Source organism: Macadamia integrifolia, chromosome 2, assembly GCF_013358625.1.
Source record: "Macadamia integrifolia cultivar HAES 741 chromosome 2, SCU_Mint_v3, whole genome shotgun sequence".
Taxonomy (NCBI): domain Eukaryota; kingdom Viridiplantae; phylum Streptophyta; class Magnoliopsida; order Proteales; family Proteaceae; genus Macadamia; species Macadamia integrifolia.
Genome location: NC_056558.1, coordinates 9735100 through 9850620, shown reverse-complemented (window position 1 = coordinate 9850620; position 115521 = coordinate 9735100). Strand labels below are relative to the sequence as shown.

At 37.6% G+C, this 115521-nt stretch overlaps 7 protein-coding genes and 1 long non-coding RNA gene across 28 annotated transcripts; 1 reads left to right on the top strand and 7 right to left on the bottom strand.

The window, feature by feature from the left end:
- Positions 1–9276: 9276 nt before the first annotated feature.
- Positions 9277–44163, bottom strand: LOC122068193 (disease resistance protein RUN1-like). Of its 12 annotated transcripts, none has more exons than XM_042632075.1 (13): positions 43386–44163; positions 42044–43151; positions 41320–41631; positions 40504–41229; positions 39484–40403; positions 22181–22360; positions 21931–22047; positions 19750–21760; positions 17965–18248; positions 17143–17869; positions 16252–16869; positions 16021–16122; positions 9277–9644 (listed from the first exon to the last, which is right to left on the bottom strand). In XM_042632075.1, exons 1-5 carry the CDS (start codon positions 43844–43846, stop codon positions 39786–39788), a joined length of 3225 nt encoding a protein of 1074 aa, XP_042488009.1. In that variant the 5' UTR covers positions 43847–44163; the 3' UTR covers positions 9277–9644; positions 16021–16122; positions 16252–16869; positions 17143–17869; positions 17965–18248; positions 19750–21760; positions 21931–22047; positions 22181–22360; positions 39484–39785. The 12 variants fall into 12 exon arrangements, with proteins under 12 accessions (XP_042488009.1, XP_042488004.1, XP_042488027.1 ...); XM_042632070.1 differs by having other exon boundaries at positions 21931–22360; positions 39484–39565; positions 39648–40403; XM_042632093.1 differs by having other exon boundaries at positions 21931–22360; positions 39484–39565; positions 39662–40403.
- A 2476-nt stretch (positions 44164–46639) lies between these two features.
- On the bottom strand, positions 46640–72285 carry LOC122071900 (disease resistance protein RUN1-like). Of its 9 annotated transcripts, none has more exons than XM_042636373.1 (11): positions 71649–72285; positions 70309–71443; positions 69792–70082; positions 68981–69700; positions 68610–68724; positions 67782–68426; positions 67593–67664; positions 56428–56740; positions 56200–56337; positions 50000–50124; positions 46640–46927 (listed from the first exon to the last, which is right to left on the bottom strand). In XM_042636373.1, exons 1-6 carry the CDS (start codon positions 72101–72103, stop codon positions 67936–67938), a joined length of 3207 nt encoding a protein of 1068 aa, XP_042492307.1. In that variant the 5' UTR covers positions 72104–72285; the 3' UTR covers positions 46640–46927; positions 50000–50124; positions 56200–56337; positions 56428–56740; positions 67593–67664; positions 67782–67935. The 9 variants fall into 9 exon arrangements, with proteins under 9 accessions (XP_042492307.1, XP_042492308.1, XP_042492304.1 ...); XM_042636374.1 differs by having other exon boundaries at positions 67782–68059; positions 68211–68724; positions 71649–72283; XM_042636370.1 differs by having other exon boundaries at positions 56200–56246; positions 56327–56337; positions 67782–68724; positions 71649–72282.
- Positions 57123–58363, bottom strand: LOC122071902 (disease resistance protein Roq1-like). Its single transcript, XM_042636375.1, has 2 exons — positions 57843–58363; positions 57123–57761 (listed from the first exon to the last, which is right to left on the bottom strand). Exons 1-2 carry the CDS (start codon positions 58129–58131, stop codon positions 57724–57726), a joined length of 327 nt encoding a protein of 108 aa, XP_042492309.1. The 5' UTR covers positions 58132–58363; the 3' UTR covers positions 57123–57723.
- Positions 72286–78781: 6496 nt separating the features above from the next.
- Positions 78782–80016, bottom strand: LOC122072209 (wax ester synthase/diacylglycerol acyltransferase 11-like). 2 transcript variants are annotated; one of them, XM_042636783.1, is made up of 3 exons: positions 79787–80016; positions 79556–79693; positions 78782–79416 (listed from the first exon to the last, which is right to left on the bottom strand). In XM_042636783.1, the coding sequence occupies exons 1-3, from the start codon at positions 79985–79987 to the stop codon at positions 79348–79350; spliced, it is 408 nt and encodes a 135-aa protein (XP_042492717.1). In that variant the 5' UTR covers positions 79988–80016; the 3' UTR covers positions 78782–79347. The 2 variants fall into 2 exon arrangements, with proteins under 2 accessions (XP_042492717.1, XP_042492716.1); XM_042636782.1 differs by having other exon boundaries at positions 78782–79315.
- A 1445-nt stretch (positions 80017–81461) lies between these two features.
- On the bottom strand, positions 81462–81878 carry LOC122063394. Its single transcript, XM_042627107.1, has one exon. It carries the CDS (start codon positions 81876–81878, stop codon positions 81462–81464), a length of 417 nt encoding a protein of 138 aa, XP_042483041.1.
- A 6257-nt stretch (positions 81879–88135) lies between these two features.
- Positions 88136–88922, bottom strand: LOC122072222. The gene is made up of 2 exons (XR_006138358.1): positions 88449–88922; positions 88136–88285 (listed from the first exon to the last, which is right to left on the bottom strand). It is a non-coding gene; the product is annotated as an uncharacterized LOC122072222 (long non-coding RNA).
- An 843-nt stretch (positions 88923–89765) lies between these two features.
- Positions 89766–103413, top strand: LOC122062084 (polyadenylation and cleavage factor homolog 4-like). Its single transcript, XM_042625727.1, has 6 exons — positions 89766–90662; positions 93688–93789; positions 95087–95347; positions 97867–98322; positions 99954–101867; positions 102986–103413. Exons 1-6 carry the CDS (start codon positions 90240–90242, stop codon positions 103001–103003), a joined length of 3174 nt encoding a protein of 1057 aa, XP_042481661.1. The 5' UTR covers positions 89766–90239; the 3' UTR covers positions 103004–103413.
- A 1865-nt stretch (positions 103414–105278) lies between these two features.
- On the bottom strand, positions 105279–106088 carry LOC122057445 (putative phytosulfokines 6). Its single transcript, XM_042619557.1, has 2 exons — positions 105803–106088; positions 105279–105697 (listed from the first exon to the last, which is right to left on the bottom strand). Exons 1-2 carry the CDS (start codon positions 105992–105994, stop codon positions 105590–105592), a joined length of 300 nt encoding a protein of 99 aa, XP_042475491.1. The 5' UTR covers positions 105995–106088; the 3' UTR covers positions 105279–105589.
- Positions 106089–115521: the final 9433 nt, after the last annotated feature.

Genomic DNA, 115521 nt, shown 5'->3' with positions numbered 1-115521 from the left:
GGGTCAGATTAGAAAGAAAAAATGTGAGGCCTCATATAACACTAACCAGAAAACAGTCCTTGATCACTTCAGTTCAGTATTCCCAGTATTATTAACTCTTTGAGTAAAGGACTACACCCAATGGATAGTGTGAGATTTTTGCAAGAGATCATGGTCCAGGAGAGGATCCGGGCTCTTTATTTATAGTCATACTATCAACTCAAAACAACTCTACAACTCTGCATCACAAATTTTATGAGTCCTTCCTGCTCAGGAGTAAGTTCACCATCATCATAAAGTTCATCATAGTAATCATAATCATCGTCATCGCTGTCACTGCCATCATCGTCATCATTGTCATCATCATCATCATCATCATATCTTACAATCTCAAGAAATCTCTTACCATAATAATTGCATTCAGTACCAAACATCGGCCTCTCTTTTATCAGGAAGAGGTTCACCCCTCACAGTGCACTTCATTGTTGTAGCCATAATTGCATTAATAGAAAATTGCTCTACATGTGATATCTCAATAGCATCTCTGCCTTTCAGCTGAACCCGAACCAATCAAACCCTTCGAATTCATGAATGTATTCTATACTGTATTCTGTAAGACCTATACATGAAAATTTGTTGATGCCCTCAATTTTCAGCCTGTTTTCACAATCGATTTTTTTATCTTTGTTATGGATACAGGCTTTAAAGTGCAGAGCGAGAAAATTTGGTATGAGTGTATAAAATATAGTGTCTACAAGTATGGAGACACTCAAAGAAACATGTAAAAGTAACCTGCACCTACAGATCTCATCATCATCTGGAGTTAGATCATGGTTAGGATTTCCTTCATCTGTCTTTTGTTGCAGAGGTATCCAAATCTGTCTCCAACTTTCAATGTTACCCCACATAAATGTTCCCTGCAAGAGGAAAAGAAAGGACATGTCAATCATCATAACTATATAAAGTGTTTCCTGTGGAGGAGCCTCCCCCTGGCCCTTGGCCCCTGTGCGTGCGTAAGGATCAATGGAAGCACATAAGGAAGCATCGACAGGGATGTCATCTCCCCCCCCCCTGGCGAAAAAAATGAACATTTTCCCTTTGTTTTGTTGTTACTTTTTGTGTACATTTCGTACTAATTCAAGGGCAGTTGCCATTTAGGGTTCCGATAAGGTAGGAAGATAGAGGGCTAAAGCACCTGGCCTTGGTTTTGCCTCGAACAATTTGTTAACAAGCAACGACTACCCACTTTACTTATCAATTCATCATTCCTCATCTTCACAAAGCCTCTATATTGCTCCATCTTTGCATAAAACTCTCCAAGAACCAATACCTTCAAGTTTTTCATGTTTTCAATGTCTGGTAGACTTCCAAGCCGTTTTCCGCAAACTTTTAATTCAATTAAACTAGATGGAAGCTTTAGTATGCACAAAGGCTTATCAGGTTGCTTATAAGGTCTACCAAAGATTAAGTGACGCAAAGATGTCATATTCTCCATTGACCTTGGCAAATGCACTCCACGGTTGCAAGAAAGATCTAATACCTCCACCTTTTTTAGCAGTCCAACACCATCAGGCAATGCTTTAATTTTTAGAATGTCCAAGGAAAGCTTAACCAAAGATTCCTTTAGATCACCAATGGACTGGGGCAACTCATTGAGTGACGTGCATCCCCTGAGAATAAGCTTCTGGAGAGAACTCAACCTACATATATTGTTTGGGAGTTTCTCAAGTGAAATGCAACTTTCCAAGGAAAGCTTAACCAAAGATTCTTTTAGATCACCAATGGACTCGGGCAACTCATTGAATGACGTGCATCCCTTGAGAATAAGCTTCTGGAGAGAACTAAGCCTACGTATATTGTATGGGAGTTTCTCAAGTGAAATGCAACTTTCCAAGTTTAAGTAAACAAGATAATAGAGCTCTCCGATGGATTCATGTAAATGAACCAACCTATAGCAATGATCAAGATACAACCTCTCTAAGCAAGGAAATCCTGTAAAGTCCGGAGACTTGTGCAGAATCTTACACTTACTGAGTTGAAGAACTTTCTATTGATGAAATAATAGTCAAACAAAGAGATGAATAGAAAATATTAATGTCCAATACTACTTCTGATTATAAATTCAGAGAGAAGAATAACCCATCCACTCTTATTTTTTGCCGCTCGCAAAGCATCCTTCCATTTCGATATAGTTTCGGGCGCCTCCTGGCTATGTCTCTGAGGCGAAATCTCGAAACATCCAGTTTGATACTTAATGTCTGATGGCGCAACCTTGAAGAAAATGGGTAAAATGATTTGACCAATTCCATGACATTCCAGCATCTGAGCGAGTTCCCGGAGGCACCATTTGCTTTCTATGTATCTTTGAGAGAAGACAGCAATCGAGATTTTAGAGCCTTTTATAAAATTAAGAAGCTTACTAATATGTTCTCCTTCGCGTAGATCTTTGCTGTCGATCGTACCACGGATTTCATTACGATTTAGAGCATCGTAAAGGTGACAAATGAAGATATTACGAGTGTCTTTGCCTCTAAAGTTGATAAACACATCAAAGTTTTATGATTCATCCCCTGACTCCATGATCAATATTTTAGTTGCAGGCAGAGAGATGTGATTGTGAATTTGTTAAAGAACTCTGTCTGTGAGGAGGGTAGATGAGTGGCGGTTTTGTTTCCTGCTTCTGTGCGGTCAGTCGAGAGGAGAAAAGTGGTGATTTGGGGATAAGAATTTGGGTAATAAGAAAAGGAAATTGCACCACAACCCTTTGTTGGCAGCCAAAAAAATGGAATAATTCACTTTCTTCTTAGGGTTTACAGATACCCTCCTAGATTATAGTATTTATCAAAATATCTTTTTAGATTTCATTTCTTTGGCTGCCACAAGGGTACTTGGCCACAATCCAGGCCGCACCTAAATTTCGTCCATAAGAAACTGGAGAGAGGGTCCTAAAAGGCAATGTTGCCTCTACACTACTAGCTCTACATCAAGTGGAAATGGGATTGAATTTTCTCTGAGTGAGAGGATCATTATTTCAACTCCCATTGAGAAAGTCAAGCAACGCGGCTAAGAAGTGAGTAGAATCACTTTCGGTGCTTTCGTGGGTCGCTCTGACTGGGTGGAAAAGTAAAGTGGGAACGCTCTAAATCTAAATCACTCTCTCAATTCTCCATTGGGAAAATTACATGATTATCCATTTTTTGGTTTCCATTTACAAAACTATCCACAAAAAATTTTGATTAACAAAAATACCCAAAATTAAGTTTGGATTTACAAAACTACCCACCCAAAGTTTCAGTTAACAAAAATACCCAAAACCAGGTTTGGGTTTACGAAACTACCCAAACTCAATTTTAGGTATTTTTGTTAACTTAAACTTTAAGTGGGTAATTTTGCAAAGAGAAACTTAATTTTGGTATTTTTATTAACTGAAACTTTTGGTGGATAATTTTACAAAGAGAAACCTAGAAGTGGATAATCATGTAATTTTTCTTTCCCCATTTTTCTCACTAAAATACTCCACTATCAATTTCTTTTCATAATCATTAGAGTGCACTTCCTTTTTAGAAAATGGGTGCAGACCATGTGAAGAGGGTTAATGGTTCGCAGACTTTGCACAGACCAGAAAGCCAATTTTCTCCCTTATTTAACCCTTTCCCCCCTTTTATGTATAGATCAAGTTTAGGGTAGCAAAGGCTAGATATAGAGGTTTATAGGTTGGACATGGGCAGGTCTAGGCAAGGTTGCGCGAAAGAGTGGGCATGGTGATAAGATAATGCACAGTGGATAAAGTTAGGGGTAAAAATTTCATAGGTTCTATCATTTTTATCAACAAAATTTTCCACTATAGCTATTTTATTTTTTTATGGGATGGGATATGATGTTATGCCTTATGAGTTGAATTCACAAGTGAAACAAAGTGGTTGAGGAAACCACCGCGAAGCTGCAAGGAGGCAAATTAGTGTTGTACAATCAACCAATCTGTCATATTGTATTTTAGATTCTCTTTCGGAAGTCATGATTGATAGTAAAATCAAAGTCTGAAACCAAGAACTTCTAAATATATTGATCATCGTGGATATTGGGCATAATAACACATCAATTTCAAGTGGTCCTCCCACTTTTTTTCCCACTATAAAATCAGATATGTATTAAAGTTTAAAAGGATAAAAATAAAAATACAAGAAACAAATGGGTGTACTTATGGAAATACAATCAAAATATAGACAAAAGACCTCCACCTTTGGCATTCCATTAGTAGGGGTATATAAAAACAATATCTAGGTCTGGACAATGCATCCATGGTTCTAAAACTTGGATCGAAACGGTATTGACTTTGATTGATCCCCCAACACACATGTATGATCCAAGAGTAAAATCGTGATAAAAAAATGATTAAAAAAAAAAAAAAAAGAGAGAAGATTTGTCTGATATGGTTTCAATTTGGATTGGTATTGAAATGATATTGGCCTTGACTATTCTCAAGTTCTAATTCTCTAATAATGTGAGAAGGAAAACCAATCTACAAGTTGAAATTCCAAATTTTGTCACATCTTTAGCAAGGAATTCCAATTGGGACAACTCAAAATGAAATATACAATGACACATCATTTCAACTTGTCCCTTAGTATTTTTTTTATTTTTTTATTTTTTTTTTCCCTCCTTACTACAAGATCATATTTTTGTATTAAAAGAAGAAAAAAGAAATTACAAAGAGACAAATGGGCATGCCCATGCAAATACACTCACAAAACAAGTAGAGGACCCCCACCGTTGACATTGTCATTAGCATGCATGGGTCCTCCACCGCTACCACCAAAAACAATATGTAGGTCTGGGCATTGCGTATGAAGTTACAACAATAACAACAATCTAAGCTTTATCTCAACTTAATGAGGTTGGCTACATGGATCCAAATAAGGATGTCAATTATGAGCTCGCATCAATAGGTCCGATCAAGCCTGGCGCATTTATGGCCTGACCTAGACCGGCCCAATTAATAAACGTGCGTTCACTGTGCAGGTAGCTAGCCCGACCCCCTTTATTAAAGAACAAACATATTCTCATATCATTTATCTTCTTTATTAAAGATTTTCTTCACCTTCTATTATGATGGTTTTTTGTATTAAGTTATAGTGATTTAATGTTCAAATTGAACAATTATGGGCTTGCAACCCACTTAAGAAAATAATTTTCAGGTAGGCATATTTAGAGCATGTTTGAGTCCTTTTAGATTTAAATAGGTCATAAGCCCCGTTAAGGCTCATTTAAGATAGCCCAATTAAAAATCCGATACCAATTGACCCGATTATAAACCGTACCATACCCTCTAAAGCTAAGCCCGACGAGATCGTCCAGGCTCGATCGGTTGACACATAATGGGACATGACAAATAAAAGATGAAAAATACAATATGAAAAGTGAGAGGTGAGAAGGTGAAAGTATCAAAGTATGAGAAAAAAAGACACAACCCAACAAGATAAGAGAATCTCAGCTAAATAGCGTCGACCACATGGATCCTTACTCTCTGATAGGTTCTATCCAAGGTCATACTTGGTATGAGCCCTAAATCGTGCATGTCATTCTTCACAACTTCTCCTATGGTCATTTAGGCTTGTCCCTAGCTCTTGTAGCCCCCTCAATTTGAATTACACTCTTTACTGGGCATCACTATGCATCCATTGATACCACCTCAAACGGTTTTTCTCGAAGCTTGTCATTATTCGGGACAACTCCCAAGTCCGTTATAATACACTCATTTCTTAATTTATCCTTCCTAATTTTGCTGCACATTCTTCTTAACTTCCTCATCTCTGTCACACACATCTTTTTTATATGACACTTTTTAACTGCCCAATATTTTACTCCGCATATTATGGTTGGACGCACAATAGTCCTATAGAGTTTTTTCTTAAGCTTTAAAAGGATACATCGGTCATACAACACCCCAGACGAACTTCTCCGCTTCATCCATCTCACTTTAATTCTTTGCGAGATATCATCCTCTATGTCGCCTTCTTAATTTATGATCGACACAAGATATCTAAAATAGTCCTTTTGCAAAATCTCCCTTTCCTTAATCTTCACCATTTCATTATCTATCATAGAGTGACTGAAGTTACACATCATATATACTGTCTTCGATATAATAGTTTTAAAACTTTTGGTTTCTAAAGTTGATCTCCATAGCTTCAGCTTAATGTTAATCCCTGCTTTAGTCTTATCGACTAAAACGATGTCATCCACGAAGAGCATACACTAGAGTACCTCATCAAGATGTTCTTGGTCAATTCATTTATGATAAGAACATATAGGTAAAGATTTAAAGATGATCCTTAATGTAATCCAAATCTCATATTAATCACCACAAATTCATGCATGTCCTTAATTATATCGACATATATACTCGATATTTTTCTCTTAGATAGGACATATTGAAATAAATTTCTAGGGCTAGTATTGCATTAATTCTCCAATGATATTAGAAGCAAAATCAAACTTGCTATCTAAAATTTCAAATTTTGTCGCATCCTTAACAAAAAAAAAAAAAAACAACAATGGAGACAACTCAAAAGGAAATGTAAAATGACACATCGCTTTCAACTTTCAAGTGGTCCAAGAGGGATGCGCCATAAAGACATGGTTGCAACTTGCAACTGACCCTAAGCTTAAGTGAGTTGCAAGGTCGCTCAGCTCGCTTAAGCTTGAAATTTTACCTTCAATTTCATCATATTTCTTCGGAAAACAATGATGAGCACTATGGTGACAGATCTTGATTTATTTATTTCTTCTTATTTTTTATAATAAATTATTTAAAAAAATGTTTTTGAGTTTGGTGGTTATATAATCAATTTCGGTTGTTAGTGGGGTGTGTCACGTGATAAATTGGATTAGCTGGAATTTTATAAAGAGGTAAATCATAAGGTGAAAGGAGTAGAAATAACCTCTCAACATTCTCTGGTTATGGCTTCATAGTATTCACCCCCTCAAACCTCACACATGTTAGAGTCTTGTGCACCGATCACATCTTTTAAGATTATGTCAATGGAGAGGACCAGGCGGTTCGTGAAGCCAGATAGGTATGGTTGGAGTCCGGGTGAACTCAGCGGATATGGTCATCCAAAATGGTCGTCGTAAATGCTTGACTCGCCAAGTTACACGTGCATTCCCTTCATTGGGCATGATATTTTTAGTTATATCCGCTTTTATTAGTCTACCCGGCATTCTTACAACTTATAAATGCATAAGCAAATCATAAGCAAGGATTGGCGAAAAGCATGAACAGAAATTACACATTGTTTAAAATAATTTTGAAACATCGGTTTAAATGATTTGGTATCATTTTTTTTTTTTTCCTATTTAACAAAAAGCCATTAACGAAGACCATCTTTTATCAAAACATAAAAAACATTTTGTAAACATTAGGCATAACAGAGTATGAAATGAGAAATGGTTTGGTATACTCATGTGTAGAATAGTTTTTAATTTAAATCACTAGGGCAAAGAAGTCATTTCACTAAGGTTTTTTATTTATTTATTTTTACCAACCGGCCTAATAATGACTAGCTGCCAAGGCCAGCACCAACTAGCCATGGGCAGCCGCTTATGGAGCAAGCACCACAAGGCTGTGGGCAGAGGCCAGCTTGCTGCTGCAGATTGGTCTCATCACTGGCAACAATGATAAAAGGAATGAAGGTCGTGGCCACAAGGGTGAAACGGAGTTGCAAGGATGGGTGGGGTGGTGGGGTGAGGTTGCAGGATAGGGTAGGGAGCGGGTGGGTTTCTAGCAAGAAGAAGAAGAAAGAGGGCCAATGCTTGTCAATCTAATAACAAAATGAAATAGTGTTTTTAATCTCACTTTTGGGACATATAAGCACATGCTCATTAATGTTCAATGCGAAAAGAACAGAAAATGGTTTTGAACAAAAAATCATAAATGACTTTCAAGTTCTTTTTTATTTTTGTGTTTTTTCCATCTTTTTTAAATAGAAATAGATTCCATAAACGATATCAAACATAATCAAAAACGCTTTTTAGAGCAAAAATAAAAAGAGAAATGATACCAAAGAGGGCCTTAATTATCTAAAGGAAGAAGTTTAGAAGCAACCAATTCTTTGCATCTTTATTTGTATCTATCATTTTAAAGTGTTGGCATTAGACCAGAAAAAAAAAAATGGTGCCCTCACGCTAGGGTTTAACGAGGTAGACCAACTGAATCTTAACTCTTATTCTAATAGTAATTTTGAATGAGATCATTTAACATGCATTTTCTTATCACTCTCTCAAATTATTCCAAATCTGTCAACAATGAATATGATCCAAGCATGGATAAGAATTCATTATTATTTAAAAAGATGTATTCAAATAGTCAAGGAAAATAAGCTTACAAAGAACTATTCAGTCTTTCAACAGATCTTGAAGAGAAAAAGGGGAAATTAGAAGGATATACGTCATACTGGTTAATTATAGTCTGGCGGAATCTAAGAACTTCATTTTATTTCAACTGATCAATAAAATTATATGGATGAATTATCAAAAATAAATAAATAAATTTATATGGATAAAAAATACATTAATTTGATGACTTTAGAGCAATCTACTCTGGAAATCTTTGTCATTGCTAGAGAAACAGAATACAAAGGAAGGTCAACTTCTATAGGTATATATCTATCCCTACGAAGATTGCTTCCAGTTGATTGGGCATGTCTAGCCAATCTAAAGCCAGATACAAGAAAGCATGAAGAGTGGTAGACTCATGAAAACTATTTTGGCCTAAAGAATTTGTAAGCTCATATAGCTTTACAACAGTAATTAACTGTAAAACGGAAAGTAAACTCTTCACACGAACAGTTAATGATGGTGGTTTTGCTAGGTAAAATTCTACCCCCAAATTTAAGGATAGCAATAGAGATCCTTAAAGACATATATACTCAATCGGGAGAGACATAATAAAATAGGGAGAGAGAGCTGTTGAGATTAGATAAAAAAGTTTGCTTTGTTGTGACCAAACTTCTTATTTATAGAGATTTTGTCAGCAGTGGATCCTAATTCTAGCCGGCCTATACTTGTCTCACATGGACGACCAACAAACAAACCGGGTCAAGTCTCAATTCGACCCAATTTGATTAACACAAACAGGTACCATAGAGACCCACCAGTTGATGCATCAAATATGTAAGGTCTACAAAAGGTGAAGCCTGCATCCATCAATAGAAGAAACAGATCTTCAGAATAAGCATGTAACAGAACTAACAAAGAGGAGGTAAGATAATCACACTGAAAAATCTAAAATTAAAACAATTTCGAAGTTCTAAAGGGGAGAACCATAAATCCATGGGAAGTTATAAAACGAAGAAAACTGTTAGGAAATAAAGACAACTGGGAAAAAAAAATCTATTCTTGAACAGGTTACCATGAAAAGAAGGTACACAACCAGCAATCACACTTACCATGAACTAAGTGAGGACCTGCCTTATTAACAATATTTTTAACACACATGACTAATTATTTGATGTGGAGGGGTTTGAACAAGACCAAACCAAGAAATGGAAAAACATTAATTTGGGCCAATCTCCCCATTGCAAAGGCTGACATTTTGCTAAGTTGTACATCTGGAGACTCGAGCATATCAATCAAAGGTCGGAAAGCACCTCTCTCGACAGTGTGACCTGCAAGAACCTGATTATTAAGAAACTACATTTTTTGTTTTAAGAGATTGAGAGGATACAAATTTTTAACATCAACTCTTAAAAGGCTAGAAGCAAGAGATTGGCCAGAAATAAATCACTAATTAGCAATGAAAATTTACAGAGGATATAAAAGCAAAAGCCTCCCTTCAATTTAGGAGAGGTCAGGGAAAAACGAAGGAAACGTAAACAAGAATTCAACTCTAGGAGGAAAATATATAAAATACTTTTTCATATCCAGCCCAAGTCATTCAAGATAAATAAATAGAATACATAACAATGTAATTTCACACAATTTATGGATAAAAATTGTTCCTTTTTTGCACTAAAAAAATCTCACAAAAGTCAAATTCCAGCCATAATAGGAGAAAGGAAAATTTTCTAATTGTACCAACCCACTCAAATCTATATCAAACAAAAATTGAATGGTACTCCCAGGATGCGGAATCACCAAGACTAAGATTTTTCAAAATAAGATTACCAATTCATTTTATTTATGAAAATCTGAAAATAAATTAATGCCAAAGACTTCAATTCATGGAAAGAAAAATATTAAATGCATTGCAGTTCATGCACTCCAAACTCCAATCTATTCATAACCAAAGCATGGCTAGTTTGGTAAACTCTGTCTTAGACTTCCTTAGATCATAAACACAAATAAAAATCTGTTTAGTGTTTACCATACCTTTAGAAGTTCTACACATGGACCATGTAAAGAAAATAACAAAAATTTCAGTCATTTCAAACATGAGCAGTCAACCAAGAGTTGTGGGTTATCTCAGAATCGCACAAGAAGGACTACCTGGCCACAGAATCATCTCAGATGGAAAGAAAATCAAACCACAATTCAGTCAAGGGCCTCAGGCCAACAGGAATACCCAAAATGAGTAAATCTTAGTCCAATCAATGAATAAATTCTAAGAACAAAAAAACTTGGGAAAATTCACAAGAGTACAAACTCAAAGTGGCAAAGCAAATATGGGAATCTTTTGGGATCAATTCACTCTGAATCTAATCTCAAAAAAAAAAAAAAAAAAACCCAATGGAATACATGCATTTAGCAAACAAATCCAACAAGATCAAGTAAAGAATAAAAAATGATTGACTGAAATACCAAATATATGGGGGTAGGCTATTTCTGATTCATCCAAAATGAAAAGGAGGCAGGGGACTGTGGATCATTAGCATTGTGTTCAAGTTCAACTCTCTCAAACCCCTAGCAGAGTAACCATGAGTGGTGGAGTCGTGAGACTCATAGGACTCACAGCCACCAAAAGCCCTATACGGGCTGACACCGAAACGAAAATCCCCACCAAGCCTCTGCCCGTGCTTTGCCCCCATCACCAAGAGCTGAAACAGGGATTTCAGCCCCTTTTCAAAACTCAAATGACCTCCACGGACACATTCACGACAAATACCCACCCCCTCGGGCACTTCAACGGGGAGGAACCCATTTGAGCATTTGAACGAGCACATCACGCGCGCAGCAACTATCCGACAGACAAGGCAAGCATTTTCCAAACGGAGACATTGAAGTTTAGGCTAATGGCACAAAATCTTACCTGATTCAAACCTTTTGTCCAAGGATGGGTTGAGAGGTGGCGGAGGAGTTAAGCAAAGCTTTCGTGCTATTGACAAGGATGTTGTCTCTGTCTCTCTCGATCATCTCTAAAATATGAGAACAGAGACCAAGCCCAAGTTGATTCTTCATTTCTCTTCCCAACTTTTTTGGGTATAATTTCTATTCCCATTATTTGAAAAAAAAAAAAAAAAAAAAAAAAAAAAAAAAAAAGTCTCTTGGAGGAAATTATTGATGAACTCCATTTCTCCTTCCAATTTTTTGGGAATAATTTCTCTTCCCATTATTTCAGAAGACAAAAAAAAAAAAAAAAAAAAAAAATAATTATAGAGCCATTATTTCTCTTCACAAGTATCAAGTGTGATAAACAAATTTTTATCACTAAGCACACCTTGGGCCACTCACATGGAGTGTTTAGTGTTTTTCACTGCTTTTAGTGAAAATTGAAGGGTTCTCATTCAATCCCGGTATGACCCGGTCCATGCAATTATGGTATCAGTATGAGCCCGCACGACTAGTTAGGCCAAGGGCTTGGATTAAGAATGTGAATTTAAAACTAAAACCATTAACCAAAATCAAACTGAACCGTTTACACCTAAACCGCAAAACCGTTTAGTAAATTGTTTGGTTATGGTTTCAAGTTTCAGGCCGATTAGCTAAACGGGTTGAAATCGAGCTGAGCCGGCTAACCCGTGGTTTCAACCTGAATTGAAACTGTCAAAATCGAACCGTTTAAACCGTCAAAACTGATCCGATTAACTTGTTTAAAGATTAAATAAGGTGGTTGCAAAATATCATTAGTATCTCATTGGATTCAAGATTGAGTACTGCAAGCCTCCAAGTAATTCTAGAGGTAGCTTGCTCATTGTTTGGAATGCCGATTAAATTAATTCAATGCACTAAGTAAAATGTGTACTGATAAAAATATAATTTTTGCTTATACTATGGCATATTAAATATAAATTTTTCAATATTATAACACATTATTTGGGAAGGGGGGAGGAGAAGAAAATCACTGCTGTAAACATTACTTACTAACTTGTTAGATGCACTTGAGATTTGTTAGATGCGTTTGAGACTATTTTCTATCAAAATATTTTCTTTTGCTTAGTTGTTTGGTTGTTTTAACAAAACATAATGGTTTGCATTTCACATTCTCAAGATTGAATCGTTTATCACCAAAAGCAAATTTTAGTGAATATGTGAATAAACTAGCAAACCAATTGCTAACCGTTTAGAAACTGTATGGAATAAATCGAAATCAAAATTGTTTAAAACCGTAAAACCGAAACCGTTTACTAAATGGTTGCGGTTTCAGAAAGTGCAACAGTTTAGTAAATGGTGCGGTTATGGTTTCAGCCAAAATATATGTGAATCGAACCGTTTAAATCGAAACCAAACTGAATAACACCCTAAGTCTGGATACCCGTCATTAACAAAAAAAAAAAAGGCAAATTTTTGCCAAGCAAAGTATACTGTTTTCAAAGGGATTTGAACAAGTAAGACACTTTCTAAAGCAATTTACCCACTAAGAATCACTAATGGACCAAACCCCCTTGGTTCTTGGACAGATTCTCTAAAAACTCAATCCTGATTTGAAACCAATAAATCATCATTAAACGCAGATTTAACTCAAATTTCATAAAAATCCAGGTTGATTTCAAAATCTGTAAAAGGATTTACCTACATCCACAAGTGCTTTTAGAAAGTTCAAGAGATCCCTTTGGCATTGAATTCTGGAATAATACTTGTGATTTGAACTTATCCTGCTTTCCATCCCCAAACATTGAATTTCTACTTTGCATGTGTACGTTTTTACATTTTTCTTTGACTTCTTATTGATTTTTTTTTTTTTGGGAAAAGGTTGGGTATGCCGCTGATATCAAGTATGCTAGAACCCATTGTGTTTATCTCTCTCTTTCCTTTTTCTGAAATGACCCTTATATCCTTCCTGAATGATACTCTATCATGTGTTCTTACTAGTGCTATCCGCTAGCATACTTGATATCAGTGGCATACCTATCCCTCTCCCTTTTATTTTTTTTTTATAATAATTTATTGTTGAGTTTATTCCATTAGCCCTTTTTTTTTGGCAACAAGGTCTATTTCCGTTGCCTACCACGAATAAGGACTTAGAATTAGGCAAAGGGATGAACAGTTGCAAGGCCCGCAACACATTTTGTGGAATAATAATTTTTGTTTTTGTTTATTTTTTTGCGAAAAGATAATTTATATTAAAAATTATAAGAAATATTAATAAAACTAAAGAGTATATCCACCTAGGACAATACCATCATCAGAATTCAGAACTCACTAGCAAGAACAAAAACATACAACAACTGGAAAAAGGAAACATATATAATTTAGGGAAGAGGGATAGGTATGTCGCCGATATCAAGTATGCTAGCGGATAGTACCAATAGGAACACATGATGGAGTATCATTCAGGAAAGATATGAGGGTCATTTCAGAAAAAGGGAAGAGAGAGATAGACACAATGGGTGCAGCATACTTGATATCGGCGACATACCCAACCTTTTCCCATAATTTAGATATTTGATTATGTTGCACTTTCCAAGCATCTAAAATGCCAAAAGGCCACCAGCAAGTAATGGAAGAGAAACAAAGACTAAAGCCTCTAACAACTTAACCAAATCTTTTTGGAAAATGGTAAACACAATCAAATCTCATATTTAATTTAAGGTAATTTACAACGCCATCCCCTGGAGAATGCCACAATTATAAGACCACCCCTTCTATTTCACCAAATTAGACTCAGACCCCTTACCGTCAGTCACTGTTAAATGATGCTTTAAAATGATGATTTTACCCTTCTTCCCTTCTTATATGTCTTACGGCATTGTCTTGCTAATCGTCATCCTTGTGAACGACCTCTTCCTTGATCGTGAGACCCACTCATGTCACTGTGGCGACCTTCCTTATCACTCAATGAATCATCAACGCGACGACGACATTATCCCCGAAGGTTTGTGGCAGGCCACCGCCTTTCTCATTGCCAAAGGATCTCAGTTGTGCTGCTGTCAGTGCCAAAGATATCCCGACAAACGCATCCGACATCTAGCTACCAAGCTCCCTTAATTCCTCCACCACCTACGGCATCGGCTCCACCAACTCCAGAAGACCTAACATCTGGTAAACAAGAGCAATTCTCTGACTTGTTTGATGGAGCAAGCTCAACTAACACTTCTGCCTCATGTTCAACCATAACCCCAGTTTTGTGTGCCTCCTCTTGGTTAGTTGGACTATCAATTTCCCGTAATCGAGATGCAGGGAGTACAACTGAGGAATGCCGAGATTTACTCACCTCCCAAGCATCTGCCAAAATAACCAAATCTTCATGGCCAAAAATTCTCAGAGTCTGATAGAGCCGTTTGGCATACTCGACACTTTCAATTCGGAATCTAGTTTCTAAGGGGATGACATCAAGAGATCAAGTTCAGAGAGAATCAGTGGATGATGAAGCAGATGAGTAAGAAGACGAACAGAAGGGATCGTAGTTGATGTTCTTGAGTGCGTAGCATCGTTCAAGCTTTGATGACTTCCGCTGCTTTGGATCCAACATAGAAGCTTCATCTTCCTCTTTCCCTTCCCCTTTTTCACAGTGATGGAAAAGTCGCTAGAGATGGAAGTGACTCATCAGATCTACAACTCACAGTTCCCAAGATCAATCGAGATGCCGCTACAGCTGCTCTGAACGATCGCCGGTGGTCCAACAATTAGAATTTGGGTCAAAGAAATATTAACTTATTGCAATTCCTTAACAGTGACTGACGGTAAGGGTCCGAGTCTGATTTAGTGAAAGAGAAGGGGTGTTCTTATAATTATGACATTCTCCAGGGGGGGCGTTGTAAACTACCCTTTAATTTATCACAACATATATGACTGGCTAATTGGAGTAGGTGGACCTAATTGTGTGAACCCATTGAAAAGAGTAAATTGAGGCATGGTTTTAGTTGTCAATATTGGACCGGCCATATAGTATTGATATTGACTGAGACTAATTTCAATTCCTGATTGATCTGGGATCAAGTATTGATATCGGAATAGGGATAAAATAATAATTTAAAAAAAATTACCGAAAAACAAAGGTAAAATTTATCGATCAGACCAATACAGGCCAATCTAGGATCTATACTATACTGATAACTAGATCCATTGATGGAGGTCACATTGCCAAGCTATGAAACACAACATAACTTTTCCTTTTCCCTTTCTCTTTATGGGATAAAGCATAACCTTTTAGAACCCTCATAGGAAGGGTTGGGCTCCTCTACTGCGCACAAGGGGCGGCAGCGTAGATCGGACGCTTAGGAGCACCTCGAAGCGTGCACCCAAGTGTTGGGTTCCGTGACAAGGCGCTCCAGGGCATCTGATCTACGCTGCCACCCTTTGTGCTTAGTAGAGGAGCCGGATCCTTATAGGAATGCATAGAAGAGACCAAGGTAACAATAGAACATTCAACAATCCAATCATGATAACACTCATTGCACATTTAAGATAGAAAATAAAAATAAGTGTTAAAATCGTCTGTAGTGAGGGGGTGAGGTGCAGTAAGCATCCAACGGCTAGGGTGCACCTCATCACTTGCTGCAGACAATTTGAACTCAAAGAATAATGCAATCTAATATTCCAATAAATCTTGGTTCTACTCATCACCAAAAAAAAAACTCAAACATTGTTTCAGTCCCAAAAAAAACTTTAAAAAAAAAAAATAATATTCATAAGAGATGAAAAGGAAAAATTATTTAATTAAATTACCTGAATTGTTAGGCCAGCAGATATTCCGAATGGTCTCCATTATTTGGGTGCTCTCTCTGACCCACACAAAGAAATGTATCATTAGCCACCGATTTATGAGACCTAGAAAAAAGAAGAAGCAATTTAAGGATTAGATTAGAATGGAAATGTTAAAACCTCATCGCACAACACACCAGAAATAAAGCAAATTCACAATATGAACTCGTTGAGCAACAGAGAAGAAGGTCCGACCTCGTACCTCCTCCTTCTCCTCCTCCTCCTCCTCCTCATCATCATCATCAATTATATCTTATAATCTCAAGAAATCTCCTACCAGGACAATGGCATTCAGTACTGAATTGATGAGTGTCAAACATTGGCCCCTCCTTTACCAGGAAGAGGTTCACCCCTCTCACTGCGAATTCAATATCAGTATCTTCTATAAATCCTTTGTAATCATGTGCTATGTCAATAGCATTTTTTCCTTCCAGCTGAAACCCGAACCAATCAAACCCTTCGAATTCATGAATGTAGTCTATATGGTTCAGATGGTTCAATTTGATGACGCCCTCAATCGCTACCCCAACACGACAATCAGTTATTCTTTCATCTTTGTGATGGATACGAGAATCGACTTCCAGAGAGATGTTTTACATACTCCAATGGAATTTCCTCAGGTTTGTAATGGTAGAAACCTAAAGAAATATGCATAATTAACCTGCAGCTACAGATCTCATCATCATCATCATCATCATCATCATCATCAGGAAACTGGTATCTACGACCCCTAGGATTTTCTTCATGTGTCATTTGCTGCAAAGGTCTCCAAATCTCTCTCCAACTTTCAATGTTACCCCATATAAACGTTCCCTGTAAGAGAGGGAAAGAAAGAAATCTCTTGTCAATCATCATCATCAATTTGGGAATAAACTATAATTGATTATAATAATAGCCGTTCCAATTGAACTCTTCTGTGGCACAATACAGTGTTCGGCGTGCATCCATTGGTCAGAGCTGCCTTAGCATGGAGATCAAGGAGGTCACAGCAGCCCAAGACAATTCTGGGCATTGGATACGCGCCGAACACTGTTTTGCGCCACAGAGGAGCCAAATCCGGTAGGACAAGAGAGATAAATTAACCACCTGCTGGACTTGTGTTAGTCTTGAGCGATTTGTTACCACCCAGCTTCGTCTACTCATTTTACTAATCAGTTCAGAGAATTCATCGTTGTTCTTTGTCTTCACGAACCCCCTAAATTGCTCTATCTTTACACAAAATTCTGAAAGCCACAATTTTTCCAAGTTTTTCATGTTTTGCATCTCTGGTAAACTTTCAATTGTGTTTCCCGGATACCAAAATGAATTATATTAGAGGGCAGCTTTGGTATGCACAGAAGCATGGCACGTCCACCAAGGAGTAAGTAACGTAAAGAAGTCATACTCTCCATTGATCCTGGTAGATGCGTTGGTTGATAGTTGTAACAAAGATTCAAGTTCTCCAACTTCTGTAACAGTCCAACACCATCAGGCAGCGTTTCAATTTTTGTTAACTCCAAGAAAAGCTCAACCAAAGATTCTTTTCGATCACCTATGGACCCAGGCAACTCTTTGAGTGACATGCAACTGATGAGATTAGAATCTTGAGAGAACTCAATTTACATATACAGTTTAGGAGTTTTTTAAGAGATTTGCAATAATCCAAGTCCAAGTAAAAAAGCTGTTGGAGCTCCCCGATGGATTCATGTAAATTAATCAAAGAAGTACAACCATTAAGATACAATTTCTCTAAGCGATGAACTCCCGAGAAGTCAGGAGACTTGTACAAAAACCTACAATTACTGAGTTGAAGAACTTTCAATCGTTGAAACTTCTGTCAAACAAAGAGTAGAGGAATAAAAAATATTAACACCCAAAATTTATACTCTCGATTATAAAATCAGAAAAGAAAAGACAAATAGCACTCACCTTATTTCCATGCCAGTTATTCCAAGCTTGTCCAAAAAGCCACCATTTGAGTCGAGTATAACTAAGTGTTCATGATAAAAATTGTCAGATAGTTTTTTCAAGGGACATGTCTACCAACTGAGCTATCTTAACTTAGAAGGAAGACATTGAAAGCTCCTCCATAAGGTTGCTCCATCAACTTGTAGCGATCTTAGTTCAGGCATCTTCTCAAAATCTTTAGTATGTAAACAAGTACTGTCATTTCCATCGAATTTCAAGAGGAGAGCTTCAACGATTTCATTCCCCTATAGAAAAATAAAATAGTCAATGTAAAGAAAACAAAAATATTGTTAGAAATACAAATGTAGAGGCTTCCTCAATGTACACATACTTATTGCATATTTGGTCCTAATGCACTTTATTTTAATATCTATTTATAAATAATTAAGATCACATGCTTACCAATAGTGAGAGCAAAAGTAAAGGAAAATAAATAAAAAACATCCATGTAAGTAGCTCTTACCTTGCAACCGTTTAATACCTTCATGATATTATCACAAGACCATAACCGGCTATGGTTATAAGGATCCTCAGGCCTTTGATTGTAGGCAATTCTTCTTCCCATATCTCGAATTTGATCGTGCATCCAAAATTCCTTATGATTTATCCATGTATCTAACTGACGAATTTTTAAGAGAGATTTTCTCTTAAGAACTTCCATACGGTATCTCGGTGCAAAGCCACAAGCTTCCCATATAGAAATTACGGTTTCTACCTTCCATCCTACAAATAAACATGCAACATCGAGAAACATGGCTTTCTCAATATCATGCAGATTATCGAAGCTTATCTTCAACTTTTCATAAACAGCATCATGAGGAATTTGTTTTAGCATCCGAAGCATGGAGTTCCATAATAACTTATCTCCCTCATCTTTTGTCATAGATAAATCAGAACCCAAAACCTCCAAGGCTAAGGGCAACCCTCCTGTAGTACCTACTATATCAATAGAAAGCTCTATAAAATCATCAGGAGGTTGGTCTGTTGAAAATGCATACAAACTGAAGAGTCGAAGACTTTCTTCCTTGTTCAATTCTGCAGGCTCATATATTTTTCTATTACTTTTAGGAACCCCACTTAGAACACTTTGATCTCTGGTCGTTATGATTATCCTACTTTTAGGACCAAACCAATTGAGGTCACGAGCCAACCAATTTAATTGGGTATGATCACCCACATCATCAAGAATGAGAAGAGTTTTCACATTTTGAAGTCTGTCTTTTATGAGTCTTGATCCTTCTGTAGAACTGCATATATTTGTTTTCACCCGAGAGATGCCGTAAAGAAGTTTCTTCTGCAAACTAATTTTACCATTTTGTTGTGATGCTCGCTCCGTTACGTCCTCAAGAAAACAACTCTTGCTAAAATTTTCAGAGATGCAGTTGTATACCGCGGTCGCAATGGTTGTCTTCCCAATGCCACCCGGACCACATATCCCTAGAAACTGAACATCCATAGAACTGGAATTTGATGTATTTGATAAAAGAGATAATACAGATTCTACATGGGATCTTAGTCCAACAGGATGTTTAGCATCGATCAAGGAAATCTTTTCCAATCGGATCCAAGCATTTTGAACAACTTCCTCAACTAACTCTGATTGATCATCCCTATAATTAGTTAGAAATGGAAGTCACAACTCACAACTCACAACACAATTGGAATTGAAACTCAAATGCTAAAAGAAAATATGAATTAGATATGGTTTATATAGTGATATCCAAAAAAGTAACTGCTAAGACTTACCCATCGTCAAAAACCCATCCACTCACATCTCCTGCCGCTCTCAAAGCATCCTTCCAAATTGATACAGTTTCGGGCTTCTCCTCGATGTGCATCTGAGAAGAAATCTGAAAACATCCAGTCTGATTCTTAACGTCTGATGTCTTAACTTTGAAGAAAATGGGAAAAATGATTTGACGATTGGCTTTATGACATTCCAGCATCTGAGCGAGCTCTTTGAGGCACCATTCGCTTTCAACGTATCTTTGAGAGAAGACAGCAACCGAGAGCTTGACTCCTTTTATTACGCTGAGAAGCTTCCTAATATATTCTCCTTTCCAAAGATCTTTGCTGTCAATGAAAGCACGGATTCCACGACCCTTTAGAGCATTGTAAAGGTGGCCAACAAAGATATTACGGGTATCTTCGCCTCTGAAGTTGATAAACACATCATAGTCAGAAAATCCAACCTGTGACTCCATTAATATTGGAGTTGCAGATAGAGAGTTGCTTGATCAAGGTATATGATTGATGGAGAAATTGATGGTTTCGTATCTTGCTTCTATGTAGACGGAGGAGGGGAGGAAAGTGGCGAACAGGGGAAATTGGGGAGGAGGGGAAATCGTTTGGTAATAAGTTACCTGTATAATTTACAAGAGGAGAACCATATTGGGTTGCAGGAAAGTCAAGCACGGAGGATAAATAAATTAAGGATAATTAAACAAGTATTCCTGTATGGGATAACTAGAGAAGGTCCTCCTGTTATTCGTTAATTCATTTCCCGGAATTTCACCAATCACAGATGAGACTTGAGAGACTCCGCCGAGGAATAAGTCCCAATCCTGGTCGGCATCTGTAATATTATAACAGAAATGCGTAGCGGACGCGACAACGTTTAGATACGTTTAGATATTTCACTAAAAAGACAAAAGGCAAAATGAGAGAGAGAGCCAATTGTTTTGGCTTTTGGGTTTGGGTGGATGAAATATTATATCATGCGTTGATGACAGAAAACTATCTTGGCCTAGTAGCGGCAGTTTCTGTTGAGGATAGAGTCTCTAGAGGGGAGAAGATTGTGGATTCTAACCTTGTTTAATGCAAGTGTGTGTAGGAGTAGCTGGCTTCTTTTTTTTTTTTTTTTTTTTTTTCTTTGGGAGGATGAAGCATCAATAAAGACAGCCATTTTTTCATTTCATTATGCAAGAATCTCGTCCCACCAAAGCACCAAAAAAAAAAAAGGTTTATGATCAAAACCAGAAGCGAAGAAATTGCCGTTCATCGACAAGCTAACATTTGTATTTTTGTTTCTATTTCCTTCCCTGAATCCTTGCCTTTATTATTATTTGTTTATTTCTCCTGTATTTCAGTTAGAATCATTTGTACCATTATCCTGTCGAGATAAGATTCAAAACCATGACGGAGACAAGACCCATATATAAATATAGCACAAATATGAAAGGATGATTGTGAAAACCAAAGAGATGGCTAGCACTGGTTTCCCCTCCTTATTCTCTCTCTCCGTCTATCCCTTTTCCAATCTCTAGCTTCAGCTCTGCGAGGTCGCCACTAAGGCCCCAGTCGTTGAGATGGCTGTCGATACCACATTGTGTTGAAGAAGTCCCACCCACTCCACGCTGTGTAGAATTGCTCCCACCCAACCCATATTGAAAAACTCCTTGATGCAGATCTTGTCCCACCAGCCCCACGATGTGCAGAACTGTTCTCCCCTGATCCATGGGGTGAAAAACTATGGCAATCCATTCCACGCTGTGCAGCATTGCTCCAATTCGGACGACCCCCACGTCCACCGCTATGACAAAGCTGGACAAATAAAGAAGAAAAGGAGGAGGAAACAGAGAATCCGAGATCCCAAGCAAGCTAAACTGTGGAAATGTAAGCACAGCCTTAAGCCTGCAAGGCTGCAACTCGAACCCAGAAGTCAGAACCCGTAGTACCAAAACTCAGTGGGATTGAAGTAGGCACCACAATCAAACCCTCTCATCGCATCCTCATCTTCTTCCAGGAACCCATCGACCTGAAGATGATTTTAGAATCACATGAGTAAAATCCTACTTATATTTTTCTGTCTATTTAAACCCCTTGTCTCTTTCCTCAATGTGGCAAAGAGGAAATGGAGAAAAGGTTTCTTGCATTTTTTTCCCCCATTATTGAGAGAGAGAGAGAGAGAGAGAGAGATCAGTTTACCCAAAGATCGTCTTCGTCTTCTTCCTCGCGGTTGAGACCTGCAAATTTGGGAATCTTGTGGGCGAATCCACCACGTGCTTTGGGCCTATTGTTATTTGGTTTGTTTCGACACGCATGCTAGACATAACAAAGAACCCGTCTTCATACAGATTGATCAAAAACTAAGATTTTTTTTTTCCCCTTTTCGATTTTGACTAAATTATGAGATGGGCTTCCAGTTCGTTCGGATTTTTTTCTTCTTTTTCATTACCTTTATTATTGTCTTGTTGAAATTTCTCTGAGTGTGCTTGCTACTGTACCTATGAATCCACAGTTTCCTCTCTTCTGCGTTGTACCTTCTTCCTTTGAGTCTGCCTTTCTCTGCGAATGAACTCTCTGCAGCTAACGGCCTCGAAGAAAATCCATGATTCAGGTGTGATCTTGTAATTGTCTGAAAACCCAATTAAAGAAAAATAAATCATTAGATTAATAAAACAGAGGAAGAAAGCAGATTTGGATTATGGATTGTGGTATTTAAGGGGGTTTTTATTTTAAGGAGAGCTTTTATGATTTTGGATCACACATCGTGCTCAGCTTTTATCTCCATCCAAGGGTTGAACTACAAGTCTACAACCATGCATAGCCTCACATAAAACTCTTCTCATTTTTCTTGTTTGATCTTTAAGGCACAATTTCAACATGTTTTGCATGCCTAAAAAGCTTACCAATGATTTGCTAAGACCACGAAGTTCAATTAAACAAGAGGGCAGTTTTGGTAAGTACAGAAGCTTGTCACATCTACTTAGGTCGATCTAATGCAAAGCCGACAAATTCTCTAGTGACCTTAGGAATTCCACTAGTTTATCGCAATGTGAAAGATCCAATACTTCAAGCTTCTTTAACAACCCAACCCCATTAGGCAATGCTTTAATATTTGTTTTGTCCAATGAAAGTTCAACCAAAGGTTCTTTTAGATCACCAATAGACTCTGACAACTCATTGAGTGAGATGCAAAGAGTGAGAATAATCTTCTATCAAGTATGTAAAGGCATCCCTATTTCCTTGGCTGCTCTAAGAGCTCAGACATAATTGGAACAAATCAATAACAGACAATCAAATCATTTCTCATTTTCTCTTCGATGAACAAATTTACCGAATGCAGATTTGAATATCTCTAGTACATCAGAAATAAGTTGTAAAGTAAAATTGATGTACACACAAAACCGGGCTCTACCCTCTAATGCATTCATCAGGGCTTTAAATAGCCAAACTTACAAGACATGTGGGACCTAGGACATGAGGCCTTCACATGGACTTACAAGACATGTGGGACCTTCACATGGACTTACAGGACATGTGGGACCTAGGACTTCACATGGACTTCACATGGTGTGGGACCGTATGTCGGGGGTGTCGGCATACATAAATGCTTACTGCAAACATACACTCATACATACACATACATACTCATACATACACTCATACTGCTTATTCAAAGTGACATATTATCATCAGAGTCGGACGAACTGCTGACTGGGAAGAAAACAACTTTATCAAGGAGCCAATCATGATAGGCTTCCATGAGGGTAGCAATGCGAGGACAAGGAAGTTGGCCATTCTGATGTAGTTCCCAAGCTGTATCGACAGTATGAAGAAGAGGAGCCGGAACTGATGAGGCCGGATATCATTTACTGTGCACAGAGTATGAAGAAGGTGAAGCCATTCTGAACGATGCTGTCTTCTGGTGGTGAAGAGTGCATAGGGCTTTATTCCAAACACATGGTAATCTGTTGTGTAATGAATGTAATGGCACGGGTGTAGATCTGGAGGGTCAGTAGTTTGGAGGATGGCTGGAGGTCTATGGAATAGGACAGTAATGTAATGCATAGTCGGATCAAGGGGATCGGACTGTGGGAGTAGAGAGGTGAAAAGATGAAACCAGGTTTCTATAGGAGCAAAGAGCAGGAGAAACTGGAAGATGGTCAGGTTTGGTCGATGTGGATCAATAGGTGAACACCAACGCATACACATGAATTGGATAGCTTGAAGGGGAAAACACAGTGCTATGGAGTAGGCCGTACATAAGTGTCAGAAGATACACTTAAATATAGGAGGTAACTCTTGTAGGTCATAGAAGGAGGTAAAGGTAAAAACTGTAAGATAGGGGAAGTCTGGGTGAAAGGTAGAACCAGCAAGAAACAGACCTTCACGAAGAAGGGTAATTTCGAACAATTGAAGAGCTGTAAGGTTACTATAGGTAAGAATTGCTTTATAGGTTATGGTATGAAGGATTTCAGGAGGAAGCTGAGGAGGTATGGCACAGCAAAGGTTATGGCTAGGTTGAGAGGGAGATGAAGAAGAGGCACCTGGGGTTAAAGGATAAAGGATTGGGATTACAAAAAAAGAAGGGGTAGAACGAGAAAGGAAATCTGCCAAAACATTCTCTTTTCCTTTTATGTGTTTAATGTCGAATGACCACTTTGAGAACCATTGAGCCCATCGAAGAAGTTGATCATTTGGAAGTGTGCGTTGCCGGAACTCAAGCATGCGAGGAAAACTTGACATGTCCAGTTCAATGAGGAATCCGTGTCCAATGAGATGAAACTGAAAATTTTCAATTGCACGTCTGACTGCAAGAATTTCCTTAAACGTAGAATGATAGTGAGCTTCAGATGGTTTAAACGAGCCACTCTTATAACCACAGAGGGTTCGTTTGGAATCAGGAGCTTCTTCAAGTAAAACTGCACCCCAATGAGTATCACTAGCATCAGTTTGAAGAATACGACGGCCATCAGAAGGAATCTGTAAACAGGGGAGATTTTTAGAGATGTTTTAGAGCCTGAATGGTTGCTGAGTGTTCAGAAGACCAAGGAGGAGCTTTCTTTCTCAGGAGTTGATGGAGCACAGACGTATGTCTAATTTGTTGAGGAAGAAACTCTGTCATGTAGTTGACTATACCAAGGAATTGCTGGACTTGATTTTTTGTCAGGGGACCTTCAGGAAATTGCTGTAGAGAAGCTGCAATATGAGGTTGAAGTTCATATGTTCCTTTGGTAATAGTAACACCAAGAAAATTAATGGTAGAAACACCAATTTGCATTTTCTTTGGGGAAAGCATGATTCCATAGTCTTGAACAATCTTCTGGAAGTGCTGGAGAAGGGAAAGATGTTCAGCCTGTGTGGATGAAAACAGAAGAATATCATCAATATATATCAGGGCACGATCCTGAATAGGAGCAAAAATTTTCATCATAGCACATTGAAATATTGATGGAGCCGTCTTTAATCCAAAAGGCATAACTGTCCACTGTAAGTGATGTCCAGGGACACAGAAAGCTGTCTTAGGTCCATCTTCAGGAACAATCCCAAGTTGCCAAAAACCTGCTTTAAGGTCAAACTTGGAGAAGACAGTTGCAGAGGCTAACTGGAGTAACAGTGCCGGGCGAGTTGGTAAGGGGAACTTATCATCAGCCAGGAAGAAGTTCAGAGGCCGATAATTTATCACCATTCTCATCTTACCACGGATCTGTTCTGTTCGTTTGTTCACATAGAACGCCTGACATGCCCATGGGGACACAGTTGGTTCTAACAATCCTTGATCTTGGAGTTGTTGAAGTTTTTGTACTGCAAGGGCTAAATGTTCTGGATTCATGCCAGGATGACTGGCCTTTGTTGGATTCACATCTTCATTCTTCTTAAAAGGTAAAGAGATGAAGAACTTGGAATTCTTCCAAAGAGGATGAGTACACTTTGTCAAGAACTCAGTATGAGAGTCTGCACAGGAAGTCTGCAGAAGTTTTCCTTTAAACTCATCAAACAGTGTAGGACCTGTACCTGCAAGAAATAAGTTAGAAAAAGGGGACCAAGGGAGTACTTCTTGTTTATACACAAGACCATGGGGTGTCCATTTGAGGGGAAGATGACTAAGAACATCAAAACCTATAATGAGATCTCTACCAGGACAGTGGGAGCCTAACATAACATGGGTGAACGAAAGGGTTGGAAGAAGTTGAACTTTAATGGGTTGTTTGGTGACAAGGGTGATATAGAAAGTTTCACCGTTAGCTGCTAAAAACGGAAGAGGGGGTTCTTGAGATTTCCAAAAGTGGTATGGGAGAACCTTGGGAGACAAAATGGTTGTAGCTGCACCTGTATCAAGGAAAGCTATTAAACGGACTGGTTTAGCATAAGGTTCAGGGATTATGGTTCCTGCAGCATGGGGTAAGGTTATAGACTGACAGTGAAGAAGTGGTTGTCTTGGAGGGAGGAAAAGAATAACCTGGTAGAGGGGTTCAGAATCCTCGGACTCGGAGAGAGAAAACTCTGGGTCTGAGTCTGTAAGAGAATTTGGATCTGCATCAGCATCATCAGGGTAGTCAATTGCAAACAAAGAGAGGTCAGTAGGATCTGCATCCAAAGAGTACAAAGGCTCAAGATCAGCATCTTGTAGATCATCATGGTGAAGTGAAGCAAGCATATGAAGAACTTTCACTTTCTTGCGAATATTAGGACAGTTCTTAGCAAAGTGTCCATCTTTTCCACAAATAAAGCAAGAAGTAGACTTGTTCTTTCCTCGAAACTATTTCTTGCGGAGGAATTTCCATTGAGGTTTAAACCGAGAAGGCTTAAAAGGAAACCGTTTCTTGTGCTTCTTTGAGAAGTGAGAAAACTTCTTATGATGAAAAGGCTTTTTTGTAGGACAATCACAAGAGTGATTAGAGCCTTTACACTTGATCTTCATCCAAGAAGTATCACATGCAGAAGAGACCTTGTCAGATTTGGATTGTAATTCTTTCCAGATTTTCTTGATATTACAAAGCTTGTCAAGAGCTGTGAGAGCAAAACTGTATAAAGAACCAATACTGCAGGATGCCAGGGAGATATTTTGATTTCGCAGAAATTGGCGAGTATCAGCACCAAGAGGGTCTGGAAGTGAATTCAAAAAGATCTGCTTGAGATTTTCATCATCAAGACCGCCAATTTTATGGAATCTGTCTGTCATGCGAGAGAAGTGTCGGTCAAAATCTGGACGAGCTAGAGAACAACACTTCAACTGTAAAAAATCTTCTCGAGCTTTTGTAATATCATTCGAGATAGGGCCAAGAAATTCTTGATATAGAGCTGTGATGAAGTGGCTTTCAAGGAGTTGAACAAGTTGCAATTGTCGATAACCACCAAGAGCTAAATACCATTCTCTGAGTTTGCCTTGTAGCCGAGCAACAAACTTAGTCAGAACACTGACAGAGGTAGCACCTTCCTGAAGGAGTTCAGCATTGATCCAGGCATGAAAATCAGCAAACTTGGATGCCCACTTGGGAACAGGGACATCATCCAAGGTAAAGAACTGCTTGGGATCTTGGTTCTGAAAAGGAGCATATTGTGGACCAGGAGGAGGTTGAGGAATTTCAGGATTATGAACTATAGGGTCATCCTGATCACCATCCATATCATCAACATACGGAGGTGCAGGATAAGGGACAGGAGGTGGATCTGGACTTGTATTCATAAAAGAGGGAATGGGTTTAGAGTCATGAAGAGCTAGGGTGGTGAGAAGGTCAGATAACACATCATCGCCGGAAGGGGTTATGGCACCTATGGGAGGATGTTTGGATTTATTTTTAGGAGGTGAGGGTGAAGGGGATGGACAGGTAGGGATAGGAGGTGATGGTGCAGGGTAGGTTACAGGCATAGGATAAGGCTGAAAGGGTGGAGGTAAAGGTTTTTCCCAATCCTCATCAGAGGAAGTGTCCTTGATTGTGCATGCCAAAGGGACTTTTCTGGGTTGTTGCCTGGGAGCAATATTCTTCAGGTTGCGTTGTTGACGCTGCAGAGCTTTCAGTTCTTCAAGCGGGAAGGATCTGGGAGAAGCAACTACTGGAGGAGCCGAGGCAGCATAGATGGCAAAAGGATCTGGAGATAAAATACTTGGAATTGCTAGAGGTAAAGGTTGCTGTGTACTAGATGTTGCTGCTTGGGGTGGAGCTTGTTGTAAACTGTGTAACTAGGCCTCAAGAAACTTGAGATGTTTCTCTTTCTGGCCAATGAGTGCAAAAGTTTGGGCTGTATCAGCAGTAGTAGAAGCAATACCAGCAAGTTCAGTGTGGACTTGGTCCATCTCAGCTTTGAGGGATTTGATTAATTGAGTATGCCGTCCAACAGTGCCTTGGGTGTGCTGTGTAGAAGCAAGGATACGTTCAAGGTACTGATTTTGAACAATGGCATTTACATTCTGCCAATTCAAAGCTGCTTCAGCCTGAGAAATATCCTTTTGTTGTCCTGTGGGCAAGATAGGAGATTTGACTTTCCATACATGTCGTACACCATGAGAATCAGGACCAGGGAAATTCTGCAGAGGAGTAAAGGAAGAGGATTCTGGAGTATACATACAACAAGGAGGGACTATAGGAGAAGGTGCTTGAATAGATGGAGAAGGTTTACAGACTGGAGTAGGAGGAGGAACATAAGTAGGTTCCAAAGGAGCACCGTATTTTACCATAAAGGGATATCGGGCTTCAGTACTCAACGGTCCGACAGTAGGATCTCCTGACTCATATCGTTCCCGTAGAATAGTCTGGGAAGACTTTCGTTTGGGAGGGTGGTAGTAGTCATCATCGAAGTCTTGGAGACAATCATCACAATCACAAAGGTCAAAATACTTATGACCAGTGACTGGATCAGAGAAATAGTACACCGGGTTACCTTGAGTATCAAAAGATTTAACAGGAATCTTAGGTGCCTGAATCATTCCTGTGAACTGAGTAGGAAAAGAAGAAGGTAAAGGGTGTACCGGAGGAGTCGGAAAACGGATTTCAACCTCCCCAGAGGGGTGAGTGATATACTGCGGATCAGTAGACTGAAGAGGCTCTATCGGAGCAGGTTGGCTTGTAGTCATTTATTGTTCATAAGCCGTAACCCAGGAAGAAGAAGACGAAGAAGTTCATCTCGGGGCAATTGTCTGGGTACATGAGTAAGGCTTGGAACATGATCAGACTCCACAGAGAGGAAAAGAGCATCCTCTTATTGGCTTTTGGGTAGGTCATAGGCATGATTTTGTAACCGATAAGCCAATTGGTAGTGGAGAGTTCCTGCTAAAGCCGTAGAAGTCTGGGGAGTACCAGAAATTTGGATTTGGAACTTCAAAGCAGAGGGAAGATGGGGATCGGCTAAGGCTATATTGAAATTAGGGTAGAAGAGTGAGAAATATGGTTCCTGCATTCAGGGTGGTCTAAACAGTGGCAATCACGGCATGTTCATACCGCAGAAAGCGACTGTCAAGAAGGGCGATCCGAGAAGCCACGGGAAGACCTTTTCTGCCATGGAAAGAAAGGGCGAACTTAATCGCACCAAAATGGAGATGAGTATAACCCTGATTTTTCCACTGGGGAATGAGGTTAGACGGAATCTCTAAGGTAAACAACTGTTCCTTATCAGTGGCAGGGATGTGATACTGATCACAGCGAGAGACCTGAACCAACTCTTTCAGAGGTGGAGTTTTCTTCCGAGGAGCAATAAGAGCCTTCCAGGAAGAAGAAGAGGATTTTGTCTTCGAAAAGACAGTATAAGGGTTCAACAGAGGAGACGGAGTCGCAGGTATTATCTGCTCTTCAGGTAAGTAGTCAAACTCATACAGGGAATCAATAGAAGAGAAAGAAGAAGATCGGGAAGAAGAAGAAGACGAAGCAGAGCTTCGAGAAGAGGTTGAACAACGGGAAAGAGACATACCGGAACAGAGGCAGCAAGTCCAAAGACCAAACAACACAACTCACCGGCGAAACTCAGATAGATAAAAAGAATACTAGTCGAGGCCGATCAGGACCCTCTTGGACCTAGTTTTCAGAGGCGGAGCAACCTGAGCCGTTACAGGGTATAAAAACGGCCTCTCCTGGGCCTGAAAACCCATCGCTCACAGCATCTTTTTCCGACACCAGAAAAACCAGAACCAAGAAGTAACCTGCAATAGGGCGTGGCCTAGATCGTCTCTTTAACTAGCAGAGGTTCAAACCGAAATGAGAAGGCCGCCGGAGAAGGACCTTAGCCGGAGAAAGAAAACACTAAAGGCTCTGATACCATTTCTCTCATGATGTACACACGAAACCGGGCTCTACCCTCTAATGCATTCATCAGGGCTTTAAATAGCCAAACTTACAAGACATGTGGGACCTAGGACATGAGGCCTTCACATGGACTTACAAGACATGTGGGACCTTCACATGGACTTACAGGACATGTGGGACCTAGGACTTCACATGGACTTCACATGGTGTGGAACCGTATGTCGAGGGTGTCGGCATACATACATACTGGATACATACACTCATACCCTTCTTGACAGTCGCTTTCTGCAGTATGAACATGCCGTGATTGCCACTGTTCAGACCACCCTAAATGCAGAAACCATATTCCTCACTCTCTACCCTAATTTCAATATAGCTTTAGCCGATCCCCATCTTCCCTCTGCTTTGAAGTTCCAAATCCAAATTTCTGGTACTCCCCAGACTTCTACGGCTTTAGCAGGAACTCTCCACTACCAATTGGCTTATCGGTTACAAAATCATGCCTATGACCTACCCAAAAGCCAACAAGAGGATGCTCTTTTCCTCTCTGTGGAGTCTGATCATGTTCCAAGCCTTACTCATGTACCCAGACAATTGCCCCGAGATGAACTTCTTCGTCTTCTTCTTCCTGGGTTACGGCTTATGAACAACAAATGGCTACAAGCCAACCTGCTCCGATAGAGCCTCTTCAGTCTACTGATCCTCAGTATATCACTCACCCCTCTAGTGAGGTTGAAATCTGTTTTCCGAATCCTCCGGTACACCCTTTACCTTCTTCTTTTCCTACTCAGTTCACAGGAATGATTCAGGCACCTAAGATTCCTGTTAAATCTTTTGATACTCAAGGTAACCCGGTGTACTATTTCTCTGATCCAGTCACTGGTCATAAGTATTTTGACCTTTGTGATTGTGATGACTGTCTCCAAGACTCCGATGATGACTACTACCACCCTCCCAAACGAAAGTCTTCCCAGACTATTCTACGGGAACGATATGAGTCAGGAGATCCTACTGTCGGACCGTTGAGTACTGAAGCCCGATATCCCTTTATGGTAAAATACGATGCTCCTTTGGAACCTCCTTATATTCCTCCTCCTACTCCAGTCTGTAAACCTTCTCCATCTATTCAAGCACCTTCTCCTATAGTCCCTCCTTGTTGTATGTATACTCCAGAATCCTCTTCCTTTACTCCTCTGCAGAATTTCCCTGGTCCTGCAGATTATGGTCCTGATTCTCATGGTGTACGACATGTATGGAAAGTCAAATCTCCTATCTTGCCCACAGGACAACAAAAGGATATTTTTCAGGCTGAAGCAGCTTTGAATTGGCAGAATGTAAATGCCATTGTTCAAAATCAGTACCTTGAACGTATCCTTGCTTCTACACAGCACACCCAAGGCACTGTTGGACGGCATACTCAATTAATCAAATCCCTCAAAGCTGAGATGGACCAAGTCCACACTGAACTTGCTGGTATTGCTTCTACTACTGCTGATACAGCCCAAGCTTTTGCACTCATTGGCCAGAAAGAGAAACATCTCAAGTTTCTTGAGGCCCAGTTACACAGTTTACAACAAGCTCCACCCCAAGCAGCAACATCTAGTACACAACAACCTTTACCTCTAGCAATTCCAAGTATTTTATCTCCAGATCCTTTTGCCATCTATGCTACCCCGGCTCCTCCAGTAGTTGCTTCTCCCAGATCCTTCCCGCTTGAAGAACTAAAAGCTCTGCAGCGTCAACAACGCAACCTGAAGAATATTGCTCCCAGGCAACAGCCCAGAAAAGTCCCTTTGGCATGCACAATCAAGGACACTTCCTCTGATGAGGATTGGGAAAAAAATTTACCTCCACCCTTTCAACCTTATCCTATGCCTGTAACCTACCCTGCACCATCACCTCCTATCCCTACCTGTCCATCCCCTTCACCCTCACCTCCTAAAAATAAATCCAAACATCCTCCCATAGGTGCCATAACCCCTTCCAGCGATGATGTGTTATCTGACCTTCTCACCACCCTAGCTCTTCATGACTCTAAACCCATTCCCTCTTTCATGAATACAAGTCCAGATCCACCTCCTGTCCCTTATCCTGCACCTCCGTATGTCGATGAGATGGATGGTGATCAGGATGACCCTATGGTTCATAATCGTAAAATTCCTCAACCTCCTCCTGGTCCACAATATGCTCCTTTTCAGAACCAAGATCCCAAGCAGTTCTTTACCTTGGATGATGTCCCTGTTCCCAAGTGGGCATCCAAGTTTGCTGATTTTCATGCCTGGATCAATGCTAAAATCCTTCAAGAAGGTGCTACCTCTGTCAGTGTTCTGACTAAGTTTGTTGCTCGGCTACAAGGCAAACTCAGAGAATGGTATTTAGCTCTTGGTGGTTATCGACAATTGCAACTTGTTCAACTCCCTGAAAGCCACTTCATCACAGCTCTATATCAAGAATTTCTTGGCCCTGTTTCGAATGATATTACAAAAGCTCGAGAAGAGTTTTTACAGTTGAAGTGTTGTTCTCTAGCTCGTCCAGATCTTGACCGACACTTCTCTCGCATGACAGACAGATTCCATAAAATTGGCGGTCTAGATGATGAAAATCTCAAGCAGATCTTTTTGAATTCACTTCCAGACCCTCTTGGTGCTGATACTCTCCAATTTCTGCGAAATCAAAATATCTCCCTGGCATCCTGCAGTATTGGTTCTTTATACAGTTTTGCTCTCACAACTCTTGACAAGCTTTGTAATATCAAGAAAATCTGGAAAGAATTACAATCCAAATCTGACAAGGTCCATTCTGCATGTGATACTTCTTGGATGAAGATCAAGTGTAAAGGCTCTAATCACTCTTGTGATTGTCCTACAAAAAAGCCTTTTCATCATAAGAAGTTTTCTCACTTCTCAAAGAAGCACAAGAAACGGTTTCCTTTTAAGCCTTCTCAATTTAAACGGTTTAAACCTCAATGGAAATTCCTCCACAAGAAACAGTTTCGAGGAAAGAACAAGTCTACTTCTTGCTTTATTTGTGGAAAAGATGGACACTTTGCTAAGAACTGTCCTAATATTCGCAAGAAAGAGAAAGTTCTTCATATGCTTGCTTCACTTCACCATGATGATCTACAAGATGTTGATCTTGAGTCACTGTCCTCTTTGGATGCAGATCCTACTGACCTCTCTTTGTTTGCAATTGACTACCCTGATGATGCTGATGCAGATCCAAATTCTCTTACAGACTTAGACCCAAAGTTTTCTCTCTCCGAGTCCGAGGATTCTGAATCCTTCTACCAGGTTATTCCTTTCCTCCCTCCAAGACAACCACTTCTTCACTGTCAGTCTATAACCTTAACCCATGCTGCAGTAACCATAATCCCTGAACCTTATGCTAAACCAGTCCGTTTAATAGCTTTCCTTGATACAGGTGTAGCTACAACCATTTTGTCTCCCAAGGTTCTCCTAGACCACTTCTGGAAATCTCAAGAACCCCCTCTTCCGTTTTTAGCAGCTAACAGTGAAACCTTCTATATCACCCTTGTCACCAAACAACCCATTAAAGTTCAACTTCTTCCAACCCTTTCGTTCACCCATGTTATGTTAGGCTCCCACTGTCCTGGTAGAGATCTCATTATAGGTTTTGATGTTCTTAGTCATCTTCCCCTCAAATGGACACCCCATGGTCTTGTGTATAAACAAGAAGTACTCCCTTGGTCCCCTTTTTCTAACTTATTTCTTGCAGGTACAGGTCCTACACTGTTTGATGAGTTTAAAGGAAAACTTCTGCAGACTTCCTGTGCAGACTCTCATACTGAGTTCTTGACAAAGTGTACTCATCCTCTTTGGCAGAATTCCAAGTTCTTCATCTCTTTACCTTTTAAGAAGAATGAAGATGTGAATCCAACAAAGGCCAGTCATCCTGGCATGAATCCAGAACATTTAGCCCTTGCAGTACAAGAACTTCAACAACTCCAAGATCAAGGATTGTTAGAACCAACTGTGTCCCCATGGGCATGTCAGGCGTTCTATGTGAACAAACGAACAGAACAGATCCGTGGTAAGATGAGAATGGTGATAAATTATCGGCCTCTAAACTTCTTCCTGGCTGATGATAAGTTCCCCTTACCAACTCGCCCGGCACTGTTACTCCAGTTAGCCTCTGCAACTGTCTTCTCCAAGTTTGACCTTAAAGAAGATTTTTGGCAACTTGGGATTGTTCCTGAAGATAGACCTAAGACAGTTTTCTGTGTCCCTGGACATCACTTACAGTGGACAGTTATGCCATTTGGATTAAAGACGGCTCCATCAATATTTCAACGTGCCATGATGAAAATTTTTGCTCCTATTCAGGATCGTGCCCTGATATATATTGATGATATTCTTCTGTTTTCATCCACACAGGCTGAACATCTTTCCCTTCTCCAGCACTTCCAGAAGATTGTTCAAGACTATGGAATCATGCTTTCCCCAAAGAAAATGCAAATTGGTGTTTCTACCATTGATTTTCTTGGTGTTACTATTACCAAAGGAACATATGAACTTCAACCTCATATTGCTACTTCTCTACAACAATTTCCTGAAGGTCCCCTGACAAAAAATCAAGTCCAGTAATTCCTTGGTATAGTCAACTACATGACAGAGTTTCTTCCTCAACAAATTAGACATACGTCTGTGCTCCATCAACTCCTGAGAAAGAAAGCTCCTCCTTGGTCTTCTGAACACTCAGCAACCATTCAAGCTCTAAAACATCTCTCTAAAAATCTCCCCTGTTTACAGATTCCTTCTGATGGCCGTCGTATTCTTCAAACTGATGCTAGTGATACTCATTGGGGTGCAGTTTTACTTGAAGAAGCTCCTGATTCCAAACGAACCCTCTGTGGTTATAAGAGTGGCTCGTTTAAACCATCTGAAGCTCACTATCATTCTACGTTTAAGAGGGCCAACTTCATAACTGCATAATAAGCACAATAAGTAACTAGAATTCAACAACTAAAATTTTCAAGTGGATCTCTGCCAAGCTTTAGACTCAAACAAGTTCTAACTGGTACCTGTGGTATGGTCATAACTTGCAACCAAATAATGAGGACATAATGGGAGTTAAAATTACACATATCACAGGTAGCATGATATAAATTATAAAAGAAAGCATTTGCTATCTAATTTATATCAATTACATTAGAATAGGAAGTTTACACAGGAGTGGTCCTAGTTGAATTGAGGATCCATCAAAACAGTCCTTTCCTATTTTGACTTTTTTTTTTCCAATGCAAATTGAGTTACTCTGCCCAATTTCACATGTAATAAGAAGGATCAAACAATCATATTAGCTAGAACTAGACCCTAATCTAAGGATAAAGCAGCTGCAAAATTTTGTTGCTCCATTTCAATTCTCAGGTTTGAATTATCAAAAGAATGCAAAGTTTCCAAAGCTCATAATCAATGAGAATCAGTAACTTATCTATTTCCCATATGACAATGCGAAAACAAATGAATTGTCTTCCCACAACTTCATTGCTGTCCATGCTATTTTCTAATATTTTTATTTTGTTTCATTTCAATTTATTTATCCTTCCTGTTTAATGTACAAGGATCTGCATCAACAAGGATCAGCCAAAAGTATACTATGTTTACATTCCCAACTAACTGCTGCTCGAGTATGAAGACACTGATGACAAAACTTCAGTGTTGCTGACACTGGAAATGCAGAACAAACTAATAAGTAATTTCAGCAGCACTCATTGCATTGGGCATTGGCGAAAACAAGCAAAGACAATGTCTCACAATTCATCCTGAATTAACTAGTTTGCATCACAATATGACCACCCATAAACAATCAATACCAAGAGTAGAAGGGAATCAGCCAGCCTTCAAACCTAAGAATATGTTCTTTTTGAGGCAAGGGAAAAGGAAATAAACCAACAAACAACAAATAGGAAATCTACCCCCCAAGCTTCTAGCAGCACTCACTGGTAAAACCAGTAAAAACATAAATTTGGTGAAACATATACAGATAAAGGCATACCAGTTCCTGTGTGTGTGTGTGTGTGTGTGTGTGAGAGAGAGAGAGAGAGAGAGAGTAATGTAATACTGTATTTGAAAGACTCAAAACAGCAGCCAATAGACAAGGTCTTTAAATCAAAGAATAATTCAGGTTATATGGGGGGCAATCCTAGTAGATCTGGGAGAAGGGTATTTAGGTAATATCAGCAAACAAGAACAGAACACAGGGTAATAGATTCACACTGAAATCTGTCATGAATTGGCAATTAAAACAGAGTTGAAAATCAGTATATTGATGAGGAAACAAACAGTAACCAAAGCAACGGTAAAACAATAATTTCCAAGACCAACCAGAATTCAGAAATTAGGATTTGTAGTGCTCAATTGATTCAACATATGACATAAGCAAAAGCTTAAAGCTCATAATCAATTCAACAAGAAAGGTCCAAACAGATTATCTCAAGATCAGATGGTAGGATTTAGGTCAAACTCAAATCGAATTTACCATTAGGGTTCCTGAATATACAGTCAAAATCCTGAAGCGATCTAATGGATGTATTACTTAATCTCAAAAAACATGTAACGCGTAACATGTAAATTCTAGGTGGAACAGGAATTTGGAGAACAACTCAAGGTCCGAACTTACTTATTAATGGCAGAATTTAGAATATAGATTCCACAACTCCAGTACAAGAATAGCAGCACATGAAGATGAGCAATAGAGCAATCCACCCGAGCTTCACACGACAAAGTATTCAATTGGATCAAAGAGAACTAACTTAAAAGCTCAAAGCTTCACACACATACATAACCCAACCCAAAGCTTATTTCCACTAAATAAGCTCATTAGGCCAACTTAAATACTTAAATAAAAGAGAACGAACTTAAAAACATTAAGAAACTATTAGTTAACGTATTATAGAGGATTTAGGAATTGACCCAATTCATGATAAGCTTCAGGAAAGTCTTTTGAGATGGCATGGCCAAGTTCAATGGAGGCCATCGGATGCATTGGTAAGGAGGAGTGATCTAATTCAAATAGAAGGATCTACATGAGCTAGGAGCAGGGAAAAAATGACCACAAGAGAGGTAGTGAAGAAAGAAATTGACAGATTCCCAAGTATGGCCTCGAATATTAGTCATTTTTATCTTTGTTTTGTTTTTTGTTTTTTGTTTTTGTTTTTTTTGTTTTTTGTTTTTTTGTTTTTTTGTTTTTTTTGTTTTTTACCCCTGAAACGATGAGAGTAATAAATCTGAATCGATCAAATATCATTGTCGGTCTTATCCTATATTGATATGATATGACCAATACAATACCGATACTTGAAACCATGTGAAAGGATTGAGATTAGTCAAACCCATCTTTATTTCTACTGCAATCAGATCAGTCCTTGTATCTTTATTTCTCACACATTGGACATAGAGCCCACCCCACAGAAACATAAAGCAAAGACAAATTAACACCCTTGAACTCATAACATAAACATAACACACAGCAACAAGACACATGTGACTTACTAAAGCAAATGAAGGAGCCCTAAATTGAAGAAGAGAATTAAAAAGGCTAATCAAGAATAGACAGGATTGGAGGGCTAGGATCTAGGAAGCAGACTCCATCCAGCTGTGTTCTACTTCGTTAATTTTTGCAGTCATCTGTTTCCTTTTACTTTTACTTTTACTCTTCCTTGTCCTTGGTTGGATCCATGTAACTGACCCCATTATTGGGACGAGGCTTTGTTGTTGTTGAAACTATTGGTTAAGAACAGAATTAGAAGAGTAGATATACTAGGCTGGCCTCTTTTGGAATTTCTGCGATAAACCTTCAGATCTGCATCAGAAAGCCATTGAAACAACCAAATCAAAGTTCCAAACCTCCTTGGGTCATCGGTAAGTATCTATATCTTGAATCCTATGACCTGTTGTCTTCCTCTATCATCATCTCCCTACAGGTGTACAGTGAACTTCTGATTTTTGTCTTCTATGACCTAAACAGAGTGAAAAAGCTGAAGAACTTGGAGATGGAGTTTTCATTGGGCAAACAAAGAATTTTTCTGGAGAGAGAGGGGCAAGGAACCTGAGAGCTCCAGGAAGACAATGAACTTCCCTCCAAAAGACAGAATCTCCCATTCATTCAATCAAGGATAAAAATGGGAAATAATAATTAATAAGGAAAAACTGGAACATTTAAACCTGAGATGGGACCAAATCTGATGAAAACCCTTCTTTTTAATATAGTGAATCGACAAGAATTTGTACAGATAGAGAGAGAGAGAGAGAGAGAGTAGAAACAAAAAAATTCAACTCCAAGTTTCCCGTCCCAAACAAAAGTGCAGCATGTCTATAGTAATACATTAACAACAATGCAGAAAAAGAAATCTCCAAAAACAGAAAAAAAACAGCATCAGTTACAGAATAGAATTGAGACATTCTGCTGATGTAATTATTAGGGAATAGGTTACGGACCATTGTAATGACATTCATGAGATACACATGATTGGTGAATCTCAATCTTCAAAACCTCCTCCCTTCTGGATGAGTATGACTGATGAAGGTCCATATTTAATGTCCCTCGAAGTAATTCTGGAAAGCTCTTAATACTCAATTAAGGAGCCATTACACATATTCCAAAATATCCAGCCAATAGCATGAGGCAGCTTCTGAAACATTAAAAGCTGCCCAGTCTTAAATAATCTGAGCTTTCCAAGAGAAAGAACATCTCATTGAAGAACCCCAGGAGGTAATGGAAGAGAAACAGAGACAATAAAGCCTCATACAACTTAACCAGATCTTATATGTAGTTTATCACAACATAATTAGCTGGCTACTTGGAGTAGCTGGACAAAATTTGCGTGAACGATTGAAAAGGGCAGATGGAGGTTACATTGCCCAGATATGAGATCAAAACATGGCTTCTCCTTTTCCCTTTCTCTTTGTGGGATATAGCATAAATTTTTTTATTTTTTATTTTTTATTTTATTTTGGGGGGGGTGGGGGTGGTTCGCAGAAATGGAGAAGGAGAATCATTCTTTGTATGTCTAGAATTTTCAAGGCCAATAATAAGACACTTGCAGGTTGTAGATATTTGGATTTTGAACAATCATCGAAGGTTTCTTGAATGAATGAGAAAATTCATAGGCGAGATGCACTGCTAGAACCCTAATTCTTACTTAAGGCTGTGGGGATATGAAAAAAGGAATTAACTTCTACATGTATTTTTCCTATGCTCACTCTACTGACATATTATGGCCAATAGATGGGTTTCTACCAGACATGGGCCAAGGCAACAGAAACACATGCAACCCTCCAATCATGATACTACTCATCCCCCATTGCGAAAAAAAAAATATATATATATATATATATATTCTCATATTCCAAGCATGGTTCCACTCATCACCATAAAGAAGGTCAACCCAATCATTGTTGAGAGATGTAGAGGACAGCATTACTTATCAAAACACCAATTGCATTGAGTCTCATGGTATTTAATGTAGAATTACTCTTTAATATTCTGTGTCTTGCCATACCCTGAATTGCCGTGCCAGTGGACAGTCTCTCCATCATTTGGGTGATCTCTCTTTCCCACACGAAGATATTGATCATTAGCCACTGATTTATAGACAAAAAGAAATTCAAAACACAAACAAGGTTAGATTAGAAAGTAAAGTGTAAGGCCTCATATAATACTCACCAGAAAAGCAGTACCTGATCGCTTCATTATTCACAGTAATACTAACCCTCAAATAACTCTGCCTCTGTGTTTCACCCATTTCATTAGTCCTCTCCTCTTCTTCCTCCAATGTAGGTTCCAATATATCCTTCATCATCATCAATTATATCTTACAATTTCAAGAAATCTCTTACCATAATAATGGCATGAACTCAATTGGTTGTCAAACATCGGCCCCTCTTTTATCAGGAACAGGTTCAACCCCGTGCAATCAATATTAATATTTTTTTCAAATGAACGACACAAATTTAAGTCTACAATTGATATCTCAATAGCATCTCTGCCTTCCAGCTGAACCCCAAACCAATCAAACCCTTCGAATTCTTGAATATATTCTATATGATCTCGACCTGTTATTTTCATACCTTCAATTCTCAGCTTAATTTTACAATCAATTTTTTTATCTTTGCTATGGATAAAAGATTTTAGAGTGAGATCTTTTTGTATATACTCCAATAGTATGCCTTCATGTACGGAGACACTCAAAGAAACATGCATAATTAACCTGCTGCTACAGATCTCATCATCATCAGGAATCAAGAAACGAGTTTGGATCCACAACCCATGTGGGGGCGGGGGACAGAGTGCACACCTTCCATGGGTGTGGGACCTCCCTCTGACGTGTGGGATCCACACCCCAGGGCGAACTTCATCTATCTTTTGCAAAGGTATCCAAATCTGTCTCCAACTTTCAATGTTACCCCACAGAAATGTTCCCTGTAAGAGAGGAAAAGAAAGACCCTGTCGATCATCAATTTGAGAAACTAAATTTGGTTTTGTTAGTAATAAGGTAGGCAAAGAAAGACAGGAAAAGGACCTGGCCTTGTGTATGCCACCAACGATTTGTTACAATGCAGGAGCGTCTATCCACTTTACAGATCCTTTCACTGAATTCATCGTTCCTTGTCTTCACGAAGCCTCTAAATTGCTCGACCTTTACACAAACATTTGCAAGGTACAATTTCTCCAAGTTTTTCATGTTTTGTATGTCTGGTAAACTTTCAAATTTTGTTTCCCAAACATGAAATTTAATTAAACTAGATGGAAGCTTTGGTCTGCACAGAAGAAGCTTGTCACCTCCACCAAGGATTAAGCAGTGCAAAGACTTCATATTTTCCATTGACCCTGGCAGATACATTAATGCATGATTGCCATAAAGATCTAATACCTCCAGCTTTTTTAATATTCCAACACCATCAGGCAGCACTTTAATATTTGTGCCGTTCAAGAAAAGCTCAACTAAAGATTCTTTTAGATCACCAATGGATTCAGGCAACTTGCCGAGTGAGAAGCAATCAGTGAGAATAAGGTTTTGAAGAGAACGCAACATACATATACTGTCTGGGAGTTCCCTAAGCAAAATGCAATTTTCCAAGTTCAAGCAAACAAGCTGCTGGAGCTCCCCAATGGATTCGTGTAAATTAATTAAACTGTGGCAACTATCAAGATACAACCTCTCTAAACGAGGAAATCCTGAGAAGTTGGGAGACTCGGACAGATTCAGACACCAACTGAGTTGAAGAACTTTCAATTGTTGAAACAACTGTCAACCAAAGATATGAATATAAAATATCAATGTCCATTAACACTCTTAGTTGTAAAATGAGAAAGAAAAAAGACAAATACCACTCACCTTATTTTCAGGCCAGTTATTCCAAGCTTGTCTAAACTGTCCATGTCTTAAGTCAAGCATAACTAAATCTTCATGATAAAAGTTGGCCAATGGAGAACTCCACCAACTGAGCCATCTTAACCCAGAAGGAAGACGCTGAAAGCTTCCCTCCAAGGTTGCTCCTTCAACTTTTAGTAATCTTAGTTTAGGCATCTTCTCAAAGTCTTTAGTATGTAAACAAATGTTGTCGTAATCTTTTGAATGTACCCAATTAAAGAAAAAACCATCATTTGAATTGAAGCCAAGGAGGAGACCTTCAACCATTTCATTCCCCTATAGCAAAAAAATAGTCAAAGTAAAAAAAATAGACATAAAAGTGTAGAGGCTTTGTCAACATACTCATAATTATCGCATTTGGTACTAACGCACTTTATTTCAAGGATTGAGTTTTCCTTAAGCCACGGTGAAGGGGAATCCCTTGACCGCAACTTTCTAATGGGTGGAAGATGGTATTATGCAACAGGGAGGAGGGAATTATTGACTTTGTCCAATAGGTGGGGGAGATGTTTTAGGACCCTAGGATAGTGGCTCAACCCTTCTCACACAGTGGAGGAAAACTTTCTCCTTATTTCAATAGCTATTCATATATTAGAATTACATGCTTAACCTATAGTAGTAGAAGAGGCAAATTAAAAAAGGAAAAAAAAAAAAAAAAAAAAAAAAGATTCATGGAATTAGCTCTTACCTTACCACCATTTAATGCCTTCATGCTATCGTCATGAAACCATACCCTGCTACGTTTACCAGGTTCTAGAGGACTTTGAAGGTACACAATTCCCCTTCCCATGTCTCGAATCTGATCGTGCATCCACAATGTATTCGATTCATCAATCTTTAAGAGGGATTTTCTTTTCAGAACTTCTATGCGGTATCTCGGTTCAAAGCCACAAGCTTCCCATATGGAAATTATGGTTTCTTTCTTCCATCCTATGAAAAAGCATGCAGCATCAAGAAACATGGCTTTTTCAATATCATCTTGCAAATTATCAAAGCTTAGTTTTAACTTTCCATAGACATCATTATGAGGAATTTGTTTCAATATACGATGCCTACTTTTCCATACTTCTTTATCTTCTACAAAAGATAAATCAGAACCCAAAACCTCCAAGGCTAAGGGCAACCCTCCTGTAGTGCCTACTATATCAACTGAAAGCTGCATATAATCATCAGGAGGTTGGTCTGTAGAAAAAGCGTATGAACTGAAGAGCCAAAGACTTTCTTCCTCGTTCAATTCTTCAGGCTCGTATAGTTTTCTATTACTTTCAGCAATTCCGATTAGAACGTTCTGATCTCTAGTTGTCACGATTATCCTACTTCCAGGACCAAACCAATCGGGATCAGCCAATGCATTTAATTGGGAACGATGACCCACATCATCAAGAATGAGAAGAATATCTGTATTTGCAAGTCTTTCTTTTATCAATCTTGATCCTTCTCTAGAATTGCATATTTTTATTTTCTGCCGAAATATACTGTAGAGAAGTTTCTCTTGCAAACAAACCATACCATTGAGCTGTGATGCTTGCTCTCTAATGTCTTCAAGAAAACAACTCCTACTAAAGTTTTTAAAGATGCAATTGTATACCGCTGTCGCAATGGTTGTCTTCCCAATGCCACCTACACCACATATCCCCAAGAACTGAACATCTGTAGAACTGATTTTTAGTAGAGATAATACAGATTCTATGCGGAATTCTAATCCAACAGGGTGTTTAACACCTATCAAGGGAACCATATTCAATCGGATCCAAGCACTTTGAACAACTGACTTGATCAACTCTGATTGATCATATCTGTAATTAGTTCACAGAAAAACAAGTTACAATTCACAAAACAATTGGAAAGTGAAACTCAAATCTTAATAGAAAATATGAATTTGATAAAGTTTCTTAAGGGAAGAAATCTTATTATTAAGATATATTTCTTTATCACTGGAATGGGTAGAAACTTGAAATGATAAAATATGAACTTAAGATATGATATGACCTTCAGAGAAGTAGTAGTTTTGAGGGACTAGTAAGAATTACCCGTTGTCAAAAACCCATCCACTCTTATCTCCTATAGCTCGCAAAGTGTCCTTCCATCTCTGTAGAGTTTGGGGCGACTCCTTGCCATGTCTCTGAGGAGAAATCTCAAAACATCCAGTTTGATTCTTAACGTGAGATGTCTTCACCTTGAAGAAAATGGGAAAAATAACTTGACCACTGGTTCGATGACATTCCAGCATCTGAGCGAGCTCCCTGAGGCACCAACTACTCTCTGCGTATCTTTCACTTAAGACAGCAATCGAGAGCTTGGAACCTTTTATTGCTCCGAGGAGTACGGGCTCAATATCTTCTCCTTTCCACAGATCTTTGCTGTCAATGAAAGCATGGATTCCACGATCCTTCAGAGCCATGTGAAGGTGACCAACAAAAGTATTGCGGGTGTCTTCGCCTCTGAAGTTGATAAACACATCATAACTTGAAGATCCAACGCGTGACTCCATGAAGATATCAGGTGCAGATAGATTAGATAGATAGATAAGACTGAATCTGTTAAAGGAACTCTATTTGTGTGCGAAGCGAATTGATTTGTGTCTGATTGAAGAAGATTGATGATTAATGGATCGAAAATTTTGCTCAACAAACAATGGAATTCGTTCGTTTGAGGGTAAAATAACTTGAATTTACAGGGAGAAACCACAACGGGAAAGCAATGTAAATGCTCTAAATCTGTTTTGGGATTTGTCGGTAGGGAAAGTAAGTAGAGTAAATGCGCTCTCCGCTAAATCTGCTTGCTCTTTGTCGGTAGGAAAGTAAAGTGGTCTTTGTCGGTAGGAAAGTAAAGTGAAGGCGCTAATTCTGTTTGGGCTTTTTTGGTTAGTGGGAATGAGATTTCTAAAAAGAAAAACTATACTTTTTTTTTCGTACGATCATCTGGTAAATAAGCATTTCATACCCCTTATTTATTTTTATTTTTTTAAATATATTTTTCTTCATCTATGTAATGTTAGAAAATGAAACAGATATTAGATACTCAATTGTATAATCAGGTGATCATTTGAACATTGGAGCCATTTTTGAGTTAGGCCTTAGAGGCTTTAGGCTTTTAGCTCTTTGCAAGGTAATTAATTAAGAAATATTTCATTAGGGGGTAATTGGAGAAGGTTAGTGGTTTTGATGCACATGCGGGTTGGATCGTTGTAGATTGGTGATTGATACGACCCAATTAATCACCCTGTAAGGTAAGAACACGTGGTATCCAAAGGAATGACACATGTCGCCCACCTGATAGAGGCCATAAGAATTCTAACCACGCAAACCACGTGAAGAGAAGATACCCGAATAAAAAATATTCCCCACATGGGGAATAGCACGTATCCGAGTGGGACTCGAGAAAAAGGCAAACCCCAGAGAGACTCCCAAAAACCTAGACCCTAAGCACTACAAGAGAGGGCCCGAAAGGAGGGAGAGGTAGGTCAACACACCATTACTCTTGTGAAAACATTATTCCACTGGTCTCTAACTTGGGCGTCGGAATACTAACCCCGGAAATACCTCCGGGTCCCTGCCTTCTGTCCTTATGCAGGTTTAGCTCCTCTAGCTGATTTTCGACAGTAATAGTGATATAATGATTTTTTTCTTTTTAATAATAAAAGAAGTAATTGATTATTTAATTGAAGAGGGTTCTTACGATGCCAACATGGGGAAGGATCTATACCTCACACCAATGGTATTGCCATTGGATCCTACTTAGTTGTATTAATGGTAAGACTCAGATGAAGGGGCTAGGGTAACAAAAACAAAACAATAAGAAAAAAAAGAAGCAGCTCTTATCTAGATGATTAACTTCCTAACCTTCCGTACAACTAATATCATTATTACTAAATCACGCCTTTAGAGAGAGCTAACGGGTTTACCTCCTATTCCCAAAAAAGCTTGATTAAAAATATATAAAAAACAGTAAAAAAAACGTTACTTGTTTACGATCCCCATGCCCAGAGACAGCCGGGTGCAGATAGACTATGTTGCCCCACCCCACCATCACCATGCAATGAAGATGCTTTTGTACACACTGTCACTGGCTTCATATTAGCATGCCCTTGCAAGGCTCTTTCTCCCATAAATAATAATAAAATTCTAGTGTGAGCATGGTTTCAAGTATTGATCTAGGATAAGTCGTATCGAATCAATATCGATTGAGACCGATCCCCGATCTGATACCAATCCAAATTGATTATCTGGATCTTTTTAGGGATAAAATACGAAAAAATAGTATTTTTTTATAAAAATGAGGGGTAAAATAGACTGATACTCACTGATCCCATCCAATTTGGATCAATATCGAATCAGTATCAACATAGGCCAATACCGATACCGATATCGTCCCCTAAATCCTTGAGTGTGAGTGAAGGATGTAACAAACTTATTATTAGACATTACTAGTGAAGCAAGATGACTCACTAATAGTAATAGTAATAACAAAAGCAAGGTTTTAAATTTCAAGATCAATCTCAACTGATACTAATCTAGATCAAATTGGTATCGATTGGGATTCTATTGGATGGAAAAGATTTACCCTTGTTTAACAAAAAAAATAAAATTTTGAACCATTATACCCTTATATCTTACCCAATCTGATAGATTTAATTGATACCAATCCAATCCGATTGATCTTGACCAATCCAATCTGATTTTAAAAACTATGTAAACAAGTGATAACAAATAAATCTTACATTTAAATGTGCCAAAAAAAAATTCTGTCCATGAGCATAGCCGCTATCACTCCCATGTGTCTATCACTCTCCTCTTATGAACAGACACGCATGCCCCCTTTTTTGGGAGGAGAGAGATAGACATAGAGGTAGTGGTGTAGGCTTCACTCCTAGAGATATAAATGGATAGTTAAGAATCCAAATTCAATTTGCATCCTTATTCATTTAAGTGTATGTGAATCTGAATTTGAATAATCAAGATAAATTATCTATATGATTCGATAAATATCAATTAATAAGTCAAGAATGTAAATAGATAATAAAAAATCTGGACTCAATTCACATCTATATTCAATCAAGAAATATCTAGATCTGATCACATTTGATCCGTATTAAATCCATAGACATCTATATGGACTTTCGAACAAAATGACTACCCTTAAAATAATTAGGGGGGAGAACAAGGCCGTCATGTGGTGTTGAGATCAGATTTAAGATATTGGAATCGATGTTAGGATCAGACAAGGCTGATACCTATACCATTTCGAATCAGATCAACCTGTATCTACCCAGTTCAGACAGAAATACCCCTGTCAACTAAAAAAATTAAGAGTTAATGTAATCCCAGAATTGAAGTACACCATTCAACTTCCAAAATATAGAAAGGAAAGAGAAGTCACTAATATGATTACGAAAATATGTCTTCTAACATCAATTTTATCAATCTGTTCTGAATTAAGTAAGACCGAACCAAGAAATAAAAAACATTAACCTGGGCCGATCTCCCATTTTCCACATTGCAAAGTCTGACATTTCCCTAAGTTGCACGTCTGGAGACCGAAGCATCTCAATCAAAGATCAGACAGCACCTCTCTGTAATTAGAATGTGTACATACAAGAACATCATTATTCAGAAACTAATTTTTTGTTTTCATCATTGTTGCCATAAATGTGATTCATCCGAAAGAAAAATGAGTGAGGATCCAACTCTATCCATCTCTAACTTGAGCCATTTGAAGGAAAGACAAGAACTCATCTCAATCAAATGAATAAAATACTTTTCCACATCCTGAGTCATTCAAGGAAAATGAATATAATATATAAAAATGTAACGTCACACCATTCACGGAGAAAAATTGTTCCTTCTTTGCACTAACAATCACATTAAAAATCAAATTCCAGCCATACCAAGAGAATGGAAAATTTTCCCATTTGAACCCATTTTAAACCATATCAAACAAAGATTGAATAGTACTCCAAAGATGTAGAATCACCAAGAATCAGATTTCCAATGCATCTTATATATGGGCAATCTAAATGTTAATTAATGCCAAAGACTTCAATTCATGAAAAGAAAAATAATGAAATGCATTGCAGTTCATGCATTCCAAATTCCAGCCCATTCTGAACCAAAGCATGGCTAGTTTGGTAAATTCTACCTTAGACTTGCTTAGATCATACGCACAAATAAAAGTCTCTTTGCAAACCTTATAAAAGTTCTACACATATTGACCAGGTAAAGAAAATAAGATAAATTTTAGTCATTTCAAACATGGATAGTCAACCAAAGAGTTTTGGGTTATCTCAGAATCACCCAACAAGGACTACCTGGACACAGAATCATCTCAGATGTGAAAGAAAATCAAACCATAATTCAGTCAAGGGCCTCAGGCCACACTGGAATCACACAAAATGAGTAAATATTAGTCCATTTAATGAATCTAAGAACAAAAACTTGGGAAAATTCTCTTGAGTACAAACTTAAAAGAGGCAGAGGAATTTATTTTGGAAATTTGGGAGATATTTTGGGATCAATTCACTCTGAATCTGAAAAATAAAATAAAAATAATCAACCCCAAGGGGTTAGCATAGTTGGCTTGGAAGAGGGGACACGATAATCCACCTCAGAAAGCAAGGTCTCGTAATCAAACCTTCGCTACGTATCACTATCCTATTGGTTATTGGTATCAGTTGATGTTGATACCGATTTTTATCAATTATTATTACTTTTTTAAACCTTAACACTACGTATCGCTATCCTATTGTCCATGTCATCAATGGCAAGGACGACCACAATGGCAAGGTCGTAAGACCCATAGGGACTTGCACAACTGCCGGAAGCCCCAAAAGGGCTGATTCCGAAACGAAAATCCCCACTAAGCCTCTGGCCATGCGCCTGAGGTGCTTTACCCCCCAACCCCAAAAAGCTGAGACAGGGGATTGCATGGCCCTTTTGGAAAATCAATTAACAGCCGGATCCCAATGGGCAGTGAAAGAGAATGGAGTATCATCATCACCTACATTGATTCAACCAATCTATAGGAGCACATCAATAGCAGGAACTAGTTTGAATAGGTAGTGGCAGATTGAACTTTATTCTTTAGTATTTTCTCATATATTGAAATTATACAGGCCATCAAGTGTTCAGATTGTAAATGTCAATTAGTATCACGTTAGCACTGCTTCATCCACAGAAGCACAACACCAAGGGATGCCCTGACATGGGAAGCTAAAGAGAATGGAGCAGCATCACCAATCACATTTTGATTCAATCAATCTAGTGGAGCACATCAATGACAAAAACTACTCGAGTAAGGCTGACAGAACTTTGATATTTTGCTAGATATTGGATTTTGCAGGTCAAGTTTTCAGTTTGTAATTGTCAGTACATTAGTAGAGCCTGGAAAAATGATGCCTACACCTAGTTAATGAGTTGTGGAAAATAAATTATTTCAATGAGACCACCACTTCTTTTTTTTTTCTTCCAAAAAAGGAGATTCAATCTTGAAGAAATCATCCAGGTAGGAGTTCTTCCACGTGTGAGCTGGTCAACAATGACAGGACCTAGAACATGTCTTTGTTGTATTCCCATTTTCACCTCGAAGTTGTTAAAGGCATCAAGTAATGTCGAAATGTCAACAACACCTGTTGAAGACACATAACTCTGCGTCGTAACTCATACTGGAGACTTGAACACCAAACAGGGCCATCGACACATTGTGGCGGGGAACAACCCCTTGGTTGTTTATTTGAAACCTAAAGACAAGGTCAAAATTTGATTTCTCATTGGAAATGTCTATAGGAGGTATTACCTACCAAATCAATGATCAAGGCATTCCTATCCTAAAAACCAATTTCCAATATGTCCCATTTGTCTCAAGGACCTATAAACAACCTGGCATGCTCTCCTCTCGTGTCCAGTTTCAAAGAGAGTTTGGGCTGCTTCATCTTTAGGAATCAAAATAGAGCGCATATGAGCAAACTCAGGGAAAGAACTCATCACGCAGGTTTGGCACTTTCCCTGGGAAAAAAAAAAAAGAAAAGAAGAAAAATTTTGGATCCTAGTTGCTGGAACCTTGTTGGCATATGCTATATGGTAAGCCCAAAATAAACTTGACATGGAAAAAGTATCTGGAGTTCCACCAGAATCTTAGCATTTTTCGACCAATGGTGCAGAGTATAATCTTTCTTTGAAATCCAATGTGGTCACATTGAAACTGAAACACAGACTGAGAGTCAACAGACCTAAAAGTCCAGCCCAAAACAAAATATATTATCATGGCTCAAAAATGCTTGTTCATCTTGCATTGCAGATTCTTCTATCATTTACTGATGGAAGCTATGACAATATAACTTGTCAATATGGTTCGTACATTATAAATGAACCCAGTTACAAAGCAACAAGAAGTTCGAGCTGGATCCGGAAAATCAACCTCAGAACTAGAAGTTGAAGTTTAAGGGATTGCAACAGCACTAAGAAATAGTAAGAATAGTCAACTGTGTGAAGGGGCACAACTGTACAAAGTGGTGATTGCTTCTGAGTATCCAAAAGCAGTGAGTTTTCTCAAGAATGCTGAGTTTGATAACTAGCCAATCATGGTTTCAGGAAACCCAAACATGTTTCTATTCTTCACCATAAAAAAGAAAGAAAAAGAAAAAACATACCCAATATTCATGAGATGCAGAGGACAGCTTTATTACAATACCAATCGCATTGAGTTTCATGCATCTGTAGAATAATCCGCCATGCCAGTGTATATACAGAAAGGCCTTCATTAATGAAGTGGTCTCTGTCCCACAAAAAGGAAATGGATTATTAGCCACTGATTTATCATACTGAAGACATATAGAAATAAAAACAAACTAAAGGATTAGATGAGAATGCAGTAGATTCTGAGTTGCTTTATCTTGGCAAATGTAAGACCTCACATAACACTCACCAGAAAAGCAAAGTCCCTAACTGCTTCATTATTCACAGCATTAACTCATTGGGCAACAGAGTAGAAGGAACTCTAGATGCTTATTTATAGTCTTCTCAACTCTCAACTCTCAGACTTTGAATTCGTGAATGTATTATATGTAGTCTTGATTCATCAATTTGATGCCCTCAATTCTCAGCCTATTTTCACAATAGGCTTTCTTATCTTTCCTATGGATACAAGCTTCATGATTCAGAGTGATCCTTACCGGTAAAATTTTCAATAGAATTTCCTCAACTACAAGAAAACACAAAGAGATATGCATAATTAACTTATGCATATTAATACCACAGGAGGTTTCAATGGACAGGTGGCGTTCAGTTGTACTTGTACCGAAGGTGTTCTCCGATCAGAGATGAGACTTCAAGACTTGCACAGACGAGAGCCAACTAGCCAAGAGCAATAGAGACGTCCCAATCCTTGTCAGCATGTGTAAAACAGACAACTTGCGGAGGGCCGGGCTTCTCTACTGCGCAATAGAGATGGCAGCTCAGATCCAACGCCCTGGAGCGCCTCGAAGCGTACATGCATGTGTTGGGTTCTGGTCAAGGCGCTCCAGGGCTTTGGATCTGATCTGCGGCCTCTATTATGCAATAGAGGAGCCAGATACGTGGTAGCTAACACAAATCAATTCGGGCTCAGTCTAAATGTCAAATATCTTGTGTGCGCTAAGGATTTTAAATCTTGGGAATTGTATTACTATCGGTCTCGGTCGATACTGATGTATTTGCCTGGATAGTTCAATTTTACTTTTACTTCTCAAAGTAAAGATTTTTTTATGATTTTACCCTTGATCTGATACTGATACTTAGAACCCTGTTGTTTACTCTTCCATAGTTCTAGGGTCTTAAAAGCTATGTTTAGGCACGTAGAAAACTTTGATAGGGTTAAAATTCGAAATGTGGGTAGGCGACCGAGGGGTCTACACATCTATAAAATTTATACTCCATATGATCAATCATGTGATAGTTATTGGCTTTTAAAGAAAGCGTACTAGCCAACGGGATTGCTCAATTGACAAAGACCAACACCTCAAATTAAGAGGTTACGAAAAAGTGTTAGAAGAGTTCCTACCACATGTGATTAAGGAACTAGGCTCCCCTTAACATTTTCCTTGATTTTTTTACGGTTCAATAGGTTGATGCAGTTGGGTATATGTCGGTTTAGTCAGCCAAGGTCTGGTGACTCTGGCCGAGGGCTGAACCATGGTTTCAAGTATTGGTATTGTATCGGCCATATCAAATCGGTATCGACTGAGACCGATACCTAACCGATCAGGATCGGATGCCCATATTGTATCAGGAGTAAAACAGTAAAAAAAAATGTACTTTTTGAAAAAGCAAGGGCAAAAATGACCAATATGCACGGATCCTTATAGAGACTGGCCGAAACTGTAATACCCTGAAGTCTAACTCAGGGGTATTTTTGTCTTTTGACCATTTTAGGGTCAAGGTGAATTAAATGGGGATATCAGACCATTGAGGGTGCATCAGTACTTGGTAAGTGCTAAAAAATCATCCATTAGATGAAATTACACTGTAAAATAACTTTAGGGTTTTTGCCTTGAAATTACCATTTTGCCCCTGAACCCTAATTTACCATTTTGCCACTGGACCATAATTTGTCTTTTCTTTTTAAACCTTAATATTGACTTATTTAATTAAGACTAAGATATATATATATATACACACACACACATTAACTTATTATCCACATGTACAATTTACTAACAAGTGTATAACACCTAACTAACCTTCACCTTAGCTAAATCGTGGGAGAGGTATTTGTCACTTAAATTGTGATATTTTATTATAATAAGGAGTAGAGAGATAAAACACAAATCTTACAAAATCCCTATTGTTGGAGGTTTCCTAAATTATCTCTTAAAAGACAAGATCTAACTAATTAACAACCTTAACTAATTGTTGTTAATTAATGATTAACAAAAGAAGGCTTTCCTAATAAAATCATGGACCTTCCTTTTGAAATTTGGACAGCCTTAAGCATAAAGTAAGGGAGATAAAGTAGGAAAAGAGAAAGATTTGGAGATCGATTGACCAGAAGAGAGGAAGAGATAGAGTTGGAGATAAAGAAGGAAAGGGAGAGGTAGAGTTGGAGATAAAATAGGGAGGGAGAGAGAAGCAAAAAATGTGGCTCTCTTGTCTCTTACCCTCTATAAGAGGGGAAAAAAAGTATTGTCAGGAAGAAAGAGGAGAAGGAAGAAGAAGAAAAATAAGAAAAGAAATCAAGGTTTCGAACGATTTTAAAGGTAAGTTTTTAGCCTATGATTTAATTACTTTATATGTTCTACTTGGGGATAGACCATGATTTAAAGGTATAGAATTTTGGATTATGAGTTTGATAAAAGAGAAAATAAAATTTTGATATGTTAAGAGTATTTTCTGGGTTGGACAAAACATTAGTCTGAGATTATTCATATTATTGAACATAGTTAAGGATTGTTTTATGATCTGAAATAATTATTGAGAGTACATACATGTGTTTATATGACCTCCTACAATTTTCATTAAATTCGGAGTTAATTTGATACACCAAAAAATTCATGTACCCGGGAATGGGGAGTACAAACATGTGTCAAAAATTCATGTCACTGTCAGGAAAGTTTTTTGTACCCGGGAATGGGGGTGGTGACGGAGGAATATAGACTTCGAGTTTTTGTCTTATTTTTTTACTATAACAAATTTTATGACTCCTTTAAATTCATGGAAAAGTTGTAAGTGATTTGAGTTAGGGAACGTGGGTTAATGTGTTTTTCAAATTGTTACAGCCTAAAGACCGTTTTTTAGGGGGATTGATACATAACCTAAGAAGGTTCTTCTGATGTTATTTACGTATGAGACATACATATAAGTTAGGTTTCAATAGGATTTAATTTTAACTTATTTGGAATTCCAAAGATACTTATTTTCTATTTTTCTATGTCAGTAGGCAGAATTTTGACGAAATTGTATAGGAAAATACAAATATTGTTCTATTTTGAACGATAAACGAAACCGATATTTGGAACATCAAGGTGAGTACCTCTACCCTAACTTGCTTATATTTCTAGTATTGTCCAAAACAGAATTTTATGAACACTAGATCTATTCTAAACCTTAGATTTCATGGTGTTTTATCATTAAAAATAAATAAATAAATAAAAATAAAATAAAATAAAACAAAAACTGAATTTTTAAACCTAATGTTATATACATGAGAGAATGAGGAACATATTGTATTTTGTTCAATGATTTGCATTATGTGTACATAATATTAGTGTTAAGTTGTGATTATGATTGCATGGAGTATTGTACTATGTGCATTATATGATTTTTATACCATATGAGTTTTTGTCTGTGCATTTTTTTTTTTTTTAGTTTACATAAATTTATTGTTTATATATATGAGATGTGTTGTGCTATTGTGGTAATAAAACTCTACATTACCGGCCTTGATTGAGGAAGGATGTGAAACTTCTTTGATCATTACTTTGTTATTTATAGTTATTGTTTTGATAATTTTTACAAAAAGCGAAGCTGATTTCATGTTCACATAGAGACCGACTAGGGTGGAATGACAGTATTGATCATACTTGAATTCCAAACTTGTTTGTATTTCTATATATTTTCGTTCTTGGATGTATTTATTATTATTTGTTTTGTCTTACTAACATTGACGCTATAATATTGAGAGGATTGGTTCATTAGACTTTTCCTTAGTGGAACTGTGAACTACTAGATGACGCAACATACCCTCAGTAGGATCTACCAATTGTTACATTACCTTCAGGCGGTATGACTTCATCTTTGGGAGCTTGGACACTAGATAGCTTCCACGAGTTTTTGTATGTTGAGTAGAGGCAATGTGGTACTCTAAAGCAATGGCCATTCATGGATGAAATTGGCACTTCGTTGTTTAGTTTCTTTTGAGTTATCATTTGTTATCTATACTTATGCAACGATATAAATGCAGCAATGTAAATATGCATGATATGCTTTTTTTTTTCCTTAAAAAATTTTTATATTATACTATATATGTATTTTTTGGCATTGGTTGTATTATCGTGATTTCAAACATGTTTAGTGTGGTGGTTCTACTTAATAAGTTTCTTCCCTGAGACTTACCCTCATAAGTTACAGATGACATTTGTGAAGACTATAGTGGAGTGGACGACCTATTATTGGTCAGTAGGAGGACATTGCTTATGGATTCAAAAAAGACAATGATTTTTATTTTTAGATGATGTAGACTTTGATTAGACTATGATGACATAATTTAATTCAACATTACTTTAAGTTTGAAATTTGAAATAGATGGTTGAACTTCGAATTTTAATATTATATTAGTTTAGTTAACTCTTGCTTGCACTTATGTTGTGTGTGGATGCTACTCCGGTTCATTATCGCCTAGAACTTAAAGATCCTGTGGACCGTTGATGTCCAAAAACCCTAGATCGGGTTTTGGGTTGTCACAGAAACCGATACCAATACCGACAACTAAATCTTGGGCCAAACAGAAATTCAACACTTTTTCAATAGCTTAAGATCATAACCAAGCCAATTCGACTCAGAATCAACCGATTAAACTTGATTTTTGATTTACCAAGTCCGACAAAATTCAGCCAAGTTTAGGTGATTTAGACCAAGTCCAACAGATTGCTGGACTATTCCAAGATGATTTGGATCAAAATCAATGGAGATTGATCCCATATACCTAATTTTGAGTTTTAAAAACTTCCTTCACAGTGAGTATCACTGAAAATTATACTACATAGAATGTGTACAAAGAAAAGGGAAACCATGGCTTCGCTGCATCAATCACCAGAAGCACTCCACATTTATTTCCTAATTGAAATGGAGATTTACCATTTCTTACCACCGGCTTGGGTTGACAAAAGAAGTATAAACTGCATATGCCTAACACTAACCTTCTTGATCATCCAACGAAAGATATTGGACTTGCTTCTGTTGACTCTCCTTCACTCTGTTTCTGAAGTCTAATCTCCTTACATTCTTAATATAAAAATGATCTTGTATGATCGTTAATTCAGACACAAATTGCTCATCAAGTAGTTACTAGGGATTACTGGATGAGGACATCAAACGAATAAGAATATTTAACATGTACTCTCCTTTCACTCTCAAAAATCCATGTTGCACTCAGATTGCACCTAAAGATTTGAGATATTGATGATTATACAGTAGTTCCTTTTCCACAAACTGCTTAAAAATACTTTTCATAGGCATCCTTGATGCAAGAAATGAGCATATCCACATCAATAAATCCTTTTTCTGTACTCATTACTAGCCTTAGCTCACCCATGTAACTCACTATTGTGAATAATACACTCTGCTGCAACCCAACCACATCAATTAGGGACAGAGAAAAAAAAATATGAGTTTGACTGCTTTTAAAAATTGATAACCTCATAGAAAAGAAGGCAGTGGATCTTACTAGCTAATTCAAAAACAATTACAATAATCTAAATTTTATTCAAATTAAAGGATGGGCCAGAATTTGATAAATTTTGATAGTACCTAAGGTCATGAGCAGTTCAGATCCTCGTCATGCATTAAGCATGGATACTCTTGCATGCCATATTCATGGCAAAGGGAAAAGCATGAAGGGGGTGTGTGATGACCCACATTTTCAAGCACAATCTGATTGTTCTAACAACACTGTCCATTGATCAGTTGAGTAATCCTCACTTAGGACCAGATTAATTGCTCTCTGATCAATGGTTGAAACAGTGTAACAGTAATCTGATTAAACAAATTGATAGTTCACATCACACGAATTCAAAGCCTTTCAGATACTAGGAAAACATTAGCTTTGGAAGCATGTATTAACAAATCAATAGTAAGAAAGAGTTGGGTTTCAAGCTACCTGTGAAGCACCAACCACACTGAAGTACATGCCATTAATGGGATGGTCTGAAAATGCAATCGTTTGTGTTAGACCAATCAAATTAGAAATCCTGATGCTTGTATTCTTAAGAGTAGAATGAATGAACCTGGTTCCTGCCTACAACAAGGAAAGGTTAATTAGACCTTTCTTCTACCTAGTTTGCAAAATTTAAGAGTATCTCTAATATTAGAAAGGATTAAACCACACCTCACATCCGAAGACACTCTTCAACATATTCAATATTTTAGCAGAGACATAAATAGCTCCTGAATTTCTCTTCCTTTTTATCTGTCTTTTTGCTTGGACTATGAACTTGAAGGGACAAATATTTTCTGAATGAGTGAATGATGGAACTTATATGTTCAAGAAGCTACAGCGGTTGCCCCATACATTATTATCCTTCCAACATATCTCCAATACTCTTTATATCCTCTCAACATTCTCATGTTCAAAATGACCAATGCAGTCTCATGAGCCACGAGGATTTTGCGGTGTCATCCTCTTCGTGTACAGTTGGATTCTGTAAGATATTAAACCAATGATCACGTCATTCACTGACTGTTCAATAATGGGAAAGAGTTAGCATGTATTGAAAACAAAACCTCATTCACCTAAATGGTAATTTAGTTTACATGTAAAGTAAAATGCACTTGCCCGTAATGTTAGTCTAGAAGTGTGAAGAAGAAAATCAATGACTTCTACGTAAAATGAATTTGAAAAGAAAATTTGACAAATAATTCCTGCTTATACAGTTTTGATAATTCTCTGTGTCTCACACAAAGAAATGGAGGTGTCATTAGTAACTGACTAATCATCAGACTACTAAAGGCATAAAGAAATTAAAGGGTTGGGTTAGAATACAAGAACAGGAGGACACAAAACGCTCACCAGAAAAGCAAGTCCCTAATCACTTCAGTGTCACAGTATCAACTTGTTGAGCAACAGAGAAAGAAGGACTTGCCGGATCATCATCATTGTCAAGAGGATGTTTATTATATATAGTCATATATATATGATCAGCCCTCTCTACTTTCTCTCTGTGTCCTCCCATTTTATTAGTACTCTCCTCTTCTTGCTCAGGAGCAGCAGTAATGGATTGATTGTGAAATGTCTCCAATTTAGGGCCCTGATCTTTCATTAGGAAGAGGTGTAGCTCTGTCACAGTGCATCTGATCTCACATTCATGGCCATATTCATCATCAGCAGTAGGATCATGATGACCTCGGCCTACCTGCTGAAACCTAAGCCAATTAAACCCTTCGAATTTGTGAATACAGTCTATATCTTGATTTATCAATTTGATCAGGCCCTCAATTGTCTGCCTAGTTTCACACTAGGTAGTTGTTTTTTTGCCTTAATTTGCTACGGATACAAGCTTTAAAATTCAGAGTGGTACTGGTAGCACATTCTCCATTAGAATGTTTACATCCTCATCTAGTCGGCGGCGAAGTATTGGATAAGTAACTTGTATAAGTAACGTGCTACGGTTCTTATTACCATGAATCAGGTATTCACAGCTTTGTCGCCAACTTCACAGTTACCTGGCAGATATATTCCCTGTGTAAGAGGAAAAGAAATTTAAGGTTTTGGCAGCTGTTAATTAACGGGAAAAATGATTTTACCATTGGTTCTATGACATTCTAGCATCTGAGAAAGCTCCCTGAGGCACCAATTGCTTTCTGCGTATCTTTCACTGAAGACAGCAATTGAGAGCTTCGAGCCTTTTATTGCTCTGAGAAGTGCGGGTTCAATATCTTCTCCTTTCCATAGATCTTTGCTGTCAACAAAAGCATGGATTCCACAATCCTTTAGAGCTCTGTAAAGGTGGCCAACAAAGGTATTGCGGTTGTCTTCCCCTCTGAAGCTGATGAAAACATCATAACTTGAAGATCGAGCAACCAATGGCTCCATGAAGATGGCAGTTGCAGATAGAAAGATGCGATTGCGAATCTGTTAAAGAGCTCTATTTATAGGCGAACTGGATTGCATTGATCGAAGAAGATATACGATTAATGGAAAAAAATGCCTCTTCTGTTTCCTGCTACTGCAGTAATAGAAATCTATTTAAGTGCTTTGTCGGTGGGAATAACATCTCCCTAAAAAGGACAATTACTTATTTGCTAAAACCTCCTCTACCTCACATTTTTTTTTTTTAATACTCCCTGTTTTTTAACTAATACATCTTCTTCTACCCTACTCTTTTTAAATACTTAAATTATCCCTCATTTTTCAAATGGGCTGATTGAACCTAGGAGAGCGGATCGAGTCTTCATACAAGAACAATTCTTGTACGGGGCTGATCCGCACAGATGGAATCCATTTAACAATCAACTCTGTGGTGGATTTCATCCATCTATGTGGATCAACCTATACGACAATGGTTCTCAAGAACCTGATTTACATTCGGAACCTAGCTAGATATCTGTATCATTCCTTATGTTTCAGTTCCAAAATGAAAACCCAAGGGGGTAGCGCACTTGGTGAGTAGCGAACTTGATACAAGCCATAAACTCGGACATCTTAAGTTCGACTCCAACTAGGCACACCTTGGGCCACTCACATGGGATGTTTAGTACTCTTCACTGCTATTAGTGAAAGTTGAATGGTTCTCATTCAACCCCGATATGACCTAGACCTGTGGGACTAATCAGACAGAAGGCCTGGATACCCGTCATTAACAAAAAAAAGTTCCAAAATGATACAAGAACCATCTCCATTAATCAATCAACCTATATCAAATTAGGGATCATCCTAAAACAAGTTAGAGCTCCCTTTGGGTCTAAAAAAGCGTCTCACACGACACGACACCACACCTCACAATTTACAAAGCACAAGTGGAAACATGTGGAGAATAGGGAAAGTGGGAGACCATCACTCGCCTGCAACTTACTGTTCCGGCCTCCGGCGGTGGCCAGGTATCTCAATTCTGGAACACCCATTTCATAAAGAATTGAGAAGGAATGATAGAAAGGATAAAACAAAGAAATATAAGGGAAGTGGTAAGAAGAAGACACATTGGGAGGTTGGGCGATGACATAAGGGGATCTTTAAAAATCACAGAGAACGGATCAGGTTCACGTACGAGAATGTATGAGAACGTCCTTGATTCGTGGATTTAGAATCAATTTCTCTCTCTGTTGTTTTATGGTTGTCCTTGTTGGCAACCCGGCCACGTGGCGATGATGACGTGGCCAGTTTGGGTGACATGGATGAAAATAATGAAATGACAGTGTCTAGTGTCACCGATGAGATAACATAACTCATTGGTATGCATGGAATGGTTTGATACATCCTTAGTGTGTAGTGCGGGTTTCTGGGTCAAAACTGGCAAAATTGGCCTATTTACACTCGGGGGCATTTTCGACAGTGAAAATGACATTTTTGGAATATTGTATCTCCATGAAAAATATAGATTGTAATTTATCTAGTCCAGTGCATCTGATTTTGTCGCATTCCGATACCGTATAAAGAAGTTACGGCATTTGTGGCAGTCGAGGGCAGTTTCGGCATTAAAGATGAATTTTTTAAAGGAAGTGTTCTTCATGTAACGATACAAAAAAAATCCGATCTTTCCAACGGTTCTAATTTCATCACATTCCGATTCCGTATGAGAAAGATGCATCATTGGAAAGATCTAGGGGCTTTTTGGTCTTTTTACATGGATGAGTCAGATGATTGAGTCTTCTGGAAGGTCGTAGAGTGTCCAGTTACGGTTCCAACGCACTTCATTTCATCTCAATCGGATATCGTATGAAAAAGTTATAAGTGTTTCCGTAAAGCCGGTTCGAAAATCCAAACTGAAAATCCATCAGTTGCTCTCGGTGTTGGGTGGATTTTTCGGAATTTAGTTTTGAAATTTGAAGGGGTTTTTTTTGTAATTTCAAGATTTTGAAGGTCTGAGTTACAGGGGTCTTTGAGCATTGAAATATATGGAGGTAGGGGCTTGATTGTAATAAAAGAGAGTATAGGGTTGTGAAATGGACGGTCCAAATTCGACCACGTAGGCTTGATTCCCATCTAAGAGTGCTCACGAATTGGTGCTGGATCGGACGCTTAATATGCTTGCGCGAGATTTTCCATTGGTCGGATTTATCAAGAACCATATGCTGGTGTTGCACATGATTGAGGATGCTAAGGTATTACGCACATGCAAAAAGTGGCATAGATAGATGCTGTTTCTCAAGATCTCATGAGATCTGATTTAAAACAGATCTGAAGATCTCATTCCAAGGGCTGCGAGCAGCCTATACTTATGAGACATAGCCGAAACCCTCCATGAATCGTGCCGATCTAACCAATAGGATGTTGACAACGTTTCTGACCACTGACGCAACGTTGACCGCCTACGTCATCATGACATCATATGATCCTAGATCTGCAGTTCATGTTTACTATCCGTTATGGGAATCCGACAGCTCATATTATTAGATACTCTTTGATGAGATCTACGGCCAGATTTGCACCCCTATTGCCCGCACCGCCGGCGTAGCCCACGCCACTCATACGAAGATTCCATTTCAGGCTATTTCATTGCTCTAATTTCAAATGGTCATATCTCCCTCATTTTAACTCGGATTTAGGTGAACCAAGTTGCAACTTCTTCGTTTTTTCAAGCCCTACACTATGGAAGCAAGAAAAATGAGTTTTTAGTGAAGGAAGGCTAGGGTTTTGGCAAGAGAAGCTTCCCCCTCTTTGTTGGTCCTTGAATGAACATGAATACTTGATGATAAATGTTCTTAGGCCATTAAAGGAGGTAAAAAAGGTGGTTGAAGTGTGTTAATGATACATTAACTCAAAGCCAAGGAAGAAGAGAAGAAAACAAGGATGTGTTTGCTTTGAAGGGTAAGAAGCCAAGGAGAGAGAAGGTGTGAGCACCAAACTTGTCAGTACAAGTTTCCAGTCATCCCAAGCAATCGGTTGTGAGATTCTCTAACCTTTGATTTTATATTATATGCATGTATGTATGTTAGGGTTAGTTGTGGATGAATGTATACATGCTAGGTTAGTTATGGATGAACTGTAAGCATGCTAGCTAGTTGTGGATGTATATGTTAGGCAGAGCTTGACTGTAAGGCATTGATATAAGCCCAAATTTACTGTATTCTTTATTGAGTGCTTAGTGGATGCTAAGCATCGGGAGTGGGTGCTCCCGTGTAATGGGTGCTACACATTGTACTAGCACTGCGAGTGCCATCTCAACTTCGGCTTGAGAAAATTGGGTGTGGATGCTCCCGACTGTGGGTGCAGTCAAAAGTAGTGTATTGAGTAGGTACGAAGCCTTTACAGGCACTACTCCGGGGATGTAGAAAATTTGCCAAACCTCGTAAAAACCCTGTGTTGTGGGTGCTTGTTGTTTGCATTTTATATTGAAGTGCTTGGAATGTAGAATGGGTGTGCACACTTGAAAGTGCCTATGAGAGGCTGAGTGTGCATACGACTGTGTGCAAACAGGGACAGGTATATCAGGTTTTTCTTGGCCAGACATCAAACAGTTTTTTGGGGATCGGAATTAGACTCACTGATTCACCCCCCCTCAGTGACTGCCGGGTTACAACACTCTCTTCATTTAATATTTTCTAAATCCACAGAACAGGAAGTACGAGAACATTCTCGTACGTGAATCTAATCCGTTCACGAAAATCACATGTCCCCACTGCTCTCCATTTTTTTGTTTTTTAATAAAAATAAAGAAAAATATATTAAGCTAAAGAGTTTGTTATAACATCCAGGTCAGTAGCAGAGAAAATATTCTCTAAACTAACCATATTAGCAAAATTTTATAAGCTTAGTATAGTCTGATTAGATTCTTTACATTTATACACATACTTTCCCCTTCTTTTGGTAGTAGCTGTTGAATGCGAAGGATACATGCACCTCTAGTATATTCAGATTGTAACGTGGCTATCATGCTGGATCTGCTTGCATTTTGCTCCTAACATGGAAAGATTTGGACCGAATAACCAGGATCTTCTCACTCTTTTTTAGTTTTTTTTTTCCCCCTTCTCAAAGTGCAACTCTTTATTGGTTTAGTAAAAGCAATTATTGAACCAGTCAATTCGGAAAAAGATTAATAGGTCAAAGGTGAAAATAGGGGGCAATTTGGAAATTTAAAAAGAGAAAGTGAGAAAGAGAGGTAAAAGTCCAAACCAAAGAAGTATTAGAAAAGAAAAGAAAAAAAAAATAAGTAAAAATTGGGGAGTTTTAGTAAATATAGCCTAAGTAAAGGTGCGTTATAGTAAATTTACCCCTAAAAACTAAAAAGAAAAAAGATTTATGAGGCTCTTATTAGTTGCAACTTGCAAGAAAACTATTGAGGAAAACAACAAAATTAGTTACAAGAAGTATCTGTTTATGGGGTAGGTTTTTTCGGTTTCGAGACGTACAAGTGGCATTTCGATGTACCAATGCCCTCAAGTGTTGTTTCCCAAGGGTAGTGAAGTTGGCAAAGGACATTTGATTATGAGTTCGACTTCTCTTACTTCCTTATTGGAGCCACTCAAACGAAGTGTTTAGTGCTCTTCATTGCATTATTCAATCTCAGACTCTCAGTATGACTTGATCTATGCGATTATAAATCAGTATGAACAATTCCAAGATCAATCCCAGAATGTCTTGAACCTGTTAAAGAGCCAAAATGACTTAACAAATGACTCACCTTGTATTAGTTCCGTAGAAGTAAAAGACAAAATGTCAACCTCAGGATATTGAGGCGGTCAGAGAGAGAGAGACAAAGAGAGTTTTAAGGCCCGTTTGATAATGTTTCAAGAAACGCGTTTCTGCCGTTTCTATGTCCAAAAACGAAAAAAAAAAAAAAAAAAAAAACGTTTGATAAAACTGTTTCGTTTCATTTGTTTTCAGAAATAAAATTGAAATTTCTACCTATTTATGGTTCAAGAAATGACTCGTGGTCATTCTTTCACTGGTTACTATTGACTTCTAGAAACATGGCTTATCAAATACCTTCAATTCCGTTTCTGTTTCTAAAAATAGAAATTTATGTTTTTGCCGTTTCCTAAATAGAAACGGCAGAAACGTTATCAAACAAGCCCTTAGTTCTTTTTCTTCTTTTTCATATAAAAAAAAAAAACCCTAAAATATTTGACTTATCACCACCATGCATCGATAAATCACTTAGCTGAACCATACTTATCTCTTAAAGGCACCATGGTGGGACCCTCCTCTTTTAGGTTGATTGAATCTTGAGGAAGAACCTCTTCTATATTCTCAGTCAAAGCCACATTGGCTGGACAACTATCATTATTTTCAACAATGGATAAGATATTGTTATATGTTTCCCATTAGAATGCTCAACACTTTCTAAAGTCAATCCTACCGATTTTTCAATATTAGCATCTCCCCAACTCATCCAATAGAGCAAAAGTTCTATTTTCAATATTATCATCTCCCACTTTAGTTTAACTATGAGTTTCGTTCAGAGAGATGGTTAGGGTGGTTGCCCCTCTCGGAGGTTTGAGAATTTTATCAATTCAGAGTCGATGATTCTCTGAAACTCAACAGCCTTTCTCTCTTTCTATCAAAAGAAAAAAAAAATTATCACCTCCCAACTCCTCCAATAAGGCAAAAAGTATTGACAGCAGGAGAATGAAATATTCTTATGTTAGGATCCTCTCCAGCCCCTGGCTTCTCCAACTCTTGGAATCGGATCTTCTGTAGAGTTATATGTTCTACAGTGCAGATCTAAGGGCTGGGAGCACCTTGAGTTGTGCGGTATGTTTGAGGACTCTCAACCCTTGGATCTATGCTACACACCCTTTAGTGCTACAGAGGACCCTGATCCTCCAACTCTCTCCCAACCTCTCATATGCACGCAGGTTGGGAGGGAGTTGGAGAGGATCCGGATCCAATATTCTTTACCTCGTCATTATCTTTGAAATTCAACATTGAATTTGAATTCAAACCCAAGCCACCCTGATTTCTCTTGTTTTGGTTTTACAATCATTGAACAAGAGCATGTCAATGGCACTAGCAACAGCATCAATAGAGCTTAGAGCTTTCTTAGATTTATTTGTTTGGGATAAGATTGTGCATATTTTTCAAAGTATCTTAAGCTTAAGGGTGAAATAGGGCCAGGTTTCTTAAAACCCTAGTCAACCCTAGGTCCTCAAAATTCAACCTAGGTCCAACCTAACCCTGACGGATTTGTGCCTAGACCCAACCCCACTGGGCTCATGCCAACCCAATCCTGCCCTAATTGACCCTAATTGGGCCAGGGTGGCCCTAATTAGCCCTGATTCTTGTTAAGGTCGAGCTAACATTGATTGACCATGTTTTTACCATGTGTCTAATGCATTAAAAAAAAAAAAAAAAAAGCACCAATAAATCAAATGATCAATAAACAATTAAAATTATGAAGTGTAACACAATAATAGATATTTAGGACACCTAACCATAAGAATCAATGACCCAAATTCCATTATTCAAAATAAAAGGATAAAGTGATAGCCCTAAATTATATTACATAAACCATGGTTAAAATTAGGGTCGGGTTGGCCCAACCTGGCTTCAGCTCAAACCCGACCCAATCCTAACCCAGGGTCAATGTCTTTCAACCCTAACCCTCCCTCAGGGTCAGTGTCTTTCAACCTTAACCCTCCCTTAGGGTCAGAAATCTTAACCCAAGCCCTGTTCGGGCTTAGGGCGGGGTTAGGCCGGGTTCGGGCCGTAAGGGCCAAACTTACACCCCCTACTTAAACTAGTGTCCACTATGTCTATCCCTCTCTTCCCTTTTTGAATCGTCATTATCTCTCCGATATAATATCACATACCATGCCCCCTATTGGTAACGCGCTTAGCTTACCAATTACCACACATTGGTTGGGGTGCCTATCCCTCTCACCTGTTTGTTTTCCTCTAATAAATGACAAAGGCAAATTCAATAAGACTATGAGAATAATGTGGATAAAATACACAGATATAATTTTTGGGGCAAAACAAGCTATCACATCTCATGTGGATAAAATACACAGCTATAATTTTTGGGGCAAAACAAGCTATCACACATTGAATTGGAATCAAATTGATATTTATAAATTCATAACATTTTTTATTAACTTAAATAACCCCATAATGCCCTTAATTTTTTTCTTTTGGTTTGTAGAGAGGGGTTAAACCCTTTTACACCTATTTAACTGAAAGCATTTCCTATGTTCAAAGCTATATTTTACCATGTGGAAAACTCTCATGGAGTTGAAATTTAACACGGGAGTAAGATTCCTAGAAATGTCTACATGTCTATAAATTTTGAAATTCATATAATCTACCATGTAATAGGTATCGGCTTTTAATGTGGATATGAACAATCTAGGTTCTCTTACATTTTCCTTTAAATTTAATGGAGAAAAGAACGCTCCATAGTCATGTGGCCATGTGCTAGTACATGGGCCAATGAAGGACACACTTGGGTATCTAAGGAGGGGTGGATTTTTTAATGTTTCACAAGGGTGAGGGGTCGTTATTTCACCACCTTCTTTGTCTGGACGCAAAGAACTCACGAGTCACAAGACTTGTGACTCACAACCAGTGGGCATTTATTGCAGTTGGGTATGTGCCAGTTTAGTCAGCTGATGGCTGGCCTAGATCTGAACAGAAAATCAACATTTTTACAATGGCTTACATGTTCGGCTGATCAGTTTTTGGGCTAAGCTAATTGATTCCGGTTTGTTTACTAGATCTGGTCCATTTTTTATACCATCATTACAAATTCTAACAATAAAGGTGGTCGTTGATGCGTTGTGGACCTGGGAAAACCAGTAACAGTTGTTATCATCTTCTTCATGATGACGAGAATCTGTTTTATGACATCTCATCAGTATTTAAGGATAAGAAAAATGACAAAGTTTTTCTTCATCGGTCACTGATGATAGATGGGATGGTCCAAATGCGTTCTCCATCATCCCCACCTCTTCTTTCTCCCCTTATTGTATGCTGTCGATGGATCACGGTGAATGAATCATCTCGATCGCTTGGAGACTGATCCCATCATTCATACCCGAATAAAAGAATTTTATTAAACTTACTTCAAAATGTTTGATCATCACTATGAATAAATATACTACATAGTACAATGAAAAGGGTAACTCTAGCTTCCATGCATCAATCACCAGAATAACTCTATATTTACTAATAAGAAAATGGAGATTAAACTTTGCTTACCGATGTAAAGTAGGTATAAATTTTTTGGACTACTAAGAGAGTGCTCATGCAGGGTATCAAAAGGATGCTAAGAGATACATGAGAGTATAAATGATTGAATTTGAATTTGAAATTTGCAAATAACTGATCAATATCATTTCTTAAACATCAAACGGTTAGAATTTCTACATCACCTTTCCACATGGCATAACTAGGTGTACTGACGAGGTAAGTTATGTACTCTTTGCAAACTAGGAAATTTTTCATCCTTGTTAGTTACTGTTCGCGTTCATGTTGGTATAGGAACCTCTAAAGTTGTCAAATTGAATTTCTATATAACATTTAAAAAAAAAAAAAAGATATTCTTAATGCATCAATCTGATGTCTGGAAACCTAAACTCATCTTAACACTCCATTAAGGAGTCATCCATTACACGTATTCCAAATTATCCAGCCAATAACACGAGATAGCTTCTGATACCTTAAAACTACAAAGCCTTGATAATCTGAGATTTCCAAGAGTCGAAGGACCCAATAATGGAAGAGAAACTGAGACAATAAGCCTCTAAAAACTTAACCAAATCTCATATGTAATGGATCACAACATTGATGAGGTTACATTGCCTAGCTATGAGATCACAACACAGCTTTTCCTTTTCTCTTTTTCTTTGTGTGGAAAAGCTATTTTCAGGGTTTGCTGAGATGGGGAAGGAGAATCACTCTTTCTATGGCTAGGATTTTCAGGACCAAATAATACACTTGCAGTCGTTACCTGGATTCTGAACAATCATCAAAAGGCTTTGAGTGAGAAAACTCATAGATGCTGAACTGCTAGAAATCTACTTATTACATTAGGTGGGGTTATGAAAAAAGGAATTAGAATTCTGTATATGTATTTTCCTATACTCCTCTACTGACATATTATGGCCGTTAAATGGGTTTCTTCCAGACATGGGCTGCTTCTATAGAGGAACTCACTCTTAATTTATTGGAGGTCATACAGAACATCACATTCATGTTGATGAAGATGCATAGGAACACATGGTTCTACTCATCTCCAAAAAAAATGGCAAACCCAATCATTGTTTCACACTACAAAAGAAAAAATCAAATATTCATGAGAAATGAGAGAACAGCATTAATAATTTCAATACCAATTGCATTGAGTCTATAATGATATTTGTAGAATTACTCTTTCAATATTCTGTGTCTCACCATACCTTGAATCGCTCTGCCAGTACTGTATATAATATTCCGAATGGTCTCCATAATCATTTGGATGGTGGTCTATCCTGCCCACACAAAGAATTGGATCATTAGCTACTGTGGTTCATCAAACACAAAGAAATAATAACACGAAGGAGGGTCAGATTAGAAAGAAAAAATGTAAGGCCTCATATAACACTCACCAGAAAACAGTCCTTGATCACTTCAGTTCAGTATTCCCCAGTATTATTAACTCGTTGAATAACAGGAAAGGACTACACCCAATGGATAGTGTGAGATTGCAGGAGATCATGGTCCAAGAGAGGATTCAGGCTCTTTATTTATATGGTCATACTATCAACTCAAAACAACTCTACAACCCTGCATCATAAATTTTATGAGTCCTCCTTGCTGCTCAGGACTAAGTTCACCATCATCATAAAGTTCATCATAGTAATCATAATCATCGTCATCGCTGTCACTGCCATCATCGTCATCGTTGTCATCGTCGTCATCGTCATCGTCATCGTCATCGTCATCGTCATCGTCATCGTCATCATCATCATCATCATAATAGTCACCATCACAATCACCATCATAATAATATCTTACAATCTCAAGAAATCTCTTACCATAATAATTGCATTCAGTACCAAACATCGGCCTCTCTTTTATCAGGAAGAGGTTCACCCCTCTTGCAGTGCACTTCATTGTTGTAGCCATAATTGCATTAATAGAAAACTGCTCTACATGTGATATCTCAATAGCATCTCTGCCTTTCAGCTGAACCCCGAACCAATCAAACCCTTCGAATTCATGAATGTATTCTATGTTGTATTCTGTAAGACCTATACATGAAAATTTGTTGATGCCCTCAATTTTCAGCTTGTTTTCACAATCGATTTTTTGATCTTTGCTATGGATACAGGCTTTAAAGTGCAGAGCGAGAAAATTTTGTATGAGTGTATAAAACATAGTGTCTACAAGTATGGAGACACTCAAAGAAACATGTAAAAGTAACCTGCACCTACAGATCTCATCATCATCTGGAATTAGATAATGGTTAGGATTTCCTTCATCTGTCTTTTGTTCCAAAGGTATCCAAATCTGTCTCCAACTTTCAATGTTACCCCACATAAATGTTCCCTGAAAGAGGAAAAGAAAGGAGTCAATTAATCATCATAACTATATAAAGTGTTTCCTGTGGGGGAGCCTGGCCCTTATGCGTCCGTAAGGATCAATGGAAGCACATGAGGAAGCATCGACAGGGATGTCATCCCCCCCCCCCAAAGAACATTTTCCCTTTGTTTTGTTGTTACTTTTTGTGTACATTTTCATACTAATTCAAGGGCAGTTGCTACTTAGGGTTCCGAAAAGGTAGGAAGATAGAGGGCTAAAGCACCTGGCCTTGCTTCTGTCTCGAACAATTTGTTAACAAGCAACGACTACCCACTTTACTTATTGATTCATCATTCCTCGTCTTCACAAAGCCTCTAAATTGCTCCATCTTTGCATAAAACTCTCCAAGGACAAATACCTTCAAGTTTTTCATGTTTTCAATGTCTAGTAGACTTCCAAGCCGTTTTCCACAAACTTTTAATTCAATTAAACTAGATGGAAGCTTTGGTATGCACAGAGGCTTATCAGGTTGCTTATAAGGTCTACCAAAGATTAAGTGATGCAAAGATGTCATATTCTCCATTGACCTTGGCAGATGCACTCCACGGTTGCAAGAAAGATCCAATACCTCCAACTTTTTTAGCAGTCCAACACCATCAGGCAATGCTTTAATTCCTAGAAAGTCCAAGGAAAGCTTAACCAAAGATTCTTTTAGATCACCAATGGACTTGGGCAACTCATTGAGTGATGTGCATCCCCTGAGAATAAGCTTCTGGAGAGAACTCAGTCTACGTATATTGTTTGGGAGTTTCTCAAGTGAAATGCAACTTTCCAAGTTTAAGTAAACAAGATGATGGAGCTCTCCGATGGATTCATGTAAGTGAACCAACCTATAGCAATGATCAATATACAACCTCTCTAAGCAAGGAAATCCTGAAAAGTCTGGAGACTCGTACAGAATCTTACACTTACTGACTTGAAGAACTTTCAATTGATGAAATAACTGTCAAACAAAGAGATGAATAGAAAATATTAATGTCCAATAATACTCTCAACTATAAATTCAGAAAGAAGAAAAAACAAATACCACTCACCTTATTTTCAGGCCAGTTAATCCAAGCTTGTCTAAATAAGCCATAACTTAAGTCAAGAAAAATTAATTCTTCATGATAAAAATTAACAAATAGATTTTCCCATGGACATTTCCTCCATCTAAGCCATCTTAACGCAGAAGGCAGACACTGAAGACTCCCCCCCAAGGGTGCTCCATCAATTTGTAGTAATCTTAGTTCAGGCATCTTCTCAAAGTTTTTAGTATGTAAACAACTGTTGTACTTATATGATGAATCATATGTAAGGAGGAGACCTTCAACCATTTCATTCCCCTGCAGCCAAAAAAAAAATCCAAGTAGAAAAACGGTTGAGACAAAAAAATGTAGAGGCTTTGTTGATGTACTCATACTTATTATATTTGGTCCTAATACATTTTATTTCAATACCTACTTATTTATATATTTTTTTTGATGAAGTGTCTATTTATATATTAGGACTACATGCTTACCAACAGAAAGAGCTGAGGAAAATAAAAAGAAAAAAGATTATAGCTCTTACCTTACCGCTGTTTAATACCTTTATGATATTATCATGAGACCATAACCGGCTATGGTTATCAGGCTTATCAGGCCTTTGATTGTAGGCAATTCCTCTTCCCATATCTCGAATCTGATCGTGCATCCACAACTGTTCTTTTTCCCATGTAAATGACTTACGAATCTTTAAGAGGTATTTTCTCTTAAGAACTTCCATATGGTATCTCGGCTCAAAGCCACAAGCTTCCCATATGGAAATTACAACTTTTTCCTCCCATCCAACAAAAAAACATGCTGCATCAAGAAACATGGCTTTCTCAATATCATGCAGATCATCAAAGCTTGTCTTTAACTTTTTATAGACATCATCATTAGGAAATTGTTTTAATGTCCTAAGCTTGGATTTCCATACTTCTTTATTTTCTGTCATACATAAAGCACGACCCAAAAACTCCAAGGCTAACGGCAACCCTCCTGTCGTGCTTACTATATCAACTGAAAGCTCCATATAGTCATTAGGAGGTTGTTCCTTTGAAAAAGCATATAAACTGAAGAGTTGAAGACTCTCATTCTTATTCAATTCCATAGGCTCAAATATTTTTCTATTATTTTCAGGCACTCCACTTAGAACGCTCTGATCTCTAGCTGTTACGATTATCCTACTTCCAGAACCAAACCAACTGAGATCACGAGCCAATGCATCTAATTGGTCATGATTTCCCACATCATCAAGAACAAGAAGAATTTTCATATTATGAAGTCTTTCTTTTATCAATTGGGATCCTCTTTTAGAATTGGATACTATTGTTTCTTCCTCAAAGACATCAAAAAGAAGATCTTTTTGCAAGCCAACTATACCATTGGCTTGTGATGCTTTCTCTCTAACGTCTTCAAGAAAACAACTCCTGCTAAAATCTTCAGAGATGCGATTATATAAAGCCGTTGCAATAGTTGTCTTCCCCATGCCACCCTCACCACATATCCCTAGAAACTGAATATCCTTAGAGCTGGTATTTGATGTAGTTGATAAAAGATATAACACATAATCCACTTGGGATTCTAGTCCAACAGGATGTTTAACATCAATCAAACGGACTTTTTTCAATCGGTTAAAAGCATCTTTAACAATTTCCTCTACTTTATTTGATTGATCATCCCTGCAGACAGTTAGAAATGGAATTCACAACTCACAACATAATTGGAAGTGAAACTCAAATGCTTAAAGAATATATGAAATTTAGAAAAGTTTTCTTGCGGGAAAAAAGGTCATTATTGAGTTATATTGTGAAAAGATATATTAAAACCAAGAAAAAAGAAGTGATCTTCACAGAACAAGTATACTCTCGGGTTACTAAGACTTACCTATCGCCAATAACCCATCCACTCTTATTTCCTGCCGCTCGCAAAGCATCCTTCCATATTGATAAAGTTTTGGGCGCCTCCTCGCTAAGTGTCTGAGGCGAAATCTCAAAATATCCAGTTTGATTCTTAACGTCTGATGGCTCAACCTTGAAGAAAATGGGTAAAATGATTTGACCGGTTCCATGACATTCCAGCATCTGAGCGAGTTCCCGGAGGCACCATTTGCTTTCTATGTATCTTTGAGAGAAGACAGCAATCGAGAGTTTAGAGCCTTTTATAATATTGAGAAGCTTACCAATATCTTCTCCTTTGCGTATATCTTTGCTGTCGATGAAACCACGGATTCCTTTACGCTTTAGAGCACTGTAAAGGTGACCAACAAATATATTGCGAGTGTCTTCGCCTCTGAAGTTGATAAACACATCAAAGTTTGAAGATTCAACCTCTGACACCATGATCAATATTTCAGCTGCAGGTAGAGAGAGATGCGATTGTGAATTTGTTAAAGAACTCTCTCTATTTGTGAAGAGAGTAGATGATTGGCGGTTTTGTTTCCTGCTTCTGTGTGGTCAGTCGGGAGTGATCGGGACTCGGGACTCGGGACTCGGGACTCGGGAGGAGAAAAATGGTGATTTGGCGGGTGAATTTGGTTAATAAGAAAATGCGGAGAGAGTTCCTAAAAGGCAGGTTTGCCTCTACACTAGCTCTACACCAAGTGGAAATGGGATCGAATTTTCACTTTTTATGAGACAGGATGGTCATTTCGACTTCCGCTGTGTCTGTGCCAGACCTTTTAAACCACGCTAAGCAACGCGGCTAAAAAGTGAGTAGAATCACTTTCGGTGCTTTCATGGGTCGTTGCGGAAAAGTAAAATGGAATGCTTTAAATCACTCTCTAAAGCATAAATCACTGTCAACTTTGCGTCTTTGACAGGTGAGGAAAAGATTAAAAATTTTTACAAAATTTAAAATTTTAAAAATTAAAAGATTAAAAGAAAAGAAAAAGGAAAATCGCTTATTAGGGTTGGTGGTTGAAAGGTAAATAGTGGGATGAGAAATGGAATTAGTTGAGAAGTATTTGTGTGTAAATGATTAGTTGAGAAATATTTCTGTACAAGATAACTGGAGAAGGTTATTGGTTTCGTCCACGGGTGGCCTTGTATTTAACTTATCTTTTTTTTTTTTTTTTTTTTTTTGGTCAAGTTTCAAAATTTCAATTGCTAATGAATGATGAAGGATAAGAACGAAGAAAATTATAAAAACTTATCAACCATTGGAGTGGAATAAATTATGATCATATGTCCTAACGTTTTTATATTTATTTTATTTTTGGAAGGGTGGGGTGTGGAGGGGTAAACAAAAGCGCCCGGGGTTCTCTTTTTTGTTTCACTTATTGGGACTATTGTTGTAAGAAACGTTTTTGCAAAATGGTTTACATTTTGAAGTTAGGTCTTGTCTGGATATATGCTTATATTTATATGATGGATAGATTTTTTTTTTTTAAATTGTTTTGAGGTTGAGTTTTCAGCCCGGGCGTGCAGCCCTTGCTATAGCACAAGAGCCAATGGAAGGGCAATAGTGCACCCATAAGCATCAAGGGGTGGGGCGAAAATTTCACCCCATCCTGAGACTTGGTGTAGGCACTACAATTTTTTAGATTTTGTATTCATTTGGATAGATTTGTATGAAGCATGGTTTGAGGAATTGAATTTGATTGACATCGGTTTTGACCAATCCCAATTCTTAGTAGATACCATATCAGTGCATTGATACAATAAAAAATGATTATTTTAATTAAAAATAAGGGTATTTCTATCCTATCTAAGCCTATCTGTAAAGGTATTGACCTTGACCTGTTTTCTCAATACTGAGTTCTCAAACCTTCATATGAAGTCCTATGTTTATTCTTACAATGCTATTGCTTCTAGTTCTTTTTTTTAATGGAAAAATATTGAATATGCCGTCAACATATAGTTAGCTAGCACTCACTATTTATATTTGTCTCTTTCGACCTCTGTATTCTTTTTAGGAAAATTATTTTGTACCACCCCTATTTTTAAACCTTATATGACAAACCATTCTAATTTTCTCAAAATATCTAGTAGGTACCATAGTTAGTAAAATACACATATAATACGTGCATCCAAACATTTAATTCAAAAGTTCGTAATTTGGCACAACAATAAAAAAATTAAAAAAAAAAAAACTGTTTAATATGCGGATTTTAAAGATAACCGTCTTATACACGAATAATAGTCGTATAATACGTTACATACTCAATAAAACTTTTGGGTTAAAAAAAAATGAAATGACATTAACCCAAATGGGCCAAATCCCGATTCTTGACCCTTATCTTCTATCAGGAACCCTAATCGATCGAAACTATAACCCTTCTTCTTCCCTCTTCTAAGTTAATCAAAAAAAGGAGGAACCCTTGCCCTATTGACCCCTTCTCCTCCATCTTCGTTCTCGGCGGCCAGTGACCGAGGGTAATAGGTAAGACCTCAATACCCCTTGCACTCATTCTCTTCTCAATTTCTCTTCCCATCGATTGTTGAAAACATAATCAACCATTATTCTTCTCCGTTTCTCTTCCCATTGGTAGTTGAAAATCCAATCAAGGGCGATTGCATCTGCAAATAATTTTTAACAAAAAGCAAGAAAGATTCAAAAGAGATGACTCACATGGACAAAGATGGCCAAGGGTTGGATTCTCCAAAAGGGGTTGAAATGAAAACTTTTCTAGGAAATTTAGCATACAATCGCTAGTTGAATTGGACCGACAATTATTTACAAACATAGTTGCAGTAGGACAATGAGAATAATTAGAAAGAGATAAATGACACGGGTGTTCTCCTCCCTCTATTCTTGCAATACTGCATCTGAGAAATCAAAATAGTTGAAGGGAGGAGGTTCTTGAGCTTTAAAATTGATCCGTGACCGGTCTTAGATTGTACCCCCATAGAAATTTCAAGAAAATCCAAGCGCATCTCTGGGATAAACAATTGCAAACACTTATTCTCCATCTTCTTAAACCTTGTTTTCGTACAAAAAAGAAGAAGTGAACATGTAAAAGTTACAAGACAAGATGAAGTTTGATTATCCTCTTAATTCTTTCTATCATATCATTTTTAGGGGTTAAATGTAATTAATATTATATATGAAAATTCAAAAGAATGGGAAATGATTTTAAATTGGAAAATCAGATTGGATTTTAGTGTCTATAAAAGCATGGTAGATTATAATTTAGTTTCAAACAATCATTTTTAGTTCTGAATTTTTGTTCTTGGATTTTTACAGAACAACCGTATTAAACACATATTAAATGCGTATCGTATCATTGCCGTACGCATTTTATTACATCGGATTTTTTGAAACGTATTATTACCGTATGGTGCATTTAATTGCCTTTATATCCGTCCATATTATTATCGTCTCCCAACTTACTAATTATAGTAGGTACCCTGTTTTGCGAACAAAATGACACTTAAATACATTCCGTTAGATCGAAATCGTCAAATGATGTCGTGGTAAAGTTGTTATTTTCTAAATAACTTGCCATTCTACCCTATGATATAAAAACCCCCATTTCATATAATTGAAACAAAAAACTTTCGATTTAGGCCTTCAACCAAACATTCTCCTCCGATTCAGGAAACCTAACTTTCCCCTATGATGAATCTCCTCCTCTGAAGGTGAATTTCACCAGAGGATTGCGACCTAACCCTCTCATTTCACACGCTTCCTTGTTTCTGACAACAAAAGGTCAAAAATGGTGGAGAGACCTACTCAGAGGTTTGAGACGGAGTCAAATTTGAGCTACGTTCCAACTGAAATGAAAATTTTTGAACTTTTTCAACAATTTTTTCACAAAATGAACCGTCAGAATTACTCAAGTTCTGATCCTATTTCAGTAGATGACGGTCAGTTTGATATGTTTACATGTTTACCAATTGAAATTGCTTGTATGAGGATTATATTTGATCTCAGTTTCCTCAAATGAAGTTTTGTTCAAATTGCTGTGAAATTTCTGCAACAAAGACTTCGACATTTCAACTGTGTGATCGGTCTGTGACTGATAATATAAGATTTGAAAAATTCAATCAAAATTTAAGTTTCTTAACTATTGAATTTGGATTTTCCCCCTTCCCTGCTTTTGGGATCAACAATGGCTATGGAGAGGACAAGAAGCTCAGTCTACGTAGGACTGAAGAGAAATTCTAGCAAGTTCGGAGGTACACATCTTCGATGATGTCCCCCGTGCATCACTATGCACGATTAGAATCAGCCGGTGTGGATTTCCAGAGCTAACAGAATTCCATAGCCAAAGCTGCAACTCAGAAGCTTGCGCAGGTCATGCATGGCACATCAACAAACGGAGGATAACTCTCACCCTCACTGGCTGCTCCTCCTTCAATTCTCACCCTCAATGGCTGTGCCTCTTTCGGTTATCACCATCAATGGCTGCTCCTCCTTTAATAGGCCCTTCAATGACAAAATCTGTTATTAATCAACCCCCTATGTCTACAAATTCCTTCGGCAGACCCTTCAATGGCTGCAAATTCGTTCAAGGGTTCAAAAGAGTCTTTTATTTGAGAGTAAAATAGGGGAAAACGTTGAGAATTGATGTGTAAATAGGTAAACATAATAGGGACAAAAGTGTCTTTTTCATTTCTAAACTAATTAACGCTATAGTTAGATATTTTAGAAAAATTATAGTGGTTTGATACATGATAATTTTCCTTCTTTTTATATGATAACACCCACATTGGTATGGATCCCTCTCTCTTTATAATCAGTGTTCCAACAGTTGAAAAACTTCCTACCCAAAAAAAAAAAACAGTTGAAAAACTAGTCGTAGAAACGAAGTCTATTGAATTGTATCGGATAGATCTACTTTTACCTAGGAAAAAATAATTATTTTTTTATTATGATTATACCTTTGGATTATACATGTGTATCAAGATCGAAAAAAATTAACACTAGAGATTGATCAAGTTTGATTCCATTGGAATCAGACAGATACTAAGAGATTCGATTCAAGTTTTAAAACCATAGAATCCATACAGAGTGTCTTAATGTTACATTCTTATTCATGACATAGATTTGGTTCTTCTTAGTTGAGCCCTCTATTCCCCATGTGGTGATGATCTCTTTAGTTGTTGAGATTTCTTTTTTGATCCTTCCCGTATGTATATAGGTCACAAAATAAATGGGGAATCAAATCTAGGACCGTGCACCTATCTATACAATCCTCAATTCGCCCTAACCATCTGAGCAACCCACGGATGGATCACAACGGTGTACAACAATCACACCACTTTCAAGTGGTTCCCACATCCCACTTTGTTCTATCATGACTCTTTTCTACCTCGATCTTGTGCTATGGCTAGCTCTTCCTTACCTTTTCTCTTTTCTTTATTCAAAAGCAAAAACTGCTTTATCCCCTATCGGAAATGTGAAGGTTATTGCCCCTCACTATGTGAGATGTTAGCATTTTGCTTTTGGAAGGATAGAAGGAAGCTTCATTCCCTCTATACTTCACCATTGAAAGCTGAATCTGTTATACTATGCTTAGCCTTAAGAGGAAGATAAGTTTCATTCCCATGTAAATATGCTAAGATGGAAGGTATCACTCCTTGCTCAAGGGAGCACAACGGATAAGGAATTCTAACATTTGAACGTAGGAATAAGAGTGAGCAGCTTTTTCTTAAGTTATGTTGAGATGTGAGTTATAGAGGTATATTCCGATAACGGTTCAGGCTGAACCTGTATGTTGTCGACATATATTCTTGGGTAATCTCCACCTAGTTTTTTAAGGGGGTGTTTGGTTCAGTAAATCAAATGGTGTATGTTTCGGATATGAATGTCAATTTTTTGATAGACATTCTTCTGAATTATGTTTCTTTCTGAAAAATCGTTTGGTTGCCTTGAGGTACGGGTGTCAATCGGTCGGTCCGGGTTGAGTCGATTTTGGTGTGGAAAATCTGAAATCGAAACCGAAACAATAAGGAAATTCCGGTTTTGGTTTGGTTTCGATTACGGTACGGTTTGGTTTCAGTTTGTCTTCGATTTCTTAAATCGATTTGTAACCGGGTTGGTTTTGGTTTTTGGTCCAGTTTGGATTCGACTTTCCATACAAATGTGTACAAAACTATGCAAATTTTGATTTTTTTAATGAATTTTGGAGTGTTTCGGTTTCTTACCGATTTGGTTTCAGATTCGGTCTGGGTTTTGAGCCAGTTTTGGTTTGGTTTCTGGTTCATCCGGTTTTGGTGCTGTTCGGTTTGGTTTTGGGGTTGCAATACTCCAAACCGAACCAATAAGGCTTCGGTTCGATTCGGTCCGTGTTGTTATCGGTTCGATTCGGTCCGTGTTGTTATCGGTTTGGTCCGGCCGATTTTACCGGTTCGGTTTAGGAATTGACACCCCTACCTTGAGGCTAATACATGTTTCTCGCGGGTTGAGATATTGGCTTCCGTAGAGAACTTCTTTCCGCTTTCTCCTTTTATACTAAGTGGTAAAAATGTTGCTCAAATATGAGTTTAAGTGTTGAGGTAAACTCAGATTTGAAACACATCCTTTGTAATATGGTCATTCATGGGAAGTAGGGTGCTCACTTATGAGGGTCATCCTATTGAAACCAAACAACTCAAAAATTTAAGAATTATCATTCTAAAGAATGTCATCCCAAAGATTTACCGAACCAAACACCCCCTAAGGTTCTGGGTTCTGGGTTGGACCCCCAAGTGGTTCATGGCCCTTCCCACAACGGTTCAACCTTGTATCAGAGTCCACGTCTTGAAGCTACACATGAGATGGAATGTTGACATGTTATTGGGAATTATATAGTTGTACTTCCACATTGGTTTTAGTTCAGTATCTAAGTATGTATAGACTCCTCATTTTGTCACCCGGGTGTCATATTTGGATGATGAAGATGTACTTTTGAGCAGACGTTTAGAATTATACTTGGAGAATGACCAAAATAACTGAAGAGCATTTATGAGTTCAAAAGTGGTTAGATGGTCTTAGAGTTAATCCAAAATTTTGAAATAGGTGATTTTAATAAATAACACACACACATATATATATATATATATATATATATTTTAATGAGGACATTCTGGCAATGAGTTCATATTTGGGCTTAGATTTCAACAAAGTATAAATTGCATATGGCTAACACTAATTGATATTTTTCTACCACAAAACAATTTTTAGTTGATATTTGAGCTGCTTCTGTCAACTCTCCTTCACTTTTTTTTTTTTTTTTTTGTTGGTAGAATTGACTCTCCTTCACTCTACTTCTGAATTCTAACCTCATTACATTGTTAATATACTAATAACCTTGTAAGATGATTAATCCATACATGAATTGCTCATCAAATAGCTATTAGAGAGACTAGGTACGGACATCTAATGAATGAGAACATTTAACATGCACTCTCTCACTCTCACAAATCCATGTTGCACTCAGATTAGATCCATAAGATTTGAGCCATTGATGATTATCCAATAGTTTCTTTTCCACAAACTGCTTCAACAATATTTTCATAGGCATCCTTCATGCAAGAAATGAGCAAATCCGCATCAATAAATCCCTTTTCCGTTCTCATCACTAGCCTTACATCGCCCACGTAACTCACAATGGTGAAAAATACACTCTGCAACACTCGCAAGAATTTTTTGGTAAGAGTCAACTAGAATACTTTATTAATAATGATGAAAGAATAAAGATTACATTCACGTTGAGTTGATAATCTACCTGCAGCATGACCATCAGCAGATGAACAACCCAAATAATAAGCCAACCACATGAATTAAAGACATTAGAAGAAGAAAAAAAAAAAAAAGTCTGGTTGCTGTAAAAAATAGTAAGAGAAGGTATTTGGGTTTTGAACTACCTGTGGAGCACCAACCACACTGAAGTACATGCCATTAATGGGATGGTCTGAAAGTGAGATCTTCTGTGTTGGACCAATCAAATTAGAAAGCCCAATGCTGGTGTTCTTAAGAGTAGAATAGATGAACTTGGTTCCTGCCTAAAAGAAGGAAAATTTAATTAGACCTTTCTTCTACATAGTTTGGAAAATTTTAAGAGTTCTCTCTAATGGAAAGAATCATTAATGGCATACCTCACGGCCCAAGACACACTTTAACATATTCAATATTTTACCAGAGACATAAATAGCTGCTGAGTTTTTCTTCCTTCTAATCTGTTTCTTTGCTTGTTCTATATACTTGAGGGGACAAATATTTTCTGAATGAGTGAAAGATGGAACTGATATATTTAAGAAGCTACAGTGGTTTCCCCATACATCATTAGCCTTCAACATATCTTCAATACTCTTATATCCTCTCAGCATTCTCANAAAAAAAAATGGACATAGAGCTTTCACTCCTATGCCACTCCAGTTATATTCGTATAATCTCAACACTTCTCTTCTCTCCCCCCACCCACTTCACCCTCTCCCCCTTTCTATTTACTTTCCTCGTGATGTCATGACCATGCTAGTATTGTTAGAAACATTCACCGATAAGATTTGGAGAATCTCTCTAAAGATTTTGTGGTCCACAGTCCACAAAGAAAATAGAAAGCCAAAGTCAAACCACAAAAAGTGTTACTACTTTTAAAAGTCCTCAAACACCACAATTCAAAATTATTGAAAGGCGAGTCGAAACCACACAAATTGTTAAGGTTAATTTTTTATTTTCTTTCTATAAGATAACAAAAAGTAAACCAACCAAACCAGAATGGTGTCTACTCCAAACCGTGCGTTTGACCGGCGGATTGGGTCTGTTTCTCACATGCTCTAATGTCTTAATTAAGTGTGAGAATTTTAATTAATGGATTTGCTAAACTGAATGCAGTTTTGTCAATATATTATTTCATCTCTCTCTCACACACAATTTAGCTACGGTTTTAAAACATGAAAGCAAATGAGGGTATTGACCAATACAATATCGGTATCTGCAGCACCTGATATTATTAACACAGTAAAATAAACCATTTGAGATCGAATGGGCCTAATTTATCCAATCTATATTGGTATCAATCGAGATCAATACACATATCATGTCTTATAAGTATGATTTTGAACTTACATTTTTTTTTTTTTGAATAGATTTTGGACTTATATTTTAACCACACACAACAAATGCAATAATCAATTGATGATTTTAGGTGTCGGTGTCATATTGATATCGCCGGTACTCAATATTCATTGGTCTAGACAATATTCATTACTAATATAATAATGACACTATAGTGGTGGTATTAGAACGAGGAAGGGTTAAACAATCCAACAAACCAAAGCCTTTGTATTTAATCTAAAGGATAAAACGATTTAATTAATCCAAGTATGACCGATCCATCTAGTATCTTGTAATTATTATCATATTTTAAATTTTGCTCTTTTCATTGTATTGCTAGGGAGATCAATTCTAGGGATGACTCTATCAAAAGCATGTATGACTTCATAGTTGGTGGAACCTGGATGCTTCCGCCTTCACGCTCTAATGAATAAATTTCTTTTTACCAAAAAATTCATAAAATGGTAAAACTAGGCCATTCATTAAGTTAAATACATGCAAACAATTCTACATACACATTCATAGAATAATTAAAGCTTAGTATTATCGTTCAAAACCATCAGAAATAGGAAGATGAAACTTCTTCATCGTCCCAAAAACAAGAAGGAACCCAGAAATAAGACCCTAACATTTTTTTTTTTTTTTTTTTTTAAATCTAAGTTGGAAATTGAAGAAGATCAAGTAATTATGAAGACAAAAATTAAAGTTACTTAAAATTTAACGAGTAGCAACCAATTCACGAGAAGCTAGCAGTGAGTTGAAGATGTGAAGAGCAAGTCTCTGATCAAATTCATTACTGTCATACTTAGAAATCTGTGGAATGGGTCGGCTTCTGGGGATCCTCTTTCCACCAAAAACACTGTTGTCTGAGTAGCCACCGACGTTGCCTGCAAAACCAAGCATCATATTTATGTAACCATCTCTAAGCTTTCTCCACATCTTCATGGGATACTTCATTTTCAGCTGCAGCTTTGGTATTGCTCTTATCCTCCATGATGAACGTCTTCGACTACTGTACCCTCCCAACCTCAACACCCTTATGTTCTTCTTGACATTGAATCCATCTTTAAGTCGACTATATGATCTCCTACTCCAATATCTCTTCAAGCTCCCATAAACTGGAATTGAAGTCATTTCCATCTTCTTCTTCTTTCTTCTTTCTTCTGGCCGGTTCTTCTTCTTGAGATTAAGAGAGAGAGAAAGAGAGAGCTAGAGAGAGAAAGAGAGACAATGAAGCACCAGAAGAGTGCAGCTTAACTTGATGACTACAGAAAGGCATCAAGAAACGCTTTATAGGAAAAGAAAAGGGTGGATTTAATAATACATATCAGCCCCTTGTGTCAATAAAGTCGGTCTTACCAAGTTGCCATTAATTATTAATGGGATGAGAGAGAGAGATTTTGTGCGTGTGTGTGTGTGTGTGTGTGTGTGGTGAAAGTCCATCCAGGTTTCTGAAAACTCAACTGGTGTTCATACCTGTGATGGGTTTTTCTTTGAGCATCTTCTGGAACTTTAAATCTTGACTTTCATAAATAAATAATATCCACTTTTTTCACAGTTAAGCAAAAAAGTTGGTGTATACCAAGTTATTTGTGTATGATGGGTTGAAATTTCTACGGTTCGACTTGGAACACCATTGCCGCATATATTTGGATTCCCATTAGCAGAATAGGATTAGCAACAGTTAATCTACTATGAATTTTATCAATATCTGATTTAGTTGTTTGAATATTTCCATTAGCATAATAGGATTAACAATGCTTAATCTACTATGAATTTTATTAATATTTGATTTATTGTTTTAATTCCATTAATAGAATAGGATTAACAATACTTAATCCTTACTATGAATTACTATTCTGTGGGGAAAATCTTGTTGTAATACAAGTTGGTGAAAAAATTTGTAACCTTATTTTTTATCTCCATATCTTATTTTAGTTGATTGAGATTGCGATCAACGATTCTAGAGTGCACTTTTATTTAATCATACGATATATTAAAATTGAATCCTTTAATATAACTAGATACATCTTTTACTTGAGGATCCCAACCACACCAACATGAGACACAAGAAGATAGTTCTTAATTTCTTATGATAACTTTAACAGTGCTGTAATATATTGGTCTTACTTGAGCATCCCCCCAGTGATATTTTTACTTTGAGTTAGATGTTATATGTTATAGTTTTATTTTTTGCTAACGACGGTATCCAGGCCTTTGGCCTGACTAGTCCCACGAGTCCATACTGACCCCATAGTTATATGGACCAGGTCATATTGAAATTGACTGAAAACCATTCAACTTTCAACGAAAGCAGTGAAGAGTACTAAGCATCCCATGTGAGTGGCCCCAAAAAGATAAGAGGAATTGTATTTAGAACACTGTTTTCCTCCCTGGCCAACTTGGCTAGCCCCTTGGGAATATTATATGATATTGATGAGAATTGGTTCTAATTAGTTTCCATTCATTAAATATTAATTAGCAATGCACAAGTATACTGTAATTTTTTTTTTTTTTTTAAATAAAAATCGTTTAAGTTGAATAGGTCAATCAGGATGATGGTTTGAAACTTCCGATTACTGGTGAAATACACTTAGATTAATCTACCAAGAAATTTAGAAATATTTGATTTAGGTGACCAAGTCGAATAGTGTAAATCGACTATACATTGCAGAAATATTTTACTTAAATAACTATGTTAACTTTTAATGATTAGTGAATTGAATTTTTCTTAATGCTTTATTTGTTTTTAAGGCAAAAGCGAGGGAAAATGTAGATAAAAGTAGTACAAAAGGATTGAAATTTAACATTTACCCAATTTTTCCTTGAAAACAAATGGAATCATCAAAATCAAATTCTCATTTTGATACTCTTCAAAATGTTTGACTTTGTTAGCTGGGGGGGGTTTAAGTATAGATTATATTGAATATTTGTAAATAAGGTAACCTAGATATATCTTTTATTTTTTTTCTTCAGGGTGAAAGGTAATAAGGATGATGATGCCATTTCATCGCCCACATCACCTTCACCTGCCACACAGAATCCTTCTAAGTCTGTTCGTCTTCCAAATGTATTCCTTCAATTCTCTCTTTCTAAATGTACCATTTTCATTCTCTACAACTGTATCACAATGTAAACTTTGTACAATTCTTCATTATATAAGAAAACTTTCTTTTCTCTAGTGGATAAAAAGCCTCCACACTTCGTTTATATAAGGGAATGACTCATACATAGACTAAGGGAATACTTTGTTATCTTATGCATGATTTCATTAGCTAAAGCATGAGAAGTTTAGGAGATGGGGGCATAGTTTCTTGGGGTTATACCATAAAGATTCCAAACAAAATGCATTAATTGTATATCTTTTAACCGTAGAATTTGACTTTTAAAAGCCCATGTAGAAACCCTAGAAGCATGCATGGACTAACCCCTTTTCCTCTCTGAGGTTAGGCATCTCTGTCTCACTATTAACAATTGGTGACAATAGATGAGTGTTAGTGTGAAGTCTACATCTTAGTATCATACATTTCTTTTTTCCTTTTTAAAGATTATTAAATTTAACAAATTTAGATTTATACATGATGAAGGAACCCACAAAGGAAAGAGAGAACCCATAGGAACAAAGTTTATTGAGTTAGTTGATAAATAAATTCAGAATGATGATGATATCCTTTTTCATTTATTAGGCTTACATCCCCTAAGAAGGAGACAACTTACCTATAAATTTCAAAACATCATTAAAAAGAAGAAAAGAAAGACCTATACATTTCAAATGGGAGATGCCCTCAAGCATCTGGTACTGTTCTCACAAGCCAACAAGTGTCCTACCATACTATATGACTTTTTGAAGGAGCTTCTACTCATGATGGAAACATCTAACAAAGAAAATTAAGGCGCCCTATGAATTATGAAACTAAGGTTCGGTGTATGTATCTGTTTCACGCCTTGTGTTAGTGTCAAAGTGTCAGTTTCATTGAGTTTCAAAATTTGTGGATACCTAGGAAATCCATCTTTGTTTTCATAAGAAATTTTTAGTCCACACAAGAAATATTCTTATTCATCAGCGGCTCTGGAAAATTTTCTCCTAAATTTATTATCGAAAATCCTAAGCCTTAATTTAGGTGAGTCACCGGAATTAGGTAAAAAATATCATGAGCTTTGAAGTCTCACGGGTTCTTGTTTGAATTTAGTCCAAGTCTTCCCGAATTGCTTATGACTTAGTATTATTATCGAAGTCAGTAAAAACTAGTCGAGTTCGATGATCTTCCTTCCCTTATTTTTACTATTGAGACTAATCATTTATATGAATTTTAATTCTAGTTTTTTCCATTGAATGAACAACCAAATTTCATAAATGGGATTTTCTTATTCTCTCATCTTTTTCAAAAACTGTCTATATTTTTAATGATTTATGTATATTTCTTGTATTTTAAAAAGATGAATAATTTCATTATTACAAAGGTATGCTATTTTTCAAAAATCACAAAGCGTCTATTATGCCACACGGACATATGATATCCATACCATCAATTAGATAGAGAGGATTCCTTACCAAAAAAAAAAATTATAATAATAATAATAATTAGATAAAGAGGGCATGGTCTAGAGTAGCCACGTGCCAAATTTCAAAGCCTAACTCAATCGTCCCATTTGTGTTAGCACACATCCAATATATGCCATTTCATGTGTACCAATACTCTAGATATTACTATGCACTTTCCCAACTCTTAAGTGAAAAAAATAATTTACAATAAAAATAATGTAAAATTAAATGACTTAAAATTTGTCTTATGATTTTGTAAAACATCACCTTTTCATTGTTGAATAGATAATCCGTTGAAAAAAAAAATGATTCTATTACGTACCAGGTTTAGATGGGCTATTATGTAGTTCATGTGTGGTTAATGGGTAATTATTGTATAGTTATTTACAATAGTTATCTAGTAATTAATGGAGTAGTGGAGTTATATAATGGGATAATACGTGGGTAGTAGGTATCATGGTATACAGATAACTCCTTGTAAATTTGTAACTAATTTAATTTATAAACTAGACTTACAAAGGACTGAAAAAGAAGAAAAAAATTATCAATTGCATTTCCTATATTTTCTCTATGGCCAACTTTTCTATTTTCTCTTATTCCTACTAATTATCTCTCTTCCTTTACATAGTAGATTCGCTTGAGTCACCAAGCTTTTTTTTTTAGAATAAATTAACTTTAAAAACCCTGATTTTTTAATAAAAACATGCTAGAAAAATATATTTAACAAGTTAATTCAAAATAAATAAATAAAGTTGAAAATACAATTATTTGATGGAAAAACCTAATATGTGGTCGGTCAAAGAATTGACTAGCATGGAACATCAAAGTTTAAAGGGGGCCACAAGTATTATATCCAACAACAGTGGGAGTGGGACTTTGAAACCACACTTGGCATCATAAGTTCATACAAAAACTAAATAAAATTTGGACACATTCAGACTTTCATAAGCATTAAAAGCAAAGAAAGTCCTAGAAAAAACCATTTAGGAAAGTCCAACGGTGCATGACCGCCACATGAATATCATGAATATTCTGATCCAAAAGTAAAACCTACTTGACTACAACCTTAAGCCAGATGGCTGAGGAATGATGACTGATGTTGCCATTCCACCGGTCTGATCTAAATTCTTATTTTCTTCTTGTGTTTTTTTCCATTGGCAATGGTGGGTGGTGGGGAACTCGGGGTTGGGGGAGACAAGTGTTGGAAGCTTAAAAGGGTTTCACCGTTTAATAAATGCCGTTTTAAAGTCTGGATTGCATAGCCAAAACACCCGACACTTCTAAAATTTGGGCTGCTGTATTCCTGGGTCTCAAAATCGATCTTCTTAATAACAGTTCTTTTCTCTTCAGTTTTTATGTATTTTTTCAATTTTAATATTATCTTAAAAAATAATTGATTCCCTTTTTCATTGTATTCATTATAACGTGCTATCATATTTAGCAATATAGGAACAATATAGGAACCAGGTCCTCTATGAAAAATCACAAATCCAACCCATATTATATTCTTAAACTGGTGGATTTTGGACCTCTCTATATTATCAATGATGAACAAAAGGTGACCAGACAACCTCACCAGTCTACCCCAAAAAACTAATCTACCTGTTACCCCGAATTCTATCTTGCTATGCACTGGGATAACTGATTCTTAAAAAATATATCGAGTTGGGTTACAGTCTTAATATCAAAAAAGAAATTGTCCCTTACACCATTCTAACTTTATTTTGATAGAAAATGATAAAGGCAAAGAGTCTCCTATATGGGATAACAAAAGCAATGAAAAGTGGATGGAGGTTGATGAGATTTGAACTGACATAGGGGAATTAAGGGATTTTCGGGGAACCAATTATGTTAGCCATTGGCCATGGACTGCAGCCCCTCTTTTGCTGACTACTGATAATTTTTATCAAGGCCTAATCTATGTATTATGCCTAATAACAACATCATCCTTAAGCTTAAGGGTGTTAATCGGTTCAGTTTAAATGGTTCGATTTGGTTTGGTTCACATACTTTTTGGTTGAAATCATAACCACACCATTTACTAAACGGTTGCACTTTCTAAAACCGTAACCATTTAGTAAACAATTTCGGTTTCCACATTTTTTAAACGGTTTCGATTTCACAGTTTTAAATTGTTTCGATTTTGATTTATTTCATACGGTTTATAAACGGCTAGTAATCGGTTTGCTAGTTTATTTGCATGTTTACTAAAATTTGCTTTTGGTGATAAACGATTCAATCTTGAGAATGTGAAATGCAAACCATTATGTTTTGTTAAAATAACTAAACAACTAAGCAAAAGAAAATATTTTGATAGAAAATAGTCTCAAGCGCATCTAACAGGGTAGAAATCCTCTGAAATTCGCATCGGTGCAATTCCGTGCAATTCTACCCCAGGCGATTGACACGTGTCCCTGGGGTATATCCACGGTTCAGATTTAATCCCCACAAACCACTGAACAAACCCTCTTCAACCAAACCAGTGGAGACCAAACCGAAACAAACCGGTTCGGTTCATTATTTCAAATAAAAATGTGATGTTTTCCCCCTCTCTCTCTCGACTCTCTCTGTCTCTCGGCCTCTCTCTCTCGACTCTCTCTGTCTCTCGGCCTCTCTCTCTCGACTCTCTCTGTCTCTCGGCCTGAAACCCGAGATCTGCAAGCAAAAGCTCAGATCTCGGTCGACCTCTCTCTCGACTCTCCATCTCTGTTCCCTCTGTCTCTCTGTCTCTCTCTCTCTCTCTCTCGACTCTCTCTGTCTCTCGGGCTCTCTCTGTCTCTCGGGCTCTCTCGTCCACCAAGAACACCACTTGGCGTTGGTTCCAAAGAAGTGAGTAAGAGTGGAAATCTTTGGTGGGATCGAACCAGAGGTTCAAACGCTGCTCTCTGTTACCCACTCCGTTCACGTATATGTTCGTCTGAACTAGATAAGGCTCGCCGGTTGTGTTCCCCAGAAACTCAAAGTCGAATTCGTTGTGATTTGGACCATCTGATGACATCTGTAAGAAATTTATGTGAGACCATCTTCTTCAACATTCAAATAGATAAAAACCCAGAACCAGAACCCGAACCCAGAAATTCACAGTTTTTGGAAAATGATATTACAGAGAAATCAGAAAACAGATTGAGATGTGTTTTAAACTTCAATTTCTTGGTTCTTACGTAAAATGCAGTTACAGTTCCTGCAGAGTCTCCTTGAACGAGTTTGATCTGTATTGTTGTTTTCCCAAACATATACTTGCTCTTCGAAGCAAATCCAGCACCTAAATCAACAATTGCAGACTTCGTTAACAAATGGAAAAGGAAAATACAAGGAAAGAAACCAAAGCGCAAGGAAAATATGGTCCAAAAACAGATAAATCAAAACCAAATAGCCATGAAAGGAACTGAAAAGAGATAACCAGAATGGGAAACCTCAAAGAAACAGAGAAGCGTAATGAAAGGCTTAACTTAAACTAATAGCTCAAGATGAGTGAAGAACAGAGCAAACGTGAGATTTGTAAGAACTGTAATGCATCACGTTCTACCCCAGTAGGGGTAGAAATCCTCTGAAATTCGCATCGGTGCAATACTGGGTAAGAACTGTAATGGCGGTTTCGTCTTCTTCTTATTCTTCTTCGATGATCACGTTCTTGTTTTTCAGTTTTTCTGTTATCGTTTTGGTTGGGTTAGTGAGTGCTTCCAAGTTCGATGAGTTCTTCCAGCCGAGCTGGGCACTCGACCATTTCATTTACCAAGGAGAACAGCTTCAGCTTAAGCTTGATAATTATTCTGGTTAGTTCCTTTTTCTTGTTTCTTCCTTCAATTACATCTTCTCCGTCCAATCTTTTTGACATTTCTGCTTCTACTGTGAGTGTTTCTTTCCTTTTGATCGTGTCTCTGCTTCCCACACTGTCAATTTCTGTTCTCTTTTGCTTTTGGCTCACGTTTGCTCTGTTCTTCACTCATCTTGAGCTATTAGTTTAAGTTAAGCCTTTCATTACGCTTCTCTGTTTCTTTGAGGTTTCCCATTCTGATTATCTCTTTTCAGTTGCAGCTTTATTTTTTGAAACCATGACCAGGTGAAACTAAATAGTTGCAGCAAATAGCAAACATGGTTGAAGAGATCGAGAGAGAGAGAGAGAAGAAGAAGAAGAAGAAGAAGAAGAAGAAGAGAAATTTTATATTCTTTGATTTAGAGAGAGAGGCCGAGAGACAGAGAGTCGAGAGAGAGAGGCCGAGAGACAGAGAGAGTCGAGAGAGAGAGGGAAAACAGAGAGGGAAAACAACACATTTTTATTTCAAATAATGAACCGAACCGGTTTGTTTCGGTTTGGTCTCCACTGGTTTGGTTGAAGATGGTTTGTTCAGTGGTTTGTGGGGATTAAATCTGAACCGTGGATATACCCCAGGGACACGTGTCAATCGCCTGGGGTAGAATTGCACGGAATTGCACCGATGCGAATTTCAGAGGATTTCTACCCCTTTTTCTGGCGTCGATGAATAAAAACCGATATATAAAAAGGGCGAGTGAAGATGAAGCTAGCTTGATTCTGCTATTCATCCTCTCCCAGATTCAATGATGGAGCCAACGAGCTTTCTCCACATAGAAAGCTCTTTTCGTTCCCTATTTGCAGTCGCTTCGAATCGAATGCGCTTCTTCTGTTCTCCAAATTACGGAACTCAACAACTATTCGGAGGCTCAATGCTTCTGTATCGATAGCCATGCTTTTTGGTTCTATGTAAATCTACTGTAATCGGAGATTCTAGGTTTTCGGATTCCTGAAATCCGTTCTCGATCGACACTAGGTTAAAAAGTTTCAATCTTTTTTTGTATTAGTTTCAGGTTTCTTATTTTTTTCTTTTTTCTATTTTATTTTATATATTCATGTAACACAAAGAAGGTTAGGGTTAGGGTTTTTCAGGGTTTTCCTTGTTTGTTCTCCCCCCTCCCCATTCTGGGTTGTTTTGGAGATGGAAATGGAGGGTTCTCGTAGATCCATTGATAGGTCGAGGGAACCAGGTTTAAAGAAACCTAGATTGTCTGAGGAAACCGAACGAGATCGTAGTTTTAACGGCGTTGTTGATCGTGATCGTGATCGAGCGTTTCAGCAGAGACTCTCTACTGTTGGAAGCGGCCCCGGTGCTGGACCTTTGCTTTCGAGGTTTAAAACGAACGAGAGGGAACGGAATGTGGAGAGAGATGAGCCTGTACGAGGAGTTTATCAGCAGCAGCAGCAGCAGCAGCTTCAAGAGCTTGTCAGTCAGTATAAAACAGCTCTCGCAGAATTGACCTTCAATTCAAAGCCAATCATCACTAACCTCACTATTATAGCGGGGGAGAACCTCCATGCTGCCAAGGGGATCGCTGCCACTGTCTGTGCGAATATTCTTGAGGTGAACTGGTTTATGCCGTTCTTGCTTACTGTATCGACTGTAGCTGTTTATGTATTGAATGTGAAATTGTCTTCTGGTTGTGGTTCATGGCGATGGTTGTGTTGTAAAAGATAATGGAAGAAAAAGGGAAAGGAGAACGAGAAAAGAACTTTTATTTACAGAATATTTTATTGATTTGTGTTTGTAACTAGAATTCAAAGCGATGGATTAATGCAGTTTCAAACTAATTTCGGTCCATTGGGAAGAAAGCAGCTCAAGAACCTATTAGTTATGAGGGATTTTTTATTTCCTAGACTTTGGCAGGGTGTGGTCTGCCTGAATCTGTGACTTGTCTGAGTGTCCCTATTGCTGGTGTGTTTTGCAACAAGTTCCTGTCTCTGGTATTGATGTGATTAGCAATTCCTTGATTTGAAATGTATATATTAGTTACTGGGTGGGCTATGAGATGGCTTTTTGGGAGTTTACATTTTGAAGTTGGCAGATCGCTGAATAACATCTACACTTAGAAGCTGACCCCTTATCTTGATGTCATGATTACGTGAGCTCTAGTTCTCATGGGACTGTGTTTACTTTCAGTGTGTCTGCATGTCAGTACCCTGGCACTGCCCGACTTGGTACAATGAATGGTCGGTGATGTTGCCAATTCTAGTTGCTTAGCATGGATCTGATCAAACCTCACTTATCTTTCCATTTGATGTGTGGAACTTGTATGGGCTAATTGGACTGTTATTCATTGGTTGGGAGGTGGAACTTCGGGCATGTTATGGCCTTACAATAATTTCAGCTTTGGGTTTGTTTAAGTGATTATGGTTCTACAAACAGACAAGTTCCCTATGAATATTCCAACCAATGTTCACTGCAAAATGTGAGTAGCAATTCAATTTTTTTCTGCCATCATTAGTTTGCAGACGCTGTCATTTTGTTGTCATTCTTGATATAATAGGATGTATTACACATTAAAGTTGTGGCTTTTGCTGGAGCTCCAATTATTTACTTATATGTGAGAATAATTCCAAAACAGAGATTTAAAAACTTTCTAGCGGAAACAGGATCACGAAAACAGAGAATAGGACAGATTAGGAAGAAATCTGATAACTCAGGACAGTGAATTGGATTAGCCTAATATCCTGGCTGAGTGGCCTTCCTTAATTGCAGAGTAGGTTGGTAAAGTTTTACAGTATTCCAATGGCTAGATGTGCATTCATGTGCAAGTCCTAGTATCACTAGGAATACTCGATAGGAGGAAAGGAAATGAATTTCAGCAGCCCAACTCAAGTTTAGAATTGAAATTCAGAGAAGAACAAATTTCAGGTAGTTGTTTTAATTTGAATAGAACTTGAAACTAGGCAGAAAACAGGGGTGATGCAGGTTCAGAAAAAAATGGGAAACTATACTTTCTAATACAAACTAGAAGATAGAAGATATTAAATTGCGCAGGAATCCACTTTACCCTTGTAGAGAATCCATTCTTCCACTAAGGAATCCACCTCAGTGCTGTTGGAAATCCTCTAACAAGGACTTCAACTTAAACTATCGAATTAAGTGATTCGCTTATTCCTAACTCCTACGGTCCTACCTTTATTTAGGCACATTAAAGTAGCCAAATACAATGGAAACCCATGGGACCAAAGCCCGAAGATGTATAGAACTCAACCCAAGGTTTTTTCCCCTTGCTAAAATAGGCCCATTTAAGTGATTTATCTGCATTATTACTTCTATAGGAAATTTGTGTTTCTATTAGCGAGTTATCTGCATACCTTTTGCGGGAGTCCTTGTGGATTCACTTCTTCAATAATGATGTATTTCTGAGGCATTTACCCTTTTAGAGCTTTTCACTGTAAGGCTTTATTAATATCTCAACAGCTCAGATTATGTCTCGAAAAGAAACACACCTTTTTTTACTAGGATTTTAATGGGCCTTTCTTGGAAGCTGTACAATGATGATTTATTATGATGTTATTAATCTTATGGAGACCATCTAAGGTTTATCAGTCTTCAATCTAGAAGTACACTTATCAACGGTCAGTGCGTAAAGCTTGCCTCATTGCCATGCATCTGAATGTGCACATGTCATAACATGAATTAAGTATGTAAATAATAGTACTGCAACGTTATATTGCAGCTTGCATTGGGTTCCTTTTGTAATTTAATTTTGGATTCTTGCATGCTGTTTTCCTTGTAACCTTGGTCATGGAAATTGTCAGAGGCAAATGGAGCAGAGAATTCCTTTTCATGTTGATCAATAGAAAGTAGTTAAGAGTTGGATTGATAGGGTCAGCTGATGATGTGTTCATTATTTTTCCCCTTGTCATAGTTTATTTCCTTTATATTTATATCTTGAAGATAGAAATCATATATGCTTCATTCTGCTGAAATATTATCTTTATTTATCAAAGAACAATTTGAATTGTGCTTTATTTGATTTAAGAATTTTTCCACCAAATTCTGTTGAAGTGCTTTTGGTTCTCCTGGTCAAACCTGTTTAAAATAGGTTGGGGTAAATTCTTTCCTGGTCCTACAGTCAAAAATGATTTTAGGAAACTGTAAATTATTGGGATAGCCTTCAGAGGCTTACTAACGTAATGTGGTTTTAGATGGTGAGCTACTCTCAGGTGAGCGACGAATAGCTGATTTTCTCCAATGAGATCAGCACAAAGTTGATTTTTTTTATATGTATATTTTTTATTATCTCTCTCCTTTTTCTGAAATTTCTCGCGACAACAGGCGTGCATGGTACGCTATCAAAAATAAAATCCGTGATAATAGGTTCTCTAGACAAATAATACTTTTCTCATTGTCAGAAAAAGTGTCTTGAGCATTTTGGTTGGTTCTGTGATTTTTCTGATTGGCTTTTGTTAAAAGGCTGACAAACTAGGAATGACTAAATAATCTGTTTTCTGTTTCTTAAGATTATTACTTTCTGATGCTGCCATGAAATCCATCATAATAAATATTTTGTCACGCTAGATGGTGTAAGGGGTTTGCTGATCTTCCATTTAATCCTGTTTATACAAATTTTTTGCAGGTACCCAGTGAGCAAAAGCTACCATCTCTCTACCTTTTAGATAGTATTGTAAAGAACATTGGGAGAGATTATATTAAACACTTCGCTACCAGACTACCTGAGGTTAGATTTTTCGGTCTTCCTGTAATCTATCACGGTTTGTTAAACAATTCCTTACAAGTGATATGAAAATAATTTTATTTTTTGTATTTTCTAAGCTACTTATGAAATGTTTTGTACTGGTCATTGGATTTTATGGACATAATGTTCTTACTATTAAAGAGCAATAGATTTAATTTCTTCTATACCCAAGGATTAAAGTATTATGTATCGGTCAGCCAAAATTAAGATATGTATTGGAGGGTATCGTATTGGAGATACGCTAAAGATATGTAGATAAATGGATAGGAAATACTTTTTTACACACTTTTGGAGAGTATCGCATTGACAATTCAAGGTTTGTAGTTGTTTTTATGTGTAAATGTGTAATATGGATTCCCAATCTTGATTTGCACTTTAGTTAGAGAAAGAAATGACTGGCAGCAATTTTGAGAAAAAAAAAAAACCCTCTTGAAAATCGTGTTTTGCTGAGAAATGACCAATTTTGGCCATTATATGACCGTAGCGCACCATATCGGTAGGTATCTTACTATATCGGTATACCGAAATGTACATTTCAGTTCAATTAATAAATGAATGCTTTATCAAAAATCTCAATGTTTTTTTGAAATGTAATGACTAGAATAGCTATTGATAATAATGATCTGCATTAAGAACTGCATAGCTTGATACTATCATACTTACATGCATCATTAACCATTGGGATTTTAGAGTAGGTACCAATATTGCGGATTGCCGTTACAAGACCTGAAGTGGCAAACCCTTGGGTAAAAATAGCACTTGGTGTGGTTATTACGTTTATCTTACGATACATATCGATACAAAAGGGTTTTGAATTTCCAATGTAGCGTATCAGTAAGGGCCGATACTGATATGTACCTGCCAGTACGGTACGTTATGTACTGATACTATAAACCATGCCTATACCCCTGTTACATTGAAGGTTTAACTGATGGCACACTTCCCCTTCTGTCCTCCAAGAAATCATTGTCAGACACAAGTTTTCGGCAATCCGTTGTCTTGAAGTTTCAATTGATATAATTTTTCCGAAGTGGTTTTCTAATTTTATTTTGCTTCAATAATAGTGTGAATTATTGAGGATCTATTATCAAAGTGAGCCCCCAAGGGTTAGCTCAGTTGGCAAAGACCAACATCTCACAATTAAGAGGTCATGAGTTCAACTCCTCTTGGGGCCTACCTGTCAAAAAAAAAAAATAGTAATAATAATCATGTCATTTGGTACCAAGTGCTTTGCCATTATTGTCACAACTAATTGCCAATCTTTTCATTATTTTTCTAGGTGTTCTGCAAGGCCTACAGACAGGTTGATTCTTCAGTTCATTCTGGTATGCGGCATCTTTTTGGGACTTGGAAAGGTGTATTTCCGCCTGCCACTCTTCAGAAAATAGAGAAAGAACTTGGTTTCTCACCTGCAATGAATGGCTCATCTTCTGGCATTTCAGAATCGAGGCCTGATTCACAATCACAACGCCCTCAGCATAGCATTCATGTGAATCCTAAGTATTTAGAGGCGAGGCAGCGCCTGCAACAGTCAAACAAGGTAAGCTAAGGAACTTTAGATCTGCAGTCATGTTCTTCCCTAAATATATATTGTTATGCTCATTTTTTTCACTTTGATTAGTTTCTCTATATTATTTAGAACCAGGATTACTGCAACAGGGGGCTCTCTTATGTTTCCAGATCTATTCATGACACAATTTTCCTGAAAAATTGATCCTGTTGAGGTTTAATCTTATTATTGTTATGTCTAGAGTATGATACAAGGGAGACACATTTACTCAGTGAGATCTCGCTAAATTCTTGTTTTTTGGCTTTGGTGAGTCGAGACCATAGGCGATACTAGAAAACGACAATATCTCGCTCAAAATCTTGGTTTCTTGCTGAGATTTCGGTTCACTTCTGGGTTTCAACTCAACTCGGTCGAACCAAACCAAGTCATATGATGTTTTAAACCCCATTTTGACGAGATTTCTTTCCTTTCTCGCCTGTCTTGCCTTGCTGTGAAGACAAAAATTTGTGTTTTGGTGCTATACTACTATTGTCTATTGTTTACTCTCTTATATGATATATGTGACTATGTGCATGCGAGTCATCCATGTATAACAAACCATTTTTTATATCTTTTAATTCCATATGCTTATTTAAGTTGTTTTACACTTTTAGTTGAATTATATGTGTTCTAAAAGTACTAGATATTGTGTGGAATGACCTAAGGTAGAGCTTACCTATGTATGTCATAGACTACCAAGTGCCAACCTAGGGTCTGAAGTCAAAGTACCATTTTAAGTTTGATTTAATAAAAAATATCTAATGTCTCACAATGTTTAGAAGGCTTCAAATGGGCTAGATGACAAGTTTCAAGGCCTAACTTGGCCATATGGCCACTGAAACCCATCCCCGAGTTTTCTTAAGTTGTCTTGTCAAAAAATACACGATTTTGTCAAGATCTCAGTTTTTGGCCTGGGTGAAACCATGGGTGAAACTGAGACCTCGAACCTTGGATACAAGTGCATGTGCATACTTTAGTGTGTGTATAAATATTTTATATACATCATGTATATAGATTATTTCCATAATGATACACTTGGTCTTGATTTGGTGAGGAAAGATTTTCTTTTAAGGGGAGGGGTGTTGGGGAGGGGGAAACCTACCTTCAACCAGGAGATGCTTTTTTGAAGAACATTTCTCATGGTTGCTACCCTTGTATAAGGACATGGGTGCGACATCCACTTGCAAGTTGCAGTACGTTTGTGCCTCAGGATGGGCCTTTGAGTATGAATATTATTAAGCTGCACTGTGCTCATGTTTAGTGGGCCTGTGCAGTTGTATGAAGCACTTAAATCTGCCTGGTCCCACAAGCTTGAAATTGTGCCTGTTTTTAGAAAAGGGAATGTATTCTGTATATATTGAAAGAGAGTTGTGACGAGGTTGAAGTCATGCTTTCTCAGGGTTCCAGGAGAGCTGGAGTGCTGGAATGGATGGTGGTCCTAACATTTGGTATTTCTTGGTGTTGTTTGGCTGCATTTTTAATGATTTTGCATCGGTATTTGTTATATACAGAATAGGTGTCATTTTTCGATTAGCAGGTGGATAGTGTTGGTATTTGGTAGTGGAACTCCTTCCTATCCTTAGATTTTGGATGGTGCAGATTTTACATTTTATCCGTGCATTACCGTTGGAGCGGAGGCTGTGAGAGATGTAAGTCTGGTCCCATCACTACCAGACATTGGACTGTAGGACTGGACTGTGGCTCTTGCTGCTCTAACATTTCTTCATAGGTTTCTTCTTTGTAAGGGAAACTTTTGTATTCTGAAGCGAGATCAAACCTTGAGGCTCTTGCTTATACTGTTCAACCAGAGCAGTTTCTCAATTGGTAGACAATTATAAATTAAAGATTTCTTCTTTTCCGCTCTTTTTTTTGGTTATGGTTCAAACTGTTTGGTTCTTTTGCTTGGGTGGGTCTAGGGAATGTGGTGTTCACTTTTAACCATTTGTCATACACTTTGTTTTTTGGCACCATTGTTCAGTTCCAATGCCATCTCTAGTAAGTTCCTATCTTTGAAGCCTACTGTCCAAGATATGTATTGAATTGTTACCCTTTTTTCTCTACAGAATTCCAGAGTGCATTGGCTTCTTGAATTAAGTATTCTCTTTTTCTCACTCTCTCTCACACACGCATTCCCCTCCGCCTCCTCAGGTTGTCAGGTTGTTTATGGGTACCCAAATACCTAGTTTCCTGATGGATCTAACTCAATTTGCATGGCGGGGGCTCCAAGATTCCTGGGATCCAATCAGTAATTGGGCTGGCTTCTGTTAAAGACAGAAGAAAGGGGCTGGCTGGGGTCAATGCATATATTCTAATAAATAAATGAAAAAAAATCTGACTTTATTTCAATATTTTCTGTATTTTGTTTGCTTTTATATTTTAAATTTAAACCTTTTCTTTTTGAAAGCTCTAGATGTCAGTGTTTAGATATATGCAATGTTTCATCGTGCTCGCTTTTTTATATTGTTTTTATAATTTTTATATTGGACCATAATTTCCATTATTTTTTGCAGAACTCTCAACGTCCCCAAAGAGAAGTGTTAAGTGAGCCTGTTCATGAGAAGAACACTGGTGCAACTTATGGAGATTATGAATATGGTTCTGATCTTTCAAGGCATCCGGACATGGGAGCAGAAAGTGGCAGTGAGAGGCTTACTGAGAGAGGACTTGACAAGACTTGGTATGGAGCCAGAAGCAGTGCTGACTCGGTTGTTGGCCTCACCAATGGGTTTGATGCACGGCATGGATTTTCAAACTACCAAGCACCTAGATCTACTACTCAGGCTGTTGCTCAGCTACAGAACACTCCGAGCACTGTAAACAGAAGTAGCAGAGGGATATCTAAGAATTGGAAGAACTCAGAGGAAGAGGAGTACATGTGGGACGATATGAACTTCAGATTGACAGATCATGGGGCCCCTGATAGCTCAAGGAGAGATGGTTGGACTCCAGATGATTCAGAAAAGCTGGTAAGCCTGCGAAGGTGAAAAATAAATTAAAAACACTCTTGAAACTGGATGAATTAACCATCTGATGTCTTTGAGCTTTTTTCTTTTTTGGAGAGGGGTGGTGGTTTCCTCAACAGTTCTCAATACAGGTCATCGTGTGCTGCATCCTCCCCCTCCCACAATCACCAAAAAAAAAAAAATTTAGAGCAAAGCTCTTATTGTAAACGGGGCTCTCCATACCTGTATGCTTCATCTAACCTCAGAGTAATTTTGTCAACACCATAGTTGTCTAGGCCTCGCCTAGGGATTGCTTGGTCTCCACGTCCATGTTTGACCTAGGCATGTGATAATTTTCATGATATTATTAGGTAAAAGGTTGGCTGCATGGCCTGCCCACATACGCTTGGCTGTGTGGCTCATCTAATTATGCAATGTGGAAGGCGGATGTGACAATTCTGACTGTTGGATATCCTAGGAATGGTCTGGTTTTGCCATGTCATATTTTAATCTCAAATTCAATCATTTAGCCTTCCATGCAATGGCATACCCTCCATTTACTTTTTTTGGTACTGTTGACACTATCTATTCATTGATTCAGCAAGATATGGTGAGGCCAAGAATCAAGGTCCCACTATAGCTAGACGCCCTATTTGAGTAAGGCCGCACGGGTGGTCCATGTACCTTTTTTTGCATACCCAGTTTTTTCAATGCTTTGCTTTGCCACTGGGTAAACTCAATTTGGCCTGAAACCTAACATGTGAGTTGGGGCCTGGGGTCCATCTGTTCAAATTTCTCCCCCACTTGACATGTTGTGTGAGAGAAATAGTAGACCCACCCAGCCAAGCTTAGGTGAGTGGGAAACCTAGACAGCATTTTCCCCTATTATTATTATTTTCAAAAAACTCATGCATGGTCGTATGCTTTATGGTGCACTATGTTGCATTTTATCGCATCTTTTAGGTGGATAAAATTGGAGAAAGAGTAAAACTGAGGTTAAAATTGGAAAAATGATTGTAACTAAGCCAATAATTGTTGTAATAAGGAAATGAATGCTCGACATTCGTTGCTTATTTTGATTTTTGATGAATGTTGATGTTCATTGTTTGATTGGTGAATGAGTTCATGCCTATTCTCTAGTTGATATCTTATATAGATTAGGGCAGGCCTTGGCACAACGGTAAGGTTGCTCCATTGTAACTTAGTATTTGTGGGTTCGAGTCAGGAAACAGCCTCTCCGCAAAGCAGGGGTAGGGCTGCTTACATTATGACACATTGACCAGCCTTTTTAACACATTTTTGCCGATTTCCTGCACCCCTAACATAGTTGGATGCATATCCTTGTATCCTAAATTTTGGCAGGCAACTTCCCTGCGTGTGATGCCCCTGGATGAATACAATGTGTGCTTCCATGAGTATATTACTACCAAATGTAAAGTGTAGTATTGAACAGGATACCAATAATAGATGAAAAATGTACAGAAACAATTCCCATATTCTATTTGGCTTGACATGCATGTTTTATTTTTTCTAAAGAAATTCCAGAAAAATCTGTCGGTGCTATGTTTTGTTGTTCAAGACATATAAAGTTATCTGCATGTTTAGCAATCATCTTTACATAACTTTGCATGTTGAATTACCTTAACCATGTGCAGGATGAAGAACACCTTCCACAACCTCTTAGCGAACATGATATTGGGTCTAAAATTAATAGAGAAACTTCCTCGGATTCAAAATCCATGACAAAGAGAGGACAAGCAACATTTGGGCATCGAACATCACCAATGTGGTCATTGCAAGAGCCACACCCAGTAGATGCCCATACAGGCCAAACTTTAATGGTTTCAGGTGGTTCAGCTTCTCTGAGTAGTCCTTTCACCAGGGCTGGGCTTCGTCCCCAGATGGTTCCATCGTCGGGATCTGCTGGAGTTTTAGGGCAACAACGGCATCTTCCTTTGGGATCTGCATCCCCATCCAGACAGTCTCCCAGTCACCAGGATCCTCATTCACCTGTATCTTTTGCACTTCATCAGCATCAACAATCACATAATTTGTCTGAGCTAGACCATCCCCAATCAGAGCACTTTGCTCAGCCTGGTTTGAAACCATCTCAGCTTGCGGGATCATTGAATCATGTACCTCAAGAGTCTTCCCCCGTCCCCTTTAATCAGCCTGGTACTCAGCCAAATTTGCAATTGAATCAATCACAGCCTCCCCAACATCTACAAACTCCATCTCCTTTGATGCCTTTTCCTCAACTAAGGCCTCATACTCCCTTCTCACAGCAGCAGCCTCAGCCAGAGAAATTGCCGTCTCAAATATCGGGTCAGTCCCGTAAGCTACTGCCTCAAGTACCAAATTTTGGAACTCTAACAACAGGCTCTTCTGTGCCTAGCCATTCTAATAGTTCCACCGTGGAGCAAACTGGAGAATCAAACACTAGAAGTTTGTTGGATGCAGTTTTGAAAAAGGGACTGTTCTCAAACAACTTAGGCCTCCCCAATCTTAATTTCCAGGAGTCGGGGTCGCCATCTAATTTGAACATACGGCCCCCCCTGCCAAGTGGTCCTCCCCCAATCCAGCATGCTGGATCATCTACTCCTTTGGTTTCACCATCTTCTTCAGCTTCAGCTTCCCGTGGGAATGCATCAGCTGTAACGACACTCCCTCAGAGAACAGCTGTCCGGCCTCCTTTGCCTCCTGGACCTCCACCTTCCTCATCTATTGTTGGTAGCACATCAACGCAGACATCAAGTATAACCAGTGCTACTCCCAATCCTCTTTCAAGTCTTTTGAATTCATTAGTTGCACGGGGCTTGATATCTGCATCAACGACAGAGTCATCAACTGTTACTGCTACCCAGGTGCCTAGTCAAAACCAAAAGCTGAGTCCTGGTCCAAGTACCAGTAGTTCCATGTCAGTTTCCCTGAGTCCAGCTGCTGCAACCATCCCTTCATCTTCTGGGAATGAACTTCCTTTTACAGAATCTGGCGCAAAGAGCACAACTACCTTGTCTCAAGCCACCACAAGTGAATTGAAGGGCCTCATCGGGATGGAGTTTAAGCCGGAGATTATCCGGGAATCACATCCATCAGTTATCAGTGGCCTCTTTGATGACCTTTCCTATAATTGCAATATCTGTGGTCTTCGACTTAGACTTAAAGAAAGACTTGATAGACATATGGAGTGGCATGCTTCAAAGAAGCCTGAACAAAGTAGTTGCAATATGGTTTCAAGGAGATGGTATGCAAATTTGGGCGACTGGATTGCAGGTAACGTATGGCATCCATCTGGACCTACTTCCACTGCTTCAATTGAAATTTCAGTGAATGTAGCATTGGAGGAAAGTGAACAGGCAGTACCTGCTGATGAAAGCCAGTGTGTGTGTGTCTTGTGTGGAGAGCTGTTTGAGGATTTCTACTGTCATGAAAGAGACATATGGATGTTCAAAGGAGCGGTGTATATGATCATTCCAGCTGGGGATGACAATGGAGGAACTGGTGGGAGTGCTGTCCAGGGTCCTATTGTGCATGCAACCTGTGCTTCACAAATTTCTGCTTATGACTTGGTATGGTTCTTGAAAAGAAAAGATACTAACATATTTGACCCGTGTCTTGACATAGTTGCGTTGCATGCATGGAACTCATTGGAGGAATTTGTTCACTTTTGATTTGCTGCAGTAGATCTCAGCCAGATTTTCGACTTGATTGGATAAGCTTAACCCATCTGCCTCTATACTTTCGTCTGGATCTGTAATGCTCCTATTATTTCCCTAAGAGTGACTGGATGTTTTTGATCTTCCTGATGAGTCCATTGCCAATAGAGGATCCTGATCCTCTGCATGTATTTACTATCAAGCTAGTAATTCTGGGCTGAAGGTCAGATCTGATGGGTCCAGTATTTCCCTTTTTCTTTTGTGGTCAATGGTGATGGGCTTAGTTAAGTGCCTTATTTCATTCATTCGTTTCTCCCCTCCCCCTCCTGACTTTATTTGTTTCTCTCTACCCCCTTGTTTGTCTAGTTTATGCTGTTAATATCCGTTGACTTTACATTTAGACAGTTTCATGGTTATATTAGAAACCTCAACTCCATAAGATTGCCTCACATCGAGAATCCTGGACTTGAAACCTGTGAGGCCAGATTATATTTCCTTGGAGGACTAGAATTTAGATTGTTCCTTCAGTCCAGGAAAACTAGAAAGCCTTCAATAAAGTTGGATGGGGAACAAGATTTCCACTTTTCTGTCCCCCAAGTAGTTGGTATGAAGGTTTTTTAAGCTGGTTCTGGTTGAATTTTTATTATTATCTTTTTCCTTCTCTTTGCCCAAAGTAGTCTTGTCTAGTTACTGTTAAACTAGCAATCATATCATCATTCTGCTGTAAAAGTTAATTACAATACAATGCTGGAAAGGGCTACTGAGTAGGGTGTTAGAATTTAGGACTTCAACAAATTTCTACTTCCATCGTGAACTTTTGGATTGTTGGTCTTGAAAACAAAAGATAGAAGTCATAACTTTGGTTTGGCTGCAATGGTTACCCATCTTGGACAGTGGCAATGTATACCGCTTCCAGTTTTTTGCATCTCCATTGCATTCATATGTGTAGCGGCAGCTTGGAAATTATTGATTCTTGTTTGGTGGATATTAGATTCTAGATGGTGATGGTCTCATGTTTGGTTGTGTTGCAGGAACAGGCAGGTGAATGATGCTTTGAAGTTGTAAATCCACATGACTCATTGTACTGAGGGTATGATGAATGAACTGACACAAGATATGCAGTTTTACCCTTGTTCATCAGGCTAATTTGCTGGTGCTTGGAAAATGGGATCGTGGGCCGAGCAACGCCTCAATATGTTCTATTTTCCGCATCATTTCTTTTTCAAAAGAAATATATAAAATACAAATCCATAGATATTTTGCTCTTTGGATTTCTTCTCTGATGTGGGTTTTGTGTATTGTTCCTTGAAATCTCCTTTCTTCAAGCTGGCTTAAGTTCTTACCAAAAAGAGGAAAAAAACTGGCTTAAGTTGGTTTGTGGTTAATTCCAGCAAATGATGTAGCTACCAAAGAATCCTGTCCTCTGTAATCAGTTTTGCAGTTGGTTGCCTTTTTTTTTTTGGCTGTTTCTTAGATTGATTCATTTTATTCTCATCAGCTTCCTGGACTTGAGATTGTTGCTTTTTGCTGCTACTGCTGCTCTCTCTCTCTCTCTCTCTCTCTCTCTCTCTCTCTCACCTCCCTGGGGAACCGAAAGATAGCACAGGCAGACGATGAGAAAGTAATCTCAATGGGTGTGTACAATGGCATAAATGCTGATAGGGGCGTGGGACAAGTTTGATCCTTTGGTCTCCTCTGTAGTGTGTGAATGATTTGTAACTTTCATCCCTTCGATTCTTTTAATGATGGTGTTGGCAACAAGGGGTTTTCCATATAGCATTGGATTCTGCATCTGAGGCCAAAATTTGGAAGCCTAATGTCCTGAATGAGAATGATAAAGAATTGTGTGTTGGTGATGGTGCTAGTGTGATTACTATTGCTCTTTTTTTTTTTTTAAATATGACTCCCCACATATTTAACTATTTCCTGACTATAATGTGCTCTGGGTGCTTGGTGGATTGACAATCAATCTGTTTCACTGCTGAAATGATAATCTCAATGTTTGTCTTTCCCTTCCCCTTATAGCAACTTTTTAAAGAAAATTAAAACTACCAATTACCCTTGTTCCGTTTGTGCAAACCACACGGTTTCAATAATGGAACTGGATCGGGCGAGTCAGCCGAGTTCGAGTCAAAACACTTCAAATCTCCTTCTTTGTACAGTTTTTCTATCGATTCGCCTGCCCGTTCCAGACGATTCAATAAGATTCCATACCGATTCCTGGCTTTTAAAACCCTGGGACGAAATTTCATGTCATTCTTATAAAGGAACAAGCAACATATATGCCCACTTCAAAGTGCAAACAGAGTACATGAATATAGCACAAAAAGCCATTCCTTCACTGAATGTAATGTGTTAAAGTTCTCATATAAACACTTAATTTGAGCGATAGTCTGAGTCATCTAAGGTCATATCAATGTGAATTCCTGTGGAATATGTTGACTATGGTGCTCTTAAAATTCCAGATAAAGACTAAAGACTGTTTGAAAAGTAGCAATGGTTGGACTAAAAGCTTCTTTGATCCATGTCTTTATTCACTCAATGCACAGTACCAGTTGACAATGCTTTTAGTTGCGGGTCTTTACTTTCCTTTTTTCTTTTTTTTCTTTAGTGAGGTTGCTATTCACTCAGGAAACGTCGTCATTGTAGGACTGAAAGAATCATCAAATGAGTCAGCCTGGGGCCATAGCCCATAGGTCTCTTTAACAGAGTCTTATCTCTATTCTCAGCTGGTTAGGAATTAGAACCGTGTAAGGCAAGAACCTTTTATGGTCATAATCACACTAAAAATTCTATTCCTCCTCTTTCCTTGATTGGCCGACACCATTTAGTGGTTGTGAAAAAAATTCTTCTCTCTCTCTCTCTCTCTCTAAAGAAGGGATGAATCCAGTCTATGGAAATAAGAGGCCATGAAGGTTTAGTATTGTTGCAGAGGTTTAAAGCAGAAACCCACTTCACAAGGAGTCTCACAAAGAAGAGATCCATTTTTCTGTTGCCATTTAATTCAGGAGTTGGGTTATCAATTGAAATGAAACTTCTTGGTTGACTCTTTCTATGAGATACCCATCCTTTTAAAAGAGGTTCTGAACTTTATAGTCTTCTCTTCTCATCAGTTCTCATTTTAATGCTGCAAATTAATGCAGTTAGATGTCAAAAAGGACGACTTCTCAACTGAAACTATTATTAAATTCTCAGATTTCATATTCACCCACAACTACACCTGTGTCAATTAATAGAGAAACCAAAAAAGAAAAAAAAAAAAAAAAAGGTAAAAGATGCAGAATTCATCTCTGTTTGATGATATTCTTGGAAATGGAAACCTTCTTTACTCCACAACCACAGATGATTTATTTATACTTCAGATTTTCATATATTTACCCCACAATCTGACATGAAAAAGGAATAAAGAACCCATCCCTTATTTTGAAGACTAATAAGTCATCTATGGAGTTGTAACCTTCTATATTATCATTAATACATAGAGGGACTCTGTTTCCATGGAAGGTCTTGAAAGTATTGCAGTAGCATCAAAGTCTAGAAGACGGACTTCAGGAGACATGACAGTAGTTACAAGTTGCAAGGTAAGCTATGATATTATCACTATAATTTCATTCCTTTGTTCTGAAATATATATTCTAAGGTTTATGGTGCTGGGTGTAAATGTAGTCCAAGTGGGCTTCTGCAACCATCCTTCTCTTCAAGCAATCTTCATCTCCATCACCACAATCTTCCATACCCATCAGCTGTGAAATTACACAAAAAAGGTTAAAAAACAATAGCATCAGAGAATATATAAAAGAAAAGAAACAAAATGAAAGGAAGGCTGGAATTAAAGAAAATATACTCACATTAGCCCATGACGCATCCACTTCTTCCTTTCCTAAACCACCATTCTGAACAAGCTCATCAACCTTTACCATCTCTGCAACTATCTTACTTTTTTCTTCTGTTAAGAGACGAGCTGCTGTAGGTGTTGAATGGGAGATGAGAAGAACAAGGAAAAGGAAGAGGAGGAGATGAGAGTGAAAGCTTTGCTTCATGGTTTCAGCTTCAGTTTCCAATGGAGAAAGAGATTCTCAAAAGGAGAGAAAGAGGGGCTAAGGTGGATGGGAGTAGTGAAGAAGAGAGTGCAGGTGGCAGATATAAATACATGCAGCAAAAGAGGGAGGCACTGTAAGCTGTAAGTCACATGAAGATGCAGTTACAATCACTACAGATAGTGGGCCCACCTCTCACCCTATGATCTATTCCCACCAGGTCACCTTTGATCATGCATGTGAGTATGTAAAATGTGTTATGTGTTGTGACCACAGGTCTCTCTGTGTGCATCTGTTTCTGTATAGAAAGAGAGATAACTGAAAGTGAGAGAGAGAGAGAGAGAGAGAGGTCTTACACGCCTCCTCTCTTAAGAGAATGGTTGTCCTGTGACTTCTGTGGTTGACAGCGTCAACAAGTCAACCTCTGGACTTTAGTGCCGACAGCTGTCGCCCATTATCACGTGTGTCTCTCTCTACTTCTTCTTTCTTCTTCCCTTTTCTGGTCACAATTTGGGTGTGTTAGAGCTCAGAAGCAGGGTCGAACCGGGTAAGGTAAACCGACCCAAACCGAAATGGCACGGGTCAACTGAGGCCATATTGGGCTGGCTTCGGATTGAACATTGCAACCCAAAGGTGAGCCGAATTGGAAAATTGAAAGAACCCGACACTGAACCTGAAACCGGTTCAAAACCCAGATTAAAATCGAAACCAAACTGACATAACCCCCAATAAGTAATCAGTAACATCTCAAAATTCATTGAAAACCCATTTTTTATCATAATTTTGCATGAGCTCAAACCGGTCGAAACTGAGACCAACCCAATAACAAAAGTGTTCAAGAAATCGATATGAAACTAAAATCAAACCAAACCAAACTTTAATCCCACACTGAACCAAAGCCGGCCCGAACCCATCGATCATCTCATCCATTAAGTAAAGAAAACACCAAAAGGAATGGTAAGGCACAGTGAACAGAGTGTACTTTACCCAATACCCATTAATATACCTTAAGTATAAAAAACCCAACACCGACAAAGATGTTAAAATTAATTAAAATTGCCCATGAACCTTATAGAAATATATGGATAATAGCTTCCATGAAGAGAATGTGCTTTTCTGTTCCTCTGCTCCCTCTACTTTCTTCAATTCTCTTGCATCCTCCCCATTCCACAAGTAAAATACTTGTTTTGTAGTGGGGGAGGGGAAATATATTATCATATATACAGATCATGATATCCTGTTAAAGATGAAACAGAAAGATTTGATTATGCTACTCTTTTGAGGTGCTTTGTATATAACACACCTCCATTCAATATAAATACTTGAGCCATTGTTGGGTTCTGTGAAGGATGTTTGTCCTTTTGACAGGATTCTCTAATTCTCTTTCAGAGATGAGATTGGAAGTAGGAAGGACATGTCTGCTAATCTTAGACAGATCTTATTCTTTATTCATCCAATGTCAAGGCTTTATTTAGAACATATTTATGTATCTTATCTGTGGTATACTACCTAATAATCTAGTATGGAAAAGTTAAAAAGTAGAATCCTCCTTGCATGTTCTTGGGCAACAAAAATTTAAAACAGAAAAAGGGACAGTTCTTTGAAGATATCAAATTACTGTTTTATTAGAGTACTAAAGGTTGTGAAAGAGAAGAATTAACTCTAGATGGGATATAGGGAGTAATGACCTGTAATTCGATTTGTCAAAGTCCTTGAGTTCAGTTCTTGTGAAGATACCTATCAGTACTGATTTATGATGGTAAAGGACAAGAGAGAGAGAGAGAGAGAGAGAGAGAGAATTCTATGTGATTAGGACCTTTATTTTAATTTGTCAAAAGTTGTCTAATCTTTGATTCACCCTTTCATTCATATTGAAGGTTTGGTCACCTCTCATATTCAAACTGTGTAGTCTAAGACCTAATGTGTATGGGGTTAAGAAATAGAATAATGTTTCCTTTTAATTTGTTAGTCTATATAGAATTTGTTAATATTTTCCAGCTATGAATCCCTCCAAAAAAAATTTATTTTATACTTAATGGGTAGAAGTTTCCAATGACATCAAGTGGGAAATTATTGAATTTATTTCAAGAGGGATCATATATTGATTGAGGAGAAAGAGTATCAATGTAAGGCACCATGAATTATTATGTGAGAGGACGGATAAATTCCTTTTCACTTGAGCATTATGGGAATCTCTCTTTCTATAACGCTACCTGGTTGCATGACCCTTGCGCCTAGACATAGAGAACCACAAATTAAATGACGCTCCCACCTCTTGTGAAACCTAAAAAACCATCACTTATTTGTCTATGTACGCCCCTCATTAATCCATACATTGGTACAAAGTCATGCGATCAGGGAGCATTCTTCAGTTGCTTGTAATGCTTCAAGTTCTTGATACTGAATCTTAATCTCTTTTTCTGCTATGACATCCTGAATCTTAATCAATTATCAGAAAAAGAAAAAAAAAAATTAAGAAGAGACATCTTTTCATTGCTTTTGTTTTCATTTCATTTCACTAGAAAGATTTTGTCCACACACAAAGATTTGGTCCAAAATTATTGCTCTTAATTGCTAGCCAAAGTTTGGAGAAGAGAGAAGGTGGTTTTGAAAGTTAGAGGAAGAGGACAAGCTAAAATGTTGAATCCCTTGGATTTGATGTGTTCATTTCATTCTCATAGGCTTTGGGGAATAGTGACTCTACCCTAATGGGATTTGATGTTTTTGGTGGTGAGTGGGGAAAGACTTTAGCAGAAGGAAAGAAGAGTCACTCTTTCCAACTCAGCCTCTCAGCTTTTGCTTTAGGCTTCTGTCATTTGTGGGACTCACAGACAGTTTTTATGGAATCTATCCTAACTTCAATGCAATGGCATCTCCACAAAAATGTTCCTCCTTTTTCTTCTTTCAGAGAATACAAAGCTGAGTGGGGAGTTGATTTTTTTTGTTCACCTCTCTTTCCTACTATTTCCACTTCATCAATGCTTCATCTTTTCTTGGTAAAACACTTCAATGCTTTGTCAGTCTCACTATCATGTGAACTTGGAATTTAACAAGTGGAGAGATTTGTGGATGGTTGGTCAAAATCACTCTTTATTAGAAACCTAGTTTAGGAACTCTTGCAAAGTAAAGAAAGGAAAAAACTGGTACAGTAATTTTTTTCTTTTCTGTTTTTGTTGCAAAACTCATATGTTTTCTCACGATATAGTGTATAGCTTGTAACAAGAGAAATAAAAGAAAGATAAATGAAAAAATTGGATCAATTAAGGTAGTTAGATGATATGAAGGTCCATGCTTGTATTGGATGGTTTGAATGTCAATGAAATCAAAGCGTGGTATTAACTTCTTCTTTTTATTTTTATTTTTATATATTTTATTTTTTATTTTTTATTTTTTTTATTTTTTTTATTTTTTAAATTTTTTTTAACTGCGGATATCCAAGTCTTCGGCTTGACTAGTCTTGTGGGTCCATATTAACCCCACATCATATGACCCGATCATATCGGGGTTGATGATAACTATTCAAGTTTCACCAAAAACAATGAAAAGAACTAAACACCCCCGTTTGAGTGGCCCCAAGGAAGTAAGAGAAGTTCAACTCAGAACCACATGCTTTTTTAGGAGAAAGTCCCTTGTCAGCTTGGCTATACTTTAGGGTTAATTGTATTATATTGAATTGATTATGAAAAGATTAATAGGAGAGAGAGAGAGTGAGAAAATTGATTCAGATTTAAAGCAAATTTCATTAGTTTTACTTTTGATTATTTACTATGAAATGAAAATTTTTTTATGCATTATTTTTTTGTAATGAAAGCAATTGCTAGATTTTTTTATGTATATTTACTTAATTTTGTAAATTTTAAATTTTTAAAAGAATCAATATTATTGCAGTATCCTTTATTGTAATAATACCTCCCACATTATTAATTTTTAAATGTTATTAAAGTATTTAAAAAATGTTAAATGTCTACTTTGAATTGCTAGATTACACAAATTATTATGTCATAAAATTAATGTGTTTATTAGATTTAAATATGCACCACTTCCAGGTGACCACAAATTTGATTTCTTTCGGAGCTTTTTATGCTCACACACATGGAAGTGGAGTCAGGGCATAGGCATTTTTTCACAGTCAAAATCCACTTCACTATATATGTGGACGTATGAAATACTATTGGATAGATCATGAGATCAACTCTTTTTGGGGGCTAATAAAAACAAAATCAGGTGAAAAAAAAAAAGATTTTTGATTATATCCTTGAAGGTTTATGGTACAACTAGTTTATATATATGGGCAGTTTTGATGGTTGATAGAATCTTAGTATAAAGAGTATATCAATTAATTATGACAGTTGCAACTACATATTAAGTGTGTGAGAGAGAGAGAGAGAGAGAGAGAGAGAGAGAGAGAGAGAGAGAATCTAGCCAAATAGAAGTTACAAATTAAAACTTCTAACCCTTTCTCTCCTACTTTTGAACCTACCGAGTTAAAGTTTCGGATTGTTACCCAAAACACAGAAGTATAAGTTTCAGAACATATGAGTAGGTAGAAGATGACTTGAGGACATCATTTGTTTATCCAAATTGGCAACTTCTTGCTTTTGTAATAATGAGATGTCTTTATTTAGAATCTCTATGTAACTGGCTCCATTAAGTTAGATAAGGTTTTAAATGTTGTTATTGTTATTGTTGTCACGCACACAATTTGATGATTTTGGACTATTGGATTGTAATTTAGGCCCTCTCTGGTATCATTTTTCTTTATGATTTTTGTCTATTTAATAAAAAGCATTAATGAAAACCATTTTTTTATCAAAATATAAAAATGGTTTGGCAATTACTTGACAAAAATGGTTTTTGTGTGAAACAGATTTGGTATCCCTATGTGTAAAATGGGGTTTTAAATAAATGAGTGCAGAGATATCCCCTTCACCCATCTTCCTCATAACTCCCTTTCTTCACTTTCTCTTTTGTGGTTTGCTGCAACTTCTTTCCCTCTCATCCTCCCTCTCCCTTCTCCCCCACCCCCTTCTTGTTCACCCTTCTCATCTCTCTCTTTCTTTTTTTTTTCTTTCAAAAATGATTTCAGATCTGAAAATCTGATTTGCTCAAATCTGAAACCGCAAATAACCCCAAGGTAGGCTGCTGCAGCCAGCCCTCAAGGGCCAACACCCTTGGCTGCTACGTGCGGTTGGTCACGGCTAGTGGGTAGCTGGTCGGTCCTCTTCTCTTCCACTTGCAGATCTGAATATCTACAGAAAATATCATTGTAAAAAAAAAAAAAAAAAAAAAAAAAAGAAAAGAAAAGAAGAAGAAGAAGAAGAAAAAGAAAAGAAGAGAAGAAGAGAGAGAGAGAAAGCTGCAATAGATTGATGGAAGGAGAAGAAAAGAACGGAAATGGGGATCGTCTGTTGCTAGACAATCGTTGGCAATAACCTCCATCGCCAGAAGTGAAGAATTTGCAAGGAGGAGAACGAGTGTGCCAGTAATTGAGGGGTAGGGCTGGAGATATGAGTTTCTACTTGTTTTTCTTAAACTAGAACGAAATGACATTTTTACCCTGTATTTTGGGAGGTATAAACACGTGCTCATTAATCTTTAGCGCAAAAACAACTGCAAATAGTTTTCCGTGAAAAACCATAAATGGCTTTCAAGTTCTTTTTTATTTTTATATTTTTCAATATTTTTTAAATAGAAATAGGCTTCATAAACAATACCAAACACAGCTAGAAACGATTTTTGAGGCAAAAATTAGAAAGAAAAATAAAACCAAAGAGGGCCTTAATATAGTATCTACTTGATTGAGGTGACATAAATTATATTCATTCTCAAGGGTCCTTTTAGGTATCACTTTGCTGAGTGAAGTATAATAATTTACTATTTATCATTTGACGTTATGTGAGATTTTACTTTTCAGTCCAAGTGATACCAAACCTCATATCTATCCTCGCTGGTCAAATTTTAGCCAAAATATGTAAAGAAATTGACTTAAAAATTGACTCAAAGTTAAAATAAAATTATGAAAATAAATATAAAATACAAGACAACATTTTTTTTTATTGTTTTAATCATTCTTTTTACTTATTTTAAGCTGAATTGTACCAATAAGATGTTTGCCTTGTCCTTACTTGCAAGGACTAAAATTAGTGAAATGTTATATTGGCATCTATAATTTTTCTTAATTTAAACATTTCAATTTGGAAATTATAAACTTGAGCTTTGAGGTGATTGTCAACAATTAACTCTTTTATATAATAATAATAATAATAATAATAATTAACTTATCATTAACCACTTACAAGTCATTTTTATATGATTAAAATTTCTTCTTCTGGCTGGTACAATGGGATGGGTGTGTGATACTTATATTTTCATTTTACCCATACATAGCATATAGGTAGGGGATCTATCTACACACCACTAAAATGCATGTAATGACATCTTTCATGTCAAGCATGAATACACAGAAAAGAGAGTTTCATGATTCCTTTTCAGTGGATTCACATGGAGGAGAGAAAATGTGAGATATATTATCAAAATTTGATTTGTCATGAGAACATATTCATAATTATCTAACGAGAGAAAGGTTTCTGTGGGGGGAGTGGGCCCCTGCGACCTAACACATAGGAGAAGGATAAAATGATCAGTCCGACCCTCATGAAATGGAAAAAAAATGTTTTTATGGATACTTTCTCGTGATTGTTATAGATCTTTTTGCACGCATAAGAATTTCACTCTTCCGTAGAAATCACTTTTCCTCATCTAAGATCTGTTTACTAGTCCAAGAATGGCATAATAGTAAGAATTTAAATTTCAGTAAGGCTTGTTTGATTTTGAGAGTCTAAATAAATAGAAATATAGGACCAACCAAGGAATTGAATCTTCCATTTTTTGCTTCAGTTCTACCACCAATAAGAATAGAGACCTCCATTGAAGGTAAACTTCAAAGAGGGCCTACACTCTTTTTGAATAACTTTTGACCTACAGAATTTAGCACAAGTCTGGGGGAAGTTTTTCCTTTTTTTTTTTTTGGGTAGAACTGTGGGAAGTTTTCCCGTTTTGCTTGTTTTTTAACATTTTTTAAGTGTGTGTGTGAGTGAAGCTTGCTTATTGCTATTTTATGTAAGCACCACGTAATCAAAATGTTTGTGGGGCCCATGTCTTGCGAGTTGCCAATAAGATATAAGAGAAGCCAAATCTGGTATGACCTACCACAACCTTTTGGCTATTCAGTCCACTCCTACTTTTCTTGGGTTCACAATGTTTCTCTGGGTCTATATACTGGTTTAGTGTGTAATTTTTTCTTTTAGGTGCACTGGTTTTTTTTTTTTTTTTTTTTTTTCAGGTGCACTGGTTTAGATTTTTTACTTTTAGGTGTATTGGTTTAGGATTACAAGTGATAGTATCAATAGGGTTAGGATATATATTTGCTTTTCATGGGGCACAGGGTAATCATTTCGTCCCATCCTATGTCTATGTCTGGGCGTAAGTGTCACATTACCAGATAGGATTCTTTTTGCTTTGAAATTAATGTAAATTAGTTTACCAGTTGATACCAATGGGGCACATGATAGGGCATCATACATGAGGGTTAAAGATGTCATTTCAAAGGGGGTCAAAGAGAGAAGAGAGAGAGAGAGAGAGTGGACACTATCTTGCAATATGCAAGCAGTGTGCCTAGCATTTTTCCCTTAAACTAATTATGATATGGGAACAAAGATGCACATTGATAGTGTGTGGATTCTTTTGGACACCGTCTCACGAAAACTTGAGATTCTACATTTTTTCTTTAATGGAATGTGATTCCCAATTTGGGCACGTAGCCTATGCTCCTCCCCCAAATAATGATAGGAATGTCTTTTCACAGAGAGAGGAGAAAAAAAGATAGACACATGGGAGCACTGGCATAAGCCATGCACTCAGACGTTTTTTCCCTTTTTATATTTATTATCATTTATTTTGAAAATGTAAACTCCACTTGGATAATATCTTTTTAGAACACAAATTGGTGTGGTATACAGATTTCTCCCTCTCCCAATATGACATATTTATTTGGGGGAAAAGTTTATGCATAATCATGCCTTTCAACCATTTGATATTTTATTAAGGTAGGGAGTAGAACTATAACAATAACACATCCTCTCTCCCCAACAATTGTTGGAGGCACAACTGTATTAGTATAAGACCATGCATAAAATCTTTTGCCATTTTATTTTTAAAGGGAAAGGGCAAAAGAACCCCATGATGCCAGAGTGGGATTCCTTCCTATGCTGTCTATCACATAACAAGTCAGGAGGGTCTAAACTGATATTCTTTCTCCTAAGACGAAATGTAGACTCCTATTGAACGAATCCGTCTACTGCTCTCTCATTGGTGCGATTTTCCACTACATCATGTGGGAAAAAAATGCATAAAAATATATTATTAGATGGGGTTGTGCCTGGTAATTGAAGAGGAAACATTATTCAACAAATATAAAGACTGATACTGAAGATCAGATCAATTATAGGAAATTTATGATCCCAGTTTAGGGCTAAATTTAGGTTCCATTTTGAACTAAGATTGGCTGAGAAGGGCTAAGGCTGATTTCTTAACCCTATGGCCCACCTATCAGGTAAACCAAATATGCCATGGGCCCATGTAAGAGCCCACAACCCACATGGATAGAAAAAAAGACCAAGACCCATGACCACTTGTGGGTGGCCCCAAGTGATGAATAATTGAACTCAGACTTCACATTTCAATGACAATGTGAAGAATAGTCTCATCTAAGTAGGGCTCTCACTTGCTTTAAGAATAATAAAAGTGATAATAATAATAATAATAATAATAATAATAAGAAGAAGAAGAAGAAGAAGAAGAAGAAGAAGAAGAAGAAGAATATAACAATAAACATATAAGATGGAAATAGTACCTAGACGTGTACCCAATTCTAGACCTAGACCCAAACCCAGACCCACCACAATAAGTGATTATAATGGTAGACGTGCTATGTATGAAATGATGACGATATGTACACATGGAGAAAGTTGAATTTGGATCCATTGCTCTTACAATCACTTGGTGGTACATATGAACATTCAATCCCTTTTCTCCAGTTTTATTTTGTTTTAAAGATATTGAAATGATGTTGCAGTTAGAGTGGAAAGGAAAAGATGTCGACGGGGCAGGCTGTTGATGCCCCATCTATATATCTTTGATTGTATCTCTCTAATGGATTTCATTCTATTATTGTGTGATGATTCTCCATCTTCGGTTTCATGTTTGATAGGCACATTGTTTTTTTATTAAATCGACGAAAAATATGAAACAAATATTTTAGATGCGAATCATGTATGGATTTGTTCGTCTTGAGTCTAGTTTCAGGCTAAAAAAAAATTCACTTGATTCACGTAGAAAGATTGCATTTTGTTGTTAAGTTTTGCATGTTTGGGTGCATGGGAATGATTCAATTTAATTCCTTTCATATTTGTGATATTAAACTTTACATTTGGATAGTTTCAGGTTCATTTTGAACCAAAATTAGCAGAGCT

What these genes read in the sequence shown, in the direction of transcription:
- LOC122068193 (XM_042632064.1), bottom strand. Translation starts at nt 43,846, where the DNA reads ATGGAGTCACGCGTTGGATCTTCAAGTTATGATGTGTTTATCAACTTC. An exon ending in AGGCATTAAATGGTGGTAAG is followed by an intron (nt 41,632 to 42,043) that starts GTAAGAGCTAAT and finishes TTTTTGCTATAG; the next exon opens with GGGAATGAAATGGTTGAAGG. An exon ending in GGTGGCATACACAAGGCCAG is followed by an intron (nt 40,404 to 40,503) that starts GTCCTTTTCCTG and finishes CCTCTCTTACAG; the next exon opens with GGAACATTTCTGTGGGGTAA.
- LOC122071902 (XM_042636375.1), bottom strand. Translation starts at nt 58,131, where the DNA reads ATGGAGCCATTGGTTGCTCGATCTTCAAGTTATGATGTTTTCATCAGC. An exon ending in AGAATGTCATAGAACCAATG is followed by an intron (nt 57,762 to 57,842) that starts GTAAAATCATTT and finishes TATATCTGCCAG; the next exon opens with GTAACTGTGAAGTTGGCGAC.
- LOC122071900 (XM_042636367.1), bottom strand. Translation starts at nt 72,103, where the DNA reads ATGGTGTCAGAGGTTGAATCTTCAAACTTTGATGTGTTTATCAACTTC. An exon ending in GGATGGGTTATTGGCGATAG is followed by an intron (nt 71,444 to 71,648) that starts GTAAGTCTTAGT and finishes AACTGTCTGCAG; the next exon opens with GGATGATCAATCAAATAAAG. An exon ending in CGAGACAGAAGCAAGGCCAG is followed by an intron (nt 68,725 to 68,980) that starts GTGCTTTAGCCC and finishes TTCCTCTTTCAG; the next exon opens with GGAACATTTATGTGGGGTAA.
- LOC122072209 (XM_042636782.1), bottom strand. Translation starts at nt 79,987, where the DNA reads ATGTTGAAGGCTAATGATGTATGGGGAAACCACTGTAGCTTCTTAAAT. An exon ending in AGTGTGTCTTGGGCCGTGAG is followed by an intron (nt 79,694 to 79,786) that starts GTATGCCATTAA and finishes TCCTTCTTTTAG; the next exon opens with GCAGGAACCAAGTTCATCTA. An exon ending in GTGTGGTTGGTGCTCCACAG is followed by an intron (nt 79,316 to 79,555) that starts GTAGTTCAAAAC and finishes CGAGTGTTGCAG; the next exon opens with AGTGTATTTTTCACCATTGT.
- LOC122063394 (XM_042627107.1), bottom strand. Translation starts at nt 81,878, where the DNA reads ATGACTTCAATTCCAGTTTATGGGAGCTTGAAGAGATATTGGAGTAGG.
- LOC122062084 (XM_042625727.1), top strand. Translation starts at nt 90,240, where the DNA reads ATGGAAATGGAGGGTTCTCGTAGATCCATTGATAGGTCGAGGGAACCA. An exon ending in TCGCTACCAGACTACCTGAG is followed by an intron (nt 93,790 to 95,086) that starts GTTAGATTTTTC and finishes TTATTTTTCTAG; the next exon opens with GTGTTCTGCAAGGCCTACAG. An exon ending in CAGATGATTCAGAAAAGCTG is followed by an intron (nt 98,323 to 99,953) that starts GTAAGCCTGCGA and finishes AACCATGTGCAG; the next exon opens with GATGAAGAACACCTTCCACA.
- LOC122057445 (XM_042619557.1), bottom strand. Translation starts at nt 105,994, where the DNA reads ATGAAGCAAAGCTTTCACTCTCATCTCCTCCTCTTCCTTTTCCTTGTT. An exon ending in TGGATGCGTCATGGGCTAAT is followed by an intron (nt 105,698 to 105,802) that starts GTGAGTATATTT and finishes GTAATTTCACAG; the next exon opens with CTGATGGGTATGGAAGATTG.